Source organism: Juglans regia, chromosome 10 (genome assembly GCF_001411555.2).
Source record: "Juglans regia cultivar Chandler chromosome 10, Walnut 2.0, whole genome shotgun sequence".
NCBI lineage: Eukaryota > Viridiplantae > Streptophyta > Magnoliopsida > Fagales > Juglandaceae > Juglans > Juglans regia.
In genome coordinates this window covers 36,577,077-36,713,903 of record NC_049910.1, presented here as the reverse complement: position 1 = coordinate 36,713,903, position 136,827 = coordinate 36,577,077, and the positions used below count along the sequence as shown (strand labels likewise).

The following is a 136,827-nucleotide window of genomic DNA, read 5'->3' as shown; positions in this document are numbered from 1 at the left end:
GTGGACATTGGAGACTTTACCGGTTTTGCACTCTGCATATTTATGCAATGCAAAAGATCTGTGATATATTTGTGTTGTGTGAGTAGAAGGCATTTGGAATTGTAAGAAGCCTCGACACTAAGAAAATAGCTCAGTTTGCCCAAGTCAGCAATGGGAAAGTCACAACGTAGAGCAGCAATAAGGTCAGAAGTAAACTGCATGGAAGACCCTGTGATCAACAGGTCATCAACATATACTAAGACAAAAGTAGTGACATGTGTAGATTGGTATATGAAGAGAGAGGAGTCTGCCGTAGAAATGGTAAATCCAAGATCAACAAGCCGAGACCTTAGACTTGCATACCAAGCATGAGGTGATTGTTGAAGTCCATAGATGGCTTTGTTTAATTTGCAAACAAACGATGGGTGCTGAGGATGTGAGAAGCCAGGTGGCTGGGCCATAAAAATTGTTTCATGAAGTCGTCCATGCAGAAAGGCATTCTGCACATCGTACTGGTGAACAAACCAATTTCGAGAGACAGTAAGGGCAAGCATGGTTCGAATCATTGTGGTCTTAACCACTAGACTGAAGGTTTCTTCAAAGTCAATACCGAACTGCTGAAGAAATCCTCATGCAACTAAACGAGCTTTGCGATGTTTTACCGAACCATCGGCAAGTCTTTTGGTTCAGAACACCCATTTCCAAGTGATGGTATTGGTTGCTTGTGAAGCAGGGACGAGGGTCCGAGTTTAGTTGGAAAGGAGAGCTTGAAATTCCTTAGCCATGGCTTCATGCCATTCTGGGTACTGTTTGGCTATGGTGTACGTTGCAGGAGTTTCAGGAATGGTACTAAGATCAGTGACAAGGGCACTGGGTAAGGGCCATTTGGTTGTGCCATCATGGAATGTGGTGGGTCGAAGGGAGTTGGTTTGTGAACGAGTAACCATTGTGTGGGTGTGCAGTTGAGGTGGTGGTGGTGAAGATGAACGCTGTGTAGGTAATGGAGAAGATGTAGACGAAGGGGGAGGACCATGAATGGATGAAGAAGACGGAGCAGAGTGTGGAATGCTATGGAAATTAGGAAGAATGATATGAGTGGGCTGAGAAGTAATAGTGGGCTTCGGAAGGGATGAGTACAGGAAGCTGGTTTCATTAGAACGGACGTCGATGGAGACGTAAGTTCGTCCAGTGAGGATATGGTAACATAGAAACCCACGGTGATTTGGGCTTAGACCCAAAAAGACACAGGAAAGTGAACAGAAATTGAATTTTCGTGAGTTGTAAGATGTGGTAAGAGGCCAGCATTCAGATCTAAATACCCGTAGAGAATTGTAGTCAGGATGAGTTTTATGAAGCAAAAAATGTGGTGAGTGATTTTGTAATGTGGGAGATGGTAACATGTTAATTAAATAAATTGAATGAAGAAAGGCTTGAGACCAAAAATGGTGAGGGACAAATGAGTAGGCTAGCAATGCTAAGCCCGTGTCAACTATGTGACAGTGTATATGCTCAACGATACCGTTTTGAGTATGAGTATGAGGACAATTAAGTCGATGAGTGATTCCTCATGATTTTAAGTAATTTGAAAAGGGACGATATTCACCCCCCAATTCGACTGGAATTGCATGGTTTTTGCGTTGAATTGAAGTTCAACATTAGTTTTAAATTTTACAAAGGCGTCGAGAGCTTGAGACTTTATTTTGAGAGGGATTAACCATGTGTATTGGAAAAAGTAATCGAAAATTGTAATATAGAAATGATAATCATCAGGAGACACATACGAGGATGGACCCTATAAATATGAAAATATAAGCTGAAATGGTGCAATAGATTTATTTATTTGTTGATAAGTAGGAGATCTATGATGTTTTGCCTGCACATAGGCATTGCAAAAAGGAATTAAAGTGCGCTAAAAAGAAAGTTGATGCTGCTGAAGGATAGACTGGATGAGTTTGATGGAAGGATGCCCAAGCCTAGTGCGCCATAGAGGAACTGAAAGGTGACTTGAAAATGCAGAAGGTGGTGAAGCCGAAGATGGAATGGTGTAGAGGCCGTTACTTGTGGTCCCTTGAAGAAGAAGCTTCCCCGACTTGAAATCATGGATAGAAAATGAGTTAGCATAGAATTGGAAGAAGACATTATTATCGATACAAAACTGACGGACAGAGATCAAATTCTTTTTTAAAGAAGGAACACACAAAATTTTATTGAGTAGAAATTGAGATGAGGAAGAAGGAAAAGAGGTTGAACCAGAGTGTGATATAGGAATTGCGGAACCATCACCCACGCGGAGTTGTTCTTCACCACCATACTCGAATGCATGCAAATTAACGTTACTCAATTCACTGGTGATGTGGTTTGTGGCAGTGGTATTAGGATACCCATTGGTATCATTTGAGTGATTGGTTGAGGTGAAGTTGGCTGTCATGGGTGATGGATTGGTATAGGCTTGGTTGAAACGGTTCAAGCAGTTGATAGCAATGTGACCTTGGTGATTGCAAACCTAACACACCACATGTTGGCCAGTGGAAGAAAATGAGTTAGGAGCAGTGTTACCTGCATAGTTGCCACGACCCCTGTTGTTAATGGAACGTTTTGCATTACGTCCTCGGTTAAAATTGAGTCCACCATGATTTCCTTGTCCACGTGAACCAGAGGAAGATTTTGCAGTAAAATTGGCAGAGGCTTTCGTTGGGAAGGTGCTTATTTCAGAGTGATGGAGCAACCTTGCTTCATGCGCCAAGAGATGTCCGAGTAATTCTTCAGGGGAAATTGGGAAGCCTAGCAGTCACAAAAGTGACTAAGCCATCGTAATCTGTACCAAGTCCAGCAATAAGGTAAGGAAGAAAGTCCTCCGGAGAGAGAGGACGTCCTACAGCTACCATGATGTCAGCAAGACCCTTAGCTTTACGAAAGTATGTTGATATAGTATCAACACCCTTCTTGAGGGAAGCCAATTGTAATTGAGTTTGAATAACCTGAGCTTGAGAAAGGGAGGCATAGGTTGATTCGAGAGAGAGCCAAACAACTCGTGCAGAAGAACAACCAACCACTTGGGCCATTATAGATTCAGACAGAGAAGAAATGAGGGTAGACATTACTTGTTGATCTTGTTGGAACCAGAGCTCATAGGTTGCAAGTTCAAGTTTCGGTGCTGGGCAAGAACCATTAACATATTTGTAAAGTCGATTACCGCGAAGATATGGAACCAACTGTGTTTCCCAAAGCAGGTAGTTATCGGGAGTAAGTTTCACAACAATGGTATGGGAGAAATGTGGGAGGGAGGAAGAAGAAAAGTGGATTCAGCCATGGACAATCAGTCCTATTTAGGCTCTTTGATAACATGTTGCAGCACTGAAATAATAGAATGTATTTCATTACTTGAATAACATTTACAGGATTGCCTTTTATAGAGGCATGACTACACAAAGAATCGAGAATATTCTAAATACAGAAAACTGTTGTACAATGGCTATCAAGGAACACATTCAGGAGTGCATGCGTTGTAGAGTTTGTTACGTAGGGATAATGCTCAAGTTTTGCTAGTGAGGTGCTGTGGCTAACGGTTAGTGCGAGGGTAGCTTTGTCCTTAACACTATATATGAAACTCATGGTAAAAGGAGCAAGTCCCATGAGTGAATTTGACTATTACCCACCATTACAGTTTGTGGGAAATAAGCATGTGTTAAATATGCATGACAGGCAGACAACTAATTTCCTGTGAATATGATGGTTGGAAAAACTTACTTTTCCTGAAGGGATGTTGTAGAAAATACTTTTACATTATTGATGAAATAATTTTCCCTGCCACAACTCATTTGTAGGACATGTAGAATTTTCATGAGAGAAATATGTAGGAAATGCGTTTTACATCAAACCAACTTACTCCATAAATCTCACAACCATGATCGTGGCAAATCAATAATTTTACCATTCCAGGTATCATCATGTAGGGAAGCAATACTTATATGTATCGCCATTAATAGATATAACCATGCATTGATGGTCATGAGTAATTATCTTTATGTTAACACTATGAAATTGAAGCATTTTTCCAACAATTTTAATTGCCAGTGGTTGGATTCTAATGTCTCGTCCCGTATGGTATTTTTTCACATGAAATACCAAATTGGTGACAAATAAGATATTATTTGTAACATCCATAAAAAAAAAAAAGACATTATTTGTAACGAAACATTTCGCCTACAGTATAATAAATCGCACAATGGAGAGTGATATATTATTATCTCCACAAAGATAGTTATTATCTCTCTTTCTCTTAATTAACTCACTAAAGATAGTTATTTACTTTGGAAAACACAACTCTATCCATATTTACTGGACATTCAACTCTATGCCTATGTATGTTGATGCATGGGAGTGTTCTCCCTGCCCCCTAGAATACTGATGGTGCTGATCCTAATTCGGCATATAATCATTGGTATTACGAAGATTAGGTGCTTCTCAATCTCCTGGTGGAGTCCATGATCTTTGATGTAGGTCTTCTAACACATATTGTTGGACTTAATTCCTCTCGTGATGTTTGGCTAGCCCTTGAATAATGCATGTTTTCTTCCACGTCTCATGCACATATTACCCGAATTTATTTTTAACTATCTACTTCGAAGAAAGGTGACTTATCGATCTCGGATTACTTCCAGACGATCAAATCTCTTGTTGATACTTAAGTATGAAAAAATAGTTTCTATATTTTCTTAAAGTTCAAAATTGTTGCATCCAAAATATAAAATGTGTATACATACAAAAAAAAAAAAAAAACCAAAAATATACCACCGAAAAATTTAAAAACTTAAAAATAATGAGCTAAAAAATATACAATCCAAAAGATATTTCTTATAAATTGAAGGAATATATTTGAAATTAAAGTAATATATATATCTTCTATATAAAGTGGCTATCTAACGGAAATTCTTGTTTTAACATATTTACTTGTTTTTCTTTTAACTTTTCTTGTATTCCGTTAACTCCCCTCAATTCTGTTTGTATAGTAAAATTAAAAGCAGTGTGAAGAGTTACTGGAATGCCTGTTGAATATACCATAGATATATTGACCCTTCTACTTCACCGATGATCTGTAACATGTTGGAAGACCAAACATCTCCTCCATCAATGGACTGAGGCAAGTTTTTTTTTGTGTATTATTCGAGGTTGATTCTAACAAAAACCCAGTTGAAAGACAAATTCTTTTACAAGTTTACAGAAGCAGAGTGAGAGAAAGAGAGAACACGGGAGGAAGATACAAAAGCTTACGACAGTGTAATGGTGATCGACCTGGGCAGTGTCTCACGGCTGGGCTATGGTGCACGACGGCAAGTGGCTGGGAAGCTTCAGTCGTTGGCAGCAGAGGTGCAACGGTTGACTCTATTTTTGGCCTCCTAAAATAGAGGCTCACTAGCTCGTGCTTTGTTTGAGGCTAACGCGAAACGATTTAAATATAAATATATATATTTTGGTCTGGCTTTGTAGGGGGAAAACTATAATTTCCAAGGATTTTTGGTTGCTTGGGAGGTGATTCTGAAAATTGATAGTTTAGGGTATCATTGCAGCTTGTATGGTTTCTCATATATATATATATATATATATGTTTCATCGATTATTATATATATATATATATATTTTGGTCTGGCTTTAGTTTTAATTTAATTCGGTTGTATAGAGACATTTGAGCTCTTATGGTGTTCTTAAAAAAAAAGATTCATGCTTTCTTGATTGGTTGGCAAATGAAAAGCTCAACATTATATACGAAGAGTTAAAAGGTCTTCCAGATCAAACAAACTGGATTGGGGTTAATCATATTTAATCGAATTTGAAGTTATATTAATGAGCAGTTGTTCGGAAAAAAAAGGGAAAGAATTTTATGATGCAATTGGCAGTCTAGATTTTTTTTTATATATAAGAAGGCAGTCTAGATCACTTTAATTAAGGTACCTCTAATTGTTGGGTTTTTTTTTTTTTTTTTTTCGGTCGTCCAAAACTTTCATGAATGAAAAGTTTCATATTTTGTTTCTATCGTTTGTGAGGCAACTCATAATCCAATTATCTCTTTTGAGTTTTAGTTTTTATTTTTATATTGTTTGTTTATGGATATGTGATAGCCTTTACCATAAAGACTATGCAAATATGGCACCCTTGAAAAACGACTATGTCGATATAGTTCTGAAGTTGTTTCGTAGTTATTCATTTTCAAGAGTGGTATCATGCTGTCTGGTTGGCTTTTACGATTACATCTGGTGGGTGCTGGTTTCCCCTTTAAAACTAGGTAAATTTAGTCCTGAAGTTTTCTTAATTTGTTTATGGTTGTTTATGGTTGGCTTTTACGATTACATCTTGTCTGGTTTTTAGAATTATCCATGGTGCACACTGCATGGTTCTTCCATCTAGCCATTCTAATAATATCATGTGAGGTGCTTTATGATGGAAAAGTTTAGTGTTAGGTCGAATGTCTATAGTACAAAAACTTTTCATTTAGTAGGAGAGTTGTTTGGCACACCAATGATTATGAGATTTAAGTCACTTGTTTTTCTTTGGATCAGTTAAACAATAATTTCATTGATGAAATAGTTTAACTGTATAGAGGTTGCTTTCTGAATTGTCTTTTGCTTACGAAATGTTTAATTTCTACTGGCCGGAATACAGTTATATTAGCAAATGCAACCTAAACAAAGTTGTAATGCTTCTTTCCTTAGAAGAGCCTACAGAATTGAACTTTTTCTGATTGAGCATCCTAATATAGTCTCTTTGCTCTTGTTATATTATTTGTATCCTTAGTGGAGTTGGAGATGGGCATTGAATATGTTCCTCATATGTTCTAACTTCTCATACCAATGCATCTACACAATGGCTGTTGCGTCGTCCCCAATTACTCTTTTCGAATCTGGATTATTCAATGGTTTCAGCATCCTAGGTAAAATGTAGCTTAAAGCTGAGATTTACATCTTAAGTAAGCACAGAATTCGTAAGTCAGAGGTCAGCTCTTTGATTTGGCTATGATAGTTTATTTGATTTCACTTTTTATGGTTTTTGTAGGAACCTATTCGATGTCTTAAGAGAAGCAATTTCTACCCATCAGGTTCTTTCACTATACCAGGGCCTGAGTACAAAAAACCTGCAATCCTTCATTGCACAGCTTGTCTACTTTTATGGCTACAGCTACTTCAAAAGGCTATATTTGGAAAGAAGCGGTGCCAAAAGAATATGAACAAAAGCAAACTTAGTTATTGCAGCTGCTGCTGGAGCTTGCACTGCCATTGCAACACAGGTAAGCCATTGAAAGGCCACACCTCCTTCTTTTTGGTATTGAATCATCCCTCATTACACAATGTAAAATCCAAAATCTAATAGGTGCCAAAACTATTGTTCTGGACAACTATATTTGTGATTTTCTTTTTATAAGTAACTATATTCCTAATGTTAGTATCCATGTTTGCAGAATATTTCAAATATGATGTTGGGAAAATAGAATATGCTATTGGAACCAAAATTAATTATATTTAGAAATATCTATGTGAACCAAACATTTCTCTTTAGAAATATATATATATATATATATATGTATATGAATTATATTTTCATGTAATGCTCCATTTGGTTCTTTAAAGATTGCAAAAAAAGGTGTGATGAGAGATCTGGGGTTTCAAATTTCAAACAGAATTTTGTTTGATACTTGTGTTCCGCTTATACCCTATGTGACCGAGTGTTATTAAGCTTCTACCCCATCTTCGATCCTCGATCGTTCTTACCCAACACTAAGATTTCAGGAGTGAGGCCACGAAGACGAAGAAAACCTTTCTCTGGCCCTCTGTATTTCTCGATTCTTCATATTTGTTCTTCGTCCTGGTGCGTTGTGGGTATGATGTTTCTCGATCCCCGGGCAATAAGATTGAGATTTTCTCTACTATACCTTAAATTATTAAGTGAAATCAATCATTTTTATAAAATATATGTTATTTTTTAGAAATAATCATTTCATAAAACTAGGTAAACGTGCTTTGCACGTTGCTCCCACCTAGTATATATATATATATATATATATATATATATATTAGATGAGATGAGATGTTTTTAGATAAAAGTTAAAAGTTAATTAATAAAATATTGGTAGAATATTATTTTTTAAAATTATTATTATTTTGAGATTTGAAAAAGTTGAATTGAGATTTGAAAAAGTTGAATTATTTATTGTAGTTTGTGTAGGAATTTGAGAAAGTTATAATAATGACATAAGATGAGTTTAGATGATTTCTTAATCCAAACGGGGCATAAAACACTTCATATTCTTTTCTGTTTTTCTTCTTCCTTTCTCTATGCTTAATATTTTTAAATGCTAGATTTAAAACATCATAATGAAGTCATAAACAATTAATAATTTCTCCAACAAGTTAAGGCGCCCATGCATGCAATATATAACGCATGCAAGCAGGGGCATTAGTTCTTAACACGACTTCAATAAGCTAGCTAATCATGAGTTTGCCTAAACGGGACAATGTGCATACTAAAATGAAATAGATAAGCATGCACTACATTTTATTAGGAACTCTTGAAGTACGAATGACGTGATAGTCTCATCATACACTACATGTAAATAAAAGTGTTAAGTACATATAGCACCATTCATATAGCACCATTCATATTAATTATAGCACCACTCTTATAATTAATATGTACAAATTAAGGTTTACATTAGATGATGGCTTCGGAGAATCGTTATCACAGTACTCACCAATATTAATTAATTAGCGTTACCAGCATGCAGTAGTACTTATCAACTAAACAGGCCGCAGCTATATTTATCAAAGACACGTACGTGATCTTCATTAAGATTTCTGTACATATCCTTCATGTGGTCGTGTATATCTTCATTAATAGACCTTCATGCATGGAATGCTTATCAATTAAACAGGCTATAGTACTATATACACTTGTAAGAGAGTTAGGAAATTTCTTACGAAACTTGTTAAAATCCAAGTACCGGCCAATTGTAAAAGATATATATGCACGTTGCGCATTAATCAAAAACTGACGATCTGTCTTGTACTCCAAATAATGTGGGAACGTTGCTTGCACAGGTTCGATCGAGATTTATCTAGACAAAAGACATATCATATATATATCTTTGCATGATTTTCAAAGTTCCTCATCATCAAACCAATTTTTGTTCTAACTGTATTTGTTCAAACCCTATATTTAGAAAATATAATATATATAATATATATATATGCCTAAACAAACAAGAAGCTATCCAAATACTATTACTCTCCCAGGTTCTAACTTTGGCGATGAGTAGTTTCAAACAAACTCGTGCATGCATATCATGATCTATGCAAAAAGATTATATTTAGCACAACCTTGTGCTATAAATCTCTCAACACCATCCACCAGCTCATAGTATCCCCAGAGCTAGTCAGATAGCTAGCTAGCTAGCAACCCTCTTTCTTTCTCGCTTCACATTTCAGTACCGGCCCATAAAGTACTCTCCTCAGACAAGAGAACCTTTATTTGCAATCTCCATTGAAGAACGATGGCAATGCCCAGAGGAACTGTCATTTTCATGATTTGCATATTTATGGTTAGCGGGCTTTGGGTTCAAGATACAAATGCACGCAACATCGGCTATGGAGCTGTAATAGGTGGAAATATTCATGCAAACTGCAACTTGCATCCTGAGGCTGAGATTTGCCATAACGAGCCTGCTAATAAATACACGAGAGGCTGCGAAAAAGAAACTGATTGCCGAACACCACCACAATATATATATCATGATTAAGATGATGATCAAGATCATGATAAACGTCCAAAAGTAGTAATAAAAACGGTTGCGATTCCATGCATCTAAAATTAATTATTTGTTCTTCTGGACATATTAATGTATGTATAAGATAATATCGATCGATCGACTTACTGTGTATATTAATGTCCCAATGTTTTATATATACCATTTATTTATGAAAGGCGTACGTTCTATATAATTCTTTTTGAAGCCACGGTACTTATGAATATAATCACGATCTTAACTCATATATGCATGCATCATATAATAACGACGTACGTGTGTTAAGTTGGTCACCTACGTATTTTGAAAATCCAAGTGTATATAATATTATGTATTCATGCATCATATGGGTACTATTGCTACGGCGACATGCATCCAGTCATCTTTTTCCCTTATTATCTGTCAATTATATCTTTATGATCTCTATATATTATCCTCGAAATTTTTTTACATATGCAGCGTTAACACAATTAATTTCATCATTTTCTGCTTCTGGATATGATCTCTCTCTCTAGGGTCAAACGCAAAGCACATGCGCAGATCGACATGCACCCAATAGTTATTGCAAAAGTATAGTTTTAGTCTATGAGTTTTATTTAATTTCAAGAGATTAGGCTTTTATTTAAAGTTAATTTATTAGTATTTGATATTCAGAGTTTGTTTATGTACGATTAGTTTTTAGTGCTTAATTTATTATTTTATTTTAAAGTTGAATTTGATTGTAAGCAACCAGCGCGCGCACGCATGCATGTGGTTGAATAGTACTTTGGAAGTTGAGTTAATGATTATTAATTAATATTTTCTTAGAAAAAACATATCAATACTAGTCTTCAAAGAGACTTTTTATAATTTAATATTTCTATTATCTAATAGTACTGATCAATTGCTTTTAGATTTCAAAAGAGTAGTTGTGATCTCAGCAAGCTAGCATATTTTCTTTCTAGCTACGACATCGATCGATCAGCTGCATTTTAGACGTCAAAACTCGTATATTGAGTTACTGCATGCATCCATCAAATATTTAGCTTGAAACCCGACTCTCATATATATAAATATATATATATATATTTTCTATTGTTGTTTTGGATAACAATCGAGATCAATGAACTTCTTCAAATACCTAAGTATACGTTTTACGGCAATCCAGTGAACCTTGGTTGGACGATGCATAAGCTGATAGATTTTGTTGATGACAAAGCTTATATCTTCGCTCGTTAAGGAGAGATATTGTAGAGCTCTCACTGTGCTATTAGCTATAGTACAAGTGCTCATCTTCAACCAAATCGCCAGAATAAAGAGAGAGAGTAGTGAGCAGTGAAAATAGGTGAAAAAACAAGCTTTGCATCAATCATATATGTCCGCTTTAGTAGGTTGGTGATCTAACATTGTAGTGTGAGGAAGATAGCAGATGGAAGGAAGCTTGCTTCGATGCCCATAAAGTAATGTAATTGGCCCATATCTTTAATTGCAAAGTCCATACCAAGAAATGTGATAAGATATGTAAGCGCATGATCATTAGAGCCTCTGATTACTATGTCATCAATGTAAACATAGAAGTAAATTGTAACTGAGGAATCCTTGAATACAAAAGAGATGTGTCGACTTTTGAGTTAACGAAGCCAAGGGGAGAGGAGCTTATAACATAGCCCAGGATACGAGGCTATTTGAGCCTATTTTAAGCAATAAATGGCCTTATGTAGCTTCCAAACTTGGTTCGGCCTCTAAGAGTGAATGAGGTGTTTGTGGGCATGAAGTTTCATGAATAAGACCATGTTGAGTGAAATACGTTTGAAGTCGGTGATTGACGTTCACCACCATTGTCAGAATGGAGAACCTGAATGTTCGCACCGTATTGAGTACAAACCATAACATGGAAAGTTTTAAACACAGTGGCCACTTTATCTTTGTGTTTCATTAAGTAAAGCCACGTCATACGTGTACAATCATCTACAAATATGACAAACCAACGGAAACCCGACAAAGTAGTAATAGGTGAGGGACCCCCACACATCAAAATGAATTAACGCAAATGGAGTGTCACTTTTATTCATGCTCAACGGAAATGCGGTTTGGTGGCTTTTGGCCAAAATACAAGTGTCACATTTAAATGTAGAATGCTATAAATGTAGAAACAAATTAGGAAAAACATGCTTCAAATAGGTAAGAGATGGATGCCCTAAGCGACGATACCAAAGCCAAATCTGTGTCTCTTTAGCATTGGTAGAATGGTGCATGTGATGTGCCCGGCCCGTAATGAAGTCATCCACATAATATATTCCCCCCAGCTTAGTACCACACCCAATTATCTCCTTGGTGAGAATATCCTGAAGAAGACAGACAGTAGGGTAAATTAATACAACACATCCTAGGTCAGTAGTAATTTGACCTACGGACAACAATTTATGGGAAAGTGACGGGATAGGTAAAGTGTTAGATAAATATATAGAGGGAGATAAATTCACAGAGCCGGCTCTAGTTACCAGAGAAATAATGCCATTAGCACTGGCAATGCTAGTGCGTCGTGGAGGAGAAGTCTCCGAGAAATCCTTGGCATCAAAAGTCATATGGTCGGTAGCCCCCGAGTCAAGAAGCCAAGCAAAGCTATCTGTCTGTGAGGACTAAGAAGAGCAAAACCAATTGTACCTGGGTCCGAGGGAGAAGAAGTATCCTGAGACCGTGCGACTTGCAGAATGAGAGACAAGTGTGGCTCGGCAGCAGCAACAGTAGCCTTGCCAGTACCTCCATCAGTGTCAGCAACATCACGGCGTTTTCAGGCTTGTAGATCATGCCACCAATCAGGGTAGCCATGCAGTTTAAAGCAGGTTTCTCGAGTGTGTTTCTGGTTGCCACAGTGAGAGCATTTGATACCATTGGTGGGAGGTCGGGTCTTGGCAGATTTTCCATGGACAGAGGGGCTCAACGTGAGGCCCTTGGAGGCTAAAATTGCTCCCTGGGTGACTTCGGGATCCCCTGTGGTCATCACCTACTGTCTAGTGGCCTCTTGTCGAACATGGGCATAGGCCTGTTCAACAGTAGGAAACAGGTTCAACATCACCATGGATTTTGTCTAGTCGATCATCAAGCCCATCCAAGAAGACATAAACACGATCTTCCTAAGTGAGTCGATTAAAATGCTGAATATCAATAGAGCATTCCATAGGATTTGGGCGACGGAAGTCAATTTCACGCCATAAGCCCTGCAAACCAGTGTAATATTTTTCAAGAGAACCAGAGGCTTGCCAAAGTTGAGTCACGCAGCGTCTGAGATCATAAATTTGAGAAGTATCACCACCATCAAAATAAGTTGTGGCAATGGAATCTCAAACTGCTTTAGCCGTGGGAAAACGGATAAAGTTGCCAATTAGTGAGGAGTCCATGGAGTGTATTAACCAACCCTTAACAATGGCATTGTCAGTGCGCCACTTGCGAAAGGAGGGGTCGGTTGGGGAGAATCACCATTGATATATCCCAGTTTGTATTTGGGAGAGATGTACATCTCGACAACCTAGGACCATAGGGAATAGTTGGAACCATCCAACTTGATGCCGATCAGGGCAGCAGAAGTTTCGGTGGTAATATTTGGGGTCTGGGCCTTGTTCAAGGCTTCGGTCATCTTGGTAGTCAACTCAAGGATGGAATCAAGTAATTGGGATGTATCGACAGACTGGTGGGAGTCGTCGAAATCCGCCATGGACAGTGAAAAAGAGGGAAGTGTTGAAGGTTAAGGAGTACGAGCAGAGAGCTAGAGATCGCATGGCTCTGATACCATGTCAAACTTCTATATTTTTGTATATTCCAATAAATCTTTATAGCAAGAATGATTTACATAAATAACAAGAATTGAAATCTAAACTTATTAATAGAACAATATCGGCTAGAATCCCGCTTGACCATTTTATCTACATCAACGTGATCTTGTTAATTTGAAATGCCTATAATTCCTCTGTTTCCAAATAGAGAAATGATTTGTACAAGCCTCAAATAGACAAGCCCCATGCAAGCCCCTATAAAAAGTGGACCCACTTTTAAAAAGTGTAAAAGAAACTATTATTTATTAGTAGGATCCATTTTTTACAAAATGCATGTGTGAAGCTTCTCTATTTAGGACTTATATCTAGCATTATCTTCCAAATAAATCAATGTAGGTAAGCAACTTATTGAATTTTCTGACAACACATAAACAAATGTACATACCTTCAGATAATTCAACAGATGGTCTCCGCTCTTTCACCCACTGATAACTTTGGGCAAGTCTCCATCCTTTGGACTTCATTAAGTAGGCTATGACAACAGCTGGTGACCTGTCAAAAAAAAAAAAGAATTGACACTCATCTCATATGGAGGCTCTGTGACTTTTGTTTGTAGCATTCTATAAGCATTTATGGGTGGCTGGCAGGTGTTGCAATACGTGCTTTATGTATGTCAGCCTTTGACCTTTGTGTGTGCCCGAGGCACCAGGGTGGGGAGAGATAAGAGAGAGATAGAGACTCAAATTAGAATGCACTTATTTTTTTCCAGACATGCTTTATGTATGTTAGCCTTTGACCTTTGTCCCTTTCACATTGCTCTGCAAAATAAACCATGTGAACTCAACCTGCAACTGAATCGAGGATATCAAAGGCATTTGTGGTATAATTGAAACAATCCAACAACAGTTAACCTTCAGTAAATCAGTCAGTCACTTAGTCTTATTAATTTAAGCTTGCTTAAATTTGCTTATCTGAACTCCACAGGTTAATCATAATAGACAACCCGATATAATCTCTTTACTTATAAAAAAAAAACCATAATAGACAACTCATTGTTTTTCAATATAGCTCTGTGCTATCAAGAACATTTGAGAACTGTAATCTCATTTTTATCAATCTAAGAGGTATAAGAATCGAAGGGCTTTTTTCTCTTATCAATGTAACTACAAATGGCTCCAATGGAGGAAATAAATCACTAGGAGATATAACTTGGACGAGATGACCAAATCAATGATAGTGTTTTGAAGGTCGGAATAAAGGATGCATTGAATGTGACGTCTAGGATTACAATGGAATTGATAATGGCTGCATCAATTTTTTTGATCGACTAGTTTCATCAATTCATTTTGGCATCTAGCTCCAAGAACAGAGGGGAATGCTCTCAAGATTGTATGAGATATGAGGATCTTTCTCTCTTTTCTTCAGGGATAAATTAAACCTAAATTCTGGAAGATGCATAGAAATCAAGCAAAGCAAATGCTAGCTGCCAATGTATTTATGGTGCCAAATCTAAAAACATTATAACAAGTGCACACCATTTAAAGCACTCATTAGGCATATCTGAGCAATGAAAGGCCTCTCAAATTAAGCTACACCTGCTATTCATTATTTTTTTATAGGTACAACCTGCTATTTATTCTTACTTATTAATATGAAAAGGAAGCTTATAAAGCATTCCTCTTTCTCATCTCCGCTAATTAGGTGTTTTCTCTAGTATAAACCGAATTTGTTTCAGCATGGGGACGTTCTTGTTTTGCTTATTATTGATCAAAGTTGCCGAGGCCGACGAATCTGAGTTTGCACCTATTCATACAGTCAAACATGATGGTAGCCATTGTAATGATGCCGGCCATACTGATAAGGGTGAGCAATGCCAGGAAAGTGATGATGGTGATGTTGATGATGATGTTGATGTTGACGACATTTTCAAGGTGGTGAACAAGATGGGAGTCTCTTATTCACCCTCAATAGGCCAAGCAACCATCTGATCAGTGAACTCATTCGATGGCCAAGACTCTGAGGATATAATAAAATATATTTCATTACTTGAATAGCATTTACAAGATTGCCTTTTATAGAGGCTTGACTACAAAGAATCGAGAATATTCTAAATACAAAAAACTGTTATACAATGGCTGTCAAGGAACGCATTTAGGAGTGCATGCGTTGGAAAGTTTGTCACCTAGGTGTTGGAGATAGATGACTTCGGCAGTAGCAATTGCAAGAACCTTGAATTTGGTCTCAATTGAAGATCTTGCAACAGTTGGTTGTTTTTTTGATGACCATGAAATCAAATTAGAACCAAGAAATATGCAGTAGCCTCTTGTGGACCGCCGATCATCTGGGCATCCTTCCCAATTGACATAAGACCAAGTAGTGAGTTGGGTAGGTGATGACGGAGAGAGTTGCAGACCGACGGTGGAAATGTGCTTGATGTAGCGAAGGATTCGCTTTACTGCCTGCCAATGAGGCACTCGGGGGCTATGCATAAATTGGTAGACTTTCCCTACAGCGAAGGCAAGATCAGACCTCGTAAAAGAGAGATACTGGAAGGATCCAACCGTACTCCTATATAGTGTAGGGTCTTCAAAGAGATGCTTAGAAAAAGCACTAAGCTTCTTTGAAGTGGACACTGGAGACTTTACCGGTTTTGCACTTCGCATATTTGTGTAGTGCAAAATATCAATGATATATTTGTGCTGTGTGAGTAGAAGGCCTTCGGAATTGTAAGAAGCCTCGACACCAAGAAAATAGCTCAGTTTGACCAAGTTGGTAATGGGAAAGTCACAACTTATAGCAGCAACAAGGTCATATATAAACTGCATGGAAGACCCTGTGATCAACAGGTCATCAACATATACTAAGACAAAAGTAGTGATATGTGCAGATTGGTATATGAAAAGAGAGGAGTCTGCCCCAGAAATGGTAAAGCCAAGGTCAACAAGCCGAGAGGTTAGACGTGCATACCAAACACGAGGTGACTGCCGAAGTCCATAGATGGCTTTGTTTAATTTGTAAACAAACGATGGGTACTGAGGATGTGAGAAGCCAGGTGGCTGGGCCATAAAAACCATTTCATGCAGTGGTCCATGCAGAAAGGCATTCTGCACATCGTGCTGGTGAACAAACCAATTTCGAGAGACAACAAAGGCAAGCACAGTTCGAACCGTTGTGGCCTTAACCACTGGACTGAAGGTTTCTTCAAAGTCAATACCGGACTGCTGAAGAAATCCTCGTGCAACTAAACGGGCTTTGCAACATTCTATCGAACCATCGGCAAGTCTTTTGGTTCGGAACACCCATTTGCAGGTGATGGTATTGGTTGCTTGTGAAGCAGGGATGAGGGTCCAAGTCTGGTTGGGAAGGAGAGCTTGAAATTCCTTAGCCATGGCTTCACGCCATTCTGGGTACTGTTTGGCAATGGTGTACATTGCAGGAGTTTCAGGAATGGTACTAAGATTAGTAACAAGGGCACTGGGTAAAGGCCATTTGCTTGTGCCATCATGGAATGTGGTGGGTCGAAGGGAGTTGGTTTGTGAACGAGTAACCATTGTGTGGGTGTGCAGTTGAGGTGGTGGTGGTGAAGATGAACGTTGTGCAGGTAACGGAGAAGATGTAGATGAAAGGGGAGGACCAAGAATGGATGAAGAAGACGGAGTGGAGTGTGGACTGGTCTAGAAATTAGGAAGAATGATATGAGTGGGCTGAGAAGTAATAGTGGGCTTCGGATGGCATGAGTACGGGAAGCTGGTTTCACTAAAATGGATGCTGATGGAGACATAAGTTCGTCCATTGGGGATATGGTAACATAGAAACCCACAGTGATTTGAGCTAGACCCAAAAAGACACAGGAAAGTGAATGGAAATTGAATTTTTGTGAGTTGTAAGATGTGGTAAAAGGCCAGCATTCAGATCCAAATACCCGTAGAGAATTGTAGTCAGGATGAGTTTTATGAAGCAAAAAATGTGGTGAGTGATTTTGTAATGTGGAAGATGGTAACATGTTAATTAAATAAACCGAATGAAGAAAAGCTTGAGACCAAAAATGGAGATGGACAAATGAGTGGGCTAGCAATGCTAAGCCTGTGTCAACTATGTGATGGTGCTTACGCTCAACGATACAGTTTTGAGTATGAGTATGAGGACAATTAAGTCGATGAGTGATTCCACATGATTTTAAGTAATTTGAAAATGGACGATATTCGCCCCCCAATCCGACTGGAATTGCATGATTTGTGCGGTGAATTGAAGTTCAACATTAGTTTTAAATTTTACAAAGGCATCGAGAGCTTGAGACTTTGTTTTTAGAGGAATTAACCATGTGTATTGGAAAAAGTCATCGACAAATGTAATATAGAAACGATAATCATCAGGAGACACATACGGGGATGGACCCCATAAATCTGAAAATATAAGCTGAAATGGTGCAATAGATTTATTTATTCGTTGATAAGCAGGAGATCTATGTTGTTTAGCCTAACCACAAGCATTGCAAAAAGAAATTAAAGTGCGCTCAAAAGAGAGTTGATGCTGTAACACCTCGTATTTTAGTGTATTTTTATTGAAGGATTTATTTTTATTAATTCAAAAATTTATTTTCTTGTTTTAAAATTGTTAGATTTTTAGTTGGTTTATTTTTTTTATGATTTTTAATTTTGTGAAAATTATTTTGAAGTTCTTTCTTAATATTAATTATTGTTATGCATTTAAACTTCTTTTCATATCAAATTAACTTATTGTTGGATTTAATTATTTATTTTCATTTTAATCACTACGTTTGAATTATTTTCTTTTACTTGTTGTTTTGAAATTATTTCTATTGGATCATTTTTGTGACCCAAGATGTGAGGATTGGACCTCATTTCTTTCCCTCACTTTTTCGTTTTCTCCTCTTTTCCTTTTCCTTCTTTTTCTTTTTTCTCCTTATTTCTCCTCTGCTTCTCTCCCGCGCGCTGCGTCCGCTCCCTTTTCCCCGTGCGTTTTCTTCTTCTCCACCTAGCCAACGTCGCAAGCAGCCGTGTCCGACACCGCCCCTCCCATTAGCTTCCTCACCGGCCGGCGACCATCCCCCTTCAATCCCAGCCCCTATCTCGCCGTCGTTCTCCTCCATGCATGGCTTGAAGCCGCAACATTTTCTTAGCTCCAGCGCCGCCATCGCGCCACCTCTGGCCACCATTTCTTTACCACTTCATCATCGACCTCCCAGCTACCTAATGCACCCATACTCAGCTTCGATCTGTCACCGGTGAATCACGTTCATCAACATTTTCGTTTTGGGCTTTTTGGTCTTCGACCGCCCTCTACGCCGCCACCCACGGCCAACCACCACCTCCACTAGCTTCACCGACATTCCTAAGCCCTATCCTATCAATCTCGGGTCTTCGTTTGCACCCGTTCAAAAGTGGGTTTTTGAGACTCACGGCCACAGTGCATTTGGCACTGTTCTGTTGTTGTGTTGCCACTTCTTGCAGCTTCATGATCCCTCAAAAATTTTTATATAACGCTGTAAATATTTTTCTAAATAACTTTCGTGATTTAAATGTATTTTTGCAATAACTCATTTTACTGTGATCTGATTGGTTTTTCCGGACTGAGTCCGAGGAGTACGTGGGTTGAATGGATTGGAGAATGAAGTTGTTTGTGTGATTGGATTGTGTTGACATTTGTTGGTTGTTGGATATTGTTGTCGGGTCGTGTTCATTGCATTTGCACGCATGGGTTTTCATGTGAGAGATGATTTTGAGTATGTTTGAAATGTTTGGATTGACTGGTTTGAGAAAAAGGAAAAGAGAATGTAAGGATGGTGGTAAGCAGGGATGGTGGTAGAGTCTCGCCTGTGATTCCCGCCTATGGTGCACGCGGTAGGGATGATAGTAAGCAGGGATGGTGGTTGTGTCCCGCTTGTGATTCCCACCTACGTTGCATGCGGTAGGGATGATGGTAAGCAGGGATGGTGGTATAGTCCAGCCTGTGATTCCCGCCTACAGTGCTCTGATATGTATTCATTATGTGGAAAGGAACTGTAGGGATGGTGGTAAGCAGGGATGGTGGTAGAGTTCCGCCTGTGATTCCAGCCTACGGTGCACGAGGTAGGGATGGTGGTTGTGTCCCGCCTGTGATTCCCGCCTACAGTGTCCGATAAATGTTGGGTTTTGTGTAAATCATTTTCTGAAAAAATGTCAGATTTTATGTTTTGGCTAAAATGAGATTTTTAGCGTCTATTGGAAAATAATCATTTTTGAAAAAAATGAGGTTTTGGGATCTGTTAGTTGGTTGCTTTAATGCGTTTTTATCTCGAGGGTTGTTTGGATTTTTACTTACCTATGGTACTGTTTTATGGTATCGCAAATTTTGATGCAGATGAGGATGACGAACCTTAGGCTTTAGTTCCATTGGAGGAGTGACTTGGGGTTGCTCTCATGTATCAAGATTTGCTTTATTATCTGTTTATGTATTTACCCTTTGTGATATATTTTCGGATAACTGTATCACTTTTAAAGGTAATTTATTTTGGATACTTGTATTTAAATTTCTGGTACTTAGTTGACTTATTTATATTATCCGCTGCGACTTTTGTTGTCCACTTTTGCATGTTGCACACACTTGAGCATATTTTGTTGGGATGCGTGACCCGTCTTGTCATCATCCTAACGTCATGATCCCTGCGTTGCCGTACGAGGGGTCGGGGCGTCACATATGTTGTTGAAGGATGGACTGGACGAGCTTGATGGAAGGATGCCCAAGCCTAGTGTGCCATAGACGAACTGAAAGGTGACTTGAAAATGCAGAAGGAGGTGAAGCGGAAGATCGAATTGTGTAGAAGCCATTACTTGTGGTCCCTTGAAGAAGACGCTTCACCGACTTGAAATCATGGATAGAAAATGAGTTAGCATAGAATTGGAAGAAGACATTATTATCGAAACAAAACTGACGGACAAAGATCAAATTCTTTTTTAAAGAAGGAACACAAAAAATTTTATTGAGTAGAAATTGAGATAAGGAAGAAGGAAAGGAGGCTGAACCAGTGTGTGATATAGGAACTGTGGAATCGTCAGCCACGCGGAGTTGTTCTTCACCACCATACTCGAATGCATGCAAATTAATGTTACTCAATTCACTGGTGATGTGGTTTGTGGCAGCGATATCAGGATACCCGTTGGTATCGTTTGAGTGATTGGTTGAGGTGAAGTTGGCTATCATGGGTGATGGATTGGTATAGGCTTGGTTGAAATGATTCAAGCAGTTGATAGCAATGTGACTTTGGCGATTGCAAACCTAACACACCACATGTTGGTCAATGGAAGAAAATGAATTAGGAGCAGTGTTACTTGCATAGTTGCCACGACCCCTGTTATTATTGGAACGTCCTCCATTACGTACTTGATTAAAATTGCATCCACCATGATTTTCTCGTCCATGTGAACCAGAGGAAGATTTTGCAGTAAATTTGGCAGAGGCTTTCGTTGGGAAGGTGCTTATTTCATAGTGATGGAGCAACCTTGCTTCATGCGCCAAGAGATGTCTGAGTAATTCTTCAAGGGAAATTGGGACGAGCCTAGTAGTCACAAAAGTGACTAAGCCCCTGTAATCTGGACCAAGTCCAGCAATAAGGTAAGGAAGAAAGTCCTCATGAGAGAGAGGACGTCCTGCAACTACCATGATGTCAGAAAGACCCTTAGCTTTATGAAAGTATGTTGATATAGTATTAGCACCATTCTTGAGGGAAGCCAATTGTAATTGAGTTTGAATAACCCGAGCTTGAGAAATAGAGGAGTAGGTTGATTCGAGAGAGAGCCAAACAACTCGTGCAGAAGAACAACCAACCACTTGGGCCATTATAGATTCAGACAGAGAAGAAATGAGGGTAGACATTACTTGTTGATCTTGCTAGAACCAGAGCTCATAGGCTGCAAGTTCAAGTTTCGGTGCTGGGCAAGAACCATCAACATATTTGTAAAGTCGATTATCGCGAAGATAAAGAACCAACCATGTTTCCAAAAGCAGGTAGTTATCGGGAGTAAGTTTCACAGCAATGTTGTGGGAGAAATGTGGGAGGGAGGGAGAGGAGGAACTGGATTCAGCCATGGACAATGAGTCCTATTTAAGGCTCTCTGATAACATGTTGCAGAACTAAAATAATAGAATGTATTTCATTACTTGAATAACATTTATAGGATTGACTTTTATAGAGGGTTGACTACAAAGAATCGAGAATATTCTAAATACAGAAAACTGTTGTAAAATGGCTATCAAGGAATGCATTCAGGAGTGCATGTGTTGCAGAGTTTGTTACATAGGGATAATGCTCAGGTTCTGCTGCTGTGAGGTGTTGTGGCTAACAGTCAGTGCGAGGGTAGCTTTGTCCTTAACACTATATATGAAGCTCATGGTAAAAGGAGCGAGCCCCATGAGTGAATTTGACTATTACCCACCATTATAGTTTGTGGGAAATAAGCATGTGTTAAATATGCATGACAGGCAGACAGCTAATTACCTGTGAATATGATAGTTGGAAAAAATTACTTTCCATGAAGGGATATTGTAGAAAATACTTTTACATTAATGATGAAATACTTTTCCCCACCATAACTCATTCGTAGGAAATGTAGAATTTTCATGAGAGAAATATGTAGGAAATGCGTTTTACATCAAACCAGTTTAGTCCATAAATCTCACAACCACGGTCGTGGCAAATCAGTAATTTTACCATCCTAGGTATCATCTTGCAGGGAAGCAATACTTATACGTATCACCATTAGTAGATATAACCATGCATTGATGATCATGAGCGATTATCTTTATGTTAACACTACAAAATTGAAGCATTTTTCCAACAATTTTAATTGCCAGTTGTTGGATGCTAATGTCTCGTCCCGAATGGTATTTTTTCACATGAAATACCAAATTGGTGCCAAATAAGATATTATTTGTAGCGTCCATCAAAAAAAAAAAAAAAAGACATTATTTGTAACAAAATATTTCACCAACAGTATAATAAATCGCACAATGGAGAGGGATATATTCTTATCTCCACCAATAATTTCTCTCTCTTTCTCTTAATTAACTCACTAAAGATAGTTATTTACTTTGGAAAACACAACTCTATCCATATTTACGAGACTTGCAACTCTATGGCTATGTATGTTGATGCATAGGAGTGTTCTCCCTCCCCCCTAGCATATTGATGGTGCTGATCCTAATTCGGCATATAATCATTGGTATTACCAATATTAGGTGCTTCTCAATCTCCTGGTGGAGTCCATGATCTTCGATGCAGGTGTTCTAACACATGTCGTTGGACTTAATTCCTCTTGTGATGTTTGTAGCCCTTGAATAATGCATGTTTTCTTCCACGTCTCATGCACATATTACCCCGAATTTGTTTTTAACTATCTACATTAAAGAAAGGTGACTTATCGATCTCTTGTCGATACTTAAGTATGAAAAAATAGTTTCTATATTTTCTTAAAGTTCAAAATTTTTGCATCCAAAATATAAAATGTGTATACATACATTAAAAAAAAAAACCAATTAAAAATATACCACCCAAAAATATACCACCAAAAAATTTAAAAAATTGAAAATATGAGCTAAAAGAATTTGAAAGCATGTATATATTAATAAATAAATCGTAAATAACTTGAAATTTAGGAGTCTATGCCCCCATTTGGATAGATTAGATAAGATGAGATGTTTTTAGATAAAAGTTAAAAGTTGATTAATAAAATATTATTAGAATATTATTTTTTAATATTATTATTATTTTGAGATTTGATGAATTGAGATTTGAAAAAGTTGAATTGTTTATTGTATTTTGTGTGGAAATTTTAGAAAGTTGTAATTATGACATAAGATGAGTTCAGATGGTTTCTTAATCCAAACGGGGCATAAAACACTTCATATTCTTTTCTGTTCTTCTTCTTCTTCTTTACTCTATGCTTAATATTTTTAAATGCTGGATTTAAAACATCATAATGAAGTCATATACAATTAATAATTTCTCCAACAAGTTAAGGCGCCCATGCATGCAATATATAACGCATGCAAGCAGGGGCATTAGTTCTTAACACGACTTCAATAAGCTAGCTAATCATGAGTTTGCCTAAACGGGACAATGTGCATACTAAAATGAAATAGATAAGCATGCACTACATTTTATTAGGAACTCTTGGAGTACAAATGACGTGATACTCATCATACACTACATGTTATCAAAAACTGATGATTTGTCTTGAACTCCAAATAATGTGGGAACGTTGCACAAGTTCGATCGAGATTTATCTAGACAAAAGACATATCATATATCTTTGAATGATTTTCAAAGTTCCTCATCATCAAACCAATTTTTGTTCAAACTGTATTTGTTCAAACCCTATATTTAGAAAATATAATATAATATATATATGCCTAAACAAACAAGGAGCTATCCAAATACTATTACTCTCCCAGCTTCTAACTTTGGCGATGAATAGTTTCAAACAAACTCGTTATATTTAGCACAACCTTGTGCTATAAATCTCTCAACACCACCCACCAGCTCATAGAATCCCTAGAGCTAGTCAAAGCACTCCCCTCAGACAAGAGAACCTTTATTTGCAATCTCCATTGAAGCACGATGGCAATGCCCAGAGGAACTGTTATTTTCGTGATTTGCATGTTTATGGTTAGCGGGCTTTGGGTTCAAGTTACAAATGCACGCGACCTCAGCTATGGAGCTGTAATAGGTGGAAATATTCATGCAAACTGCAACTTGCATCCTGAGGCTGAGATTTGCCATAAAGAGCCAGCTAATAAATACACGAGAGGCTGCGAAAAAGAAACTGATTGCCGAACACCACCACAATATATATATCATGATTAAGATCGTGATCAAGATCATCATGATAAACGTCCAGAAGTAGTAATAAAAACGGTTGCAATTCCATGCATCTAAAATTAATTATTTGTTCTTCCGGACATATTAATGTATGTATAAGATAATATTGATCAATCGACTTACTGTGTATATTAATGTCCCAATGTTTTATATATACCATTTATTTATGAAAGGCTTACGTTCTATATAATTCTTTTTGAAGCCACGGTACTTATGAATAATCTTAACTCATATATGCATGCATCATGTAATAACGACGTACGTGTGTTAAGTTGGTCACCTACGTATTTTGAAAATCCAAGTGTATATAATATTATGTATTCATGCATCATATGGGTACTATTGCTACGACGACATGCATGCAGTCATCTTTTTCCCTTATTATCTGTCAATTATATCTTTATGATCTTTATATATAATCCTCGAAATTTTTTTACATATGCAGCGTTAGCACAATTAATTTCATGATCATTTTCTGCTTCTGGATCTAATCTCTCTCTCTAGGGTCAAACGCAAAGCACATGCGCAAAACGACACCCAATAGTTATTGCAAAAGTACAGTTTAAGTCTACGAGTTTTATTAGTATTTGATATTTAGAGTTTGTTTACGTACGATTAGTTTTTAGCGCTTAATTTATTATTTTATTTTAAAGTCTAATTTGATTGTAAGAAACCAGCGCGTGCACGCATGCATGTGGTTGAATAGTACTTTGGAAGCAGAGTTAATCATTATTAATTAATATTTTCTTAGAAAAGACATATCAATACTAGTCTTCAAAGAGAGTTTTTATAATTTAATATTTCTATTATCTAATAGTGATCAATTGCTTTTAGATTTCAAAAGAGTAGTTGTGATCTCAACAAGCTAGCATATTTTCTTTCTAGCTACGACATCGATCGATCAGCTGCATTTTAGATGTCAAAACTCGTGTATTGAGTTACTGCATGCATGCATCAAATATTTAGCTTGAAACCCGACTCCTATATATACATATATTTTCTATTGTTGTTTTGGATAACGATCAAGATCAATGAACTTCAAATACCTAAGAATACGTTTTACGGCATTCCGGTGAACCTTGGTTGGACGATGCATAAGCTGATAGATTTTGTTGATGACAAAGCTTATATCTACGCTCATTAAGGAGAGATATTGTAGTGCTCCCACTGTGTTATTAGCAATAGTAAAAGTGCTCATCTTCAACCAAATTGCCAGAATAAAGAGAAAGAGAGTAGTGAGCAGTGAAAATAGGTGAAAAAACAAGCTTTGCATCAATCATATATGTCTGCTTTAGTAGGTTGGCGATCTAACAATGTTGTGTGAGGAAGATAGCAGATGGAAGGAAGCTTGCTTCGATGCCCATAAAGTAATGTAATTGGCCCATATCTTTAATTGCAAAGTCCAAACCAAGAAATGTGATAAGATATGTAAGCGCATGATCATTAGATTCTCTGATTAATATATCATCAATGTAAACAAGGAAGTAAATTGTAACAGAGGAATCCTTGAATACAAAAGAGATGTGTCAACTTTTGAGCTAACGAGGCCAAGGGGAGAGGAGCTTATAACTTAGCCAAGGATACGAGGCTCTCTGAGCCTATTTTAAGCAATAAATGGCCTTATGTAGCTTCCAAACTTGGTTCGGCCTCTAAGAGTGAATGAAACCAGGTGGCTGCTACATGTAAACCTCTTCTCATAGAAAGTCATGCAAGAAATAATTTTCTACATCTAATTTTCAAATAAGCCACCAATGAGAGACTAGTCGAATGGTGCACGAGTTTACCACTGGATTGAAAGTGTCTTGAAAGTTGATCCTTTCCGGTTGATGAAAGCCTTTGGTGACTAGCCAAACTTTATAACATTCCATGGAGCCATCTTCCTTACAATGGATTTATAGATCCACCAGTAGCCAACGACATTCATGTGGGAGGTGTGCTCTACAAGGTACCAGGTGCTATTATCCTATTACGAAGTATCAACCTAATAACAGAAGCTGCACATCCAGAAAATACCAAGCTGCATAGTCCACATCAGCAGCTTCAGAAGATTCCAAAATACTCCCTTTTTTGTATTTTACTGAGTTTGTTGTAACAAACTAATATTCTCTATTCTGCTTTTTGCTCATCAAGCACTCACGGCACCTGTGCCTATATAAGTAGTGCATGGCTCCTGTAATCGCTATGCTTAATACAGTTTATGAATATTCAGGAAAATGTTCTCTCTCTTTACTTTAACATGGTATCAGAGCTGCTAGACTAGCAATCTCTCTGCCCTTTATCATGGCAGCTGTGAGTTCAACGCCTCCTCTCACTCCTCCTTCTTCCTTTTCTCATCTTGTCACTCTCAAACTTAATTCCGAAAATTACCTGTTGTTGAAAGTTCAAATTTTCACTTATCTCAGAGGACAAGATCTTTATTCTTATGTGGAAGGTACACACTATTCTCCACCCAAGATACTTTTTACTGAAGGAGATAAAACACCAAAGCCCAATCCAGCTTTTCAATCCTGGCAAAGAACCGATCAATTCATTCTAAGTATACTTTTTTCTTCGTTAACAGATTCTCTTATTAGTCAAGTTATTTCTTCAAAAACCTCACGGGAACTGTCGGTTACTCTAGACTCCATATTCAGCTCTCATTCATAGGCAAAAGAATTTCAAATCCGTTTTCAACTTACAATCTGAACCGTGGTGATCAATCCATCTCTGAATTCTTCAGTAAAGTCAACTTACTTGTTGATACTCTTGCTGCCACAGGAACTTCCATCACAGACAAAGAGTTTGTCACGTATCTCCTAAATGGGTTAGGTCCTAGCTATGATAGCTTTGTGACCTCCATCATCACCATAACAGATCCCATTACCCCTCATCAACTCTACCATCTTCTACTCATTCATGAAATCCGTTTAAGCCATCCATCACGCAGCTCTAGTCCCCAATCTCCATTTGAACCAACATCTAATTATAGCTCCAGTAACCAACGAGGCACGGGTGCCTATCGTGAGGATGACAAGGTCGTTCACGAGGCAAGTCCCCTTCCAACAAAGGAAGATCTTATTCGCATAACTAGTCCCACTTCTCTTCATCCAACCAAGCCGTCCCATCTGCCAAGTCTGTAGTAAACCAGGTCATGTTGCCCTCCAATGTCAATTTAGGTTCGACCATGCTTACCAATATGACCCTTCCCAATCCTTCTCTGGCAACTACTCCTCTCCTTCGGCCATTCTTGACTCTACATGGTACCCCGACAGTGCATCCACTCACCACATAACACATGACTTATCTCACCTCAATCTCTCGTCTGAACCATATACTGGTATTGAACAAATGCGAGTTGGTAATGGAACTGGCCTTCAAATTGAAAATATCGGTGACTCTTCACTCTCACTCAACTCCTCTAATTTTGCTTTACATAATCTTCTCCATGTACCTTCAATAACCAAAAATCTTGTATCAGTTTTACCTATTTTTGTATTGAGAACTCTTGTTTATTTGAATTTCATGCAACCCATTTTTTGGTAAAGGACAATCGGACCAAGCAACTTCTCATCAGCAGACCAACGCGTAATGGTCTCTACTGCTTTCCACCGCCTCTGCAACCTTCATCTCCTTCCGCACATCTGGGTGAAAAAGCCTCTCTGCACTATTGGCATCAAAGGCTTGGACACCCGTCTCTCCAAACTATCTCTAGCATTTTGCGCTCCACCTGCTTGCCGTATTTTCCAAACACTTATTTTGTTTGTCCTCATTGTCCTTTAACTAAAATTCATCAGTTTCCTTTTCCATCGGGCTCCAGGCAATCTGTAAAACCCTTAAACATGTTATGGGCTAATGTATGGGGCCCGACTCCTTTTGTTTCAAGAAGGGGATTTAAATATTATCTTTCTATTGTGGATCATTTCACCAGATTTACATGGCTCTTTCCCATCAAAAATAAATCAGATGTGCTTGTTGTTTGTACTTCTTTTATTACTTTTGCTGAACGATTTTTCAATACCAAAATCATCACTATACAAACTGACGCCGGGGGTGAATTTCGACCACTTACAAATCTTTGCAACACTCTCGTATCACACACTGTTTTTCTTGTCCCCATACATATCAACAAAATGGTCTTGATGAAAGAAAACATCGTCATATTGTTGAAACCGGACTTACCCTCTTAGCTCAAGCCTCTCTTCCTCTTTCCTTTTGGGATGATACTTTTGAAATTGCCACATATCTTATAAATTTGCTTCCCACACCTGTCTTTCATAATCGTTCCTCTTATTTCATGGTGTATCATAAACCTCCTGATTATTCATTTTTAAAATCTTTTGGCTATGAATGTTGGCCCAACCTACGACCTTACAATCGTCATAAACGCAGTTTTCGTTCCACATCGTTTATTTTTTTAGGATATAGTCCCTCTCACAAATGGTATAAGTGTCTTGATCAAAACACAAATAGACTGTAAATTTTCCATGATGTGATTTTTAATGAAAGCAATTTTCCATACAAAAAACACACCACAGCTCCCAGCCCCGTCTCACAAACTGCACATTTACCTTGCTTTACTAACTCTATTCTTGGACCCCCACCTTTTAATCTCCATGGGCCTTCTCAACACTCTCAACTCACTCCCCATTCAGAAATCCCTTCGGCCACTCAATCTTATACCCAACCCGAACACACGCCTATTATTCTCCAACCCCATCATCTTCTTCCCTGACAATTCCAGCAAACCCTAATTCATCATCTCTTCTCTCTTCTCCCATTCAATCCGAATCTCAAACATCCTTTCATCCTACACAGATAATTCCCCCTCGATCCCCCATCATCACATGGTCAAAAACTAACTCTTCCAAACCTCGTGTTTCTACTAATGGCACAATTCCATACCCAACTCGCCATCATAACCACTATCATGGTACCGGATGAACCCTCATCTTTCTCTGTTGCATCCAAATTTCCTGAATGGCAGGCTGCCATGACCAAAGAATTTGAAGCCTTAATCAAAACAAAAACCTGGACCCTTGTTCCTTCTTCCTCTGTTTCTAATGTTGTTGGTTGCAAGTGGGTATTTCAGACTAAGCTGAGACCAGATGGCTGCATTGAACTGCGGAAAGCCAGACTCGTGGCTAAGGGTTTTCATCAGAAACACGGTATTGACCATACCGAAACCTTCAGCCCTGTGGTAAAACCTTCAACTATTAGATTGATTTTGTCAATTGTCGTTGCTAGAGGTTGGTGTCTTAGGCAAATTGATATACAAAATGCTTTTCTTCATGGAAATCTTACTAAGATAGTATTTATGCAACAACCACAAAGATTCATTGATCCTATGCGACTTGATTTTGTGTGTAAATTACACAAGGCTATTTACGGCCTTAAACAAGCTCCAAGAGCTTGGTTCTCAAAGTTAAGTTCCTGGCTCATTGATTATGGTTTTTCAGCTTCCAAAGGGGATCCCTCTTTGTTTGTGTTACACAAAAATGATCTTTGCATTTTTATTCTAGTATATGTTGATGACATGATCATCACATCATATTCCTCATGTGTTGTTGAACGTTTAATTGTTTCTCTAGGGCAGGCTTTCCCTGTGACTGATTTGGGACCCTTATCATATTTTCTTGGATTAGAGCTTGATTATCTCTCAGATGGTCTCTTTATATCACAAAGAAAATACATCTCTGACTTATTGAAGAAAGCCAATATGCTTGGTTCTAAACCAATATCCTCCCCAATGTCTGCTTCTACCAAGCTTTCTAAATTTGATGCACCCTCCTTCGAAAATGCCACTTTATTCCGAAGCATAGTTGGCAGTTTGCAGTATCTTTCCTTAACTCGACCTGTTGTGTCATTTGCTGTTAATAAGGTCTGTCAATTCATGCATGATCCTAAAAATACCCACTGGACAGCAGTCAAAAGAATACTTCGATATCTAAAATCTACTAGTAATCATGGGTTATTTTTCACAAAAAAAACCTGGCTTCACTCTTCATGCATACTCAGATGCTGACTGGGCAGGGTGCCCTGATGATAAGAGATCTCAGGAGGATTTTGTACTTTTTTGGGCAATCACCTAATTTCTTGGAGTTATAGGTAGCAACACACTATTGCTTGTTCTAGTATAGAGGCCGAGTATAAGTCTCTAGCCAATACCATTTCTGAACTCATATGGCCGCAAACATTGATCAAAGACCTTCGTTTCTCACTCTCACAACCATCTGTTCTATGGTGTGACAACTTGGGAGCTACATACTTGATCTCAAATCCTGTCTATCACTCCCACACCAAACATATGGATGTGGATTTTCACTTTGTCAGAGATAGAGTAGCTGCCAAAGCTCTACAAGTTCATTTCTGCAGCAGCAAAGATCAACTTGTTGATGTCTTCACAAAACCTTTATGTTCTGATCGATTCTTCTCTCTCAGATCGAGCCTAAATGTGATTGACACCCCATTTGACTCCAGGGGGCGTATCAACCTAATAACAGAAGCTGCACATCCAGAAAATACCAAGCTGCACACTTCACATCAGCATCTCTAGAAGATTCCAGAATTATCTCTTTTTTGTATTTTATTAAATCTGCTGTAACAAACTAATATTCTCTATTATGCTTTTTGCTCATCAAGCACTCATAGCACCTGTGCCTATATAAGCAGTTCATCGCTCCTGTAATCGCTATGCTTAATACAGTTTATGAATATTCAGGAAAATGTTCTCTCTTTTTATTTTAACACAAAGCACTGCATTGATCTCAGTATCCATGGTTTGATGCCACTTTATAAACTTAATAGTTGAGCTAAAGCAGGTGGGCTCTATCTCTAGCGGATTGTAGGTAACAAGTACTTTGCAAGGGCATACTGGCAACGACAAGTCCAATGATGGGCAAGAGTGATGTTGTGGCAAATGTGGGACTAGACGTAGGTGAGGTGATGGATACAGACCAAGTATGGAAGTAGGGTTAGGAGGCAGGGTGTTGGTCGCAGGAGATGCTTGTGAACATGGTGAAGATAGGGCTGGACCAAGAAGAGATTTAGTAATTGTGGAGACACAGTGGGTGTAATCTTTACGGTGGTAGGAAGTGGCGTGGTATCAGTAGGTGGAGCAAATGTAGGAGGGTGTGAGTGAGTGAAGGGAAAATTGGATTCATTGAATACTACATGGTAGGAGGTGTACCGAGTACTAATGGACGGGTCTAGGCAAAGGTAGCCACGATGTTGAGGGCTCAGGCCAAGATAAACACATTCCACGCACACCCGAACACAAGCAATAAAGTGTAATCAATGGGCTCTATGAATAATGTCTCAAAATGGGAGATGTTTAACAAGCTAAGCATAAGGAGGCAGTTAATCAAGTAACACGCTAGTCGAAAGGCAAAACCATATGACAATGCTGATGTTCGACAAAACCATTTTGTTGGTGAGTGTAGGGACACTTGAGACGATGTTGCCTAGACTATGGTATTCACTAGTGGCCTGATCATTAGATTCAAGCATTTTAATTTTGAGGTTAAAGAGATGTAGAGACGTTCAACATGCAAAAGAAAGTTTGAAAAGTAGATAGCACATCAGACTTATTACGTATGGGATATAACCAAGAAAACTTGTTATAATGATCCACAAAAGTCACATAGTATTTATTACCAAAATTGGAAAGACGGGGCAAGGCCCTAGACATTAGAAAATATTAAATCTAAAGGACCTTGAGAATGCGGCACAGACGACTCAAAAAGGTTAATATTGGAAACCTAAACACAATAGCTTTAACAAATTGCATAAACGGATGACCAAGCCTGAATTCTTTTAAGAAGAATCAAGTATTTTAGATGGGATTAGAAGAAGATTTTTATATTTTTAAAATATTTTAAGAAGTTTTTAAAATTTGTGGGATCAATATTATTTTTTTATCAAATTTTAATTAAATTTAAATAATAATGATTAGTCTTTTGTTTTCTTTTTGGAGGCTCAACGTCATTCCGCCAATGGAACTGGATGACGTGGCTTATACCAAGAGGCCAAAGCACAAAGCCGAAGTTGGCTAACTAACTAGCCAATCATGTACGTCTAAATATCATCCTTGAAGCACCGCAATGAGTAGCATAGACGTAGTATCCCCCGAGAAATTAGAAAGAGTAATGATTATATTCAGATTGATGATCAGTGTCCCAATACGAGCTCATGCTTATTGTTGAGTTCCTCAGAGTCTAGGCCATCGAATGAGTTCACTGAGATGGTTGCTTGGCCTATTGAGGGTGAATAAGAGACTCCCATCCTGTTCACCACCTTGAAAGTGTCGTCAACATCATCATCAACATCACCATCATCACTTTCCTGGTACTGCTCACCCTTATCAATATGGCCGGCATCATTACAATGGCTACCATCATGTTTGACTGTATGAATAGGTGCAAACTCATATTCGTCGGCCTTGGCAACTTTGATCAATAATAAGCAAAACAAGAGCGTCCCCATGCTGAAATAAATTCGGTTTATAAAAGAGAAAACACCTAATTAGCGGAGATGAGAAAGAGGAATGCTTTATAATCTTCCTTTTAATATTAATAAGTAAGAATAATTAAATAGCAGGTTGTACCTATAAAAAAATAATGAATAGCAGGTGTAGCTTAATTTGAGAGCTTTGCTCAGATATGCCTAATGAGTGCTTTTAATGGTGTGCACTTGTTATAATGTTTTTCGATTTGGTACCATAAATACATTGGCAGCTGGCATTTGCTTTGCTTGTTTTCTATGCATCTTCCAGAATTTAGGTTTAATTTATCCCTGAAGAAAAGAGAGAAAGATCCTCATATCTTGTTCAATCTTGAGAGCATTCCCCTATGTTCTTGGAGCCAGATGCCAAAATGAATTGATAAAGGTAGTCGATCAAAAAAATTGATGCAGCCATTATCAATTCCATTGTAATCCTAGACGTCACATTCAATGCATCCTTTATTCCGACCTTCAAAACACTATCATTGATTTTCTTCTTATTTGGGCTACTGTATACATTTTGGGGGGTTAGGTACACACTTTGCCGAGTTTTCTTCTAACCATCAAGTTGGTCATCTCGTCCAAGTTATATCTCCATTGGAGCCATTTGATAAGAGAAAAAAGCCCTTCGATTCTTATACCTCTTAGATTGATAAAAATGAGATTACAGTTCTCAAATGTTCTTGATAGCACAGAGTTGTTTTGAAAAACAATGAGTTGTCTAATATGGTTTTTTTTTTTTTTTTAAGTAAAGAGATTATATCGAGTTGTCTATTATGATTAACCTGTGGAGTTTAGATAAGCAAATTTAAGCAAGCTTAAATTAATAAGACTAAGTGACTGACTGATTTACTGAAGGTTAACTGCTGTTGGATTGTTTCAATTATACCACAAATGCCTTTGATATCCTCGGTTTAGTTGCAGTTTGAGTTCACATGGTTGATTTTGCAGAGCAATGTGAAAGGGACAAAGCTCGTGTTCTGGTGCATTGCATATCTGGAAAAAATAGGTAGATGCATTCTAATTTGAGTCTCTATCTCTCTCTCTCTCTCCCCACCTTGGTGCCTCGGGCACACACGACGGTCAAAGGCTGACATACATAAAGCACGTATTGCAACACCTGCCAGCCACCCATAAATGCTTATAGAATGCTACAAATATGTCATCATAAAGCCTCCATATGAGATGATTTAGATTTCTCGAAATACCTTTTTTGAGTGTCAATTCTTTTTTTCTGACAGGTCACCAGCTATTGTAATAGCCTACTTAATGAAGTCCAAAGGATGGAGACTTGCCCAAAGTTATCAGTGGGTGAAAGAGCGGAGACCATTTGTTGAATTATCTGAAGGTATGCATATTTGTTTCTGTGTTTTCAGAATATTCAGTAAGTTGCTTTCCAACATTGATTTATTTGGAAGATAATTTTTTTAATGAAATTAGCAATATCAAGTTGATGTAGAAAAAATGGTCAAACGGGATTCTTGCCGATATTGTTGTATTGATAAGTTTAGATTTCAATTCTTGTTATTTATGTAAATTATTCTTGCTGTAAAGATTTATTGGAATATATGAAAATACAGAAGTTTGATATGGTATCAGAGCCTTACGATCTCTGGCTCTCTGCTCGTACTCCTTAACCTTTAACATGTCCCTCTTTTTCACTGTCCATGGCGGATTCCGGCGACTCCCACCAGTTGTCGATACGTCCCAATTATCTGATTCCATCTTTGAGTTGACTACCAAGATTGCTGAAGCCTTGAACAAGGCCCAGACCATGAATATTACCACCGAAACTTCTGCTGCCCCGATTGGCATCAAGTTGGATGGTTCCAACTATGCCCTATGGTTCTAGGTGGTCGAGATGTACATCTTTGGCAAATACAAACTGGGATATATCAATGGTGATTCTCCCCAACCGACCCCTCCTTTCGCAAGTGGCACACTGACGAAGCCATTGTTACAGGTTGGTTAATAAACTCCATGGACTCCTTACTGATCAGCAACTTTATCTGTTTTCCCACGACTAAAGCAGTTTGAGATTCCATTGCCACAACTTATTTTGAAGGTAGTGATACTTCTCAAGTTTATGATCTCAGACGCCACGCGACTCGACTTGGGCAAGCCTCTAGTTCTCTTGAAAAATATTACACTCGTTTGCAGGGCTTATGGCGTGAAATTGACTTTCGTCGCCCAAATCCTATGGAACGCTCTATTGATATTCAGCATTTTAATCGACTCACTCAGGAAGATTGTGTTTATGTCTTCTTGGATGGGCTTGATGATCGACTAGACAACATCAGCGGTGATGTCCTTCAGATGAACCTGTTTCCTACCATTGAACAGGCCTATGCCCATGTTCGAGAGAGGCCACTAGATAGCAGGTGATGACCACATGGGATCTCGAAGTCACCCAGGGAGCAATTTTAGCCTCCAAGGGCCTCATGTTGAGCCCCTCTGTCCATGGCAAATCTGCCAAGACCCGACCTCCCACCAATGGTATCAAATGCCCTCATTGGGGCAACCAGAAACAAACTCGAGAAACCTACTTTAAACTGCATGGCTACCCTGACTGGTGGAATGATCTACAATCTTGGGAGCCGTGATGTTGCTAACACTGATGGAGGTACTGGCAAGGCTGTTGTTGTTGTTGCTGAGCCACACCTGTCTCTCATTCCTCAAGCCACACAGTCTCAGGATACTTCTTCTACCTCGGACCCAATTACAATTGGTTTTGCTCTTCTTAGTCCTCACAGAGATGAGGATAGCTTTGCTTGGCTTCTTGACTCGAGGTCGGTACTTTTGATGCCATGGATTTCTCGGAGACTTCTCCTCCACGACGCACTAGCATTCCCAATGCTAATGGTATTATTTCTCCAGTAACTAGAGCCGGCTCTGTGAATTTATCTCTCTCTCTACATTTATCCAACACTTTACTTGTCCCATCACTTCCCATAAATTGTTGTCTGTAGGTTAAATTACTACTAACTTGGGATGTGTTGTATTAATTTACCCTACTGTCTGTCTTCTTCAGGATATTCTCACCAAGGAGATAATTGGGCGTGGTACTAAGCTGGGGGGATTATATTATGTGGATGACTTCATTATGGGCCGGGAACATCACATGCACCATTCGACCAGTACTAAAGAGACACAGATTTGGCTTTGGCATCATCGCTTGGGGCTTCCATCTTTTACCTATTTGAAGCATGTTTTTCCTGATTTGATTCTACATTTACAGCCTTCTACGTTTAAATGTGACACTTGTATTTTGGCCAAAAGCCACTAAACCACATTTCCGTCGAGCATGAATAAAAGTGACACTCCATTTGTGTTAATTCATTCTGATGTGTGGGGTCCCTCACCTATTACTACTTTGTCAGGTTTCCGTTTGTTTGTCATATTTGTAGATGATTATACCCCGTATAACGTGGCTTTACTTAATGAAACACAAAGATGAAGTGGCCACTGTGTTTGAAACTTACCATGTTATGGTTCGTACTCAGTATGGCGCGAACATTCAGGTTCTCCATTTTGACAATGGTGGTGAATACGTCAATCACCGACTTCAAACGCATTTCACTCAACATGGTCTTATTCATGAAACTTCATGCCCACAAACATCTTCTTGAGACTGCTTGTGCACTTCTACTTGGTGCTCATATGCCTAACCGTTTTTGGCCCGATGCCCTCCAAAGTCTTTAATTTTTAGACTCCACTTCATGCTTTGTCCACCCGTGTGTCAATTCCCACGACACTGATGCTTTCTCCTCGGGTCTTTGGTTGTGTGGCCTTTGTACATCTCCATAAGAATCAACGTAACAAGTTTGATCCGTGTGCCCTTCATTGTCTTTTCTTAGGCTATGGTACTCATGAAAAAGGGTACCGTTGCTATGATCCTACCACTCGGCGACTTTATGTGACTATGGATGTACAGTCTTGGAGACGGATCTATTTTTTTCTCCCTCAACATCAAATTCTCCTCTTCAGGGGGACACAAATGGTGAAGAGTTGAATTGGTTGGGATTTGATGGAAGTGCCTCTTATGATACAGAAATGAGTATGAGAGACGAAGCAATGCATGAGCATGCTTATCCGAATGAGACAAATAATACCCCGGCTTTTCATGAGCCGAATGAATCACCGAATGAATCTGGTGAGTTGAATGAACCAAATGCTAAGTCATCGCATGAGTGTGATGGTTTGAATGGGTCAAATACTAAGTCACCATAGGAATTTGATGATCTGCATGGACCAAATGCTAAATCTGGTTCTTTGCCGAGTTCTGAAGACAGTATATGTCTTGATGTGGAGCCCAATATATGCACTAGCATTCCAGTACTATCTGTGATTGAAGATGAATCCCCCGACTTTGAAGTACCATTTGTTCACCTCCCGAGAATAACCCTGGGGTACATAATCTCACCACACCTTTACAATCTGATAATATAGACATGTCTATGGGATATACCTTACCTTTCAGGCACAATCGTGGTAAGGCACCCAATAGATATTCACCAGATGTTGAAGAGCACATATCGCGGTACCAAATTGCCAACTATGTCTCCACCAAGAACTTCTCTGAACCTCTAAAAAATTTTGCACAAAAGCTTTCCTCGTGTAAGGTTCCTACCAGCGTCCATGAAGCATTAGAAAGTTCAAAGTGGACCCAAGCCATAAAAGAAGAAATGGAGGCACTACTAAAATATAATACATTTGCTCTCGTTCCATTACCTGAAGGGAAAAATACAGTAGGGTGCAAATGGGTATTCTCTATTAAACACAAGCCAGATGGGTCTATTGAGCGGTACAAAGCAAGGCTTGCAGCGAAAAGGTATACACAGACATATGGCGTTGACTACCAAGAGACTTTCTCACTGGTAGCCAAGCTGAATACAGTTAGAGTAATATTATCTCTTGCAGCAAACTTCGACTGGCCATTGCATCAATTTGATGTTAAGAATGCGTTCCTCCATGGTGATCTTGAAGAGGAAGTTTACATGGATATTCCCCAAGGTACACGGCATCCTAAAAAATTGAAGTAGTGTGTAAATTGCAGCGATCTTTGTACGGATTGAAACAATCACCGAGAGCATGGTTTGGGAAGTTTAGCTTAGCAATGAAGAAATATGGGTTCAAACAAAGTAATTCCGACCATACTTTGTTTCTAAAACATCAACTGGGCAAGGTGACAACTTTGATAGTCTATGTAGATGATATGATTATTACAGGGGATGATGCAGAAGAAATATCTCAACTTGAAAAGCAATTGGCTACTGAGTTCGAGATGAAGAATTTGAGAGGACTCAAGTATTTTTTGGGAATTGAAGTGGCCAAGTCTAAATAGGGTATATTTCATTCTCAACAAAAATATATACTAGACTTGCTAGCCAAGCTGGGAATGTTGGAGTGTAAGCCTACAAACACCCCAATTGTTCAAAACCACGGACTTGGAGAATACCCGAGTCAAGTTCCAATTGATAAAGGAAGATACCAAAGGTTAGTTGGGAAACTCATTTATCTCTCACGTACTCATCCAGATATTGTATATGTTGTGAATGTTGTAAGTCAGTTTATGCACAATCCTAGTAAGAATCATATGGAGGTAGTGACTCGGATCCTTTGATATTTGAAGTCATCTTCAGGCAAAGGTCTTATGTTCTCAAAGCATAATAGTCAACTGAAAGTTGAGGGCTATACGGATGCAAATTGGGCAAGTAATATCACTGATAGAAAATCAACCTCAGGGTACTTTATGTTTGTTGGAGGAAACCTTGTAACCTGGAGAAGTAAAAAATAGAAGGTGGTGGCGTTGTCAAGTGCTGAAGCGGAATTTAGGGGGATGGCTAAAGGCCTTTGAGAGCTTCTCTGGTTGAGAAAGCTCCAAACTGAAATTGATTTTGCTCCTAGTTTAGAAATGGACCTGTTTTGGGACAATAAGGCGGCCATTGCTATTTCTCATAACCTTGTTCAACATGACCACACTAAACATGTGGAGATAGACCGACACTTTGTTAAAGAGAATCTTGAAGCAAAAACAACCCGTTTTCCATTTGTGAAGTCTGAAGATCAATTGGCAGATATACTTACAAAGGCTGTGTCTAGTCGGGTTTTCTATAACTCCCTTGACAAGTTGTGCATTCAAGACCCCCATGCATCAACTTGAGGGGGAGTGTTGGTGTGAGCTATATTTGGAAACAGAGGAATTATAGGCATTTCAAATTAGCAAGATCACGTTGATGTAGATAAAATGGTCAAGCATGATTCTAGCCGATATTTTTGTTGCTGCATTGTCAATTTTAGATTTCAATTCTTGTTATTTATGTAAATCATTCCTGCTGTAAAGATTTATTGGAATATATGAAAATACAGAAGTTTGACACATGATGCATGAATGCATAATATTATATACACTTGGATTTTCAAAATACGTGACCAACTTAACATCACATGTACGTCATTATTATATGATGCATGCATATATGAGTTAAGATCGTGATTATATTCATAAGTACCATGGCTTCAAAAAGAATTATATAGAACGTACGCCTTTCATAAATAAATGGTATATATAAAATATTGGGACATTAATATACACAGTAAGTCGATCGATCGATATTATCTTATACATACATTAATATGTCCAGAAGAACAAATAATTAATTTTAGATGCATGGAATCGAAACCGTTTTTATTACTACTTTTGGACGTTTATCATGATCTTGATCATGATCTTAATCATGATATATATATATTGTGGTGGTGTTTGGCAATGAGTTTCTTTTTCGTAGCCTCTCGTGTATTTATTAGCTGGCTCTTTATGGCAAATCTTAGCCTCAGGTTGCAATTTGTAGTTTGCATGAATATTTCCACCTATTATAGTTCCATAGCTAAGGTTGCGTGCATTTGTATCTTGAACCCAAAGCCTGCTAACCATAAACATGCAAATCACAAAAATAACAGCTCCTCTGGGCATTGCCATCATGCTTCAATGGAGATTGCAAATAAAAGTTCTTTTGTCTGAGGGGAGTACTTTATGGGCCGGTGAAATGTGAAGTGAGAAAGAAAGAGGGTTGCTAGCTAGCTATCTGACTAGGCGGTCTGGGGATACTATGAGCGGGCACTACAAAAAAAGGATTTATATTAATGGCGTTTATGTAAATGCCAGTAACAATAGTGATTTGCCGATGTATTATGAATGCGCCGGTAATTAGCGGCGCATATGCCTATACGCAAATACTTAAATATTCATTTGCCGGCGTTTGTGTAAGCGCCGAGAACTTAGAGATGATTTAGCGGCATTTAGATCATCGGCAGTTATAAATATGCTAGTAAAATTGTCTTTTATCAACGTTTCATTTTCACCCCAGTAATGAAATATACATTTATTGGCATTTGCATAAACGTCGGTAAAGTATAGAGGATATAGCGGCATTTATAGTAGCGGTGCTTATAAATATGCCGGCAAAATAGAAATTTATCGACGTTTAATTGTTACGCCGGTAATTTAATATTGCATTTGTCGGCATTTGCATAAACGTCAATAAAGTAGAGAAGATTTAGTGACGTTTATATTAGGGGCGTTTATAGATATGCCAAAAAATAGTAATTTATTAACGTTTCATTTTCACACCAATAATTAAATATATATTTGTTGGCATTTACTAACGTTTATACAAATGCCAGAAAATGGAAATTTATTGAAATTTTATTTTCACACTTGTAATTAAATATACATCTATCGGTGTCTGCATAAATGGCAGTAATAAAATCTCATTTTCTCATATTTTTCTCAAATTTAAAAGCTATAGCCTATTCCCACTTAATCCAAAATAATAAAATAATTGTACCCTAAAGCCTATTAAAGGTGAGCTAGCTTGAAAATAGAGGGGAAAAAAAAAGTTGAGCTAGAAAGGTGGGGTGGGAGTATTTATGGAATATGATTCAATATTTATGGAATGAGAATAATGGAATTTTTAATTAAATTTGATATTTTTACAAATTAAAAAAATAAAATTTATGACCTGATAAACGCAAGCTAGGGTTTTGTAACGGGCACAAGAAACCCAACTTGTGAGAACATAAGGATCAATCCCACACCGAACCACGTCTCCCATGCACATCACGGATGCATGTTTCTTCCTCCCATTTTTCACTAGGGTTTTCAACAACCACACACGTTAATGCAAAAACCTTCTGATTTGCACCTAAATCATCTTCCCCAAGCTAGGGTTGCCGCATGTAGTAGCCCATCCTTCTTCCTGAACCCCACGTACGTTCACCACCCCTGCAGTGTCCAACCAATATTGCATGCAGGCACGGCCATTAACAGCCGCTGCCACCAGCCTCCATCTCGTAGCAGCAACCCGAACGGAAACTCAGCCCCACCGTAGTGCCCCCTGCTCAGCCACCGTAGCCACTGCACAAGCTCCATGCATGGAACCGCAACGTCAAGCGCGTGGTTGTTGTGGAAACACCAAAGCCGAAAGTTAGTCCCTTTGTGTCCAACCGTCAGCCCTTGGCCGCCTGGTCGTGACAACCAAACCTCACTGCCCACCCTGCCTCTCACCCACTCGTGGTGCCACCATAGTAACCCAGCCATAAATCCACAATAGAGCCACTGTTGGTCATCATGTTGAAGGTTCTATTTTCACCATATCGAAACAGAGCATCCCATTCTCCTTGCTCCCGATTCCGTTAGGCACCGCCAACCTCAGCACGGTGAAGTCCAGCTTGCCGGCGTGTTCACCTCAGCAGCCCGGCTCCGCCCGAGTGCCCCCTGCACGCCTTCATCCCTCTCGGTCCACATTTGATCCTGCCAGTACTGTTGATCTCTCTCTCGCTCATCTCTCTCTCTCTCTCTCTCAGTCCTCTTCCACCTCGTCGACCATCCACGACAGCCTCTCATTGCCTCTCTCGGTGAGTCCTCCGCTGCCTGGCCTCTTATCACAACGAAACATAGGCCGATTGTAAGTGTTTGAAATAAAATGAGGGTGTTTTGTTTTTTTTTCTAAGGCTTTTACGTAAACTGTTTAGTATTACATTACACATATGCCCTTTGAGTGTATTTAAAAGTTTGGACGTATGTTTTTTGAGAAATGATTTGTACAAGTCCCAAATAGACAAGCCCCATACAAGCCCTTGTAACAAAGTGGACCCCACCTTCAAAGTGTAAAAAAAACTATTCTTTATTAGTGGGACCATTTTTTTACAAAAGGCTTGTATGAGGATTGTCTATTTGGGGCTTGTATCTAGTATTACTCTTTTTTTTTTTACCACGGCTCTCAGCAGGTTTCCAGAGAACTTGTAAAATATTTTAAGTGGACCTAATCTTATTTTATAGTACAAAAATTATATTTTTCAAAAATATTTTAGAATTAATGTATTAATTAGAGTGATTAGAGATATTGATGAAATGTGAAAAAGTGATGGTATTTTAATCTACCTTCATTCCAACATGTACGTGCCCAAAATTACCTATATATCCACCAATTACTTGTTGATTTGTGATGCGCACACTTTCCCTAAGATGCAGTGATTCATTTGCATTAATTCCCTTTTGATACAAGCAATATATATTGTAGGTCATCTAGCTAGATAAGTTACAGTTAATAATTTTTTCAAACCCAATTCACTTTCTTTTTTCTTAACAGGTCCATCTTAATCCTAAAATAACTTTATTTCTTAGCTTCTCAACTATACTATCATTTGACTCAATAGCAATATGGACAAGACCAGTTGGATGACAATGCGTCGAAATATGAAAGAATATGTTGATGGTGTTAATGGGTTTTTAAAGTTTGCAAATGACAACATGAGTATTGATGGGTTAATCTGTTGCCCATGTAAAAAGTGCTGCTTGTCTAAGTATTTCAAGGTCAATATAATGCACGACCACTTGATTTACTATGGAATTTGTCAGGGTTACACAATTTGGCACACTCATGGTGAGAAGGTAAATTCTACACCTAATGTTGGTACTAATACCCCCGTCAATGATGAACAAAGCCAAGAAGGACCTAGTGAGATTCATACAATGTTGCAAGATGTTTTTCCTATGTTTGTACCTCGAGTGGTTGGAGGTGGGCTTAAAATGGGTATGGAAGCTGAAGCGATGGATGAAAATTCTCAAGGTCCCAATGAGGGTGGTCAAAAGTTTTATAACATGTTGAAAGATGCCGATGAGCCATTATATGAAGGGTGTACAAAACATAGTAGGTTTAGTTCTATTGTACGTTTGTGGGATATGAAATGTTTAGGAGGATGGAGTAATAATATCTTCGCAGAGCTTCTTGAATTTCTAAATGAGTTACTTCCATCGGGAGCATCGTTACCTAAAAATACATATGAGGCTAAAAAGTAAATGAGTGACTTAGGCCTTGAATGCATAAAAATCCCAGTATGTCCTAATAGTTGTATGTTGTTTTGGAAGAATAATGAAAATAGAGAAACATGTATGTTTTGTCAAAGTTCAAAATGGAAGCAAAATGCTGATACGGATGGAAGGAATAAAAGAAGGCCAGCAAAGGTTTTGCGTTGGTTTCCTTTGAAGTCAAGATTGCAAAGACTTTTTATGTCATCGAAAATTGCTTCACACATGAAGTGGCTTGCTGAAGGTCGAACAGATGATGGTGTATTATGACATCTGGCCGATGGGATGGCTTGGAAGACGTTTGACTCACAACACAATGATTTTGCATCTGACCCCGCAATGCTAGACTTGGATTAGCCGCAGATGGATTTAATCCTTTTGGTAACATGAGCATTTCTCACAGTACTTGGCCAGTAGTGATCATACCTTATAATTTTCCTCCTTGGATGTGCATGAAACCATCGACTTTCATGCTATTATTGATAATCCCAGGCCCATCTTCACCCTCTATGAAAATAGATGTATACCTCGAGCCTTTAATAACATAACTAAAGGAATTATGGGAGGTCAGATCACCGACCCACGATGCCTGCTCTAAAAGAATGTTTACGATGCGTGCAGCCTTGATGTGGACAATCAATGACTTTCCCGCATATGGTGATTTGTCTGGATGGAGTACGAAAGGTAGATTTGCCTGTTCTTGTTGTATGGAGAATACATGGTCTAAGTGGTTAAAACATGGAAAAAAGTTTTCATATATGGGACAACGAAGATTCTTACCGATGGATCATAGGTGGAGAAAGCAAGCTAGTGCATTTGATGGTACAAAAGAAATTAATCATCTGCCTGTTGTGCCAAATGGAGATGACATTCTGAGACAATTAGAGAATGCTGAATATGTTGCTGACATGCAGAAAATAAAAAGGACTAGTGAACACAATCTTGACATGCAATCCGCATGGAAGAAGCAGAGTATTTTCTTTGACCTACCTTATTGGAAAGGAAATTTGTTATGACACAATCTTGATGTAATGCACATAGAGAAGAACGTTGTTGATAATATAATTGGCACATTGTTTGTAACAGCCCACTAGAAATTCATTGGTGGAATTTCTATTGACTTTAGGAATCTCGTAAAAACCCCATAAGTTTTTACGAATCGACCAATCGCATAGGTTTTAGCTTGTCAACATAGTCAGTGTTATCACTCACTATGGTGCTAAAAATATGAGTTTTATTTATTTGAGGTGGTTAGAAGTGTCAAAATGAATTATGGTCTACGCCATTAGACTTAGTGGATTATTTAGGATTTTATGGCGCATTATTCTATTTTCATAATTCCGGACGAAACATCTGTTGGAAATTGTGAAATTAATTTTAGGGGCACTTCGAGATTGAATTTCAGTAAAATATTTTCACTGTAGGTTAATATGAATATTTAAGAATTTTTAGTGCGAAGTTTAAGATTCCCTTTTTCGGAGTGAATACTAACCTCGGTAAGCGCACTGATTGCAGTGTTTCAAAATTACAGTGTGGAATGTCCAAATTAGATTAGAGAAGTTTTATTTGAACACTTGGCAAGATCTTAGCCACACTTAGTGAATAATATTAGACACTTGGCACCATGAGGAACGTTTGATGGATTTGAAGGAATCAAGCTGTGAAATCATGCTACTTAAGCAAAACTCTGTTTCATCTGCTCAACCAAATTGTGCCAGACCAAAAAGGTTTTCAATCGTAGTAAAATCCTAAATGGTGGGAATCCAATCGAAAGCCCAAAAGTATGGTTGAAATCGAAACCCTAAATGGTTTCTCCAAAACCCTAAAGTTGGCCTCTAAACCATTTCTAATCCGATTTCTAGCATTGTGTTTAATCACTTGATTAAATCACTTCCACATGCTATTAATCCTTCATATTTGTGTTAGAGCATCATTATCCAACCTTGTTAACCTTGAAAAATTGATTGGGCCAAGTGATATTGGATTTGGGCTTGATAGCAACCCAAACCCTCTTTAAACCCCAAAATTTAGGCCCATTCGGTTTAGGCCCATTAAGGCCCACGAAATTGGTCACCATTAGCATTGCTTCATGGCTAAGTTTTGTACCCCCACTTGGCTGGCCAGATCTGTACAAGAAGGGCCTAGAAGGTTCTTGAAAGACAAAGCTAAAGGGCCACCTCACTCTTTCACTCTCACACTCCACCTTGAGAAAAGATCTTGGTCTGATTTTTATGAGAAGAAAAGGCCAACACTCAACCATTCCTTCAGTCCTATCACTTTACATAGCTTGTGTAAGAAGCTCTCCAGTCCACTTCCCACGAAAAGCAACTCTCCTTTATACTTTTCCTTCATAGAACACAAAAGACACTCTCGGACAGTTTTTCGTACCTCTTTTGAACGCCTGTTTCGAAGCTTTTGTAAGTGTTTTCTCGCAAAGTTTCCTTCATGAAAGTTCTTTCTTTTGGAGTATAGTTTACGTGGATACCTTATTCGTTCCATTTGGAGATCATTTGATTGATAAAAAGTTGTCAAGACCCCAGAAAGGTCATTCTGGGCCATAAACTGGAGAGTGTGTTATATTTTGAAGTTTTTGACCAAGCTAATGAATAGATCTTGGTCCGAAATTTTTATGGAGTACTGTTAACATGTGTATATTATTATTGGTTGAGGATTTGTTGCATGATTAAAATTTTTGGTGAAATATTTTCTTAGATCTAGAAACTTAGAAACTGGAAGAGGAAAAACAGTTTCTGTTTTGAGAACGTTTAAATCTTTTATGGTTTAATCTTACTCCAATGGCTTTGATATTTTTATTGGAAGATCTTAAGCATCTTATATATATGTTAGAATGTTATTTGGAAGAAATTGATGTTAGTTTCGAATATATGAAATTTTATGCAAGGAGATATTAGGTTAGGCCAAAGTGATGATGTTCTTGGCTAAATTTATGTTTTGGTTGATGTTTGCCCTTGTGATCTTGAGTTTGATGCTTGGATCTGTTTTAGGACACCTTTCTAAACCATGTGATGTTTTGGTTTGAAGATCACTTCTTTATAAGTCATGGATCAAGAGGTTGATCAAAACAAGTTAGAAACAAAATTCTGTTTTGAACTTAGAAGACAAACCAAAAAGTTCAAGTATGGTTTTAGTGATTTTGATGACTCTTGTTCATGATTCAAAACATGATTATTCTTAGGAATATGTTATGAGTGTAGTAGAAGAAAAATTTTGGTTTAATCATGAGTTTTGAGATTTGAAAGAATTACAACAAAAAGCAAAGGAAATAGCCTTGTAAGTTTCGGCCATATAGAGTTTTGATGGTTGTGTTTAGTTTTAAATTTTTCTGAATTGATATTTGAGCTTAGGACAAAATTTACATAAGGCATGTAAATTTTGGTGATTTTTGGAGTTAGGATGCAAAATCCTTAAGTTAGGGGTAAAATGGTCATTTCCCCACATGTAGAGGGTAAAATGGTAATTTTACTCTAAGTTGATATTTTTCCATATTTCTAATTGTTAGTGATTAAGTTCTAATTTTTACAAATCACTACTTTCAGTTTCTCGTGATCGCACTTGAGTTTTGTCTCGAAGCGCGAAGATCGAGGTAAGTTAGCTTTTAACTTACTATCAGTTTAATGTATATGAGTGATCAGTAAGGGAACTAAATTGTATACATGCATGTTATCATATGTGCCATGCCAAGTCATTACATATTTATCTGTTACACAGAATTTATATTGTCATGAATTACTCATCTGTTACACAAGATATTCTGTCATATTGCTATACATTGCAAGTATGTCACATTAAGTTAAGGATGCCATATGTTACATGTATTTCATGTCACGTAATATTCATTGTCACATGTTACGCCATGTTAAGAAATGTTGTCTTTTATATGGTATTCTATGTTACGAAATCTTGCATGTTACATGTATGTCATGTTATGAAATATTCTCTGTTACATTTATGTCTGGAAGTATGTCATGTCTGTCATTTTACGTTCATGTCACGTTATGCTACGTCAGGACTTTTGTCTTTTATGTCACGTTCATGTTACGTTACGTTACGAATTGTCATGTATGCCAGTTAAGTTATTCATATCAATCACGACCCTAAGCGCTAGGATGGGGTAATATCTTAGTGGAACTCCTTTGTTCACGCTGGAGTGTCTAAATAGGTGTGAAATTCCCTGGGTTGACGAAGTACAGTCAACAGGTTGCGAATGGGGCCTAATTAGCTGGTCACCGGAGCGCGCCAGGCACTAACGCCGATGGTGCCACACATTATGTTACGTGTGTCCACAGCAAGTGTGGCACAAACAAATAAGTCATGGGCCCACAACAACTGTAGAGTATGAAGTATGGGGCCACAACAACTGTGGAGCATACATTACGTAGAATACGTGGGGCCACAACAACTGTGGAGTACGTATTAACGCACTCACAGCTGGTATAGAAACCTGTGATGTGATGCGGTAATCGACAGGGACACACGGCTCAAGGGGACTTGTGTAGCATCCATATGGTCACTTTAATGATTAAGTCTATTGAATACGATTCCAATTTCAAGTCAAGTTTCACGTTATGTTATGTTCAAGTTTACGTTCACGCAATCATGGTAATCCCATGAGACAAGAATATGTTTCAAGTTCATGTTATGTTATATTCACGTTCACGTTATGTTCCAAGTTCACATTTATGTTATGTCATGCTCAGGTTCAAGTTATGTTCAAGTTCATGTTCAAATTATACATGTTCACGTTCATGTTATGTTTCAAGTCCATGTTATATTTCAAGTTCACGTTCATGCTATGTTTCAAGTCACGTTCATGCTAAGCTTCAGTTTCAGTTTAAGTTATGCCAGTTATGTTATGTTGTATGTCAAGTTATGCTATGATTACTTATGATTTGATTATGCATTCATGCTTTTACTGCCATGCATGCATCATTAACCTGTGTGGAAGTTTCCTGTTAACTTGCTGAGATTTGTAATCAAATCTCACTGTGGTAGTCCCAACTACCATTCCCCCCGAATGGTAGATTTTGTTACAGGATCTGAAGGAGAATCGAGAATCGACCAACTGGAAATGATCGACTAAACAATGGTGTGACGTAGATGGTGGTACAGTAGTTACCTCAGATTACTACTTGTATTTGTGGAGTTCAATCTCCAACACTCTTTTGATCACAACCATTTTGGACTAGTGTTGTGATCTCAGTTGTTTAATACATCATTATGTTTTAAATATTTGAGATATTTCAGTTTGGTGCATAGTATTGCTGAAGAAAAAAATTATCCGCTGCGAATATTGCATAATGCTAGATGCATGTTAGGAATATTGCATCTTATATGTCATGAACGGGGGTAGGTAACCTTGTGTTGCATGTCTCGACATACTGTGCCAATTCGAGATGATCTTTCCACCTGGATTCTTCACTATTATGGTGCATTTGACTGTGCATTTATTTGCTGAATGCAAGCTTGGTGGGCCAGTTCATTATCGATGGATGTATCCTGTAGAGAGGTATGTTATAATTAGTATATCTAATATTAATGATTTGTACACAACTATGGCACAATTTCTTTGAGAATGATACTAGATTTGTTATTATGTTAGGTATTTGAATCGACTTAAATTTCATTTATGTAACAAAGCTGCACCGGAAGGCTCCATTTCCAAAGGATACTTATTGGAGGAATTGTTGACATTTTGTTCTCGTTATTTGGAATCCACACAAACAGTCTTTAATAGACCATCTAGAAACCCTGATGATTCTAGGGGGGAGGTTGTTGATATTCATCTTGATATGAAGTCATTGACTTAGGCACACAATATATCCTCTTCAATGTCGACGATTTTATTCCATTTCGCAAGTGAGTATTCCATTAATAAATTTTTAATATTTACTACTCAATTTTTTTTAAAATTTGTTGGTATAATTATAAGATTCATTTCTATTACCATGTACGTATATAGGATCCATATGGAAAAGCTAAGGATGACAATCAGCCAAAATGAATTATTAGAACACAATCTACAAAAGAAGCATCGAGACGAATTTTGTGAATGGTTTCGGGACCATGTAAGTTCTACATTGCATCTACTAGTACATCACACATACATATAACTCACATTACATTTAGTTCGTTATAGTCACTCTAATAGATTTTGCTATAAATAAATTCTCAGGTTGTGAATATGGATAATACTCGAAGAAATTAGTTAGGTCAAAAAATTGAATTACATTCTAAAGGGCTTGTACAGACAACAAGAGATTTTAAGCGAATTGTTGTAAATGGCACCAAGTTTCGAACAAAAAGTTCTGAAAATGGGAGGACAACTCAAAATAGTGGGGTCAGTATATGTACAGAAGATGGATCGACTTGGTACGGCGTGCTAACACGCTTAATTGAGGTGCAGTATTATGATGGATCTCGATACATACTATTTAAGTGTGATTGGGCAGATATGTCTCATGGTAGAGGTTACAAGGAGGACAACTTTGGTTTTAGTCTTGTGAATTTCTCGCGTCTAATACATATTGGGGAGCGGATTACTGCTGATCCATTCGTATTGTTGTCGCAAATTTCTCAAGTATTTTATATTGCCAATGAAAGAGAACCAAACTGGGTTGTTGTTGACAAGACAAAACCAAGAGATACATATGACATCAGTCAAGAAGAAATGACAGATAATGAAGATGAATACATACTCAAGGAGCAAAATAACCCCATAATTGATGATATTATTGATGTAGCCACTGATGATGTTGTGTGGGTTCGGAATGACATAGTAGGAATAACAGTCGATCGCACTTGATCATTAAAAATGGAAATCCAAACTTGATGCATTAATATTAATGCGTCCACTGGTATATGTTTTATCACTAAGTTTGCATTTGTAGTATTGAATTGCAACAATGCTAATTTTTTTTATTTTATATTTTTGTTGCATTTTTGTTTTCTTTATATCTGAATCATTAATTTTTTGGACAAGTAGAATGGCACCAAAAAAGAAGACAAAGACTCTAAAATCACTCTTGAACAACAATTCATCCACAACTTTACCATCATCATCAACACAATATTTTCTCCATTCTAGAGGAAAAGAGCAGGCATTTACACTAGCTGAACCTGCATCACAACCACCTAGATCTACACTTGGAGCAAGGGGTTCAGGGCTCGTTGAGAGTGAGCAAGCATCTCCTACCATTGATGAGCAGGCCTCACAACCACCTGGATTTGCACATGGACAAGCTCGACAAGCTACATTCACACAGAGTGCTAAATATACATCATCTTCCATTGAACCCTCATCACAGTCATCTGCACCCACACATGGAGAATGCCAGCCATCCACTTTCACACAAGAAGGGCTGCCACCATCCTCCTCTGCTCAAGAAGGGGGACACTCACATATAGAGGACCACAATAACTATATTGACCCTGAAGATCGCCATGTCACCATCATTGGTAAATTTAACTTTGTCAATCTTATTAATAATTTAAAAGAACAAGCAATCTCTCATACAAATGCATATGCAGATGTTAATGGCAACAAAAAGGAACGGATATTAAACTCCATCAATGATATATGGCACTTGCCAAAAGATGAATTAATTGAGATGAATCTCCATGCCATGTGTCATCCCATGAATTTAAATCTTCAAAGGTGAGAAGATTTGCTGGAAAATTGGTGAAAGATCGACAATTGGCACCAATTAATTTCATAGATTGGAGGTTGGTGCCTCAACATTTTAAGGATACAATGTGGGACATTATTATGGTATTCAATTAAGATAATAAGGTTTTGAATTATAATCTATTTAATGTTTGAAAACTACTTCACATGACACTAATATTGTTGACATTTGGTATTGAATGTAGTCTAAATTTATGGTTCCCAATGATAAGCTTGAGGGGTTCCACTCGTTTATAGAAAGGGATATGGGAAAGAAATGGAAAGATTATAACCACGAGTTGAAGAAGATGTTGCTTAAACTAAATGATACCTCTGCTGCAACAGTTGTGGCAAGCGCAGATCCCAAGGTTGTAGTGTGGTGGGTGGTGTTGAGAGATTTATAGCACAAGGTTGTGCTAAATATAACCTTTTTGCATAGATCATGATTTGCATGGACGAGTTTGTTTGAAACTATTCATCGCCAAAGTTAGAAGCTGGGAGTAATAGTATTTGGATAGCTCCTTGTTTGTTTAGGCATATATATATATATATATATATATATAAATATATATTATATTTTCTAAATATAGGGTTTGATCAACAAATACAGTTAGAACAAAAATTGGTTTGATGATGAGGAACTTTGAAAATCATGCAAAGATATATGATATGTCTTTTGTCTAGATAAATCTCGATCGAACCTGTGCATGCAACGTTCCCACATTATTTGGAGTACAAGACAGATCATCAGTTTTTTATTAATGCGCAATGTGCATATCTCTTACAAATGGCCGGTACTTGGATTTTATCAAGTTTCGTAAGAAATTTCTTAACTCTCTTACAACTGTAGTACTATAGCCTGTTTAATTGATAAGCATTCCATGCATGAAGGTCTATTAATCAAGATATACACGACCACAGGGATATGTACAAAAATCTTAATGAAGATCACGTGTCTTTGATAAATATAGCAGCTTGTTCAATTGGTAAGTACTACTACTAGCTCTGCATGTTGGTAACGTTAATTAATTAATATTGGCGAGTACTGTGATATCGATTCTCCAAAGCCATGATCTAATGTAAACCTTAATTTGTACATATTAATTATAAGAGTAGTGCTAAATGATGTACTTACACTTTTACTTACAAGACTCATTTTGTTAATTTGAATTTTAAATTTTATAATTTTCAGCATATATATAAAAAACTGACATGTTAAAAAGTAAATTTTTTTGTAAGTTTTTCTTCAGTACATTTAGCATTTTTCTTTCTGATATGAATAGTGCTATATCTACTTACACTTTTACTTACAATTTTACTCACATTCTATCCTAATTAAGTTGTTATATCAATTAAAATTAGTACGTATTTACATAATTAATTTTAATTACATCATGTATAACATGTAGTGTATGATGAGAGTATCACGTCATTAGTACTACAAGAGTTCCTAATAAAATGTAGTGCATGCTTATCTATTTCATTTTACTATGTACATAGATGTCCTATTGTTCTGCGCCCACTCCATGCACATTGTCTCGTTTAGGCAAACTCATGATTAGCTAGCTTATTGAAGTCGTGTTAAGAATTAATGCCCCAGCTTGCATGCGTTATATATTGCATGCATGGGCGCCTTAACTTGTTGGAGAAATTATTAATATTTATGACTTCATTATGAAGTTTTAAATCTAGCATTTAAAAATATTAAGTATAGAGAAAAGAAGAAGAAGAAGAAGAATAGAAAAGAATATGAAGTGTTTTATGCCCCATTTGGATTACGAAACCATCTCATCATACACTACATGTTATACATGTACATAGTAAAATGAAATAGATAAGCATGCACTACATTTTATTAGGAACTCTTGTAGTACTAATGACGTGATACTCTCATCATACACTACATGTTATACATGATGTAATTAAAATTAATTATGTAAATACGTACTAATTTTAATTGATATAACAACTTAATTAGGATAGAATGTGAGTAAAATTGTAAGTAAAAGTGTAAGTACATGATGTAGCACTATTCATATCAGTAAGAAAAATGCTAAATGTACTTAAGAAAAACTTACAAAAAATATTTACTTCTCAACATGTCAGTTTTTTATGTATATGCTAAAAATTATAAAATTTAAAATTCAAATTAACAAAATGAGTCTTTTAAGTAAAATTGTAAGTAAAAAGTGTAAGTACATGATGTAACGTCACTATTTATATCCATAAGAAAAATACTAAATGTACTTAAGAAAAACTTACAAAAAACTTATTTCTCAATAAGTCAGTTTTTGATATATCCATATCCCACATGTGGCCCTGTATATCTTCATTAATAGACCTTCATGCATGGAATGCTTATCAATTAAACAGGCCGCTATACTTGTAAGAGAGTTAAGAAATTTCTTACGAAACTTGGTAAAATCCAAGTACCGGTCAATTGTAAAAGATATGCACATTGCGCATCAGTCAAAAACTGATGATCCGTCTTGTACTCCAAATAATGTGGGAACGTTGCATAGGTTCGATCGAGATTTATCTAGACAAAAGATATATCATATATATCTTTGCATGATTTCAAAGTTCCTCATCATGATCAAACCAATTTTTGTTCTAACTGTATTTGTTCAAACCCTATATTTAGAAAATATAATATATATATATATATTTATAGATATATGCCTAAACAAACAAGGAGCTATCCAAATACTATTACTCCCAGCTTCTAACTTTGACGATGAATATATAGTTTCAAACAAACTCGTGCACGCAAATCATGATCTATGCAAAAAGGTTATATTTAGCACAACCTTGTGCTATAAATCTCTCAACACCACCCACTAGCTCATAGTATCCCCAGACCGCCTAGTCAGATAGCTAGCTATCTAGCAACCCTCTTTCTTTCTCACTTCACATTTCACCGTCCCATAAAGTACTCCCCTCAGACAAGAGAACCTTTATTTGCAATCTCCATTGAAGCACGATGGCAATGCCCAGAAGAACTGTTATTTTCCTGATTTGCATGTTTATGGTTAGCGGGCTTTGGGTTCAATATACAAATGCACGCAACCTCAGCTATGGAGCTGTAATAGATGGAAATATTCATGCAAATTGCAACTTGCATCCTGAAGCTGAGATTTGCCATAAAGAGCCGGCTAATAAATACACGAGAGGCTGCGAAAAAGAAACTGATTGCCGAACACCACCACAATATATATATATATCATGATTAAGATCATGATCAAGATCATGATAAACGTCCAGAAGTAGTAATAAAAAAGGTTGCGATTCCATGCATCTAAAATTAATTATTTGTTCTTCTGGACATATTAATGTATGTATAAGATAATATCGATCGATCAACTTACTGTGTATATTAATGTCCCAATGTTTTATATATACCATTTATTTATGAAAGGCGTACATTCTATATAATTATTTTTGAAGCCACGATACTTATGAATATAACCACGATCTTAACTCATATATGCATGCATCATATAATAACGACGTACGTGTCATGTTAAGTTGGTCACGTATTTTGAAAATCCAAGGGTATATAATATTATGCATTCATGCATCATGTCAAACTTTTGTATTTTCATATATATATATTCTAATAAATCTTTACAGCAGGAATTATTTACATAAATAACAAGAATTGAAATCTAAACTTATCAATGCAACAATATCGGCTAGAATCCCGCCTGACCATTTTATCTACATCAACGTGATCTTGCTAATTTGAAATGCCTATAATTCCTCTATTTCCAAATGTAGCTCACACCAACACTCCCCCTTAAGTTGATGCATGGGAGTCTTGTAATGCCCCGTTCCCGTAGGTCCGGAGAGTTAACTCTTAATACCTCAAATCAACTTAAATAGTACAACTATAAAATCCGGAAAATCCAATAAAATATTAATCAATTTAATCAATCCAAATATCTAAGTTCCTCCATGGGGACAATAAAGAAAATCTCAATAACAAAAATTAAAAACTCTCCAAAACTCGAAATTATCCTTAACTCATCAAATCAAAATACCCGAAAAATAAAATCAGTTTACTAACTACGACTCTCAAATAAGCACTTGTACGCTCGGGCACTTATTCCACTCTGATCATCGCACTTGCTAAAACTTCCTACTCTTATTCTCGAGTTGAACCATCAAAATTATCTGAAAAATATATGGAGATAAGAGGTGAGTTATCAACAACTCAGAAAGCAGAAAACATATACCAGTGTGTAAACATGAGCAGTTACAAAAATCAGAATGCAGAACAAAACATTTTCATTTTCAAAGTGCGGAAGCAAAACCTATTATCAAAATATCAAAGCGAAGATTTAGAAATAATTTCATTCAAAAATATTTTTTGGCATAGCATAAATGATCATCATCATCATCAGAACATCATATCAGAATAGAGGCCATGTATAACCCCCGTGGTAGGGTTGTGCATCTGCCGGTAGCCAAGCAGAACATAAATCACTCTGTCACCAAGGTGTGCACTCAAAACAGAGACTACTACTATAACCCATGGTAGAGCTGTATCCACTATTATTATTCGTAGTTGGGCCGTATCCACTATTATAACCCGTGGTTGGGCCGTATCCACTATTGTAACCCGTGGTTGGGCCGTATGCCACTATTATCACCCGTGGCAGGGCCGTAACTGAACAGAGAGGAAACATAATCAAATTCAGAATCAGAGTGTCATGCCAAATGTTTTCAGAAATCACGTCTTATCCAAACAGAGTACTGAGCAAAATCTTCAGAACAGAACAAAATCATATCACAACATAATTTATGCATAAATTTCATATTCGCTCTATTTTTCAAAGTTCAGAAACAGAATGTCAAAAATAAGCTCATGTCTACATCAGTCATGATAGAAAATACTTTTTTCTTAAACAGAATCTCATGGGTAATGCAGAACAAATAACTGAGGTAGTTCAAATTTCTTTTCAAAATCAAATATGTATATTTTCCAAAAATAACCTCAGCTCATTTTATTTTAATGCAAAGTCGAACAATTAACAATCATCACCTATAAAATAATCAAGTAATTCCCGTAAATTTCTAATCAACCACTTATTTCGATATTTAATCCTAAATTTCTAAAATAACCTACTTAATTTCTCAAAACCTAAAATTTCATAAACCTTAAAATATATCATCCCTTTCTAAAATTGTCAATATCCATTTGATAACTTCAACTAAAAACATTTAAAAGTCTAACTTATTTATTAATGAAAACAACTTCTGAAGTTTAATACTGGATAATATAATTATCCCAAAATATTATAAAATAAACCATAACTATTTTTAAATAGACTAAATCATATCTAAAATGTAAAAATAACATTACACCAATATTGTTTACTTTTAAAATAAAACTTTACTTAATAACATGTTAAAATAATTTTCTGTAATCATAATTAAATAACAGTGTACTAATACATAATAAAAGTTTAAAATCCCATTAATATAACATGTAGTAAAGGGTATTACGGTAATTTCATTTAATTCTTTGAAAACTAACAAAAAAACCTATGTAAATTTACGAACATAACATGCACTGCATGGCTTACTCACAGAGGAAATAAAGCGACAGCGTGCGACGTAGGCAAGGGGCTAGGCAGACGACGATGATCTCGGCGGAGCACTAGATGAGAGAGAGAGAGAGAGAGAGAGACCAACGAATGAGGAAAAACTTAAAGACATAGAGTAAGCCGAGAGAGTGTGACACGGAGGTGCTGTTGGTGGCTTGCCGAGCGGGACGCTGTGGATAGGAGTGGCATGGAGTGACCGTCGAAGTTCTCTATGCCGATGGTAACGACGTGGAGGCGCTGGCACTGTGTGTGGTGGCTTCGAATGACAAGTGCACCAGATTGGGTTGCTTTGTTTTCGGTGGCTAAAACAGGGGAGTTTAGGTTCACTTTGTAGGTGGTTGTCCTCGGCAATATGGTGGTGGTGCAGTGGTGTACGGCGGAAGAGCTGGAGCTCCAGTGAGGGTCAAGTGGAGGTGGTACATGGCGAGGCTGTGTTGCAATCCGTGGAGGTGCAGTGCATGCACGGTTTGCGTCGGTTCTGCATGGGGTGGCGGCTTGCGTTCTAGATGGTGTAGCGGCACTGCAGTTCACTGCTATTGCTGGACGTTTCCTGGACGTGGAGGCAGTGGCTGTTCCACGGTGATCCTGTGGTTGTCACTAGGAAAACTGGCTGCTGGGCTTCACGCGGTGGTGATGACGACACTGAAGTTGGACGCTGGGAGGGGCATGCAACACACCAATGTGTTTTATGGCAATGCACGTACTTTGTGGTTTAGGATAGCAGAGGCTGTTGTTCTACCGTAGGGTTCACTGTTTGCTAAAGGCTGGGTGGCGGGGCTACCACATGGTGGTTTACGTTGTGCAAGGAGGAGCCGTGGCTGCTGTTTGCGTGGGGAGGAGAGGCTAGCGGCTTGGGCAGAAATATTTATGTTACTTGAAGCAAGTGATGTCAAGAGGTGGTATGGGAGAGATGCAGAGCGGCAACCTTAGATTTGATGGCTGAGTTTCTATGTGAGATTTATATAAGGAAAAACTAGTAAACCCTAGAGAAGAAAATGTGCATGACGTCGTGAATGTCATGGGGGTTTGATCTTTGATCTCACGGCTTGGTGTTTGGGCATGCAAAAAAATTTGGGCTTTCTCTAAGAGTTTTAGGCCCGAAGTCTATTTTTTTAAAAAAAAATCAAATGGGCTTTTCGCACATAAAAAAATCCATAATTTTTTGAAAACAACTTCGCACTGGGCCCGGGTGTTACAGATCTTGAATGCGCAATTTGTCAAGTGAGTTATAGAAGACGCGACTAGACACAGCCTTTGTAAGTATATCTGCCAATTGATCTTCAGACTTCACAAATGGAAAACAGACTATTTTTGCTTCAAGATTCTCTTTAACAAAGTGTAGGTCTATCTCCACGTGTTTAGTGCGGTCAAGTTGAACATGGTTATGAGAAATAGTAATGGCGGCCTTATTGTCGCAAAACAGGTCCATTTCTGAAGTAGGAGCAAAACCGATTTCAGTTAAGAGCTTCCTCAACTAGAGAAGCTCTCAAAGGCCTTTAGCCATCCCCCTAAATTCCGCTTCAGCACTTGACAACGCCACCACCTTCTGTTTTTTACTTCTCCAGGTTACAAGGTTTCCTCCAACAAACATAAAGTACCCTGGGGATGATATTCTATCAGTGATATTACCTACCCAATCTGCATCCGTATAGCCCTCAACATTCAGTTAACTATTATGCTTTGAGAAAATAATACCTTTGCTCGAAGATGACTTCAAATATCAAAGGATCTGAGTCACTGCCTCCATATGATTATTACTAGGATTGTGCATAAACTAACTTACAACACTCACAGCTTATGCAATATCTGGACGAGTATGTGAGAGATAAATGATTTTCCCAACTAACCTTTGGTATCTTCCTTTATCAGTTGGAACTTGACTCGGGTATTCTCCAAGTCCGTGGTTTTGAACAATTGGGGTGTCTACAGGCTTACACTCCAACATTCCCACCTCGACTAGCAAGTCTAGTATATATTTTTGTTGAGAAAGAAATATACCCTGTTTAGACCTGGCCACTTCAATTCCCAAAAAATACTTGAGTCCTCCCAAATTGTTCATCTCGAACTCGGTAGCCAATTGCTTTTCAAGTCGAGATATTTCTTCTGCATCATCCCCTGTGATAATCATATCATCTACATAGATTATCAAAGTTGTTACCTTGCCCAGTTGATGTTTTAGAAACAAAGTATGGTCGGAATTACTTTGTTTGAACCCATATTTCTTCATTGCCAAGCTAAACCGCCCAAACCATGCTCTTGGTGATTGTTTTAGTTCATACAAAGGAATATCTATGTAAACTTCCTCTTCAAGATCGCCATGGAGGAAGGCGTTGATAACATCAAATTGATGCAATGGCCAGTCGAAGTTTGCAGCAAGAGATAATAACACTCTAACTGTATTCAGCTTGGCTACCGGTGAGAAAGTCTCTTGGTAGTCAACGCCATATGTCTGTGTATACCCTTTCGCTACAAGCCTCGCTTTGTACCGCTCAATAGACCCATCTGGCTTGTGTTTAATAGAGAATACCCATCGGCACCCTTCTGTTTTTTTCCCTTCAGGTAATGGAACGAGAGCCCATGTATTATTTTTCAGTAGTGCCTCCATTTCTTCTACGCTTGGGTCCACTTTGAACTTTCTAATGCTTCATGGACACTAGCAGGAACCTTACAAGAGGAAAGCTTTTGTGCAAAATTTTTTAGAGGTTCAAAGAAGTTCTTGGTGGAGCATAGTTGACAATTGAGTACCTTGATCTGCGCTCTTCAACATCTGGTGAATATCTATTGGGTGCCTTGCCACGATTGTGCCTGAAAGGTAAGGTATATCCCACAGACATGTCTATATTATTAGAATGTAATGGTGTGGTGAGATTATGTACCCCAGGGTTATTCTCAGGAGATGAACAAATGGGTACTTCAGAATGGGGGGATTCATCTTCAATCACAGATAGTACTGGAATGCTAGTGCATATATCGAGCTCCACATCAGGACATATGCTGTCTTCAGAACTCGGCAAAGAACCAGATTTAGCATTCGGTCCATACAGATCATCACATTCCTGCGGTGACTTAGTATTTGACCCATTCAAACCGTCACCCTCAAGTGGGTCATACGAATCATCACACTCACGCGATGACTTAGCATTTGGTTCATTCAACTCACCACATTCATTTGGTGATTCATTCGACTCATGAAAAACAGGTGTATTATTTGTCTCATTCAGATAAGCATGTTCATGTTACTTTTTTAAAAAAAAAAAGGATAAGCATGCTCATGCATTGCTTCATCTCTCATACTCACTTCAATATCATAAGAGGCACTTCCATCAAATCCCAACCAATTCAACTCTTCACCATTTGTGTCCCCCTGAAGAGGAGAATTTGATGTTGAGGGAGAAAAAAATAGATCCGTCTCCAAGAACTGTACATCCATAGTCACATAAAGTCGCCAGGTGGTAGGATCATAGCAACGGTACCCTTTTTTCTGAGTACCATAGCCTAAGAAAAGACAATGAAGGGCACACAGATCAAACTTGTTACGTTGATTCTTATGGAGATGTACAAAGGCCACACAACCAAAGACCTGAGGAGAAAGCATCAGTGCCGTGGGAATTGACACACGGGTGGACAGAGCATGAAGTGGAATCTAAACATTCAGGACCTTGGAGGGCATCTAGTTGAGGAGATAAATCGCAGTAGATACTGCATCGGGCCAAAAACGGTTGGGCATATGAGCACCAAGTAGAAGTGCACGAGCAGTCTCAAGAAGATGCAAGTTCTTCCGCTCGGCAACACCGTTTTGTTGAGGTGTTTGTGGGCATGAAGTTTCATGAATAAGACCATGTTGAGTGAAATGCGTTTGAAGTCGGTGATTGACGTATTCACCACCATTGTCAGAACGGAGAACCTAAATGTTCGCGCCGTACTGAGTACGAACCATAACATGGAAAGTTTCAAACACAGTGGCCACTTCATCTTTGTGTTTCATTAAGTAAAGCCACATCATACAGGTACAATCATCTACATATATGACAAACCAACAGAAACTCGACAAAGTACTAATAGGTGAGGGACCCCACACATCAGAATGAATTAACGCAAATGGAGTGTCACTTTTATTCATGCTCAACGGAAATGTGGTTTGTGGCTTTTGGCCAAAATACAAGTGTCACATTTAAACGTAGAAGGCTGTAAATGTAGAAACAAATCAAGAAAAACATGCTTCAAATAGGAAAAAGATGGATGCCCCAAGCGACGATGCCAAAGCCAAATATGTGTCTCTTTAGCACTGGTCAAATGGTGCAAGTGATGTGCCCGGCCTGTAATGAAGTCATCCACATAATATAATCCCCCCAGCTTAGTACCACACCCAATTATCTCCTTGGTGAGAATATCCTGTAGAAGACAGATAGTAGGGTAAATTAATACAACACATCCCAGGTCAGTAGTAATTTGACCTACAAACAACAATTTATGGGAAAGTGACGGGACAAGTAAAGTGTTGGATAAATGTAGAGGGGGAGATAAATTCACAGAGCCGGCTCTAGTTATTGGAGAAATAATGCCATTAGCATTGGCAATGCTAGTGCGTTGTGGAGGAGAAGTCTCTGAGAAATCCATGGCATCAAAAGTCATATGGTCAGTAGCCCCTGAGTCAAGAAGCCAAGCAAAGCTATCTGCATCTCTGTGAGGACTAAGAAGAGCAAAACCAATTGTACCTGGGTTCAAGGGAGAAGAAGTATCCTAGGATCGTGCGGCTTGCGGAATGAGAGACAGGTGTGGCTCGGCAGCTGCAACAACAGCCTTGCCAGTACCTCTATCAATGTCAGCAACATCACGACGTTTCTGGGCTTGTGGATCTTGCCACCAGTCAGGGTAGCCGTGCAGTTTAAAGTAGGTTTCTCGAGTGTGTTTCTGGTTGCACAGTGAGAGCATTTGATACCATTGGTGGGAGGTCGGGTCTTGGCAGATTTTCCATGGACAAAGGGGCTCAATGTGAGGCCTTTGGAGGCTAAAACTGCTCCCTGGGTGACTTCGAGATCCCCTGTGGTCATCACCTGCTGTCTAGTGGCCTCTCGTCGAACATGGGCATAAGCCTGTTCAACAGTATGAAACAGGTTCATCTAAAGGACATCACCGCAAATTTTGTCTAGTTGATCATCAATCCCATCCAAGAAGACATAAACACGATCTTCCTGAGTGAGTCGATTAAAATGCTGAATATCAGTAAAGCATTCCATTGGATTTGGGCGACGGAAGTCAATTTCAAGCCCTAAGCCCTGCAAACCAGTGTAATATTTTTCAAGAGAACCAGAGGCTTCCGAAGTCAAGTCACATGGCGTCTGAGATCATAAACTTGAGAAGCATCACTACCATCAAAATAAGTTGTGGCAATGGAATCTAAAACTGCTTTAGCCATGGGAAAATGGATAAAGTTGCCAATCAATGAGGAGTCCATGGAGTTTTTTAACCAACCTTTAACAATGTCATTGTTAGTGCGCCACTTGTGAAACGAGGGGTCGGTTGGGGGAATCACCATTGATATATCCCAGTTTGTATTTGCCAGAGATGTACATCTCGACAACCTGGGACCATAGGGCATAGTTGGAACCATCCAACTTGATGCCGATCGGGGCAGCGGAAGTTTTGGTGGTAATATTTGGGGTCTCGGCCTTGTTCAAGGCTTCGGTCATCTTGGTAGACAACTCAAGGATGGAATCAGACAATTGGGACGTATCGACGGACTGGTGGGAGTCACTAGAATCCACCATGGACAGTGAAAAAGAGGGACGTGTTGAAGGTTAAGGAGTACGAGAAGAGAGCCTGAGATCGTATGGTTCTGATACCATGTCAAACTTTTGTATTTTCATATATTCCAGAAAATCTTTACAGCAAGAATGATTTACATAAATAACAAGAATTGAAATCTAAACTTATCAATACAACAATATCAGCAAGAGTCCCGCTTGACCATTTTATCTACATCAACGTGATCTTGCTAATTTCATTAAAAAAATTATCTTCCAAATAAATCAATGCTAGTAAGCAACTTAATGAATATTCTGAAAACACATAAACAAATGTGCATACCTTCAGATAATTCAACAGATGGTCTCCGCTCTTTCACCCACTCATAACTTTGGGCAAGTCTCCATCCTATGGACTTCATTAAGTAGGCCATTACAATAGCTGGTGACCTGTCTGAAAAAAAGAATTGACACTCAAAATAACAGTATTTCGAAAAATCTAAATCATCTCATATGGAGGCTCTGTGATGACATATTTGTAGCATTCTATAAGCATTTATGGGTGGCTGGCAGGTGTTGCAATACGTGCTTTATGTATGTCAGCCTTTGACCTTTGTATGTGCCCGGGGCGCCAGGGTGGGGAGAGAGAGAGAGATAGAGACCCAAATTAGAATGCATCTACCTATTTTTTTCCAGACATGCAATGCACCAGAACACGAGCTTTGTCCCTTTCACATTCATTGCTCTGCAAAATCAACCATGTGAACTGAAACTGCAACTGAACCGATGATATCAAAGGCATTTGTGGTATAATTGAAACAATCCAACAGCAGTTAACCTTCAGTAAATCAGTCAGTCACTTAGTCTTATTAATTTAAGCTTGCTTAAATTTGCTTATCTAAACTCCACAGGTTAATCATATAATCTCTTTACTTATAAAAAAAAAAAACGGTAATAGAAACCTTATTGTTTTTCAATACAGCTCTGTGCTATCAAGAACATTTGAGAACTGTAATCTCATTTTTATCAATCTAAGAGGTATAAGAATCGAAGGGCTTTTTTCTCTTATCAAATGGCTCCAATGGAGATATAACTTGGACGAGATGACCAACTTGATGGTGAGAAGAGAACTCGGCAAAGTTTGTACCTAATCCCCCAAAATGCATATAGTAGCCCAAATAAGAAGAAAATCAATGATAGTGTTTTGAAGGTTGGAATAAAGGATGCATTGAATGTGACGTCTAGGATTACAATGGAATTGATAATGGCTGCATCAATTTTTTTGATCGACTAGCTTCATCAATTCATTTTGGCATCTGGCTCCAAGAACAGAGGGGAATGCGATCAAGATTGAACAAGATATGAGGATCTTTCTCTCTTTTCTTCAGGGATAAATTAAACCTAAATTTTGGAAGATGCATAGAAAACAAGCAAAGCAAATGCCAGCTGCCAATGTATTTATGGTACCAAATCTAATCATGAGCTCGTATTGGGACACTGATCATCAGTCTAAATATAATCATTACTCTTTCTAATTTCTCGGGGGATACTACGTCTATGCTAATTCTTGTCATATTAAGTGTGGTTGACTATGAAAGATTTTTAAAAATGTTTCTTTTATGCAAAATGACCGATTACTAGTTCCAATGTTTATGATGCTTCAAGGATGATATTTAGATGTACACGATTGGCTAGTTAGTTAGCCAACTTGGGCTTTGTGCTTCGGTCCCTTGGTATAAGCCACGTCATCCGGCCAGTTCCATTGGCAGAACGTTGAGCCTCCAAAAAGAAAACAAAAATTGAATTATTATTATTATTTAAATTTAAATAAAATTTGATAAAAAAAAATAATATTGATCCCACAAAATTTAAAAACTTCTTAAAATATTTTAAAAATATAAAAATCTTCTTCTAATCCCATCTAAAATACTTGAGTCTTCTTGAAAGCTAGCTAATTCAGGCTTGGTCATCAGTTTATGCAATTTGTTAAAGCTATTGTGTCTAGGTTTCCATTATTGTGTCTAAATAAATTAGTGTCTGTCTGTGGTGCTTGCCAACAAGGCAAAATCCAATATTAACCTTTTTGAGTAGTCTATGCCGCATTCTCAAGTTCCTTTAGATTTAATATTTTCTTTCCAATTTTGGTAATAAATACTATGTGACTTTTGTTGATCATTATAGCAAGTTTTCTTGGTTATATCCCATACGTAATAATTAGTCTAATGGGCTATGTACTTTTCGAACTTTTTTTTGCATGTTAAACGTCTCTACATCCCTTTAACCTCAAAATTAAAAGGCTTGAATCTAATGATCAGGCCGCTAGTGAATACCATAGTCTAGGCAACATCGTCTCAAGTGTCCCTACACTCATCAATAAAATGATTTTGTCGAACGTCGGCATTGTCATATGGTTTTGCCTTTCGACTAGCGTGTTACTTGATTAACTGCCAACCAATGCCTGGCTTATCGGACATCTCCCATTTTGAGACGTTATTCATACAACCCCTTGATTACACTTTATTGCTTGTGTTCGGGTGTGAGTGTTGGCCCTACCTATAGCCATACTAGTCACATAAAATACATATTTTCAATCCCAGAAATGTGTTTATCTCGGTCTGAGCCCTCAACATCGTGGCTACCTTTGCCTAGACCCCTCCACTAGTACCCGGTACACCTCCTGCCATGTAGTATTCAATGAATCCAATTTTCCCTTCACTCATTCACACCCTCCTACATTTGCTCCACCTACTGAAACAACGCCACTTCCTACCACCGTAAAGATTACACCCACTGTGTCTCCACAATTACTAAATCTCTTCTTGGTCCAGCCCTATCTTCACAATGTTCACAAGCATCTCCTGCGACCAACACCCTGCCTCCTAGCCCTACTTCCATAATTGGTCTGTATCCATCATCCCCGCCTACGTCTAGTCCCATACCTGCCACAACATCACTCTTGCCCATCTTTGGACCTATCGTTGCCAGTATGCCCTTGCGAAGTCATCCAATGTGTATAAGGCTCCAAAATGCCATCTCTAAACCAAAAACTCACACTGACGGCACAATACGCTATCCATTGCCTATGTACTTGTTACCTACAATCCGCTAGAGACAGAGCCTACCTGCTTTAGCTCAACTATTAAGTTTATAGAGTGGAGTCAAACCATGGATACGGGAGATCAATGCAGTGCTTTGTAATATATAGGCTAATAGCACCTGGTACCTTGTAGAGCCCACCTCCCACATGAATGTCGTTGGCTACCGGTGGATCTATAAATCCAGTGTAAGGAAGATGGCTCCTTGGAATGTTATAAAGCCTGGCTAGTCACCAAGGGCTTTCATCAACCGGAAAGGATCAACTTTCAAGACACTTTCAATCCAGTGGTAAACTCGTGCACCATTCGACTAGTCTCTCATTGGTGGCTTATTTGAAAATTAGATGTACGATCAAATTAGACTTTAAAATAAAATAAATTAAGCGCTAAAACTAATCGTACGTAAATAAACTCTGATAAATTAACTTTAAATAAAAGCCTAATCTCTTGAAAGTAAATAAAACTCGTAGACTAAAACTGTACTTTTGCGATAACTATTGGGTGTCATTTTGCGCATGTGCTTTGCGTTTGACCCTGGAGAGAGATCAGATCAGGTCTAGAAGCAGAAAATGATGAAATTAATTGTGTTAAGTACGCTGTATATGTAAAAACATTTCGAGGATTATATATAAAAATCATAAAGATATAATTGACAGAAAATAATGGAAAAGATGACCGCATGTCGCCGTAGCAATAGTACCCATACGATCGATGCATGAATGCATAATATTATATACACTTGGATTTTCAAAATACGTGACCAACTTAACATGACATGACGTACGTCGTTATTATATGATGCATGCATATATGAGTTAAGATCATGATTATATTCATAAGTACCGTGGCTTCAAAAAGAATTATATAGAATGTACGCCTTTCATAAATAAATGGTATATATAAATTAAACATTGGGACATTAATACACACAGTAAGTCAATCGATCGATATAATCTTATACATACATTAATATATTAATGTCTAGAAGAACAAATAATTAATTTTAGATGCATGGAATCGCAACCGTTTTTATTACTACTTCTGGACGTTTATCATGATCTTGATCATCATCTTAATCATGATATATATATTCTGGTGGTGTTCGGCAATGAGTTTCTCTTTCGCAGCCTCTCGTGTATTTATTAGCTGGCAACCTATGGCAAATCTCAGCCTCAGGATGCAAGTTGCAGTTTGCATGAATATTTCCACCTATTACAGCTCCATAGCTGAGGTTGCGTGCATTTGTATCTTGAACCCAAAGCCCGCTAACCATAAACATGCAAATCACGAAAATAACAGTTCCTCTGGGCATTGCCATCGTGCATCAATGGAGATTGCAAATAAAGGTTCTCTTGTCTGATGCGAGTACGTACTTTATGCGCAGGTTAAATGTGAAGTGAGAAAGAAAGAGGGTTGCTAGCTAGCTATCTGACTAGCTCTGGGGATACTATGAGCTGGTGGGTGGTGTTGAGAGATTTATAGTACAAGGTTGTGCTAAATATAACCTTTTTGCATAGATCATGATCTGCATGTACGAGTTTGTTTGAAACTATTCATCGCCAAAGTTAGAAGCTGGGAGAGTAATAGTATTTGGATAGCTCCTTGTTTGTTTAGGCATATATATATATATAAATATATATATATATATATTATATATATTATATTTTCTAAATATAGGGTTTGAACAAATACAGTTAGAACAAAAATTGGTTTGATGATGAGGAACTTTGAAAATCATGCAAAGATATATGATATGTCTTTTGTCTAGATTAATCTCGATCGAACTTGTGCAACGTTCCCACATTATTTGGAGTACAAGACAGATCATCAGTTTTTGATTAATGTGCAATGTGCATATCTTTTACAATTGGCCGGTACTTGGATTTTACCAAGTTTCGTAAGAAATTTCTTAACTCTCTTACAAGTATAGCGGCCTGTTTAATTGATAAGCATTCCATGCATGAAGGTCTATTAATGAAGATATACACGACCACATGAGGGATATGGATATATCAAAAACTGACTTATTGAGAAATAAGTTTTTTGTAAGTTTTTCTCAAGTACATTTAGTATTTTTCTTATGGATATAAATAGTGTTACATCATGTACTTACATTTTTTACTTACAATTTTATTTAAAAGACTCATTTTGTTAATTTGAATTTTAAACTTTATAATTTTTAGCATATACATAAAAAATTGATATGTTGAGAAGTAAATATTTTTTGTAAGTTTTTCTTAAGTACATTTAATATTTTTCTTATTGAAGTCGTGTTAAGAATTAATGCCCCTGCTTGCATGCGTTATATATTGCATGCATGGGCGCCTTAACTTGTTGGAGAAATTATTATTATTTATGACTTCATTATGAAGTTTTAAATCTAGCATTTAAAAATATTAAGTATAGAGAAAAGAAGAAGAAGAAGAAGAATAGAAAAGAATATGAAGTGTTTTATGCCCCATTTGGATTAAGAAACCATCCCAACTCATCTTATGATGTCATTATAATTTTCTCAAATTATCACACAAAATACAATGAACAATTCAACTTTTTCAAATATCAATTCAACTTTTTCAAATCCTAAAATAATAATAAAATTAAATAATATTCTAACAATATTTTATTGATCAATTTTTAACTTTTATCTAAAATCATCTCATCTCATCTCACTATCCAAACGGAGGCTTAGACTCCTAAATTTCAAATTATTTACGATTTATATATTAATAAATACATGCTTTCAAATTCTTTTAAATTTAAATTATCTAATCTAGGTTCATTTATTACAGAAATGGACAGAAGCTGTTCCATAAATTCTATTTTGGGGGGATCATATTCATGATCGCTCATGATCATCAATGCATAGTTATATCTATTATGATTAACCTGTGGAGTTTAGATAAGCAAATTTAAGCAAGCTTAAATTAATAAGACTGAGTGACTGACTGATTTACCGAAGGTTAACTGTTGTTGGATTGTTTCAATTATACCACAAATGCCTTTGATATCATCGGTTCAGTTGCAGTTTGAGTTCACATGGTTGATTTTGCAGAGCAATGTGAAAGGGACAAAGCTCGTATTCTGGTGCATTGCATGTCTGGAAAAAAATAGGTAGATGCATTCTAATTTGGGTCTCTATCTCTCTCTCTCTCCCCACCTTGGTGCCTCGGGCACACACAAAGGTCAAAGGCTGACATACATAAAGCACGTATTGCAACACCTGCCAGCCATCCATAAATGCTTATAGAATGCTACAAATATGTCATCACAGAGCCTCCATATGAGATGATTTAGATCTCCCGAAATACTTTTTTTCTAAGTGTCAATTCTTTTTTTCTGACAGGTCACCAGCTATTGTAATAGCCTACATAAAGAAGTCCAAAGGATGGAGACTTGCCCAAAGTCATCAGTGGGTGAAAGAGCGGAGACCATCTGTTGAATTATCAGAAGGTATGCACATTTGTTTCTGTGTTGTCAGAATATTCAGTAAGTTGCTTACCTACGTTGATTTATTTGGAAGATAATTTTTTTAATGAAATATCAAATTGGAATATTTTAGCGGTTTGGCATATCCCAACATGGATGGGTTGAAGCCTGAAACCCAGAGTTTTAACTTCCATTTTTCTCTTTTTCCATCTTTTCTTAAGCTTTTTGTTTTCTTTCGTTCCTAGATGGATTTGTATCACCATGCAACTTGAGTACATTTTAAAAGCTTCAACTTTTAGAAGGAGAAGGCGGATCACCACTTTCTTTTTTTTTTTTTTTTATGTCGGGAACTTCTCCACTGCAGAGCCCTTTGAACCCATCCCTATAGAGTTAATTCCGTTCCCGTGCACCACACCCTTGGATGATCACCACATGATTTTATCCTAGAAGGGATTTTTCTTGTGTTCACTAAAGTTCTCCAAAATAACAAAGTGTTTACTTACTGGAGGATAGCCCCCATGTAACACCCGGACCCAATGAAGTTCAATTTGTTTTTTTTATTTATTTTGTTTTAGTTTATTCTTTTTATTTTTTTTTCATACGTTAACTTCTGCACGTTTCATTCTCTCCGTCTATTTTTTTTTCCCTTAAAGTTTCCCTCTTGCCCACGACATGCATGATCACACACGTCTCTAATGTTTTTTTTTATCCACTCCATGCACACGCACGATTTGTTTTTCTCGTCCGCACACACGTCTCCTACGGCTCTAGGGTTTCTTTCTACGTTCAATCACCTTGGTATATATATATATATTTATACTTTCTGCAAAACACAAAGCCGCAGCACCCTCAGTTTCTTCCCATCAATTGAAAATTAGCCCAACGCCTCCACCACGCATGTATGTTCGCAGCAGGCTTGCACTGCGGCTCAACCTCCATCAAACCCTCCACTGAGTTCCAGCCGCTGCTACCGTCTTCAACCACCACTCCATTGCCGCAAGCGAGCCAGCCTGAGATGCAACTTGGCATTACTGCATCAGAAAAGCCAACGCCGTGTGCACTCAGCCAAACGGAAACCACCCAGTGTGAGTCTTTCCCCTGCATGGCAGAAGCCACCAGTCATTGCCTAGCCCCTCGTGCAACCGTAAGCCACCGTATCTGCACCATGCATTGGCAGAGCCACGAGAAGTCATCCCCTATTTTTGATCATCAAAATAGAGCCATTTTTCTCCACTACGTAAGGCTCCTCTACGGGCTGCCCAACCACTAGGAGGGTTGCTGCGTGCAGCCGTTGCCACCTCTGTCCCGGGCTGCAATCACCCTTGGAAATCAGTCCTCCACAGCCCAGTGATGTCCAGCGCCACCGTCCGAAGAGTCCATGCACTCCACATGGTGCGTAATCTCCCTCTCTATCTCTCTTCTCTCACTCTCCATTTTCTCCCTCTCTCGTGCTTAACCCAGCTTGACAGCATGTCCGCCACACGCCTGCTCTCCAGCCGCGTCGCCACTGCCTACCCAGTCCAGCCATCACACACTGCCGCTTGATTTCCTCCTTGAGTAAGCCCTGTCGTGCATGTTTTGTTGATATACGTAAGTTTGTTTTGTTAGTTTTTAAAGAATTAATTGAAATTACCGTAATACCCTTTACTACATGTTATATTAATGGGCTTTTATACTTTTATTATGTATTAGTACACTGTTATTTAATTATGATTACAGAAAATTATTTTAACATGTTATTAAGTAAAGTTTTATTTTAAAAGTAAACAATATTGGTGTAATGTTATTTTTACATTTTAGATATGATTTAGTCTATTTGAAAATAGTTATAGTTTATTTTGGGATAATTATATTATCTAGTATTAAACTTCATAAGTTGTTTTCATTAATAAATAAGTTAGATTTTTAAATGTTTTTAGTCGAAGTTATCAAATGAACATTGACGATTTTAGAAAAAAAGATGATATATTTTAAGGTTATGAAATTTTAGGTTTTGAGGAATTAACCAGGTTATTTTAGAAGTTTAGGATTAAATATCGAAATAAGTGGTTGATTGGAAATTTACGGGAATTACTTGATTATTTGATAGGTGACGATCGTTAATTGTTCGACATTTTGAGGAAAATTCTGAAAAGCTAAGAAGTTCAGGTAAACGGGGTTCCTATACTAGACTTTGCATTTAAAATAAAATGAGATGAGGTTATTTTTGGAAAATATACATATTTGATGTTGAAAAGAAATTTGAACTGCCTCAGTTATTTGTTCTGCATTACTCATGAGATTCTGTTTAAGAAGAAATTATTTTTTGTCATGACTGGTGTAGACATGAGCTTATTTTTGACATTCTGTTTCTGAACTTTGAAAAAGAGAGTGAATATGAGCTTTTGTGCATAAATTATGTTGTGTAATGATTTTGTTCTGTTTTGAAGATTTTTTGTACTCTGATATGATCTGATGTGATTTCTAAAAACCTCTGTCATAACATTCTGTTTCTATTCCGTTCTGACCTCACCACGGGTATAAAACTGTGGCCTCTATTTGGGTTGGTACCAACTTTTATGTTTCTGGTACACCCACATTGGAAACAAAGTGGTTTTCTGTGTGGTCTTTCCTATGTGCACACTCGGGGCTCCAATAATGAATAAGGGGAAGATTCACATTTTGTTTCTGTTCGATTAGCTACTAGGGTTTGCACAACCCTACCACAGAGGTTAAACATGGTATTTGTTCTGATATAATAAGATAAGATGTAATGTTTCAGTTTATGCTATGCTAGAGGGATTTTGATTATGAATATTTTTCGAACTCTCGCTCTGATATTTTTGATAACATGTTCTGATGCTGTATTTTGAAAACATTATTCTGATTCTACATTCTAAAAGAAAATATTTTTGTTCTGCATTCTAAGCTCTGTAAATGCTCATGTTTACACACTAGTATATGTTCTCTGCTTACTGAGTTGTTGATAACTCACCCTTTATCTCCATATATTTTTCAGATGATTTTGAATAGTCCAGCTAAAGATCTAGATTATCAAGTATCGGTGAGATGATTATTTAAGCATAGTGGTTTACTCATAGAAGATTTCTGATAAGTGGCACATTTTTATTGAGAGATTCTGTAGTATTCTGATGACTTTATATTTTATAGTATATAAATACATTGATGAATTGTGAATTTTAAGTTATAGGGAGTTACTCTTCGATCCCTGCGGGACCAGGGCATTACACCCCATCACAGGGCACACTTTATTAAATTCCATGTATTGTTAATGTTTTAGCTGACAAAATTGCTAGATGGGCCGTAATATCCAATTTGGTTGCATTCCGATAAATAAGCTCCATCATTTTCTCCCTTTAATCCAAAGTTTAAATTATCCCACTTTAACCAAGTTCGTATGAAATGAGCATCATCTTACTTATAAAAAATATAAAATATAAAAACTTCTAAATAATTTCATTACGCAAGGCTGCACTTGCATTGGTAGTTGTCTTTAATTTTGTACTGCTGTCATCAAGTGTTCATGAAAGATCTCAATTTGTAAAGCTTGGTGGAAGAATGAATGAGCTGTCTCCTATATCTCTAACTTTCATTTATTTGTTTCTTAATGTAGCTGTATACCAGCAACTGCAGGAGTATGAGCAGAAGATCTTTGGATCAATTGGTATTGGCAACCCAGTCCCATTAGTCTTTGCACCAACAGGTTTGCCTTCGTTTAGCTTTGGCTTCCCAAAGATTAACAATCAGGTTCTCATTCCCGCTTTCAGCAATGTTGGTGCTACCTCCATCTTTACTCATCCTTCTTTAGACATTCCTCCACACTAATTTACTTTTGGAGCTAGCCAGATTCAAAAGAATAATGATAGTACGCTGAACCCAAATGGGAGTGATATTTAAATGGATGGTCCTTGATTCTCCTTTCTTCTATTGGTACAGAGTAAAAGAAAGTCGAGAGAGAAGTCTGAAATATCAAAAATGAAGTGAACTAGAACTGAACTTTTATTCATACGACTTGTGTTTACTGTCTACGTCCTCTATACTTATAACCAGAGAATAAAAGAGAGAGGAAACAGAAATAACAGAAAGTAAACTAACTATTACATGTATCAAATGAAACTATTACATGTGTTGCAATATATCAACTATCTATTATCTGTAATAATCCCCCTCAAGATTATGTGTATATATTATGCACATTCATCTTGGATAAAAGAACTTCAAATGACTTAGAACCCAAAGGTTTGGTCATTAAATCTGCAACCTGATGAACAGAAGATACATGCAAAGTAGTGATCAAACCCTCTTGTAACTTCTCATGCACAAAATGACAATCTATTTCTATGTGTTTAGTATGTTCACAAACTGTAAACGCCATTGATCTATATTCAGCCTCAGCTGAAGATTTTGATATTGTGTGTTGCTTCTTAGATTTCCATGATACAAGAGAATCCCCAATGAAAATGCAATAGCTGCTTATTGATCTGCGAGTATTAGGACAACTAGCTCAATCTGAATCCGAAAAAGCTTTGATGTGAACCTTTGATGAAGCTGAGAAAAATAAACCTTGTCCAGGAGCAGACTTGAGATATCTCAAGATTCTCATAGCAGATTGTAAATGGGGTATTCGAGGGCTATCTAAGAATTGACTAAGATGATGTACTGCAAATGTAATGTCAGGTCTAGTGTGAGTCAAATACAATAATCTACCAATTAGCCTTCTGTAAGCTGAAAAATCATTCACTAATTCACCATTATCTTTGGATAGCTTTGTATGAGTATCCATAGGAAACAGAGCTGGTTTTTGCAGCAAGTAAACCAGAATCTGGAATAAGTTCTAAAGTATACTTTCTTTGAGACAAGGAGATGCCTTTTTTGATCAAGCTATTTCCATACCAAGAAAGAATTTTCTGGTCCCAAATCTTTAGCACTTAGAGATCTTTTAACACTCTCAATTGCAGTTATATCACTACTAGCCAGCAGTATATCATCTACATACAACAACAAGGCAACAAATGAGCTTCCTTCTTTCGTAGTAAACAAGGAATAGTCAGCCTTTGATTGTGAGAATCCCATGTTAAATAGCACAAAAGTAAACTTGGAATTCCACTGCCTTGAAGCCTGTTTTAAGCCATATAGAGACCTTTGCAATTTACGTACTCTTTTGTCCCCCTTGCTAAGATAACCTGGAGGAGGCTTCATAAAAACTTCTTCATCTAATTCCCCATATAGGAATGCATTATTAACATCTAGATGAACAATCTGCCAATTGTGTACTGCAGCAAGTGATAGAACACACCTCACAGTAACCATTTTTGCAACAGGTGAGAAAGTCTCAAAAAAATCCAAACCTTCCTTTTGAGTATACCATTTGGCAACAAGTCTTGCCTTGTGTCTCTCTATTGAGTAAGCCACCACTTGATACCCTCAACATCTTCCAATTCACCTTGTGTCTCTCTATTTCCTCCCCTCAACATCTTCCAATTCACCATGAAACTATCAAGTGGTGGCTTACTCCACTGGAGGGGAGGCTGAACTTGGTTGCTTTTTTGTTTTTGAGGACGCCTTGCCATATGTAAATTTGAGATACTTGTAGAGACAAGGTTAAGAACTTGTTGAGGGGAGGAAAAGTGAGTTTCAAAGATCCACTTGTTCCTTCTTAGCCAAAGCTGCTTAGAGGTGAATGCCAATACTTGATGTTCCTCCTCTGGAAGAGTGGAAAGGAGCTGTTCCAGAATTACACTAAAAGGGGCCTCGTCACTACTGCATTTTTGGAGTTTTCTCGAGCTGCTGTTCCACACATCCTAAGCAGCTTTACAAGTCCAAAGAGCATGAGAAGTGGTTTCTGGTTCAGACAGGCACATTGGACACAAAGGGGAGTCAATCACCTTTCTTCTATGCAGGTTCACCATTGTGGGGAGTATGTCTTTGGCAGCTCTCCATAGAAAGATTTTGAGAGCATTTGGGACCAGGAGCTTCCAAATGTGTTGCCATACTTCTGTGTTATGAGATGGCTCTTAAGTTTGTCCCATCTTTTCAGTTTTAAGTGACATTTGAAGATGATATGCAAATTTCACTGAAAATTTGCCATTAACAGTGCATCTCCAAGTCAATTTGTCATTGCTTTTGCATGGGCTGATATGAATCTTTGATATGATTGAAGCTTCCACTGGACTGAATAGATGTTGGATCAAGGGCATATTCTATTGAAGGGAGTCTTTCTATAAGAACTTAAGGGATAGATCCGTATGGTATTTGTCTTTTTCCGCAATGATATAAAATCGACTTTTCTATATGGATCTACTATTTGTGTTTGGCAAGGGAAGATCGTTTTATTATGTACTAGGTTCAACTAGCATTAGTCAATTCAAGACATGGACTCCCTCTATGGTGAGCATCTCAATAATAAATATAGAACTTAATTATAAGAGATGCTCCTATGAGATTGTCACTCAACCCAAAAGTCAAACTTTATGCTAGGGCCTAGATACATGAGTATCTCCTCCAAACACTAGTTTGCACAACCCTACTCATGTCCATTTTTGTTACTTATATTTTTCTACAATGATTTGAGCCATGATTCTTTCTATAAGAACTTGAGGGATAGATCCATATGGTGTTTGTCTTTTTCCGCAATGATATAACACCGACTTTTTCTATATGAATCAACTATTTGTGTTTGGCAAGGGAATATCTTTTTATTATTATACTAGGTTCAACTAATATTAGTCAATTCAAGACATGGACTCCCTCTGTGGTGAGAATCTCAATAATAAATATGGAACTTAATTATAAGGTGCATACACATAAGTTTTTCACAGTGTTTTGTAAATTAACTTTGTCAAGATGACCCAAAGGGTTAGTATTCATAAAGTCAACTTCCCAAAAGTAGAGAGATGCATAAGTTTAAAAATTTATTTTGTACGAACACATGTGCTCAAAACTTTGACATATCAAGCATGCACTTCCCAAAAAAAATAGAAACAAACCAGAAAATTTTTTTCTATTATTTTTCTTATTTAAAAACTGAAAACAGAAACATAAATTAAAAACAGAAAAATAAAATGCATGTCCTAGACTAATAAAATGAAATGCAAGGAATGCAAAAACATGCAAGTGGTCCTATCAATTAATGTGACACGATATCTTCTTTGACCACCCACTTTGCTTTAAATTTTGGCCTATTGTTTTCATCAACACCACTTTGTATGTTCTTTTCTTTATTGTGAAGGCAAAATTCTGCTAGTTCACCAAGCTTTAGAGTTAGTGATTTGTTGACTCATCTCATCAAGTTGATTTTCTAGAGTCTTTCCCTTCTTTTTTAGCTTTCTTTCACTTCTATTTTTCTTCACTTTATTTAAGTTAAAGCATATGGCCTTATATGGCCAAGAATACCACAATGATGACAAGTATGAATAAACTTACCTTTGGACTTACCTTGGTTGGGCTTTTTTGTCATTGATCCATCGTGTGAGGCTCTTGGAACATGAGTTTTAGACACGGCATTGTTTGAAGCTTCCTCGTCTCGACTTCCTTAAATAAAAATGATACCTTTTGATGAAGTGGTAGCGGATGATGAGCCTTTAAGTTCCATACCTTGCAAATTTATATACCCTAAACCCGTGTGATCACAACTAGATCTTTGAAAACTTAACATCTCTTCTAATTTCTGTGTTGCTGTTTTTTTATTACACTCCTGAAAGTTTTCCAATTTTTTTTCAAGTGTAGCCTTTGGTCTTTTAATATTGATATTTCAACACCAGAAATTTTTAATGCCTCAGAGAGATTTTTTTCTCATTTTCCACAGTAGTAAATTTATTGTACACCTTCTTGTTGAATTTCTTTAATTTGACCACTTCTTCACACACATCATTGTATGCTTCCTGTAAACTCAGTTCTTGGTCAGCATCAACAAGTGATATATCTGAATCACTATAATTACAAACACTTTCAGATTTTGTTAGTGCAATCTCTGGAAAATCATTCACAATAGAAGAAAAAGTCATAAAATATTTTTCATCATCAGATGATGAGCTTGAACTTTCAGAATCTAAACTATCACTAAATGTGACATTCAATGCTTTTCCTTTACTTTTCTTGAAATTTGAACATTCAATTCTTATGTGGTCATAACCAGAACATTCATATCACTTAACTTTATTATTATTATTATCAAAGTTTTCTTTATTCCAATTTTTAGAATAATTTTTCTTTGCAAAAAATTATTTACCTTGCTTTTGTTTTTCACTAGCTTTCTTGTTAAACAAGAATTTTTTGAATTTCCTTGCAATGAGATCTATATTCTCATTGTTAAAATTTTCTTTATTAGAAAAATCATCTTGATCCTCTTTTATTGTTTTTAAAGCAATAGACTTACATTTTCTTGTTTGAGGAAGTGAGGATTCATACGTTTGTAAAGAACCGACCAGCTCTTCAACCCTTATTGCATCCAAATCCTTACTTTCTCCAATAGCAGTAATCTTAGGCCAAAATATCTCTGGTAGAAACCTCAAAATCTTTGTCACGACCCTTGAATCTTCTACCTTCTCACCGAGATTAAACCTAGAATTAACAATATTGTTAAGCTTAGCATAAAAATCATTAAAACTTTCGTCTTACAACATATTAATCTCTTCAAATTTTGAAGTAAGCAATTGTAATTTTGAGTTTTTCACAATTTTTGTTCCTTCGTGTGTAACCTCCAAGATGTTCCATGCTTCTTTAGCAATCTCATACATAGAGATTCTATTAAATTCTTCTGGAGATACAGTCATGAATATAGCATTCAGTCCCTTGCTATTCCAATTACAGTTGTTGATCTCATCTTTTGTCCAAGCATCAATATTTGTTGCTGGTTTAGTCATCCTTTTTTGACAGAGTAGCACACTCGTTCATCTAACGATTTGAGAAAAACACTCATACGAACTTTCCAATATGCATAGTTTTCTCCATCAAAGAGTGGCAGGACATGTAACGACATAGTCAACAGGGGAATGGATTACACTCGAATGAGTGAACCACGCTCTGATGCCAATTAAAATTACCCAAGTACTCCTGTAATGCAGCAGAAATATCTACCAATTCACATAACAAATTGGTGAGTATTCAAACATGCAATTAATTTAATAATTGAACAATAACATAAAATAAATAAATTGCATAATACTAAGATTGGTATCGAAGGGAAACTCTTTAAAGAACTCTTTAAAGGTAAAACCCTATGGGGCCAGGAAAGTCAATCTTATTATTTGAAAATCAATTACAAGTACTCATCAATTACAAAACATTTGCAACTTGACTCTCTTACTTGCCCAGACAAACGACCCGTTTGTCTTTTACCGTAGTAGCAGCTAGAACCTTTAGCGATCTTCAAATATTGTCATTCCTCCTAGAACTCTACGGGCTGAAGTCCAATCACACGATCCTCCATGCTCGAAGCATGATCACACTCAAAGAGTTATCATAAATATGAAAATTCACTAAAGAATTTTCTCACCAAACAAGGCACTAGAAAGTGCTCTAGAAAATATGTAGATCTGAATCTCTAACAACATTGACCAGTAGAATCCCTTAAATAAACTATTTGGAAAGAGTTCCAATTTCAATAGGATTCTGCTGATGGATAGAATCTGTAGCGAATACATCACCTGACAGATTGCTGACATGTTGCGATAACTCTTCTCTACAATAACTAATTTTGTTCAGCTTCTGCTCTGGATAACTTCTTGATAGTTTGAAATTTTTTCTGCTTGATATATTCTTTTTGAATCTTCTATTTAGATCACTTGATATCTCCTATCTTTTCAAATATTCAATCTTGATCAAAAGTTTTTTGAACATTTATTTATTTAACCACTTATATTAGAATTCAAATATTCATAGATAAAGATAAAGACAAATATTTATCTATTAATCTATTTATCTTCAAATTTAAATATTTATAGATAAAGATAAAGATAAATTATATTCATCCAATAATTCAAATAGGTCATAATCATCTAATCATAGCCAACAAACTTTTACATCAACAAAATTTTACGGTGGCATATAAATAAAAGATTGCGTGGAGGACGTCAAGCTGCTTGGGTTGGTGATCGATGTTCATGAATGCAATGCAGGGAATTAAGCTGCTGGAATGGTGCAAATATAGGAAAATTCCCAACGCATATTACTAATTGAACAAATTATTACTTGATCAGATCAGAAGTTACATCATGATCAACACCGATCGATCGACCTCATTAGAATGATCTACTAATTAATTTTTGGGGAAATGATCATGACGATGACGGTATCAATATTGAAGGACCCACCCACCATGCATACACTTGGACTTCCAAATTAATACGCCAACGTACATACGACGTTGCGCGCATGCATGAGTACTGTATTTATATGACTATAATAATAATATCCATAGCTATATATATATATATATATATATATATATATATACAAGTTGTGGAGTCACGTGCAATACACGTTTTCTTAGTGACTAATATTCACAAAATATAAAATTAATATATTTTTTAAATAAAATTAATTAGTCAATAATTTAATACACAGGAGCAAAAAATTAAATTTTAACAAGCATCATAATGATAACAAAATGTTACAATAATATGAGTAATATGAAAATTAAAAGATTTTAGATATTCTAGTAATAGTTTTCTTAGCAAAATATATGAATTGTAGAATTCAAACCATACTACTTAATGACTCAGAGAGTACTAAAAAAATATAGAGTTTTTTATTTTTATATTGTTCTCACATTTTTTCATCATTAAAGTAAGTCTCTTCTATTTTGGAAACTCCAAAAATATTATAATAGTAGAAAATCATTTTATTTAAATGATTTTAGTTAATTAATTAGAATATTATGAGATTTAAATTATATTAAAAATTCTAATTATTTATATGATTTTCTTTTTGTTCGACACTTTCTGAACCGCTTATACCCCTGTGTGACCTACTATAATTACGGTTGTACCCTCTTGTGTTATGCTTTACGAAGGGACTAAAGACCCAGACATCTCTTCCTTCTCCCTCACTTTTCCGTCCCCTCTATCTCTCCTCCCTCAGCTCACGCATACATGGTACGCTGCCCCTCTCGAAGCCGATTCTTCCTCTGCCTAGCCCAGCGCCGCCGTGCGCCGGTGAGCCACACCGCCTCTTTCACTAGCACCACCTCACTCCGGCAAGTCCCCCACACCGGTCTCCCTCTCTCACACTCTCTTCCTCTCTCTCGGTTGTGCACAGCCCGAATGGGCTTGATGTTGCTGCGCCGCCGTGCCCCATCCTCCAGCGCCACCACCTCCTCTGTAGCCTCCCCTCCCACCGGCCATCCCCCTCCAGCAAGCTCAGCCTCCATCTCCCTGCCGTTTGCCCCCACGAAGTCCACCTCCCTCACGCACGGGTTCTCCCACTTCCATCGCTATGCGTCGCCACCCACGGTGTCCAACCACCGTCATGAGCCCCTCTGGCCACCATCGACCTACCCTAACCACCCATGGCTCCGATCTACCCCTCATGCATGCTCACTCTCTCACGGACTCTCCCTCCTTCCCAAGCTCCAGCCGACGACCCTAATTTATGATTTGTGAGGAAACATGTGTGTTGAATTGGTGATTTTTTTATTTTGTGATATTTTTATGGTGATTTTGTCGTGATTTTGCTGTGTTTTTGTTGTGAGGATGTAGAAAGGGACACGAATTGTGGTATTTTTGTGGTGATTTTGTGGTGATTTTGTGGTGATTTTGCCGTGGTTTTGCTGTGAGGATGTAGAGAGGGACGTGGATGCAGAGAGGGATGTAAGGTGGAAGAAGAAAAAGTGTAAAACACGTATTACTGTTCATATCATTGTTCACATTTATAACGACTTTTAAGTATAAGGGGATATATATATATATATATATATATGGCTTCATCATAAAATTAAGTAGCACGCCTTTCATTATTATATAATACTTATATATATTATGCAACTGGTATGATACTTTTGTACATTATTGGTACACAGATCGAGTAAGTTGATATATTTATATATAAATATATATAATACATACAATATATATACATCATGTCCAGATCGAAGAAAAAATTATTCATTAGGTATACTTAATACATACATACATATACATATATATATATATATATATATATATATATGGCAGAGCAATCATTTTGATCTTCTTACTTTCTGTTTTTGGATGACCATCATCAAGATCGATGATCTTACCGATCGTCGACTTGCCGCCAGCAATGAGTTTCAGTTTCACAGACTCTTCTATATGTGTTTGCTTGAATTGGATGGCAAATCAGACTGTTGGGATGAAATTTGGTACAGTTTAAAATATGAGCGTCACCGACTAGAAGAGCTCCATAGTTGATGGAGCGTGCACTTGCTGCATCTCGAGCCAAAAGCCCGCAGACCATGAACACCCAGATCAGGAAAATAACAGCTCCTTTGGACATTGCCATCATGCAGCTTTAATGAAGATTGCAAATAAATTAAGGTTCTCTGGTCTGCTGGATCACTTTATGGCGGCTCGAGATGTTAAGTACTATACAAGTAAGAAAAAAAGAAGGTTGCCGACTCCAATAATTCGAGGAGGAGGGTCCTAATTACATTTATAGCAGAAGGTTGTACTATATATAACCTTTTTCAGCTGGAAAAAGTTTAAAGACGCTACGTACACTTTGCATGCATGCTTGAGTTTGTTGAACTCTATTAATTTGTGGTTAGAGTTAGAAGCTGGTGAGTTAGCATTTAGCCAGATATAATAGAGCTTCTTGTTCACTAAGGCATATAAATATATATATATATATATATATATATATATATATTCTAAATATAGAATTTGAAGATCAAATTAAGTTGGTATACATAACAAATAAAAATGATAAAGACACGGGTATTTGGGTATGTACACATGAAATAAACACATGAAAAGTGAAATCCTCGTCGTCGATCATGTGTCTATTTGTTTACGTGGATGTCCATGTCTAGAGCAATACTCATAAAAATTTGTTTGATGATGAGGACCAAGTACTCCAACAATCATGCAAATTATCAACTTAATTAAATCTCAAACCGGTGCAACGTTTCCAAATTATTAGGATATATATAGAGGAAAGATCATCGGCTTTTAATCCATTGATAAGATGATCATCGTGTACTAGCTTGCTAAAATGTGTCTTTACAATTGGTGATAGAATTTTACCAAGTTTTGTAAGGAATTTTGAACACTATATGTTGCAGCACTGAAATAATAGAATGTATTTCATTACTTGAATAGCATTTACATGATTGCCTTTTATAGAGGCTTGACTTCAAAGAATCGAGAATATTCTAAATACAAAAAACGGTTATATAATGGCTGTCAAGGAACGCATTCAGGAGTGCATGCGTTGCAAAGTTTGTTATGTAGGGATAATGCTCAAGTTCTGCTGCTGTGAGGTGTTATGGTCGATGGTCAGTGCAAGGGTAGCTTTGTCCTTAACATCCCCCCTCAAGTCAAACGGCAAAGCTTGGAGTTGAAGACTTGAACAAAGCAATGCAAACCGAGAAGATGAAATAGGTTTAGTGAGCAGGTATGCGAGCTAGCCTTTACCATAGATGAAAGCAACCCGTAAGGATTTATTTTGCACCCGATTCCGCACAAAATGAAAATCAATTTCGACATGTTTGGTTCATGCGTGAAATACGGGATTAGAAGACAAGTACATGGCTCCCATGTTATCACAATATGGCAGGGGGAACATTTTAAATGGACACCAAGATCACAACAAAGGTGTTAGAGCCAGATGACTTCGGCAGTAGCAATTGCAACAGCCTTGAATTCGGTCTCAATTGAAGATCTTGCAATGGTTGGTTATTTCTTTGATGACCATGAAATCAAATTAGAACCAAGAAATATGCAGTAGCCGCTTGTAGACTGCCAATCATCTGGGCATCCTGCCTAATCGACATCAGACCAAGCAGTGAGCTAAGCAGAAGATGATGGAGAGAGTTGCAGATTGACGGTGGACATGTGCTTGAGGTAGCGAAGGATTCGCTTTATTGCTTGCCAATGAGGCACTCTGGGGCTATGCATAAATTGGTAGACTTTCCCTACAGTGAAGGCAAGATCAGGCCTAGTAAACAAGAGATACTATAAGGATCCAACCGTACTCCTATATAGTGTAGGGTCTTCAAAGAGATGCCCAGAAAAAGCACTAGCTTCTCGGAAGTGGACAATGGAGACTTTACCGGTTTTGCACTCTGCATATTTGTGCGATGCAAAATATCTGTGATATATATGTGTTGTGTGAGTAGAAGGCCTTTGGAATTGTAAGAAGCCTCGACACCAAGAAAATAGCTCAGTTTGCCCAAGTCAATAATGGGAAAGTCACGACGTAGAGCAGCAATAAGGTCAGATATAAACTACATGGAAGACCCTGTGATCAACAGGTCATCAACATATACTATGACAAAAGTAGTGATATGTGCAGATTGGTATATGAAGAGAAAGAAGTTTGCTATAGAAATAGTAAAGCCAAGATCAACAAGCCGAGAGCTTAGACGTGCATACCAAGCACGAGGTGACTGCCGAAGTCCATAGATGGCTTTGTTTAATTTGCAAACAAACGATGGGTGATGAGGATGTGAGAAGCCAGGTGGCTGGGCCATAAAAACCATTTCATGGAGTGGTCCATGTGGAAAGGCATTATGCATATCATACTGGTGAACAAACCAATTTCTAGAGACAACAAGGGCAAGCACAGTTCAAACCGTTGTGCCCTTAACTACTGGAGTGAAAGTTTCTTCAAAGTCAATACTGGACTTATGAAGAAATCCTCGTGCAACTAAACGGACTTTGCGACGTTCTATCGAACAATCGGCATGTCTTTTGGTTGGGAACCCCTATTTGCAGGTGATGGTATTGGTTGCTTGTGAAGCAAGGACGAGGGTCCAAGTCTGGTTCGAAAGGAGAGCTTGGAATTCCTTAGCCATGGCTTCACGCTATTCTGGGTATTGTTTGGCTATGGTGTACGTTGCAAGAGTTTCAGGAATGGTACTGAGATTAGTAACAAGGGCATTGAGTAAGGGCCATTTGGTTGTGCCATCATGGAATGTGGTGGGTCGAAGGGAGTTGGTTTGTGAACGAGTAATCATTGTGTGGGTGTGCAGTTGAGGTGGTGGTGGTGAAGATGAACGATATGTAGGTAACGGAGTAGATGTAGACGAAGGGGGAGGACCAAGAATGGATGAAGAAGACGGAGTGGAGTGTGGACTGGTCTGGAAATTATGAAGAATGATATGAGTGGGCTTCGAAAGGGATGAGTATGGGAACCTGGTTTCATTAAAATGGATGTCGATGGAGACGTAAGTTTCATCCAGTGTGGATGTGGTAACATAGAAACCCGCTGTGATTTGGGCTTAGACCCAAAAAGACACAGGAAAGTGAACAGAAATTGAATTTTCGTGAGTTGTAAGATGTGGTAAGAGGCCAGCATTCAGATCCAAATACCCGTAGAGAATTGTAGTAAGGATGAGTTTTATGAAGCAAAAAATGTGATGAGTGATTTTGTAATGTGGGAGATGGTAACATGTCAATTAAATAAACCGAATGAAGAAAGGCTTGAGAGCAAAAATGGAGAGGGACAAATGAGTGGGCTAGCAATGCTAAGCCTGTGTCAACAATGTGACGGTGCTTACGCTCAATGATACCGTTTTGAGTATGAGTATGAGGACAATTAAGTCGATGAGTGATTCCACATGATTTTAAGTAATTTGAAAATGGATGATATTCACCCCCCAATCCGACTGGAATTGCATGATTTTTGCACTGAATTGAAGTTCAACATTAGTTTTAAATTTTACAAAGGCATCGAGAGCTTGAGACTTTTTTTTTAGAGGGATTAACTGTGTTTATCGAAAAAAGTCATCAACAAATGTAATACAAAACGATAATCATCAGGAGACACATACGGGGATGGACCCCATAAATCTGAAAATAATAACCTTAAATGGTGTAGTAGATTTATTTATTCATTGATAAGCAGGAGATCTGTGATGTTTAGCCTAAGCACAGGCATTGCAAAAAGGAATTAAAGTGCGCTCAAAAGAAAGTTGATGCTGCTGAAGGATAGACTGGATGAGCTTGATGGAAGGATGCCCAAGCCTAGTGTGCCATAAAGGAAGTGAAAGGTGACTTGAAAATGCAGAAGGTGCTGAAGCTGAAGATGGAATGGTGTAGGGGCCATTACTTGTGGTCCCTTAAAGAAGAAACTTCCCCGACTTGAAATCATGGATAGAAAATGAGTTAGCATAGAATTGGAAGGAGACATTATTGTCGATACAAAACTGAGGGATAGAGATCAAATTCTTTTTTAAAGAAGGAAAAAACAAAATTTTATTGAGTAGAAATTGAGATGAGGAAGAAGCAAAGGAGGCAGAACCAGACTGTGATATAGGAACTACAGAACCGTCACCCACGCAGAGTTGTTCTTCACCACCATACTCGAAAGCATGCAAATTAAGATTACTCAACTCACTGGTGATGTGGTTTGTGGCAGCGGTATCAGGATACCAGTTGGTATTGTTTGAGTGATTGGTTGAGGTGAAGTTGGCTATCATGGGCGATGGACACGTATAGGCTTGGTTGAAACGGTTCAAGAAGTTGATAGCAATGTGACCTTGGCGATTGCAAACCTAACACACCACACATTGGTCAGTGGAAGAAAATGAATTAGGAGCAGTGTTACCTGCATAGTTGCCACGGCCCCTGCTGTTATTGGAACGTCCTCGGTTAAAATTGCGTCCACCATGATTTCCTCGTCCACGTGAACCAAAGGAAGATTTTGCAGTAAAATTGGCAGAGGCTTCTGTTGGGAATGTGCTTATTTTAGAGTGATGGAGCAACCTTGCTTCATGTGCCAAGAGATGTCCTAGTAATTCTTCAGGGGAAATTGGGATGAGCCTAGTAGTCATAAAAGTGACTAAGCCATCATAATCTGGACCAAGTCCATCAAGAAGGTAAGGAAGAAAGTCCTTAGGAGAGAGAGGACGTCCCACAGCTGCCATGATGTCAGCAAGACCCTTAGCTTTACTAAAGTATGTTGATATAGTATCAGCACCCTTCTCGAGGGAAGCCAATTGCAATTGAGTTTGAATAACCCGAGCTTGAGAAACAGAGGAGTAGGTTGATTCGAGAGAGAGCCAAACAGCTCGTGCAAAAGAACAACCAACCACTTGGGCCATTATAGATTCAGATAGAGAAGAAATGAGTGTAGACATTAGTTGTTGATCTTGTTGGAACCAGAGCTCATAGGCTCCAAGTTCAGGTTTTGGTGATGGGCAAGAACCATCAACATATTTGTAAAGTTGATTACCGCGAAGATATGGAACCAACTATGTTTTCCAAAGCAGGTAGTTATAGGGAGTAAGTTTCACAGCAATGGTATGGGAGAAATGTGGGTGGGAGGGAGAGTAAGAAGAAGAACTAGATTCAGCCATGGAAGATGAGTCCTATTTAGGCTCTCTGATACCATGTTGCAACACTGAAATAATAGAATGTCTTTCATTACTTGAATAGCATTTACAGTATTGCCTTTTATAGAGACTTGACTACAAAGAATCGAAATATTCTAAATACAGAAAATTGTTGTACAATGGCTATCAAGGAATGCATTCTGGAGTGCATGCATTGTAGAGTTTGTTACGTAGGGATAATGCTCAAGTTCTGCTGCTATGAGGTGTTATGGCTGACGGTCAGTGCAAGGGTAGCTTTGTCCTTAACGCTATATATGAAGCTCATGGTAAAAGGAGCAAGTCCCATGAGTGAATTTGGTGGTAAAACTATTACCCACCATTACAATTTATGGGAAATAAGCATGAGTTAAATATGCATGACAGGCAGACAGCTAATTACCTGTGAATGTGATGGTTGGAAAAACTTACTTTCCATGAAGGGATGTTGTAGAAAATACTTTTACATTAATGATGAAATATTTTTCCCCACCATAACTCATTCGTAGGAAATGTAGAATTTTCATGAGAGAAATCTGTAGGAAATGCATTTTACATCAAACCAATTTAGTCCATAAATCTCACAACCAATATCGTGGCAAATCAGTAATTTTACCATTCCAGGTATCATCATGCAGGGAAGCAATACTTATTATACGTATCACTATTAATAGATATAACCATGCATTGATGATCATGAGCGATTATCTCTATGTTAACACTACGAAATTTAAGCATTTTTCCAAAAATTTTAATTGCCAGAGGTTGGATGCTAATGTCTCGTCCCGAATGGTATTTTTTCACATGAAATACCAAATTGGTGACAAATAAGATCCATTAAAAAAAAAAAAAAAGACATTATTTGTAACGAAATATTTTGCCAACAATATAATAAATCGCACAATGGAGATCAGGGATATATTATTATCTCCACCAATAATTTCTCTCTCTTTCTCTTAATTAACTCACTAAAGATAGTTCTTTACTTTGGAAAACACAACTCTATCCATATTTACGGGACTTGCAACTCTATGGCTATGTATGTTGATGCATGGGAGTGTTCTCCCTCCCCCCTAGCATATTGATGGTGCTGATCCTAATTCAGCATATAATCATTGGTATTACCAAGATTAGGTGCTTCTCAGTCTCCTGGTATATATGGAGTCCATGATCTTCGATGGTGTTCTAACACATGTCGTTAGACTTAATTCCTCTTGTGATGTTTGGCTATCCCTTGAATAATGCATGTTCTCTTCCATGTCTCATGCACATAATACCCTAATTTGTTTTTAACTATCTACATTGAAAAAAGGTGACTTATCGATCTTGGATTACTTCTAGAAGATCGAATCTCTTCTCGATACTTAAGTATGAAAAAATAGTTTCTATATTTTCTTAAAGTTCAAAATTTTTGCATCCAAAATATAAAATGAGTATACATACATTAAAAAAATAAAATAAAATAACACCGAAAATTTTAAAACTTGAAAATATGAGCTAAAAAATATACAATCCCAAAAATATTTCTTATAAAATGAAGGAATATATATGAAATGAAATTGCATCTATAATGTATTTTCTTATAATTATAAACAAGTATAATATATATATATATATATATATGTGCATAGGTATGTATAGCATGGTCGTCATTACATATATAGATCATCAATATGAACCCCCCCAAAATAGAATTTCTGGATCCGCCGCTATCCATTTCTGTAATATATGACCATAGATTAGACAAATTATGGTACTCACCAATATTAATTAATTAGTGTTACCAGCATGCAGTAGTACTTATCAATTAAACAGGCCGCTATATTTATCAAAGACACGTACGTGATCTTCATTAAGATTTTTGTACATATCCTTCATGTGGTCGTGTATATCTTCATTAATAGACCTTCATGCATGGAATGCTTATCAATTAAACAAGCCGCTATAGTTGTAATTATTAGAGAGTTAAGAAATTTCGTATGGAACTTGTTGAAATCCAAGTACTGGCCAAATGTAAAAGATATATATGCACGTTGTGCATTAATAAAAAACTAATGATCTATCTTGTCCAAATAATGTGGGAATGTTGCACAGGTTCGATCGAGATTTATCAAGACAAAAGACATATCATATATATCTTTGCATGATTTTCAAAGTTTCTCATCATGATCAAACCAATTTTTGTTCTAACTCTATTTGTTCAAACCCTATATTTAGAAAATATATATAATATATATATAGATGTGTGTGTGTGCGAGCGCGCGCCTAAACAAACAAGGAGCCATCCAAATACTATTGGTCATGAATAGTTTCCAACAAATGCCTGCGTGCATGCGGATCATGAGCTATGCAAAAAGGTTATATTTAGCACAACCTTGTGCTATAAATCTCGCAACACCACTCACAACCTCTTATTTCTCCCTTATCATTTGATCACCGGCCCATAAAGTACTCCCCTCAGACAAGAGAACCTTGATTTGCAATCTCCATTGAAGCACAATGGCAATGTCCAGAGGAATTGTTATTTTCGTGATTTGCATGTTTATGGTTAGCGGGCTTTGGGTTCAAGATACAAATGCACACAACCTCGGCTACGGAACTATAATAGGTGGAAATATTGATCATGCAAACTGCGAATTGCATCCTGAGGCTGAGATTTGCCATAAAGAGCCAGGTAATAAATACACAAGAGGTTGCGAAAAAGAAACTGATTGCCGAACACCACCACAATATCATCATTAAGATGATGATCAAGATCATGATAAACGTCCAAAAGTAGTAATAAAAAATGGTTGTGATTCCATGCATCTAAAATTAATTATTTGTTCTTCTGGACATATTAATGTATGTATAAGATTATATCGATCGATCGACTTACTGTGTGTATTAATGTCCCAATGATTTATATATACCATTTACTTATGAAAGGCGTACGTTCTATATAATTCTTTTTGAAGCCAGGATACTAGTACTTATGAATATAATCATGATCTTAATTCATGCATGCATCATATAATAACGTCGACATGTGGATGTTAAGTTGGTCACATATTTTGAAAATCCAAGTGTATATAATATTATGCATTCATGCATGCGCGGGTACTATTGCTACGGCGACATGCAGTCATCTTTTCCATTATTATCTGTCAATTATATCTTTATGATCTTTATATAAAATCCTTGAAATTTATTTACATATGCAGCGTTAACACAATTAATTTCATCATTTTCTCCTTTTGGATCTGATCTCTCTCTCTAGGGTCAAACGCAAAGCACATTCACAAAACGACACCCAATAGTTATTGCTTTTATATTTCAAAAGAGTAGTTATGATCTCAGCAAGCTAGCATGCATATTTTCTTTCTAGCTACGACATCGATCGATCTTCTGCATTTTAGACGTCAAAACTCGTGTATTGAGTTACTGCATGCATGCATCAAATATTTAGCTTGAAACCCGACTCATATATATATATATATATATATACACACACTAGGGAATGGCCCCTGGGTGCGTTAAAGTAAAAAAGTCAGTAACTTATTTGTCAAGAAAAAGAAAATACAAGGTTAAAGAAAAATAAAAAATTAAAATCAAAAAAGAAAATCTGAATTTCAGCAAAGTATGAGTATTGGTCTGTATCCATATTGCATGAGGACAATGTCAGAACAAAAAATACATGAAAAATAGACATAAATTCATGTGCGCCACAGGGCTATTAAGGGCTTTTTTATAAAATATGATCATTCATTAAATTCTACAAGGGAGCTACACGTCAAATGGTCAATAGTCTTAAGGACCTTTTGGTAAAACAAGATTCTTCATTAAATTCTAGAAGAGAGCTATACGTCAAATGATCAAGGATTTTAAGAGTTTTTTGCTAAAATAGACCTTAATGGACTTAATGAAAAAATAAGAAAAGTTAACGGGAAAAAAAATTATTATTCATAGTTAAATAGCTACTTATTATCAATGTTTTGAATACCGTACCGGATGGCGTACCGGTCAAGACACTGGAACGAAATATTTCGGTACCGGTACCGTTTCGTGTACCGTTTCGGGATAGTCGATATATGAATAAATTATATATATAAATATATATAACAATTATATTCTAACTTAATACTTTATATATGAATAAATTATATATAAATACATACATACATATAAATTATAAATAGTCTAATCTAAATTGGGGGTCAAAAAATAAACTTGTAGTTTGAAAAAATGAAAAAAAAAAACACAGGCCGAAATATCGGCCGGTACCGGCCGAAATATAGGCCGGTACAGGTCGGTACAGACCGAAATTTAGGCCGAAACGGCCGGTATTTTGGCCGGTACGGTATATATCTAGTACCTGTACCGGCCGGACGGCCGAAATGAAAAATTTCGGCCGTACCGGCCGGTACGGTACGAAATTAAAAACATTGCTTATTATAGTAGATATATATAAAGTGAAATAATATTTAGAAAGTAAGTAAACTTGAACTTTTGTTCTTCTGCTCTTTTGTCGATTAAACTTCATTGATAATAAGTATTGGAGAGCTATATTCTACATCGGTACCATTTAGAACTACTATTTTGGCAGTTTGACTAATCATATTAACGTGCAGGCCAGGATGACACTTAATTGGTCGAACTGCATGGGAAGATGCCAATTAAAAACCCTACCTACCTCATGTCATGGGAGAATAATCTGTGGTCAGCAATTAATGACACTTAATTATGAAAAATTGGGAATAATGTCAATTTTGGACGAACGACGTTAACTTAGTTAAAAAAAACAATAAAAACCGTTAAAACAAGATTTTCTGTTAGATAGCCACTTTATATATATAAAGAGATATATATTTTCTATTGTTGTTTTGGATAACGATCGAGATCAATGGACTTCTTCAAATACCTAAGAATACGTTTTACAGCAGTCTGGTGAACCTTGGTTGGACGATGCATAAGTTGATAGATTTTGTTGATGACAAAGCTTAATATCTATGCTCGTTAAGGAGAGATATTGTAGAGCTCCCACTATGCTATTAGCTATAGTACAAGTGCTCATCTTCAACCAAATCGCCAGAATAAAGAGAAATAGAGTAGTGAGCAGTGAACATAGGTGAAAAAACAAGCTTTGCATCAATCATATTTGTCCACTTTAGTAGGTTGGCGATCTAACGTTGTTGTGTGAGGAAGATAGCAGATGGAAGGAAGCTTGCTTTGATGCCCATAAAGTAATGTAATTGGCCCATATCTTTAATTGCAAAGTCCAAACCAAGAAATGTGATAAGATATGTAAGCACATGATCATTAGGGGTGTTCATCCGGATTCCAACCCGGGAACCCAAATATACCCCAACCGTAACCCCGGGCCAAAACCCGGGTCAAGTTGATCCGAGTCAAACCCGGGTAGGAACCTGAATTGATCCGGATTTTTGAAACCTGAAATTCCGGGTTCCAGGTTGTACTCGAATTTTTTTATTTTTTATTTTTTTTCAAGTAAAAGCCTTTATTTTATTAAAAAAAATTCCTAAGAAGTCAAGTTCATGTATCGCATAATATTTGTGTTCTAAATGCTCAATTAAGCTCAATTAGCAAAACACAAAATTTCAAACCATAATTATTTTTTATACAAATGCCTTTATTTTCTTAAATGTTTTTTTAAAGAAGTCAAGTTGAAACGCATAGTGTGTTCTAAATACTAAATGTGTAAATTCATCCATGCATGCCTCACAATGCAATCCATTACATATTACATTATTTGTTATTTATACATACATTACAATATACAAAATTACAATATATGAATTGCAAAATCAGTAACATGTCCGTCAATGATTTAATCTACACACCAACTAGCAACTTTAAGTAATTGGACTGAGAGATCCTGCAAAACACACAAAGTTTTGAACAATGATTATATACAAAGATTAAGACAAATTCCACTTAATAAATTAAAGATTAAGATGAGAATGGATTCTTTTTTTTTTTTTGTTGTCCAAATACACCCACACTAACAAATATTTTGTAGAGTTTTCATTCAAATAGATATCCCTAGACAGCCACTTCTCTTAGCAAAATTAATAAACAAGAACATAAAATAGAGTAGTACTCAACTATCAAAAAGCTACACATTCTCTCTGTCCTCACTCGCTTAACAATAATAATTACCACATAGGAGAAAACTCCAACTCCATAATCTGTGAATAACCTTCCCATGTCAAGGGGAAAAGCTCCCTACATTAAATTCATACCAAAAAAACCATAATAGCAAGAAGTTTCAGCAAGATGAGAAGATTTAAGACAGGTTTGGGGGGTGAGATGAGAATTTTGTGTTTTGTTTTAGTGTTTAAAATATTATGTTTTGGTATTATTATTGTATTGGGATTTAAAAAAGTTGAATTGGGATTTGAAAAAGTTGAATTATTTATTATATTTTGTATGGAGATTTGAAAAATGTGTAATGATGAGATGAGATGAAATGAAAATTTTGTGTCTCATCCCACCCCCAAACCTCCCCTTAATCTCTTACACGAAGAATTAAAATGTGTAAACAGCGAAGAGAAATATACAGCAAGCCATCCTGCAATGCAGAAACCAGCTGACATCCTCATTGCCTGCTTCCATTAAAACTCCAAAAGGTTAAAATACATGGTTTAGTAAGAATAGAGATGACCAAGGTTGAGCACTACCAAATCACAATTTTAAATTCAACATACCCCTTTTCAAACCAATGAAGTATGCAATCCTACCACTTGTGACAGTACCAAGCATTGCACCAATCGTTAATATGGAGCCAAACATGAAATTGTTGCTTAACTCTCTAAAGTCTTTGCTTTTCCTAAAAATATTTTGGAACCCAAAGGCCCCAATTTTTTTTCCAAACTCCACCCAGAAACACAACTAATTTTAAAAAAAAAAAAAAAAAAATCTAGAAAAATCAAAGATACATCATCCTAAAAACCATTTCTTCCAAACAATAACAAATCTTCATTATATATATATGTGTGTGTGTGTGTGTTATCGGATATAATAGATCTAAACAAATCTTCCAAATAATAATAACCCACAGCTCTAGCATTTTGCAGCTAAATAGATCTAAATAGATGCTCCTCAAACATTCAAACAGATCTAAACCCATAAAAATACTCCTCAAACATTGAAACATACAAAAAAAAAACCTACCCAAACGGAAATCCGTTCTAATCTCTTGGATCTCAAGCTTGAGCACTTCCACCGTTTGGCATCGCAGATAGCAGAGAGAGAGATAAAGCAGATGAGAGAGTGATTTCGGGAGGGGTTAGGGTGAGCTTGCAAACTTGGTTCAGCCTCTAAGAGTGAATGAAACTAGGTGGCTGCTACATGTAAACTTCTTCTCATAGAAAGTCATGCAAGAAAGAATTTTGTACATCTAATTTTCAAATAAGCCACCGATGAGAGACTAGTCGAATGGTGCATAAGTTTACCACTGGATCGAAAGTGTCTTGAAAGTTGATCCTTTCCGATTGATGAAAGCCCTTGGTGACTAGCCAGGCTTTATAACATTCCAAGGAGCCATCTTCCTTACACTGGATTTATAGATCCACCAGTAGCCAACGACATTCATGTGGGAGGTGGGCTCTATAAGGTACCAGGTGCTATTAGCCTATTACGAAGCACTACATTGATCTAAGTATCCATGGTTTGATGCCAATCTATAAACTTAATAGTTGAGCTAAAGCAAGTAGGCTCTGTCTCTAGTAGATTGTAGGTAACAAGTACTTAGGCAATGAATAGCGTATTGTGCCTTGTGAGTTTTTGGTTTTGAGATGGCATTTTGGAGCCTTATACACATTCGATGACTTCGCAAGGGCATACGGGCAACGACAGGTCCAAAGATGGGCAAGAGTGATATTGTGGCAGGTGTGGGACTAGACGTAGGCGAGGATGATGGATGCAAACAAAGTATGGAAGTAGGGTTATGAGGCAGGGTGTTGGTCACAGGAGATGCTTGTGAACATGGTGAAGATAGGGCTGAACCAATAAGAGATTTAGTAATTGTGGAGACACAGTGGGTGTAATCTTTACGGTGGTAGGAAGTGGCGTTGTTTCAGTTGGTGGAGCAAATGCAGGAGGGTGTGAGTGAGTGAAGGGAAAACTGGATTCATTGAATAGTACATGGCGGGAGGTGTACCGGGTACTAGTGGAGGGTTCTAGGCAAAGGTAGCCACAATGTTGAGGGCTCAGACCAAGATAAACACATTTCTTGGATTGAAAATGTATTTTATGTGACTAGTATGGCTATAGGTAGGGCCAACACTTACACCCAAACACAAGCAATAAAGTGTAATCAAGGGGCTGTGTGAATAACGTCTCAAAATGGGAGATGTTTGACAAGCCAGGCATAAAGAGGCAATTAATCAAGTAACATGCTAGTCGAAAGGCAAAACCATACGACGATGCCAACGTTTGACAAAACTATTTTGTTGGTGAGTGTAGCGACACTTGAGAGGATGTTGAATTCAACTGGCACTAGAAACTTGCCTAGACTATGGTATTCACTAACAGCCTGATCATTAGATTCAAGCATTTAGATTTTACAGTTAAAGAGATGTAGAGACGTTCAACATGCAAAAAAAAAAGGTTCAAAAAGTAGATAGCACATCAGACTTATTACGTATGGGATATAACCAAGAAAACTTGCTATAATGATCAACAAAAGTCACATAGTATTTATTACCAAAACTGGAAAGACAGGGGGCAAGGCCCTAGACATTAGAGAATATTAAGGCCTCGTTTGTTTTCAGAAAACATCTCTTCTCATCTAATTATTACAAGTTTCAAATCTCAAAACAAAAATAATATTAAAAAATATATTATAACAATACCTTATTCAATTTTTTAACTTTAATCTTAATTCATCTCTTCTCATCTATAAAAACAAACGGACCCTAAATCTAAAGGAACTTGAGAATGCGGCATAGACGACTCAAAAAGGTTAATATTGGATTTTGCCTTGTTGGCAAGCACCACAGACAGACTAATTTATTTAGACACAATAATGGAAACCTAGACACAATAGCTTTAACAAATTGCATAAACGAATGACCAAGCCTGAATTAGCTAGCTTTTAAGAAGACTCAAGTATTTTAGATGGGATTAGAAGAAGATTTTTATATTTTTAAAATATTTTAAGAAGTTTTTAAATTTTGTGGGATCAATATTATTTTTTTATCAAATTTTATTTAAATTTAAATAATAATGATTAGTTTTTTGTTTTCTTTTTGAAGGCTGAACGTTCTGCCAATGGAACTGGATGACGTGGCTTATACCAAGAGACCGAAGCACAAAGCCCAAGTTGGCAAACTAACTAGCCTATCGTGTACATCTAAATATCATCCTTGAAGCATCATAAACATTGGAACTAGTAATCTGTCATTTTGCATAAAAGAAACATTTTTAAAATATTAACAAGTAAACAATATCTAATAATAAAAATCTATTCATAGTCAACCACACTTAATATGGGGTACAAAGGAAAACAAGAAAAAAAGAGAGAAGGAAATATTTTAAAACAAGAAAAGAAAATTAAGAAAAAATGACAAGAATACTGAAGCCGCGGTATGCTGCAATGAGTACCATAGACCGAGAAATTGGAAAGAGTAATGATTATATTCAGACTGATGATCAGTGTCCCAATACGAGCTCATGATTATTGTTGAGTTCCTCAGAGTCTAGGCCATCGAATGAGTTCACTGAGACGGTTGCATGGCCTGTTGAGGGTGAATAAGAGACTCCCATCTTGTTCACCACCTTGAAAGTGTCGTCAACATCATCGTCAACATCACCATCCTCACTTCCCTGGCACTGCTCACCCCTATGATCAGTATGGCCGGCATCATTACAATGGCTACCATCATGTTTGACTGTATGGATAGGTGCAAACTCAGATTCGTCGGCCTCGGCGACTTTGATCAATAATAAGCAAAACAAGAGCGTCCCCATGCCGAAAATAACCACTCTGGATATGGCCATTGTTGTTTGATGGTGTAATGGCTCTCTAAGCTTTCTCGTGAATCTGTTTAATTTGTTGTTCTATGGCGTAGATTAGTAGTTTTTTAGTGTTTAATGGGGGTTGAAGGAATGAAGATTTAAAGAGAATGTTGTTTGCTATAATAAGGATCTGTGTTTGTGGCCTTAAAAAGAAGTTTTGTTTGAGTTGAGCTGGTCTCAAGGCAAAGCATGCTGTGGGAAATTGACAAGTGTCCTCGATGCGAAGCATGGCCGTTTGCAAATATGTTGTTAATCAAAAGGATTTATCAGAAGGGAAAAAAGTTGTCCTAGAAACTCTCGACACCACTACAACATATTTGAGTTTTTGTTTCGATTTAGAATTTGTTATGGTCAATAAACAGTCACCAAAAATAACCTTTCGTAACTATTTCTTTAAACCATCACTAAAGTTGGAAGATAATTTAACCAACGTTCGAATCCAAACTAATTTTAAGGTTATATGTTCAAACATTAACCATAGTGTACACTATTGTTTTATAGTTAAGTACGTTTGAATGTATATCATTAAACATGCAAACGTAGATTATATAGTACATATAAATATATATATTTATACGTATGAATAGTTTTGAAGTTTATTCGAATTTTAATACTAGATTTATGTGCGAACGTACTGTTTTAAGATTATATTTATTTTGTTTGGCTAAGTTACGTTCGAATGTTACAAGCGACATACGAACATTACTGATATATAGTTCGAACATACTTTCTTCTTGTACGAACGTAAGTACTTAACGTTTGAACATAAATATATTGGACATTAAATATGCAAATTTAAATATCAAACTAAAACAAAGAACCTAATATTAAACAGGAAATTGAAATTTAAAAAATTTTTGAAACGTAAATATGTTGGACATTAAATATGCAAATTTAAATATCAGACTAAAACAAAGAACATAATATTTAACAGGAAATTGAAATTTAAAAATTTTTTGAAATGTAAATATATTGGACATTAAATATGCAAATTTAAATATCAGACTAAAAAAAAGAACATAATATTAAACCGGCAATTGAAATTTAAAAAATTTTTGAGTAGCAAAATATATAAACAGGAAATAAATTCATTACTCATTTCATTATAAAAGTAGTAATTAGTAACATGATTGGTTTAAATATGAAATGCTTGAACATATGTTTAAACTAAGGCAGATAACATTTAAACTATTTTTAATAACTTTCGAGCATCAACACACACACCCAAACTAGAGTAATTTACGTTTGATATACAAAGTTATATGCGAATGTGAAAAATCACATACGCATGTAACTAGTAATGTTTGAACATAAATATGTTACGGTTCGAACATAGGCAACATCTACCATTTGAACATGTTAGAACTAAAGTACTTTGTGCGAATGTAAGTAAACTACGTTCGCATGTAATAATTATGTTCGAACAGTCAAATGTAACATTCGGACAAATATGGAAGATAAGATTCAAACCTTGTTCGAATTATGGCTTGTAACATTCACACCATGTTAATAGCGTTCGAGATCAGTCAATATTCATTTGAACAAAAATAATTTACATTTGAAGTATATGGTTATATGCGGATGTAAATAGTAACAGTCGAACATAAATATGTTACCATTCGAATGTAGACAGTGTCTATCGTTCAAACATTATTTCCCATTGTTAGAACTAAAGCACATTGTGCGAATGTAAGTAAATTACGTTCGCACGTTATAGTTATGTTTGAACAGTCAAATATAACATTCAGACTATGTTCAAACGTGTGAATATAATGTTCACACATATACACTAAGCCATGTAAAATATTATGTTCGCACGCCATATGGCTTCCTGTGAATGTACTTTAGTTTTAGTTCAATGTTATTGTCAGAAACTCAGCTCCCGCCTTCCTTCCCACAACAACTATTCACATTTGAACTATTTTGGTGTTAGCATTTGAGCGTAAATCGCTAATTGAATATATTTTATTTTTTAATGAGAAATTATATTTACAGTCCTATGATATGTAAGCCTCGTACACTCCTATTAAAAAAAAGTGGAGTCCACTATTTTCTTAAATGATTTTTTCATATGAGTCCCGAGTTTTTCGACTTTTTTCAAAAGAAATGCGTGAGGCATGCATACCCTAGGACTGCGAATATCACTTCTTCTAAACACAAAAAATAACAATGATCCAACACTATCCCCAAACCCACTAACAATTTAATACTAATTTCTTTTGACATGTATGCAAACCCAAATTGATATGGGGTATCTAGGTCCAAATTCTACGTTAATTGCATTAAAGTACTACTTTAAGAAGATAAATCTATACAAATATGGAAGAAAAAGCTTAATATATTCCTTGGACTAAGGGCAATATTAGTTATTTTATATCAAACCATATATTTATGCTCATTTTTTCCTTATTAGTAAATATTTAGTTTCAAGTTTTGGAAGTGATTCTGATTTCAATTTGGGCCAAATTTTTGTTAGGATTCTTGTTTATTTATGAATCTGTAATGTATCTATTATACATCGCGCATAACATACAAGACTTGGAACACCCTATTCTTGAATAGTTGTATATGATACAAATGATCACTATATATTATATCCTCACTATAGTGTGTGTGTATATATGTATGATACCATAGCATATTATCACTATAGTATAGACTCGTATATATATAATAATACGATAGTATTACTATACAATACTAGTGATATTCTAGTGATCATATACTATGATACTAAAGTATCACTATATATTTTTTGTGGCACCCACGACCCTCACGTGTGATTTGGCAAGAGTCACGACATCGAGGTGTTAGCCGCTCGGGTCACACATCCCAAGCACATTTATGAGAGAAAGTGTGTGTAAGCATGAAATGTATAACTCTGCAGTTATAAAAGCAACGAAAAAATAAAAAAAGAGCAGTATGAAATGCTATAGTACTTGAAATTAAAAATCACATCACCCAATAAAAATAAACCATAAGTCACCAAAAACACCGACATAAAGTAAATTATAGTCATCTGACTAAATAATAGGAAAAACAATAATCTACAATACATAAGGGGAAAAGTTCCCAAGTCTTCACTCCTCAAGCGGAGCCAATCCTCCATATTCGTATCCTTTCTCTACATCAAACTCTATGGAACCGTAGGTAAGGACATCACAGTAAGATTTCACAATCTCATCTAGTAAAGTCATAGATTAACACCCAAAAATACAAGCACGGAAAATATAAACATTTCATAGTAAAGGGAAAAAATTAAGATTTTTAGCATTACCATTGTACAAAACCAAATTCCTTCTCAATATTTACAGAAAAATCCACACACTCAAAAATCACATTTTTGTTTCGAAAAGCTACCATTTAATTAAGGTATGCACCACGATCTTCCCTAGGGACTATTTGTACACTTTGGCTCCCTTCGTCACACCATGGGTAATGACCACGTGTGTGACTTCATAACGAGCGATGCTCAACTCTATGCCAGACGCCTATGTGACCAGGCATCCTCTAGCCTCTGACAGCAGAGAGGCCACCAAGTCGGCACAAGAACATTACCTTCTTGTCCGAGTCCGTTGTCCCCCGGCGACAACCAAGGGGAGGTCACTCAGTTTTACATATTCTCAAGTGACTAGATAGAGTAGCTCCACCAAGATGATATTCCATCTCAATTTGGGGTCGTGATCCACATAAAGTCCATACAATCATTTTGATCATGCATGCACCATGGTCTCCCTTATGGACCACCCGCTCCAATTCCCTTCGTTACACCATGGGTAACGATCGCGCGTATGACTTCGTAACGAGTGATGCTCAACTCCACGCCTGGGGTATACGTGACCAGACATCATCTAGCCTCTATTAGCAAAGAGGCCACGGAGTCAACACAAGAATGCTACCGTCTCATCCAAGCTCGTTGTTGTTCGACGACGTCACTTTTATACGCTCTCGAGTGACTAGATAAGCTTCACCGAGATATCATCGAGATAATGCCCACCTCGGCTTAAGGTCATGATATCAAGTCTACAACACAAGCACAAAGCAGAGCACAAATAAGAAATTAATGACAGATAAGAAATAAAATGCAGTTATGATACAGGTAGTTATTAGATGACAAGCCACAACACATTACAACAATCAAACATAGTGTAGCACACAATTTCATAGTTTCACGTTTTCACAACTACATGCGATTCCCAATGCTCCATTCGGCCCTCAACCAACAATCCATCACCAATTACAGATTTTATCCCAACACTCTATAGGCTCTTGGCTACTTAACCAATCACACCCAAACTGCAAAAAAAAAAACACGATTTTTTAATGTCAGTATTCCAAGGGTCAGTCTAGGGTTTTACTTACAACGTGAGACGACAAATTTATGGACGATCAAGTGGGTTGCCTAAGATATCTTGTGAGTGTGCGTGTGTGTATGTGTGTGAGCGTGTTGCTGCCTAAACATTAATATATAATTAGAGTGGCACACGACTTACTAAGGTGGCGCCTGGAGGGGCGAAGCACGGCAGCAGAGGCAGATCTGCTCAATTTCAGGGCGTCTATAGCTAGGGAAAACTTAAGGATGGTAGATTTGACATAAATAGAGGGTGAAGGAAAAGGTTCCTGCGGCGGAGGGCGGTGATTGGTAGTGGAGCATAATCCTAAAAAGGGGATCTAGGCACGAGTTGGGTAGATCTGAAGGGGAAAGAGATCGATTAGAGGGGTAAGGGTGAGGGACTAAGAGAATGAATGTAACACCCCGCATTTTAGTGTATTTTTACTGAAAGATTATTTTTATTTATTCAAAAATTTATTCTCGTATTTTAAAATTGGTTGGATTTTTAGTGAGTTTATTTTTATGATTTTAATTTGGTGAAAATTAATTTTTATGTGTTTTCTTAACATTTATTTATTGTTGTGCATTTAAATTATTTTTCATATTTAATTAATTACTGTGGGATTTAATTCTTTCAATTTGACTTCACCATTACGTTTAAATTATTTTATTTAACTTGAGGTTTTGAAATCGTTTCCGTTGGATCATTTTTATAACCCAAGATATGAGGATTAGACCTCATTTCTTTCCCTACATTTTCTCTTTCCTCTTTTCTTTTTCTTCCTTTTTTTTCTTTTTCTTCTTTCTTTTCTTTCTTTTTTCTTTCTTTCCCCAAGCTCTCCCGCGCGACGCCCAGCCCCTCCCTCTCTCTCCGTCCGATCTTCCTTCACCGCCCAGTGCCGCCGTGAGTCGGCGGTGGCCGTCACCGCCCAGTCGTCGGCGACCTTACCCCACCAACCTCACCTCCATTCGCGCCGCCGTTAACCACCAGTAGCCCTTCAAAGCCTCGGCGTCACTTTCGCTCCAGCGCCGCCGTCGCACCACCATTGGCCACCATCTTCTCACCACTTCATCCTCGACCTCTTGGCAACCCATTGGACCCAACCCCACCTCCGATCCGTCACCGGTGAAGCTCCACCATCCGCCACCCACGGCCAACCTTCACCACCACTAGCTTCACCGACCTCCCTAGGCCCTACCCTATCAATTTTGGGTCTTCGTTTGCCTCCGTTGAAAAGTGGGTATCTGTGACCCACGGCCACAGTGTATTTTACACTGTTCTGCAGCTATTCTTCCACTTCTTGCAGTTTCGTGATCCTCCGGAAATTGTTATATAGCACTGTAAGTATTTTCCAAAGAATTCTTGTGAATTTAATGTATTTTTGCACTAACACATTTCACTGTATTTGAACTGTTAATTAGTTTTACCGGACTGAGTCCGAGGAGTACGGGGGTTGGATAGATTGGTGATTGAAGTCGTTTGGTTGGATTGATTGGGTGGTTATTGATGGTTGTGGAGTAGAATTGGTACATGTGCATTTCATAATTTCATGCATGATCATGTTTGTAAAGAAAACTAAGTTTTCGTGTATTTCATTCATGTTCATGTGTTTATTGAAAACTGAGTTTTCATGTGAAATGATTTATTGGGTGCGTGTGTATCACGAACCCCAAGCCGAGATGGGATATTATCTCGGTGGAGCTCCTCTGGTCACTCGGGAGCATAATATACTAAGTGACGTCCCCTGGATTGTCGCCGAGCGACAATGGGATCGGACGAGAGATTTGTGCCGACTCCGTGGTCCTTCTGCTGGGGGGACTAGAGGATGCTTGGCTACGTACGCGCTGGGTGCGGAACTGAGCATCGCTCGTTGTGTAGTTGATGTTTTCCCATGTACGTGTTGGGCGCAGAAGTGGGCATCGCTACGAAGTCAGGGTGTGCGGATGACCCATAGGGGAGATCATGGTGCATACATTAAAAATGGACTATTTTCTGGGAAAATAGCGTGTGTTGGATTTTGTGTAAACCATTTTCTGGGAAAATGTTTTACGGATTATTTTTGGGCCAATTGGAATTTTGGCGTGTGTTGGAAAATAATCATTTTCGGGAAAAATGATGTTTTGAGGAAAATTCATATTTCTTCATATGCATACATGTTGGCTACATTAAATGCATTTTATTCCTGAGGATTATTTGGGTTATACTTACCTGCGGTACCATTCTGTGGTAATGCGGATTTTGATGCAGATGAGGAGAAGGAGGGCGAGCCTTAGGAGACACCTCCGCCCGAGGAGTGATCTGGGATCACTGGCTTTGTTATTTTATTTTACTCATTTGTATTTTGGGACATGTGTTAAACTTTATTTTGGGATGACTGTATGACTATTTTTTAAACCTTACTGATATTTAGATTGTATTTAAATTCTGGTACTTAGTAGACTTAATTATCCGCTACGTTATTATTGTACACTGTCGCATGTACACACACTTGGCACTTTCGTTGGGATGTGTGACCGTGTTGTCATCATCCCGGCGTCTCAATTTTCATGTTTTCCTTACATGAGGGTCGGGGGCGCCACAAGGAATAGGGGCCGGTGAGGTGAAGCGGTGGAGGTGGAGCAGAGCCCACTGGTCAATAAGGGAGAGAGAGCCATTGGGGAGGGTGGGCGGCGTGGGGAAGAATGGGAAAATGATGGAGAAAATTTCTATGGTTTTCACCCTACAAGCAAAAACAACATCGTTTAGGAATAAAGGGCTAGGTTTTATTTTTTGTTGAATTGTGCTTCCACATGGGTTGGGCCCATTGTCTACACACACACTAAAACAAAGAAAAATCCACTTCCAAATCAGTCTTGGGCTTCACATTTTTTTATATATCATACTGGTATATCTATAATACATGATTATGTATTTCATATAATTACGATATAATGATGATTTATCATATATATACATATAGCGATATATGATATACTAGACTGATATATATATAAATATATATATGATGATATAGTAATTTACATAAAGTTATTTATATATAGTGATTTATATGTAGTTATTTATTTATTATCATAGTGATATATCACATACTATATAGGCTATATATTAATTAATATTATTCCATATAGCATCTATCATATTAGTATATATATAGCATATTGTATAGTATCTTTTAATTGTGTAAATCTAAATGGTTGTATTATCCCTTTCAACATAAGTAGGACTTGAAATGAACATTCGAACGGGAACACTCCCACATTGAGAGTATAGAAAATTAATGAAACTCCCTCAAGTGTCATGTTCGCATGTAAGGATTATAACGTTTGAACGGGTTAAAAGATGCAACCTTGGCGGGACACTTAAGGCGGGATGTGAAAACTTTTGTAATGTTGGAACATTTATATATTAACATTCGAACATTAGTTAAGATGTTGTGACGACTTTTCCTTTAAAAGAGGAGTCGTATAAATAGGTAGTTGACCATAATGTTGTCGTTCTTGTTATTTAGACTTATTGCAACGACAAAAGTTGCTACAATAAACAAAAACATTTACAAACAAAATTGTAATGCACCAGGCAAGTCTAGGGCGTGTTTAAGCCGAGGGGAATGACATTCACTCCTCATTTCGGCTACCTAACCATGAGAGAGAGAGAGAGAGAGAAATGGTGTGAGAGGTAGAGAGAGAGAGATTGAGAAAGAAAGAGAGAGGGACAACAAACGAGAGAGCTAGAAACCCCACACATAGAGAGAAAGAGAGAGAGAGAGTCTGAAATTCGTCCGGTATGTACAAACCCCCACATTTCTCTTTTGTTTTCTTTGGATTTTTCTTTAATTTTTTATAGCCTATGTTTTGTAAATTTATATTAATTTAATGTTGTGTTTGTTTTTAAGAGTGCTATTTGGAGCTTGTTGAAGGGATTTGGAAGTGAGAGTGTGCGTTGGAGGTAGTATTCTAGCTACCTTGATGGAAATTTCATGTTTCGTTAGATGTTTTAAATGATTTTAAGTAATGTGATCATGTTGGTGCTGTGTAATGTTGTTAGACTAGTGACTATGTTTTATACTTATATTGGTCCCTCTTATATTGTTTAGTATATATTAGTAGTTAAGTTGTTTGTTTTTATTTGAGATATGAAAGTATTTATTTCTAATTTGATTGGATTTTTGTTTGAATAAATTGATGTAGTTTGGAAAACTTTTGAAGATGTGGTTTGTATGGTCCTATAATCCTATTGTTTGGTGGTTGTAAAGTGTTTAAATAAAACACTTAGTGTGTTTAATCAATTAACGGAATGGGTTAGTAACATGTGATAGGTTTTATAAACTTGGGTATGCTTTGTATAATTAATATACGCTTTGAATAAATTAATATTATGTTTGATGGTGTGTTTTTCCATATAGAAACATGTTGATGGGGTTTTCCAAGTTTTTGAAGATGTGGTTTGTATGGTCCTATTGTTTGGTGGTTTTAAAGTGGTTAAATAAAACACTTGGTGTGCTTAATCGATTAATGTAATGAGTTTATATATATATCAAGGGGTGGGGGTTTCAAACCTGGTTCTCTCATTTGGAGACTAAACCTTATGACATCTGGTCCAAAGGACCTTTGACATTAATGGAATGAGTTGGTAACATGCGAAAGGTTTTATAAACTTGGGCATGCTTTGTATAATTAATATATGCTTTGAATAAATTGATATTATGTTTTGGTGGTGTGTTTTGGCATAGAAACATGTGTGTTTTGAAGTGCAAAAACAAATACAGAGGGAGATGCTAGTCCAGATGGAACGCGTGATGTCGCTGCAGCAAGATGCGGTGGTCGGGAAAAGAAAAAGAAATGAATTTTAATCTATGTTTCAAACAATTTTCACCTTTTTCATTACAATTTAATTTGTAGCCTAGTCTTAAATTATTTTCAGAGATTGTTTATTTTTTGTGCATGATACAATTTTGATAATTAGAGTGATATTTAGTTTTATCTATGTATTAACTATAATTGAATTTACGTTCAAATGTAAACCACACAAGTTTAAACGTGTCCTTCACATTCAAGACAATGTCAGAATAGATATCAGTTGATATGTGTGATAGTAAATGTTCGAACACCTCAACGTTTGAACATAGAATATCGCATTCGAGCATGTAGCATTGTACAACGTGCAAACGAAGCCTTTCACATCCAAATGTGTAATTCCTCACATTCAAATTAATGATAAACTGTAGTTCGAACTAAAAATATTGTATCATTCCAAAATCACATTGCCAACGTTCGAACGACATATATGTGCAAACGTGTTTTACTAACCATTCATACTACTATAATCGAACGTTAGAAAAAATAACGTTAGAAAAAATAACGTTCGTATGTGAGTCGAGCAAGTTCCCGTTTGAATGTGAAGACATACATGCAAACATACTTTCTATGACGGAGATGGACCGTCACAAATCTTTCATCACGTTAGCACAAAAAAAAACAAACGGCATACTTTCTACCGTCACAAAAAATATTTTTTATGATGATTAAATAGTAAACCGACATAATATATATTTTATGACGCTATTGTTGTGTCTGTGCATGGACAGCTTTTAACCGTCACAGAAATTATTTTGTGACGGTTTCTTACGTCACAAAAACTATAATCTGTAGTAGTGCCCCCAACTCTGCACAAACTGATATCAAGATATGTTGGCCCATAACATCGAGGTTGCTTTGTCGATAACAAAAAGAATGAAAATGAAATTAAACTATCCACCGCCAATCTTCAGAGGCAAAAAGATTTTATTACCAATATAATATCAACAATTGGACAACATTTTTCCCCAAATAAATGATAAGCAGTCATCGGGACTTCACATAGTGTAATATGGTGGATGCTGCTATCATACTTGGTGTGCAATCAGGGAATCTCAATCTTGAATCCTGCTGTAACAAGTTGGTCATTTCTGAAGGATATAGAAGTCTGATGATCTTTTCAGCAGCAATAATCTGTTCTTCTCGGGGGCCTCTATCGTGTATCAATTTCCTGCATTCGACCAATATGATAAAGTTATACATAACAAGGTGAGAATCATCTTTTCCGCTAATTTCAAAAGCTTTGCACTTTTGTACATCCCATAATTTCGATAAAAAAAAAACAGTTTCAAGAAATAACCATGCTTGCATCACAACAAAAATTGTACATGAGCAGTGGGGCAAGCTTTGTAGGTGTGCATTCTTCAAAGAGAGCTTCAGGAATAACAGCCGAGTCCAATAGAATATTGGGGAGTGAAATATATGATATCTTCGCTTTATAACGAATAAACCATTCAGTTAGGAAATGGGCTCGATAAGCAACAATACATGGCAACCGTGCAAGCTGCAACTCCAAAGCAACTGTACCAGAGGCGCATAGCGCAACCCTACTCGCCTGCAAGTTGTTCAAGTCAATATGTGTAGAAAGCTTTGGCTAAAGTTTTAACAATAATTGAAATCTTATCTAAACCATTCCTTTTAGCTATACTTCAGGTGCTATACCTCAGGTATCCAGACAAACACCCAACTAGATGCCAAATTTAACATTGCCAGGTTTAAGACCTAACGAAACTATGTATGAGTCATGACAAACCTACATATGATACACCAAAACACCAGCTCTCAAGGTGAGTCACTAGTATTTCATATTTCACTCATAGATTCACCAAATCAAAAAACAAATATATGTGCATCACTAGGATCAACTAAACCAAATTTTCTAAGAGGCACTTTGACAAGATCTTGATGAATTTACATCATGTGTGCCTTTACGTATTATAATCCAATAATTTGTCTTCAATTGTAGTTCTATTTCGTTTTTTCAGTTGCAATTACAAGACAGTAACGAATGGGGTTCCAATAAACCCTTGTTCTGCCTCAGCAAGGAAATTTTGACATATCAAATGTTATCGTCATTTATTACACAGAGAGGAGAACGGGGAGGACTAACACTGAATGCATCATATTTGAGCTTTGGTGATCCTCCTGGAAGCAATAAAACAGGCACAGGCCACTTATGCACGACTTCCGTGATGTACTTCTCTACATGCTGATTCGGAGCAACATGGATGACTGACATCAACTCAGGAAAGGATTCCTTTAATAATTCCATTGTGTTTGCAAAAATGGGAAGCATCCGCGTGACCTCTTGCAATCTGCTTCCAGGAAGCAAGCTAATGACTGTGGTCCCTATTAAAAGTAAAGTACATGAAGTGCAAATACAAGGTGGTGCTGTGCATTTCAATGTCAATATATATAATAATGATGCATACACATGTGAGCACAACCACACTGTTCAAGAAAAAAGAAATTCCAGCCCATGATTTATAATTTATAACATGATGTCTACTAGGAGATAACGTGCGAGCCTTACAAGTTGCAGTTATTTACTAATAATGTCTGTTCCACATATCAGCTGATGAAAAAAGCAAAAAACTGAAGGTGCACCATCAAGAAGTGTAATGCCCCAATGGAAGGCCCAAAACACATGGCCTATATTCTAAAAGGACTAGTCAATGATACAATTGGAGCCCCATTGAAACCTTATAAAGAGCAAGAACTTCTCCTTCCCAAGCAATGTGGGATCCCATACATCACCTACCCTTATCCATATCATATGGGGTATCACAAGGATATGGAAAAAAGAATCATAGCATGCTAAATACAATTCAAAGTTCCAATCTAGTAATCTCAATCAACTCCCAATTCTCAGATGTACCAGAGACTGGTGATGTACTTCCTAATAATAAAGTATATCACTCTGCACTAGAGAATATTTATAAAACCAAGAGCTTCACTAGATAACTTTACCGGCAGGTATTGCATTTTTACTTCGAAAATCTTCACAATCTCCATCTACCTTCCACTCACATGGTGAGACGTCCTTTCCCTAAACAGAGTCACCCAGATGCGTAAGTACTGAACAAACTTCAAGTCAAATTGAATAATACTGACACTAGGAATGAAGTTAGGCCTTTTTTGGTAACCTGTTCACAAAGAAATTAAAAATAACAAATAGATGTATATTTTCCCTGAGAAAACAACACCTATCTGACTAATCGAATACGTGGACTCAATCAAAGAGCTACAAGTAAATTTAAACCAGACCAGAACATGAATCTATACCGAATTCGGATAAACAATATCCTCCAGAATGGGGTGGCCAACAAAGGTTGCATCCAAGCCATTTGATTTGCAAACTTCCTCCTCATTTGGAAGTATGCAGAATACTTGATCCACAAATTCGGCTAGGCCTTTGAGTCTTGCTTCACCCCCTCTCCATGCCCAGAATGATGGTGCTACATAATGGAAGTGTACTGGACTAACCAATCCTCTCTGACTGTAATTAGCTGCCAAAAAGATTCCTCAATTTTCCTACACCATACTGGTGGTATAAGCAGCACAGAATGAATGATTACAACTGCAATTATCTACCGCACATTACCCCGTAACTGCTTTAGGAGACGAAATGAGAACCCCTTGGAATCCACTGTTACAACAACATGGGGCTGAAAAAGAAAAGCGGCCTCTACCGTTTCCTTCAGCTTCAACTGAAATTTTCAAGCTTTGGTATTAATATGTAAGCTACGTAAGATGCATTGATACACAAAGGCTTTCCCTCACAATGCAAGAGACTCGTGTAAGTAAAAAGACTATTTTGTTGCTCCTTACTCTGAAGTTATTCAGATGCGGCAACAACTCCCATATCCCCATCACTGAAATATGCTCCATAGGAAACAGAGAGTTTAGTCCTTGCCTGGACATCATGGATCTGAATAGATACAACAGCATACAATCTTAAAGGGAATTCATAAAGAGTGCAGTAAGAAAAGAGGTGACAGGTTCATATTCTGTTTCAAGTTATTAATTTCACAAGCATGCTAAGATAAGCAGAACAATATTATTTTTTCAGAATTCGTTGGGAAGGATTCATGCTAAATCACTATTTCTTACACCATGCATGGATGTCATTCACATGAATCTTTTCTCTTTCCATGAAAAATCTTTAAGAAGGAAAGTAAAAGCCAAGTAAATCAATTTACCATAAAAATCTTACAGACTGTCAGGTCACTAGTTGGACTAATCAATAACTGGAAACTTACCAGGGAAAAAAAAAAAAGTAACTGGGAGACAACAAGTGCATCATACATATAGGTACATAGAAAGAAATTTCGTCACAAAAAGTGAATTTAATGAAAAAGCTGGGTAAGTAGTAGCTTACCCTCCAACACCCGAGAAATGGGTAGGAACCGAACAGTGCTTCTTTAAAGACGCCATGAGACGAGAACCAATGGAATCCCCTGAAACCTCTCCAGCAACTATGAAGACCCTCAGTTCCCCATCTTTCGCAGCCATATCTACTACAGCTCTGCCCGGCATTGATATATATCGTCTCCATAGCCTAGAAAAGCCCACATTACTGTCATTGTCCAGCTTCCACTGTTTTCTGAACAACATGTCCTAAGCATTCTGCACACAAAGGAACATTTATGTTAAAGAAATTCACATCACGATGAAAAGTGAATAAGTGATAGATCAACAGAACGAAATTGAAAAATAAAAAAGAAACTACATAATTCAAGTCTTTATTGTATTCTTGTACGTTTTTAGAGTATTTAAGATTATTCTTAGTTATTATTAATACAAAATAAATGATACTTATCAATCTATCACACAATGTGTGAATTACATATGCCGATCATCATGCACTGGCATTAATAACTAACAAATACACAAACCCAATTCATTCATACCCATTACGGATTTTGAAATGAGTGTAGTACTACTTAAATGAGTTCGACCAACTGATAACATAAGAAATCTAGTTTCATTCTGCCTTGTATGCTCGAATTTAAGGAATATAGCGGCAATGCCGGCAAGACTCAAACACAGAACGTCCGAGGGAAATTTTAGACGCCAAAAGAAAAAAAAAAAAAAAAATCAACGAATTAACTTGAGCAGTAAAAACACTAGCATTCATATAAAACATACAATTTTGAGTAGACAGTGAGAAATGAAAAAGAAATCATCTCATTCTGGGTAAAGCAAAACTATGAAGACAAGAAATAAACTACAAATAATCAGGCAAGTTGATTTAGCTACACAGGAGAACAGAAAGCACTTATAGGTTACGAAAAAGCTGCGAGTTGGGGAAAGAGAACAGAAGGCCGACGGGGGTTTTGGTTCAAAGTACAGTTTCGGCAGCAGCGAGAAAGTGCGTACATTAGGCTGAGGAGTTTATTATTTGATTACATTTGTTAACTAAACGTCGTCGTTCGATAAACTATATCTGGGCCAATATATATTTGTTTGGACCTGAATCAAGTGAAGTGGGCCGGAAATTAGTTAAAATTATTGTTCTAATGGATTGGGTCTCATTCATAATTATAGGCCTAGATGGGCTATTTTGCCCTTTTCAATTTAGTAATTATTGCCCTAATTTTCAATGATCTTAAACCCAAGTAAAATATTAAGGAAAGGTCTGGGGGATGAGATGAAAATTTTATATTTTGTTTTGAAGTTTAAAATATTATATTTTAATATTATTATTGTTTTGGAATTTGAAAAATGTGTATTGGAATTTGAAAAAGTTGAATTGTTTATTATATTTTGAATAGAGATTTGAAAAATGTGTAATGATGAGATGAGATGAGAATTTTGTATTTTGTTTTAGTTACCAAACCTGCCCTAATAGTAATTGCTCAATGGGTAGGCCATTTTTAAGACATTTCGCCAAAGCTCCCCAAAAGATCAAAGCCCTCGTAATATATAAATGTCTAGGTTGTGTTTGGTAAGTCAAGTAGTTTTAGATTCCTTATTTTACTATTATTTATAAATTATTTATTATTTTTTTATATTATTATTTACTATCTTTTTATTACTATTTACTAGTCATCTGAGATTTACTCAGCATCTAAACATAGTCTTAGTTGCTAATTTCTCCAACAAAATGGCATTAGGCCTATCGCATATTAATGAAACCTAACATGAGGAAATTAGCGCCACAATTACTCATCAGCTAGCTAATTTTTGTGACATTCATGCTCACTAATTTTACAAGAAACTCAACCAGTCTTTAATGATAACACTCAATAAGGTTGTATATGATCTAGGTATACATTAACATGTCTAGCTTTAATGCGTACAAACTCGGCTCGAGTTCGATTCGTTTAATTAAGGAATCAAGTTGAATAATATATAGACTTCTATAATAAACAAACCAAACTCATATAAGCTAGATTCGACTTGTATAAGTTTGTATATAAATTCCTTGTTGATGATTTTTATAGCATAGTATATTAATTAATTGATAATAGAGAATCATGTTCCTAATAAGATATATGTCGTTTTTGAATTCTTCTGAGTATAAATATTCTATATTGATAATTAATATGAATGTGTGCATATATATACTATATAAAGATATTTATTGAAACTCAACGTTGGTTTTTTCATACTTTGAAGATAAAATCATAAGGATTAATATATAATAAAAAAGATATTTTGTGGAAAAAAAAAATCATATATGGTTTATTAAAAACATAAGATTTTTTGATTTGTTCATATGTATAGTTTGCCTTACTATGATCTTAAAGCTGGTTATAATCTCAACATATTTGAGTAACTCATATATAATTAATATACAAATATCTGAAAATGTATATAATTTTAATACGTAAATTAAAAACTCATTTCGTTTAAGAAACAATAAATTAATGATCAAGTACTTGGTGAAGAAGGTTAAATTTGTTCGAAAAATAAATGAAGCATCACTACAAGAAATCTGTATACTAACTGCCAATTATTTTTTATAAAAATGATTATTTCTTTTCAAAATGAGTCAATTATTGTCATAACTAATCATTTTTGTATCAAATAATTCGTCATAAATACTCATTTTTCTTGTGATTCAGCTGTAAACGCAAAATTTTGATTTGATAATAAGCTCGACCTTGATTGATATATATATATATATATATATATATATATATATATATATATATATAAAGCAAACTTAAACAAACAGAAGTTAAACATGATTAAATATTCAATTCGAATTGGAGTCGACTCCGTTAAAATGCTAATAATACATCCAGAATGAGCTGGTTATTTCACCATCAAAGGTACTACTTGATAACACGATATGACTATATATATATATTGCATGTGTACCTATACACTACACTAAGTACTACATATGCAATACCTCAATTAATCAAATTGCAGGACCGCAGCAATACATAGAAGTGGCCTAGCCAGCTATACTCTTTCTAGCTAAACTTTAATTAATAGGTAAAATTAATAAAAACCATGCACCCCCACATAATTAGGACTTGATTTCTAAATATCTTGCATTGCTAAAGCCAGGTTCACTACAACAAGAAAGACTTTTTGCAACCATTATTTGAAAGTAAATTTTTTTCAGATCTAATGTTTTGCAACAAAAGTCTATTTCTCTTTGCAAATGGATACAATTTGAACGAAAAAATTTTCTTGCAAAATAATCGTTACAAAAATCTTCGACTCTGGAATGCCTATTCAGTTAGCAACAATTTTAAGACAATATCAATGACATTTTTGCATTGCAAAAAATTTCGACCCATTAACAACGGTTTAATTTCATTGCAAAAATATGTATCCTCATTAGCAGTGATACATTTGCAAGAAATATTTTTTAGGTGAAATATACATTTGCAAGAAATACAATTCGTTGCAACTTCACAACTTGCAAGAAAACAATTTGAAACGAAAGTGTTTGGTTGGTGAAATACATTTGTAACGAATATACATCATTGCAAATGTCCATTTGCAACAAATTGATCTACTGAGAAAAATCATTTGCAACGAATATACAACGTTGCAAATGATGATTCCAACTAATTACATTTGTTGTTTCAGTATGTTTGCAACGAATGCATTTCGTTGGTGAACAACATTTGCAACGATGTGGATTCGTTGCAAATGCAATTCTGCAATGAATCAATTTGTTGCAGATGTATTATATTGCAATGAATTGAACTCGTTGCTACTGTATATTTGCAACGAAGTGAAATTGTTGCAACTGTAGAATTGCAAAGAAAACAAATCGTTTCAATGAGTTTGCAACGCATTAAATTCATATTTGCAAGGATGAAGTTCATTTCTTCAATACATTTGCAAAAAAAGTAAATTCGTTGCAATTGTACATTTGTAAAAAAAATATTTTGTTGATAAAAGACTAATTGCAACTGTTGCCCATATCCCTTGGATGGATAATAACAATGAGAAGATATACATTTGCAAGGAAAGAATGTTGTTACCAAAAGTCCTTATTTGCAACCAAAAAAATAACTTGTTGGTGTAGACATTCACCAACGTGGCAATTTTGAAAGTGGGTCAGGCAACGAATTAATATTGTTCATTTGCAAATAGTCAGTTGCATTAAAAGAAGGCTTTTTGCATCAATATATTTTCCTTGCACTGTTGTAGCATCCCCAAAAATTCAAAAAAAAAAAAAAATTTCTATATATTCACTTTTTGCTCTCTCTAGCTAGTTTCATGGCCTGATCATGGGATGATTGTAGCTGAAAGTTCACGATTAACTTAATTTGTGGACGTACGTATAATTTGCTGCTAAATTATATGTACCAACTTATAATTAGACTATTAAAAAAGATGGTTGGCCTCCTTTCGAGCAAGCTAGCTAGCAAGGATCCATCGTACGTAGCTGCATGAACTGCATGGCATATATATATATATATATATATATATATATATAGTTGTGGCGTCGACTGATAATTGAGGACTAGTGTACGTATATATATGGATGCATGGGCCTCCTTTCGAGCTAGCTAGCTGGATCGATCGTAGCGTGGTGCATGACATATATAATATATATATATATATATATATATATATAATAAGAAAATTTTATACATTATAGTACTGCCATCTCATTTTCATATCACTAAGTAAGACATGTTATCACTATTAAATTATCATTAATATATTATATACTTCTTTATTATATAATGGTGATGAATGTATTATATGCTATTCAGTATGATCAAATTAGAATGAGAGTGTCGTGTATAGTATTACTCTATCTATATTATATGGTACCTTCTTCATGCGCTGGTAGATATATATATAAATGTTGTACGTACGTAGTTAATTTATTGCATGCAATCCCCCCGGCCGGCCGGCAGGTCTCTAAATCTGATGATCTCTTTCTAAATATATATAATGTTGTAGTAGTACTACTACTAATAATTGCTAAGGAATTAAATATATATAGCATATATATATATATATATATATGCTACTTGGCCTTTTTACTTTATTTCAAATTCTTAGCCTAAATTAAAACCCAGCACGTACGCCTCCATTTCTGTTGCGCGCGGAGCTTTCAATGCATCCATAGAATTTGTCACTTTCATGGGAGGTTGCAACCACTATACAAATTAAGGACCATTAATAATTGAATCTCTCTCTCTCTCTCTCTCTCTCTCTCTCTCCTTCTCTCTCCTTTGGTGTAGCTATTAGGTGGAAGTTGTGATGATCTCAGTACAGTGAGTCTACTGTTGCCCCTAGCTATTGGCCGGCTCATGTTCTCTCAAATAATACACGGAAGAAGTTGACAATTGATTCTTTTTTGGGTGATTACTTGTAATTAATTTATATATATGAGATTCATCATCATCATGATGTAAAATAATCACATGCAACTCATAAAAGGAAAACAAGTTTATTCTCTTAATTATTAAAGTACTAATCCAAACCTGTTGGGATTTAAGTAATTTTCTGGAAAATTTATCTAATTTTCGATAAAATATTATAGATAGCTTTTTTTTCTTGGGTTATACAAATGAGCAATGCTAGATACAGTCCCCATTTGGAGACTGCAATACAAGCCTAGGTAATTTTATCTTTAATTTTTTTAAAAATTACAAAACTATCCCTCCTGAAATGATGATTTTTCTCATTTAATAAAGAGCCTGCACATACAATCCCTAAGTGGGAACTGCAAATAGAATTTCTCTATACAAATTAAGGCGAGGCACCACCTAAATAATTAAGCATATTTTAGTCAATAAAGTTTTGAGATAAGCTTTTATTGAGATTTGAAAAGGTAGCGATCTGGACGTTGCTGGCCGAAGTTAGGGACTTTTTAGAGACAGGACTTTCTAAATGAAGAAATTCGGCCTAATTCATCTCTTAAAATCGGTTCTATAAAAAAAATTATTCTTTCTTTAAAATCAGTTCCATAAAAAAAGATTCTTTATTTTTTATATATAAACATGCCAAAGATTTTATTCACAGACAATATAAAATTATTTCTCAACACTCAATTTTTATAAAATTCTTTTGGCCGGTTTTGTGTTTGTATAATCATAGAACGTTCTGATACAAATGAAACGATATTGAAAATTATTTTTAAAGATTGTTTTGGCCTTTCAAAGATATTTGGATTGACAGTGAGTTTTTTTTATAGAAATTTTCTTTGTACTAGATCGTAACCTAGCTAGCTGCATGCATGCATGTTCAAGTTAAACGCCTACAGAACAGCTGAATTATATATACGACTTCATGCTTAATCAATATTGTTTCGCCCCCTCGAAAGATATATATAGCAAAATGATGAACTATGTTTGTCATAAATTCTATTAATTTATTTGAGACCTTTCGCTTAAACTACAGATCATCAGTTAACATTATCAATAACTTGTAGCAGATTTTCTAGCTTTTCCATTTTCACTATCATATAATATTGATGATAAAGCTATTATTACAAGAAAAATGGATACTTGTGACTATTTTTTAAACGAAAAATTATTATTTACAAAAAATAGATTTATTTTAGCTGAAAATAATTATTTAGCTAAAAATAACTATATCAAATAAGTAGTTTTCTTGTGTAAAATAAAGCTCTGATAAAGAAAATTCCTACCAGTAAACATGGCTCATGATGAGTACTGTTCATATGTTTGACAAACTCGGCCCATAATTAATAATGGAAGTATATTAAGTAGACTGCATGCAGCAATTAAAACTCCCCAACGACTTCTCTACCCTCAAGTTTGAATCAAATGCACATTAATTTTACAACCGATCAATCTCGATCATTATTTATTTGGAATAATAGTACGGATACCCCATGCATGTTCTATTTATTTCTCACTACAGGCCTCTCTCTCCAACCCAATCATGTTCAAGTTTGTTCCAGAAATGGGAGGTATGCATACCATGACAATATTATGGCTCCTGTTAATCCAGTTCCTCGTACTGTTTGGCGAAACTGCAGGTGCCAAAGTTCCGGCAATCATCGTGTTTGGGGACTCATCAGTGGATGCTGGAAACAACAACTGGATTCCAACCATTGCCAGGAGCAATTTCGAGCCATATGGTCGTGATTTTAAGGGCGGGAAGCCAACTGGAAGGTTCTGCAATGGCCGAATTGCTACTGACTTCATCTCTGAGGCCCTTGGCCTCAAGCCAATAATACCAGCCTACTTGGATCCTGCATATAACATTTCAGACTTTGCCACCGGAGTTACATTTGCTTCTGCTGGGACAGGTTATGACAATGCAACTTCTGGTGTGTTGGTACGTAATTAAGTCCTGATCCCAATCAAACTAAGTTTTCTCAAATAAAAATAAAATTATGGGATGCATGCAGTCCTCTTTCTTTCTTTATTTCTTCTCTTTTACAAAAACATTATAATTATGTTTAAAGTGATCTATATATAATATTTCTGATCTTGCCTGTCAATTAGGGGTTGGTGTTGCATGCATGTCCTGATCTGATCCGCGACTGATCGAAAATTGTCTTATTTTCTGTTAAAAAAAAAAAAAAAAAGAGGAACGTACGTCCTAAACAATGATCAGCAGCTAGCCTGTCTTTTTGTATTTCATAAATGGAGAGGATCCCGATTCCTTGTCCTTTTTTTATGCATGAGTTTCTTTGGTAAACGTGATGATCTAGAGCATAAAATTCCTCCCATAATATTAATAATGATTCTTTTTGTATTCACTAATTATATATCTGATATATATGCTTAATTCTTAGTTAATTGTTCCATTAATTATAAATATGAACTTCTGCCTTGCAGTCTGTGATACCATTTTGGAAGGAATTAGAGTACTATAAGGAATATCAGATGAAGCTGAGAGCCTATCTTGGAGAAACTCTAGCTGATCAAACAATAAGCGAGGCTTTACACATGATGAGCTTAGGAACAAATGATTTCCTGGAGAACTACTACTCCTTCCCTAGATCAGACCGTTCATCCCAATTCACCATCACACAGTACGAAGACTTCCTGATTGGAATAGCCAGAAATTTCATCAGGTCGCTCTATGGTTTAGGAGCTCGAAAAATATCCCTGGGAGGGGTGCCTCCAATGGGGTGCCTGCCGCTGGAGAGAGCCACGAATGTTATGGGAGGGAACGACTGCAACGAGAGGTACAACACAGTGGCTTTGGAATTCAATGACAAGTTAAAGCAACTGACTATGGAGCTGAACAAGGAGCTCTCTGGGATTAAATTGGTGTTTTCAAACCCATACTACATTTTCATGAACATCATAAAGGCACCTTCTTTGTTTGGTAAGCGCTTTAAATTAGTATCCCATGTACTCCACATGCATGTAGTAGTAGTACTGCTATGCATGCGCATGCATGTGTTGGATTCATCATGTCACAGCAAACATGTATGCATGAACCCCTTTTTCCTCTTTTTTCTCTTTAGCCACGTACCCTCCCAACCACCAGAGATCAATTATATACATGTTACGTATCTCTCTTTGACATTTAAGTATATATATACAGTCACTTTACTTAATTGGGGCGGTAGATCGATCCAACCAATTAATAAATTCCTTCGATTTCTTTTTTTTTTTTTTTGTAGCTGGCCTTTAATTTATCAATATATATACTGTACTAGTTCTACCTTATATATATAGATCAGTGAGGTTTTTGCCTGTGAATTAAAACACACACACACACACACACATATATATATATATATATGCTGGCCGCCTGTTCGATCTAATGATCAGATGAATAATATTGATCACATACATGCATGCAGGATTTGAGGTGACCTCAGTGGCATGTTGTGCAACCGGGGTGTTCGAGATGGGATATGCGTGCAACCGAAATAATTTACTCACATGCACTGATGCAGACAAGTTTGTATTCTGGGATGCCTTTCATCCAACGCAGAAAACCAATAGTATCATCTCCAATTATGTAGTGAACAAGGTTTTGGCTGAGTTCCATTGATCGATGTCCGTACGTTTCAACTTTGAAGTTTGCAGTAGTACTAGTACTTCTCATCATTCGATATATACGTATGTATGTACGTATGTCTAGATGCATGCATGCAGCAGACCATCATATTCATGTTCATTGTATGCTTTAAATATTGACGTCGACGCGCGATGGTATTGTATAATACAGATCATATCGATCCATCGTTCGTCTGACACGTCATATATGTGTTTGTATATATACATAATTAATATAGACGATAAAGTGCTTTGTTTTTTAATCTTTTGACTTGAGATGATGATCATGAACCCCGGCCAATACGATAATGAAATTAACCCTAAAAATCATGAGATATATACTACTATCTCCTTCTTAATTTAGATCATCAGGCTCCTAAGTTTTTCTTTCTGAAGAGTACGATCGAGAGAATACCGTGTATATATATATATTATTTGCTAGGTAATTTTTAAGAGACAACGGCCTTGGTAGTTGGGAGTTTGAACCCGGCCCTTATCATAATAGACGATACATGCATGGTCCCTAAGGGGGTTGTACTACCATTCAGACAAAAAGCCATATTTAACAGTCAAAGGTCAAAAAGAAAGCTTCACTTCTAGAAGTAAAGCTTCCAAACTGGGTTAGCTTGAAGATCAAACCACAAAATCAATCGCACTCAACACCCATGAAGAAGCTAGCTAGCTCAGCGCGCAAGAAGGATGGTGGTGCTTCCAACACCAATCCTAACCCTGATTAGCACGATACATGTTGAGTAATGTTAGATATAGTCATAGAGTATATAAATATCGTACAATTCATTTAAAAATGTATAAGATCTATTATTAAAAAATTAATATTTTTTCATACTGATTCTGTATTTATTTATTTTTTTAAGTAAATTACGCGATATTTGTATATTCCACTACTACAAATATCATTTCTCATTTCTAAGACAGTCTATTGATACACCAAATGCAGTAGTACTATTAATGTTGAGGTCTCCGACATGATCACAGTATAAGAAATAATTTTATTTTAACTTTTTTTTATAACTCACAACAAGAAAATTGGGCTATTGCGGCGATTTTTTGTCCGCTGGAAATAATATTGCCGCAATAGCCCAGTTTTCACGGCGATTTTTGCTTCGACGCAATATCCCAGCGGTTCGGTTTTAATTTTATTTTTTTGCAGCGAATTTTAAGTTTTTTGCGGCGGAATTTATTCGCCGCAAATAAGTTTAATTTTTACGCGGCGATTTTTAAGATAATTGTGGTGAATTTATCCGCCGCAAAATGATAAAATCTTATTGCGTCGCATAATTTCGCCGCAATAGTGATTTTAAGTCGTGGGCGCCAACACCCCACGAAAAGTTTACATTTCCCCCCAAATCCGATTTCTCATTCCTCGTCCCCAACTTTCACCCATCTCCATTTCTCTCTGGCTACAGCACCGCCCACACAAAATTTCCTCTAATCAACTTCCACCGAATGAAACCGCTAACTCACGAACCAGTGATTCTCGCGTAAGCAATGTACGCGGTTCCGCCCCATCAAAAACCCAGTAATCGGCTTCTTCATCAGTTTATGCGGAGTCGACCCCAGTGAAAAAAGTCTTTCGCGACTATTATATTGGACCCGGGAACCTTCATCCCGGCGCTTTTTTGTATCCTTTGTGGCGATAATTAATCGCCGCAAATAAGTGCAGTTGTGGCGATTTTTTAAATTCGCCGCTATAGAACGGAAATGGCTTTAGGATTGTGGCGATCGTGCGGCGATTGATAGATCGCCGCATCTGAGCTACAACAGCGATTATGAGGCTCTTTTGCGGCGAATTTGGGTGCCGAAATTGCTCAATTTTCTTGTAGTGACTATATTTATAAGGTTTTAACGGATGTGTTTACACACTAATTTATAACTAACAGCTAGAAGTCCTGTAAAAGATCAAATTAAAGGTAGTCATCATGTGTCCCAACATGAAAGCTGGCTGCTTTTTAAATTAATGATCTTCTTCGCCTACAAATCGTCAATCACGAGTACCATACGATAAGATGTCAAATTGGTAATTATATATCAATTAAAAGGCAGAATTCATATACCATATATCATTATAAGAAAATTGTTTATTTGTGGTCAGTTAATTCTAATAAAATAATTATTTATAATTAAAATGAGTCTATTTTAATCACAAATAATTTTTTCATCGTAATAAAATTACGACAAAAATTTATTTTTCTTGTAATGTATATATATTAAATGATCACTTATATATATGAAGAGTTACGTTGAAAACTCACGCAGGCACTCGTAACTCTTGGTACGCACTCCCTCATGCCTCATGCCTCATGCCTAAGCTCAGCCGGGACGCAGCCCAGTTGGCCAGTTCCCGTCATCATGACTCTACGTGCTCCCATGTAGCTCCTCGTATTGCCCAATTTATATAGGGTTTCTGTCATCAGTACTTATTGAGCATTTAGTATTTAATTAGTACTGCACGTCGTGTCCAACATCATGACACACGAGTAATGATTATCTCTAAACAGATGAAGGGTCCTACTATATTTATGTTATAAATATTATAGGACTCACTTCATCTATTTATCTCTCTCACTTTAGACCCTGATTAAGGGCAGGTTTGGGGCTAAAATAAAACATAAAATTCTCATCTCATCTCATCTCATCTCATCATTATACCTTTTTTAAATTCACATATAAAATATAATAAACAATTCAATTTTTTCAAATCTCTATACACATTTTTCAAATCCCAAAACAATAATAATATTAAAACTTAATATTTTAAACTTCAAAACAAAACACAAAATTCTCATCTCACCCCCCAAACCTACTCTAAGTTTAGATAAGAACTAATTCAGAGATTAATCTTGATCCAATAAATATATAGTGCCAATCGAACGATGAATTACCAAGATGAGCTTCCGTCTATGCATTAACCACCAAGGGATTCATAGTTGATATATTTATGTTTAGTGGTGTGTTTTCGCATAGAAACATGTGTGTTTTGAAGTGCAAAAAAAAAAAAAAAAATACAGGGAGATGCTAGTTCAGATATAATGCGTACGTCATGTCATTACAGTAAGATCGCGGTGGTTGGACAAAAAAAAAGAAATGAACTTTATATTTTGTCTATGCATTAACCATCTAGGGATTCATAGTTAAAACATCTTACAGGAAGCTAGTTTCTTGTTGGTTAATGTTATGTTTTTGTTGAGAGGTTCACACGGTTTAGAAATAAACTCATTCTAAATTTTATAAGAAGTTACCTCACTCTTCCTATAATTAGGTCTTTTATAGGGAGAAATAAATGTTTCTTTATAGTATCAGAACAGGTTAATTTATGACTGTTAATGAGCTCCTGCGATCTACTCACAATGATGATATCGAAAATACCGGCCCACATGTGAGAGTGAGCGTGTTGAGAAGTCCTACATGGCTTAAGAACAAACTCATCTTACGCTTTATAAGGAGTTATATCACTCCTCCTATTTGACCTTTTATGGGAAGAAATTAGTGTTTCTAGATTTTCATCTGAAAGTGAATCTAATATTTGCTGTATAAATTATGTTTTATTTGTTAACTGAAACAAGAAGATGACCAATTAATAGTAAAACAAAGAGATCAGGTGATTGTTGCAAGATCGTCAAAGCCCCCTGACCCTGCAGGGAGATTTAAATTCATCGATACAAATCTACTACATAATAACATGCACATAACTAATTAGATAAAAACAATTGCGTAGAGATTACCCAATGCACATACACCTAGCAGGATCATGGTCATGTGCAGAGTGTAATCTATAGATCATGTTCTTCTGTTTCTGCAAAAGTTTGTTCCTTTCATGTTGTCTAAATGCTTCCTTCAGCAGTTCACGAATCTCATGATGTCATATTCGTTGATTTTGAAAGCATGAGTGCTGAGTCACGAGATCTCTTGCTGCTTGAATTTATATAATAACTACGCACTAAGCTAGGAGTAGGGAATTCCTTTTGAATTTCAAGCTACAAATGCTTGTTTCTGCCATCTGTAGTTTTCTTCTTCCACAAAAAAATTGTCCCAACTTTCGGTTCTCTGTCCCTAGTGGGAATCTATTCCCTTGGTACCATGTTTCCAGTGAATTTCTTCTTCTTCTTCTTCTTCTTTTACTTCCTTTTTCTCCCTTAAGAGCCAGCGGTCCAAGTTCTTTTCTTGCAGCTTCTCTGTTAAACACCTTTTTGTACCAAAATGCGAATTCCTGGAAGAACTACTTGGTTTGTAATTAATAATTATATATGTTTCAGGCCATGAGTTACAACGTGTTGTAAAATAATCTCACATTACTTGTGGACAAGATCTTAAACATGTTTATAAGAAATAAACAATCATCTCTTGTAGAACCAGTTTTATGAGAAGAGTTCAACAAAAAAAACGAGATATATGACATAAGACATGTAAGGACTGGAGAGTAACTGCATTCCTATCATCTGATCTCTCTCTCTCTCTCTCTAGCGAAGACCCCCACACAGATCATCTATATCCGTTCATATTTAAACCGTGTCTCCCCTAATCATTTTAGCTATCCCATAAATTGACTGAACTCATCACTTTGATCTCTAATAGTATATTTTTACAGTTCTGGTTCACGGGATCTCTCGGCAGTGCCTTAATTTCTGAAGTACCAAACAGAAGGTATCAAAATTTGTCTGCTAATATCTGTGTGATCAACTAAGAATATTCCTATTTAAAACAACAAGAAGTGCACCATCTTTTATAAATATATACCATACTACCATGTATCGTCTCCATATAAAAGATACCATAAAATTCCCTCGGTATTCTGTTAATTGGTCGACCACCACCGGCCGGGTTTCGTGCTGTGCTGCAAGAAGCATCCAACCTAGTACACCTAAATTTCAAACCTGCATGGTTCTCAATCTCAGCAGAGATGTCGGACGACGTCAACTTTGGCAACCAAGGAGAGGACCAAAGATACAAAGAAGTACTAAGAAATTGCAGCTTTTGCAGTCAAGCTGTGTTCCCAAGAAACTAACCATGGCGAACAAAACAGGTCCACCTTTTCCTTGCCAATCATTCATGGGTAGTTGGTTGGAGTAATAAGTTCAGAGGGTGTTCCTCGTCTGTTACATACGTTACAGCTTTTACCGCAACTTTAAAAAATGAGAAATGATTTTTCCAAATCTCAAATTGTGACAAACTCAGCGCAAGTCTTTGTAAAAAATAGACCACACTTTTAAAGTGTAAAAAAAACTATTTTTTTATTAATGAGATCCACTATTTTATAAAAAATTTGTATAAAACTTGTCTATTTAAGACTTGTACCTAACGTTACTCGTTTAAAAATAATAATAAATACAACAAGCATGCTCTGAATTAGGTCATCAATCCCCATATGGGTTATAAAAGACAGGAACACTCAAAAGTAAACACAACTTTTTTCTGGCAGATTTATACATATGAATGGGAAAATCATAATAATAAAAAGTTATCCAATAAACATTTGCAATATTAAACAGATCAGAAGAGTAGGACATCTTTGTTGAACACAAAATAATAGAGTTACAATAAATATATATTTAGAAGAGAGAGAGAGTGCAAAGCCTCTCCACAGCCTACCTGTCAAATTCAGCAATCCACCAGAGCTTCTGCCACAAGCTCTTCCAGCAACTTCCCCACTATTTCCTTTCCAATATTATATATTTCCAATCTCAAAATCCCTTCCCACCCGTTCCCCACAACCTCCTTTCTCACAAGCCTCTCCACCACGAGGCTGTTGCTGTCCCCACCATCCCATAAATCACACCTCCCCTCACTAGAAATCCATTCCTGCATTTGGGTCCACACCCAGTCCACCAGCCTGGGTGATGCACCCTCTAACAGTCTGCTATTGGCCCCATTACAGGGCCTTCCCACTGGGTACTTGTCTGTCGACCCATAACCTGTGATTTCCATTAGTGCGGCATTCACACAATCAAAAATAAGCTTCCAATTTGATCTATGTCGCCGTCGCTTAGCCTCAGGCAGAAAATTCTTTTCATGAATGGCGGTGCCCTTGTCTCTCAATGATGGGTCCAATGGACTATCAAGCGAATGCCATCTAGAAGAAAAATTCTCAGACTGCACCTCCCCATTGAGACCAGCCATTGATAATAATGTTTGGGCAAGGGCGAGCCAATCTTGTTCTTCGACCTCTGTGCCTGGGGAAACTGAAGGTTTTTCCGTATATCCTGTGGCTGTCTCTAGACAAGACTCATCCCAGGACAGCGTCCGAGCTATTGATTCTATAGGTGGTGATTTGTCAATCAAGTTAGACTTAATAGGCAACTGTCTTCCTGTTAAATGAAGACAGATTAAGAATAGGTCATATAAACGAATGTTTTCCTAACATACACAGAGATATAGAGTATTTACCCTGGTGGTCTGGCTTCATATTACCAGAGGCCTCTAGAGATGTGTTATCATCTTCAAATGGTGGTTCCAAAACCGAAATTGGACTTGGCTGGTCCTGATTCTCACTGATATTCCCGGGCATTATATGCTTGGTTACAGAAAATCCTGCCTGCAAATGGTAATGACAACTCTTGCTAAATGATATAACCATGGAATTCGAGTGTTGAAAACCAATAGAAACAAAAAACAGCAGTTACTTTTCTCCCATAAGTAACAACAAAAACCGCAATTAGCTTTTTGCACAAGTAACAATAAAAACAATTATAATTATAAAACAGAACTAAGGGAAGCCATTAACACTGCTTAGCTATGCATTCAGTCAATAGTTCTCTTTTACAGTGGGACAAGAAAAGGCCCTTACACAAAGCAGCATCACTTCACAGGTACCAATAGTATGCTGGGCAATGTAACAACCCACATCATTCACAAGTGCATATTTATACGTTATATAGCCAGGATATTCCTATTTTAAATTTTTCCGTTCATTTTTTTCTTTGTGTGGCAAGCATCTCTGTCACATTATCAAAGATGATTGCATTTTTTTTCTTAAATACAGCTGCATTGGGCACAAACACCATATCGATGTTCCTGTTACATATAACCTACACTAGGAAGTTTCTATGATTTCCAGTCACCAATGGCCTCCTGTGACTATTGACCATTTTAAAGTTCATCCATTAGAAGGGTATAGTTTCATTAGTTGAGGGCAAGTAGTGAAACCACAAAAAGATGAATTTCCATGGATGAATGTGTAATATAGAGGTAATACCTCCATAGTATATTGGAGTTTTGTTTAGGAAGGCTAACTAAGTTTAAAAATCAGAAAAAGGTTACAAAGCAATTGGTGGAACAATTAAAGAAGCATGGACAACAAAGAAAAGAAAAAGATCGTACACTACCTCCCAAGTTGTGCCTTGTTTTTGTCCCATGCTGGTATCTGGAGAAGTTTCGCCTGATGGTCCATGAAGTGCGGAACAAAGGCCACTGTCAGCATGTTGAGAAGTGGCATCACAGGTCACCCCAAGAGAATGTAATGGAGACCCTTTTGCTTCAGAGCCAGTATATTGAGATTCATCTTTAAAGTGAGATGCAGCAGGTCTATCTTTACTTGATTTCTTATTCCTGGAGAAAAATAAACTAGAAACTTTCCCCTTGAATGATGATTTCATGCTCTTTGCCTTTGTCAGCTCCTTGGGAACATGCATTTGTCCAGCCTCAGGTTCAGACACTTCAACGTTGAGTCTCGTACCAGACATCGTTGAAGATACAGGGACAGATTTTGACCTCAAAAGATTTTTAGGAGAAACAACCAAACATTCTTCTTTATTTACATTATTACTTAAGCATGAAGCTGATTCCACTGATTCCTTATTAATATTCTTGTCCTCAGATCCTGCCAACTTCTTTGTATCTGCAAGGGCCAGCATCTCACCCAAAGTACTTGAGGTTCTCCAAGCATGTCTTTGATCTTGAGAACTCCCAATTGAAGCCATCATGGCCCACCTTTCAGATAGTCGCTTCTTTGCTTCTCTACAAACTGATGACTCAGGAGAGCATGACACACGGCTGAAGGAGGAAGAAGAATAAGGGCTTCCAAACCTATTGATGTAATCCCATGAATGCCTGGGAGATGGTGACATGACTTCCGAATCACTAAGATCTTCCACTGCAGATTCATTCTCTGATTTTTCAAATGAACTCTCATTGCCAGAATAGCCATGTGAAAAAACACATGAAAGCAGAGTCTCATCCATTCGATGACCCATCAAATTTTCACGCATCTGGCGGGTGATCTCCTTTGCCACTTCCCTTGATTCTTGAGCCTCATCATCTTCAGCTTCCTCAAAAAAGGTTTTACAATGTAATATTCTAGGTGACAAGGAAGGTGAAGAAACAACAGCCTTGATGTCATGAGGCTTGCCAGGGCTAGGCTTCAATACCACTATTCGAGTTGGTTGACCCGGAAATTCATCACCTTTCTGACTGTTGTAAGTAGGAGAATATCCAGGGTCATTCTTACCCCACAGAACTGCTTGGCCCCCTTGGGCTGGCATCTTTATTTGTTTATCACTCTTCCTACCTGATCCTTGAAATTTGTCACCATCAACCATCTTTGAAGGCCTAAGAACAGTAATTCGCTTTGTCTCAGGAGGTGGAGGAGTTGACTTTAGATCATACACACGTTGAGAAAATAAAGAATTTGGTTCTTGCAATAACTTGAGGAATAAATCTTCATTGGAACTTAAAACTTCCAAAGCATCTTGAAACTCCTTAGACTCGCGAAGTTTCTCATCTGTAGCCAAACGTTTTGCTTCCATGAACTTCCGACGAACAAGATCCATTTTTTTGTCATCAATCTTTCCATCATGCCTTCCTTTCTGTGGTGATTTATGCCTTGCATAAGTTGTCTTTTCAGATTGCTTCCACATTTCACAAACATCGTTATATCCCCTCTGTTGTGGACACTGATCACGTGGCAATCCCTTATCAGAAAAGTCATCTTCTTCCTGCCAAGATCCTAGTGCTATCCCTGAATGACTTAAACTACGTCGAGAATAACCTTTTGCATGGTTTCTTTTTGAAGCTGAATCAGGCTGTGGTCGGGGGAGGGCATCAAGCCCCATCAACTTCGCAACCACATTAGGTGGGTTGTGCTTAGATTCCCCTTCTTTTGCCATTTCTTGGTTTATAAGTATCTTCATGGGTGTTCCATTTGCCTCCTTGCTTGATATTCCTCTTAAGTTGTGCATAATCTGCACATTTCACAGAAAAAATTAGGAGTCAGGGACAGTGGAGTTTATTATGTTCAGACATAAACGGAAATGTTTCCTCGCTTTTTTAATATTGGGTACAGTAAAACATCAACTAACTTACAATTTTCTCCTCTATCTGATCTCCAAAAGGACTCCATGTCCTTGCCACAACTGATCTACTCCTTGAGAGTGAAGAATCTGCATCAAACAACTCCATTTCAAAAAGAGTTAGAAATTATATTTGAGGTTCAAGTGATTAACAAATCAATATGAAGGATTTTAAGCTCTATGCCAAAAACATAGGCAGAGCATACAGATGACAAAATTAAATTTAGATTCTTTTTTCTTTAAGTTAAGCTCTTAGCAGACGACTTTCATGATTATAAAAAATTGTAATAAATAGATCAAGAAAAAAAAATGAGAAAGGAAACCACCATCATAATGAGGTTTATCCGCTAGCAGCCTATTTCCAGGAACGCTTGAACTCAAATCAAAGAGATTCACCATTCTTCCCAGACATCCTGGAAAGGGTTTCTCAGTACTGTGAGATTTTGTGGCTTGAATCCCATTCATTTTAAACACCTGCACTGAAAATATGTCAGAAAACTAATCCAAAATAACATATTTCCCTATTTAATTACATATAAAACGAACTACTCCAGAATGCTCATCAACAAGAATGTGAGAAAAAAAATTTTCCTTACTAGTATAACAAGAAACGGGTGTTACACCAGCGCAATTAACACAAAGAAGAGAACTTGTCGATTTTTAGATGGTGTAGAAAATGCATACAAACACAATACATACATATACACAATCATACATATAAACAAGCTAGGCGTTTTTCATGTATACTTCCTGGGTACCTGGGCTTTGCCTATTTCTATGAATACAATATCTTTGATTACCTAAAAAAAAAAAAAAAAAACATATTAACAAGCTGCATACCAAAATTTCAGAAAAAAAATCAAGGGGGAAAAACAAGAAGATTATTTTTTTATGAGTAATAAAAAAAATCCTACACTTCCCACACAAAAACCTTCAGAACTTCAATTTTCAAGCTCAAATCTAGGTGTTAACATTTATTCAAAAGAGAGGGGAGACTTGTTCAAACTGGTCATGGCCTAGATTTAAGTGAGTGATGTGATATTCAGTATTTACTTTTCCCAAAAAGAAACACACTTTATTTGGTTGGATTAACACTGATTAAAGCCTCAAAGACCCTTACATTGAATCTGATAGAGATCCACTCTGTAAAATAGTCATTACATGCTCGAAATGCCCAAATTATAATAAAATAAAGCAAAACCCCGAGCAGAAATGAAGCACACCCAAGTATATGCACACTGTAACCGGAAAATTAAAACACATACAAAAAAGGAAAAAAACAGCTTTTTTTTAGATTCCGAAAGTAAGGCAAAAAGGGTTAAAAGTAAACTCGAACAAAATGCAGGATTTTGAGTACGTATAAAAGCTGCGGTCACAGCAAAAACACAGAAAAGCAAATATGGGAGAGAGAATTAGATTCGATTTGCAGAGACATCAAAAGAGGAGGAAAAGCTCACAGCAAGAAGGGGGTGGGGGAGAAAGAGAGAGAGAGAAGATTCACCGGCAACAAAACACAGAAAAGAAAAGGATAAAAAGAAAAAAAAAGCTCCGATGCAAGCCGAAGCATTTTGAGAGAGAGAGAAAGAGAGGGAAGAGAATCGAGATGGAACCTGGAGTGGCCTGAAAATGGCATCGCTGTGAGAATGCGCGCCGCAGATAGAGTGTGATCTTACGTGGCACGACGGGATCGGCCGCTCCCCCGAACGTGAGAGTGTGGGCAGGTGAGAGAGAGAGAGAGAGAGGACAGAGGAGTAGTGAGGTGAGGTGGTTTTGGTGGTATTTTCTTTCTTTCATGGAATGTGGTATATGAGAGAACCGGATTGGCACCATGGATCCCGCAACCGCCCACCTTTGACCTTTCTGACTTTCATTTTTTCCACTCTTTTCTTTTTTTCAAACAAAATTACAAATGTTTATTTTATTTGTTATTTAATTTTATTTATAAATTTTAAAATAAAAATGCTTGTGATGATTTTGAAATAATTGCAAACCAAATTATAAAATAATATATTTCTCCAATAAAAGTAAAAAAAAAAAAAGAAGTTCTCTAGATACCCACATTATTATCTCATTATTCTCTAGAAAATAAAACACTTCTTCAACTGCCAAATAAATTTGATGAATACAATATCAAAATATTTTCAACTTTATCTTATATGTTTTTTAAATGTCACGTTTAAACATGATATATAATTTCAAGAAATTTAGGGCAAAAATTCCATCATTATATTTTTATAATATCACATTTAAGCACGACATAAATCTCTTAAAATATTTAATTTTTGTGTCTTTTTTTATATATAATATATATATATATATATAATAAAATAAAATAAAAGTAAAGCCAAAGAATCACTCATCACTCATCAGACCACACCTACCCATCATCTAGGAATTACTTTACTTTTTAGCTAAACGCACCAAACCACATGGACAAAAATCAACAATTTTAGAAATAATGCCACACACTTTCAACCCCTCAATCCCTTTTTCTCTCAAAAGTAAAATTATATTATTAACCGTTACGAGTTAGGGATGACGCGAGACACATGAGATCGAATCGAATCTTCGTTTATTTTTATAGATGAGTTAAGATAAAAATTAAAAATTAAATAAATATTATTAAAATATATTTTTTAATATTATTTTTATTTTAAGATTTAAAAAAATTAAATTATTTATTGTATTTTGTGTAAAATTTTTAAAAAATTATAATAATTAGATGAGATGAGATGAAAAGTTATGTGAAAGTGAACGAAACATAACCTTATTTATCTATAAATAAATAAAAGAGAAAAAAGAAGAAACTACACCTTCAAACAATTAGGAGTTTTATAATTTGCATCTAACTTGTTAAAATCAACGTATTTTAACCTTTAATTATGAAGAACTTACACTTTGCATCAAAGTTAGATTCTAATCGTCAAGATGAATTAAAAAAAAAAGACTCAAATCGTCTTATAAATGGTGTAAAGTGTCAATTTTTTCTTTAAGGAAAGTACTACTATTACCGATCTTTTCTACCTCTCTATTTTACCACTGTGATTTTTTATTTTTTTTTTATTTTTTTTTACTTAGTAATCAAGGAAGTGTTTTTTAATAATATTATGATTTTTTTAAGAGTGGTCATCTAGCTATGAGCAATTTAAGAGTGGTCCAAACACAGGACTATACTCAGAAGAATGACATTCAATTTGCAAAGGAGAAGACTACTGCTCCATACATCAAACTGGTTGGTGGATAAAAAAAAAAAAGGTTGTGGTTTTCTCTGAAGCTTAGCAAGTTTTTTTTTTTCTTTGATTTTCTGTCCTTTTTCAACTGCTAACAACATGTCAACACCTTTAATTGTGGCATGATAAGCTGAGATGCATAAAGGAAAATTAAAAGAACCATGGAAAAAATTCACCAAACTGGAGCTTAATTGCAGACAAAAACAATGGTGCAGGTACCCTTAAAAACTGCAGCACTTTAATCCAGATGTTGACAACAATCACCATCCCTTTCCTTTATTCACCTGTTTTTTTTTTTTTCAACATTTACCATGAGGCTATCATCTCGAGGTGAGTATTCAAAAGGAAGATAAATGAAAGAGGTACCCCTACCTAGATTAAAAATACAAAAAGTAAAAACAATCTTCAGTCATTTTTTTGAGAAAATTATTCACCCCAATGCAGATTTCTAGAGCATGTCTAACATGTTCCATGCACAAGTTTGAATTTTCCTTTGAAATTTCCTTTTTCTTCTCTAAACCAGTTAGCAATATTGTGCAGCTTATGCAACTATACGCAGTCAATTTAGATCAGTTGATAGACCATATAAACTATGGTAATCACTATGATACACTATTGATATACCCAAGTAGCCCTCATGCCTAAAACCATTGAATGATGGACATATCTCCAACAAGGTAGCTATGGAGACAAACTGCCCAGAAACAGATCATGATAATCAAAGCATGAAGGGTCCACCCAGAATGCCTGCAAGCATCAAATGTAATTGACTCCACTATCATCAGAATACATTTGTTCCTAAGTTGCGTCCCAGCTTGATTCATTAAGCAGCTCTGAGAATGCCTTGTCTTTGTCCCGAAGTATGTGGAAATAAAATGATGACCAGTCTTCAATGTTCACAATATCTTCACTGCAATGACTTAGGGTTCCCCTATGGCTGGAAGCATCCAGGTGACTCTCATTCATGTCGTTAAGCAGAAAATGTGAAGATGTGCCTTCACCTTGAGGGGATTGAAGAGCATAATTGAAAGGTGAATGATGCTTCCTTGAGGACCCAGTAGATGAATGGCAATTCCATTCTACATCAATATCAAGTTCAGAGGAAAGGAGGAAACCTTCTATACCAGGATGATGATAGTTCTCACCAAGAACCTTGCTCATTATATGACGGAGATTTTGAGGGGGCAAGAGGATGCTGCTATCTTTGCATTTGGTGTCATTCTCACAATCTTCATCCAAATTAAGATAGTCAGGTGTAATCGATAAAGGTAAAGGAAAATGGTTAAAATCTGTGTATATATTTTCCTGGCCTTCAACAACAAGTCTTCGAAAATCATGGTCACTACAGCTATCTGACTGGGACCAAGGTAACAAAATATTTGGAGAATAAATGGACAGGAAAGATGATTTAGTCAACTCATTCAAACCAAACCCATCATCGAGAATGTGTTGGGGACCATTGCCCCATGAACTTGCTGAGGGAGATTGCACATTCATCTCTGTACTTCGACAAATAACAGATAGGTTTCTTTCATCATGATCGCAGTCAAAGTCCCAACCTAGAAGAAGAGTAGGTTGCTCTCTTTCAATCACATATTTAGTTGGATCATGTGATTCGCCCAGTTTTTTGTGACCACTATATGCAAGAGATTCATATCTTTGAGATGTAAAGCCATAAGCTAAATCAGAACATAGAACTGGAGCTCTTTCTTCAAATTTATATCCGGGTTCCCTTATTTCATACTTAAGACGTGCTATTTTAGAATCACTAGTAGAAGGGTGATAATTTGAGAGAACAGCTTCCTGTGATCTGTTCAACCAACAAGATGAATTAGGACCATCATCCAAGTGTGAACCATTGTCGAGCTCCATATAGTTTCTTGCAGGTATATGATTTAATTTTTTGAGCTCAACATCCGACTCCAAAGAAGCAAGAAACTGAGATTTGGTATCAAGATTTATTTCCGCTGACTTTAAATTCCTAAAAACCTGCCAGAGAAATAACTACTCAGCTTACTTACCAACTCCAACAGAATAAGTCACATCCACATAGAAAGCGAAAAGAGCATACCCTTTTCTTGTTATTTTCAGGGAACAGGCGGCTGAGAAGCACGGAAACAAAATCATACCTGAGAAAATTTCTATAAGTCCATGATATGAGGCTTAAACAAAATGAAATAACTTATTAAATACTAATGAGCCTAACCCCTTTGAACAGAGATCTTCAATATTCGGATATGAGGTCTCCACAACCCATTGCCGTAGTTTCTGTCTCTTTCTAGAAAAGATTTCTCCATGCCTGTGATGGGCTTCTGAGTAAAATGAAATACTTGTAAGAATTTAATACCACTCAAATTGTGAGATTAGGAAGCAGTGAAAGATTGTTATAATCTAAACGTAATAAGCAATAGAGCTCCATCTGGTAGCCAAGAAGATGAAGAGAAATAACTTTTGGAATCATACAACAAAATTCTAGGTAACTTGTGAAAATCAATGTTTTCTTCTTTTCCCTCTACGATTCTGGATTCCAAATTTACATGATATATTCAAACTGAGCAATGAGAAATTCCATTAGTGGGTCTAATTTGACAATTTACAAAACTCAAAAGGAAATTTTATGCCAATATATGAAAAACAGTGACAGCAGATACAATCAATCATGTAAAACAGTGACAGCAGATACAATCATATGTTCGTACGTAAGTCCTTTCACTTTTATTTATAGCTTAAACAAAAACATAAAAAATAAAAATAAAACAAAAGAAGGAACTAATAAGAAGCATACCATGTAAAATAATATTAAATCGCCACTAAACAGTGCACACCTGACTTCTTTGATGCATCACCAGGTGGTGAAAGAAATGAGCTAAAGCTAGTAGGTGTAATATTTTCAGCGAGCAATGAGGACCTGAAGTTCTTACACCTATTTTTTACACTGTTGGTACTCTCTGCATGGTATAGAAAGAGCAAGTTACAATCCCATCCCGATCATTGCATTGCATTTAATAGTTTAAGTATTGCTAATTCACGATTTGAGAATTTTCTGCATTAACCCAAATTAAGAATAAAAAGGAACATAAATAAACATATAAACACACATCAGTTGAGATGAAATTCTGTAAGATTTACCTCCAGAACAGTCACTTATTTTGAACTTCTTTGCTTGCTTAGTCTCTTCCTGCAATGTATCTGAGTGAAATATGTGGCCTGAATTTTCTTTCACTTTCCTAAAAAATGCAAACTCGGAAGTTTTGGGATCATCAGCTGCATGTTAAATTTGAATGGAATGATTCATTAAACACAAGTTCCAAGCATTGACAATCTTGCAAAACTAAGTACAACATAATTACAACAGATGCGGCTCCAGCAACTTGAATTTTGGAGCCCTGCTTCCTTCCAAATGTGTAGAAGAAGCATGCAATTTGCAACTTAGGATTATCAACATCAAGATATTTAACATTACTTTTTATTGCAGCTGACATCTACTAGGAAATGAAGAACAAAACAACTTTAGATGGAACGAAGAAGTTGATCTAAATGATAAAGTTGTTAGGAAGATAAAAACACTTAGGAAAATCTCCAAGCTAGAACTTGATATGACAAGTTTAGACACCACCTTAACCCAAGTTTAAAAAAAATAGACTTGCGGACAGTCATGTGTTATATCAACTAATCACTTTTGATTACTGGTTAACAAATAAACTCAAACCTATATATTCCAAGATACTAGGTGCACTGAAAAACGGTAGATCTAAGGTATGGAAAAAAATAACCCCATGCTTGACCATTCAAGAAAATTTCATCAAACATAAACGCAATGCAAAAGAAAAAGAAGCAACACATATCTAGAATGGCAAATTTGAAGCCACAAAGTGAATGCTAATTCATAATTCCTCTATATATATACAACATTCACTACACGCGCACACACTACACACACATTCTTTTGGGGAAATTTTCCAACAAAAGGAGTGAAAGGATAAAGAAGGCACCGCAACATTGAAACTTAGGCCTATTTTGTTCAACGTACAAAAAAGCTCCTTGAAAAATATTTTATAGATATTTCGTCGCCAATGATAATATCTCGTGAAAGGTGGGGAATACTTAGAACCAAAAAAGGTGCAAGAACGGAAATTCAATACCATGAACCCTAAAGAAAATATAGAGCAACTACGCCACAAACTCAGAGACCAATTTCTCAAGCAAAATACGGTAATGAAATGAATAATTAACAGCTTGAAAAAAGAAACATGAAGTAATTATTTAGAAAAAAAAAATAAGATGAGAAGTGAGAACCTTTGGCTTTGGGTCCCTGCGATGTTGGATTGCAGAATGGGGAATGGGAGCGCCCAACTCCATGGAGTCTCCGTAGTGGTGGTAGAGTTCGGATGGGTGATGGATCTTTAGGGGTAGCTTCTGAAATCCGTTGCTTCATCTTTCGGTGGCCTCAGTATCAATTGCTCTAATTGGCATATAGTACTGATTCATGATTGCCATTGCCAATTGGCAATTGGCAATTGCCATCATCGACGTTGAGACGAAAAGGAAGAAGAAAGCAGAAGAGTGACAATTTGTGGCGCCAGCCAAATTGCACGTGACTGGGAGGTTGTGCCTTTTATTTTCTTTGACTCCTTTACAAATTGAAAAAACATATTCATCATCTTAACTCCTATCATTTTCCTATCATTTCATGACGTGACATTAAATAATAATTTTACAAATAAAATATAATAAATAATTTCTAATCACCTATTACCACATCATAAGATGATGGGAGGATGATATAAAAAATCTTAGGTGCCTCCGTCCCAACCCCCGTGAAGGATTCGGCTTCCTCCTACTCGTCCCTATCATTCATTCATTCCTCTGTTCACCTACTCTATCAAGATTTCTTTTATTTTACTTTTTTTAGGGTAGAACAAAATGGATCTATACCTTTCTAGCAACTCCTGAGAAACACGTGCGGTACAAACAGATTCATAGGTCGAAAATCGTTTGGAGGAAAGTTGTGGTTTTACAAAAATCACCGTGTGATTCTCACTCGTCACCCACATTTGCGTGTGATCCTCGCACTCCACCCTTTCCAGTAGCTCCTCTCGACACACGCCCCAGATCACCAGACTCTCCACCATTAGACATTTCAGATCTGACTTTTGTAACTGAAAAAAAGACAAGTGTGTTGCCTTCACGAGCCTTCATAGGTTCCGAAGTCTACCAGAGTTAGTCCAAACTGTAATTCGTCCTTTTCCGCATCTATTTTACTGCTTTCCTTTTTTGTTTTCTTATTGTTAATTAAAACAAAATAATAATAAAAAAAATTCATCTCTCGGACGTTTATCTGTAGAAG

At 36.7% G+C, this 136,827-nt stretch overlaps 4 protein-coding genes and 1 pseudogene across 10 annotated transcripts; 2 read left to right on the top strand and 3 right to left on the bottom strand.

Annotated features, from left to right (window-relative positions):
- The first annotated feature begins 33,807 nt into the window (after positions 1 to 33,807).
- LOC108985727 lies at positions 33,808 to 72,699 on the top strand (annotated as a pseudogene).
- Positions 72,700 to 106,313: 33,614 nt separating this feature from the next.
- On the bottom strand, positions 106,314 to 110,894 carry LOC109020525 (probable lipid-A-disaccharide synthase, mitochondrial). Of its 4 annotated transcripts, none has more exons than XM_019003001.2 (9): positions 110,851 to 110,894; positions 109,900 to 110,147; positions 109,350 to 109,449; positions 109,123 to 109,228; positions 108,804 to 109,027; positions 108,489 to 108,567; positions 107,629 to 107,867; positions 106,847 to 107,073; positions 106,315 to 106,689 (listed from the first exon to the last, which is right to left on the bottom strand). In XM_019003001.2, the coding sequence occupies exons 2-9, from the start codon at positions 110,133 to 110,135 to the stop codon at positions 106,506 to 106,508; spliced, it is 1,395 nt and encodes a 464-aa protein (XP_018858546.1). In that variant the 5' UTR covers positions 110,136 to 110,147; positions 110,851 to 110,894; the 3' UTR covers positions 106,315 to 106,505. The 4 variants fall into 4 exon arrangements, with proteins under 4 accessions (XP_018858548.1, XP_018858546.1, XP_018858545.1 ...); XM_019003000.2 differs by having other exon boundaries at positions 110,800 to 110,879; XM_019003003.2 differs by having other exon boundaries at positions 106,314 to 106,689; positions 107,629 to 107,858; positions 109,900 to 110,879.
- A 5,925-nt stretch (positions 110,895 to 116,819) lies between these two features.
- On the top strand, positions 116,820 to 119,195 carry LOC109020527 (GDSL esterase/lipase At2g04570). Its single transcript, XM_019003006.2, has 3 exons — positions 116,820 to 117,263; positions 117,770 to 118,265; positions 118,750 to 119,195. The coding sequence occupies exons 1-3, from the start codon at positions 116,865 to 116,867 to the stop codon at positions 118,941 to 118,943; spliced, it is 1,089 nt and encodes a 362-aa protein (XP_018858551.1). The 5' UTR covers positions 116,820 to 116,864; the 3' UTR covers positions 118,944 to 119,195.
- A 5,167-nt stretch (positions 119,196 to 124,362) lies between these two features.
- LOC109008564 lies at positions 124,363 to 130,052 on the bottom strand. 3 transcript variants are annotated; one of them, XM_035694618.1, is made up of 7 exons: positions 129,861 to 130,052; positions 129,009 to 129,050; positions 128,577 to 128,724; positions 128,264 to 128,340; positions 126,289 to 128,142; positions 125,351 to 125,498; positions 124,363 to 125,271 (listed from the first exon to the last, which is right to left on the bottom strand). In XM_035694618.1, the coding sequence occupies exons 3-7, from the start codon at positions 128,713 to 128,715 to the stop codon at positions 124,565 to 124,567; spliced, it is 2,925 nt and encodes a 974-aa protein (XP_035550511.1). In that variant the 5' UTR covers positions 128,716 to 128,724; positions 129,009 to 129,050; positions 129,861 to 130,052; the 3' UTR covers positions 124,363 to 124,564. The 3 variants fall into 3 exon arrangements, with proteins under 3 accessions (XP_035550511.1, XP_018844254.2, XP_035550512.1); XM_018988709.2 differs by lacking the exon at positions 129,009 to 129,050 and having other exon boundaries at positions 129,861 to 130,021; XM_035694619.1 differs by lacking the exons at positions 129,009 to 129,050; positions 129,861 to 130,052 and adding an exon at positions 129,371 to 129,393.
- Positions 130,053 to 131,687: 1,635 nt separating this feature from the next.
- On the bottom strand, positions 131,688 to 136,055 carry LOC109008565. Of its 2 annotated transcripts, none has more exons than XM_035694616.1 (6): positions 135,777 to 136,055; positions 134,610 to 134,744; positions 134,306 to 134,428; positions 133,687 to 133,792; positions 133,552 to 133,609; positions 131,688 to 133,469 (listed from the first exon to the last, which is right to left on the bottom strand). In XM_035694616.1, exons 1-6 carry the CDS (start codon positions 135,913 to 135,915, stop codon positions 132,279 to 132,281), a joined length of 1,752 nt encoding a protein of 583 aa, XP_035550509.1. In that variant the 5' UTR covers positions 135,916 to 136,055; the 3' UTR covers positions 131,688 to 132,278. The 2 variants fall into 2 exon arrangements, with proteins under 2 accessions (XP_035550509.1, XP_035550510.1); XM_035694617.1 differs by having other exon boundaries at positions 133,687 to 133,789.
- Positions 136,056 to 136,827: the final 772 nt, after the last annotated feature.

Excerpts from the sequence above, each read along its gene's own strand:
- LOC109020525 (XM_019003001.2), bottom strand. The coding sequence starts at position 110,135 with ATGTTGTTCAGAAAACAGTGGAAGCTGGACAATGACAGTAATGTGGGC. Across the intron at positions 109,450-109,899 it reads CATTTCTCGGGTGTTGGAGG|ATCCATGATGTCCAGGCAAG; the intron begins GTAAGCTACTAC and ends GTATCTATTCAG. Across the intron at positions 107,074-107,628 it reads TCAAATATGATGCATTCAGT|GCGAGTAGGGTTGCGCTATG; the intron begins GTTAGTCCTCCC and ends AACAACTTGCAG.
- LOC109020527 (XM_019003006.2), top strand. The coding sequence starts at position 116,865 with ATGTTCAAGTTTGTTCCAGAAATGGGAGGTATGCATACCATGACAATA. Across the intron at positions 117,264-117,769 it reads ATGCAACTTCTGGTGTGTTG|TCTGTGATACCATTTTGGAA; the intron begins GTACGTAATTAA and ends TCTGCCTTGCAG. Across the intron at positions 118,266-118,749 it reads AAAGGCACCTTCTTTGTTTG|GATTTGAGGTGACCTCAGTG; the intron begins GTAAGCGCTTTA and ends ACATGCATGCAG.
- LOC109008564 (XM_035694618.1), bottom strand. The coding sequence starts at position 128,715 with ATGAATGGGATTCAAGCCACAAAATCTCACAGTACTGAGAAACCCTTT. Across the intron at positions 128,143-128,263 it reads ATCAGATAGAGGAGAAAATT|ATTATGCACAACTTAAGAGG; the intron begins GTAAGTTAGTTG and ends TGAAATGTGCAG. Across the intron at positions 125,272-125,350 it reads TATGAAGCCAGACCACCAGG|GAAGACAGTTGCCTATTAAG; the intron begins GTAAATACTCTA and ends TTCATTTAACAG.
- LOC109008565 (XM_035694616.1), bottom strand. The coding sequence starts at position 135,915 with ATGAAGCAACGGATTTCAGAAGCTACCCCTAAAGATCCATCACCCATC. Across the intron at positions 134,429-134,609 it reads AATAAGTGACTGTTCTGGAG|AGAGTACCAACAGTGTAAAA; the intron begins GTAAATCTTACA and ends TATACCATGCAG. Across the intron at positions 133,610-133,686 it reads GAAGATCTCTGTTCAAAGGG|GTATGATTTTGTTTCCGTGC; the intron begins GTTAGGCTCATT and ends AAATTTTCTCAG.